This window comes from Lissotriton vulgaris, unplaced genomic scaffold (assembly GCF_964263255.1).
Source record: "Lissotriton vulgaris unplaced genomic scaffold, aLisVul1.2 SCAFFOLD_1698, whole genome shotgun sequence".
Classification (NCBI taxonomy): Eukaryota; Metazoa; Chordata; class Amphibia; order Caudata; family Salamandridae; genus Lissotriton; species Lissotriton vulgaris.
In genome coordinates, this window is record NW_028249180.1 from 287412 (window position 1) to 431590 (window position 144179).

At 47.7% G+C, this 144179-nt stretch overlaps 1 protein-coding gene across 1 annotated transcript; it reads right to left on the reverse strand.

The window, feature by feature from the left end:
• Window positions 1-12981: 12981 nt before the first annotated feature.
• Window positions 12982-110837, reverse strand: LOC147663678 (uncharacterized). The gene is made up of 5 exons (XM_086950269.1): window positions 110828-110837; window positions 108420-108452; window positions 99016-99306; window positions 41522-41770; window positions 12982-13073 (listed from the first exon to the last, which is right to left on the reverse strand). The coding sequence occupies exons 1-5, from the start codon at window positions 110835-110837 to the stop codon at window positions 12982-12984; spliced, it is 675 nt and encodes a 224-aa protein (XP_086806395.1).
• Between the last annotated feature and the right edge of the window lie 33342 nt (window positions 110838-144179).

A 144179-nucleotide genomic window follows, 5' to 3' on the forward strand; every position in this document is an offset into this window, starting at 1 on the left:
AGTTCTTTTAAGCTTCCCTCTAATGTAGTCCACTTTGCCTGTCTCTCCTTCTTGAAACGGGTCACAATGCTAATAAAGTGATGACTGCTTTTAGGGTGTCCCATAAGAGCACAATAGGGGTGTCCGTGTGTCAATTACTTCCAAGAAAGCTTTCAATGCTTCCGTAATCTCAGAGATTACGGTCTTGTATATAAGAATTTTAAGATTCAGACGCCAAGTGCGGTGTTTGTGAGCTGATTTGGGTAGGCTCAATGTGATGTAGACGTGGGAATGATCCAACAGTGCCGCCACTCCAATATCTATTTCTTGGATATAGGATTCTAAGGACTAGTGGTGAAGAAAAGGTCAATTATTGTAGGTGTTTGGTGTGCTGCCGAGTAGTGGGAATAGAATCTCTCTGTATGATGGTGTTTACGCCAGGTGTCAACAAGGTTAATTAGAGTTAGTTGGCATAGGCCTTGTGGTGATAGCGCGCCTATGTTACCCACCCTTTGTACTGAATAAATTCAAGTTCAAGTTCCAAAATTTGTATAGCGCACTACTCACCCAGCGGGTCTCAAGGCGCTTGAGGGAGGGTGGTGATTTACTTATAGAATATCCAGGTTTTTAGTTGCTTTCTGAAAGAGAGGTGGTTCTGAGTGAGGCGGAGGTGGGTGGGGAGAGAATTCCAGGTTTTAGCCGCTAAGTAGGAGAAGGATCTTCCCCCCATGGTGGATCTGTGGATGCCCGGAATTGCGGCGAGGGCTTGATTGGACGATCGTAGTTGGCGGGAGGGGGTGTAGAAGGATAGACGCGTGTTGAGGCATTCGGGTCCCAGGTCGTAGAGGGCTTTGTGTGCGTGGGTGAGGAGACGTAAAGTTATTCTCTTGTTGACAGGGAGCCAATGGAGGTCTTTCAGGTGGTCAGAAATGTGGGCTTGCCGAGGGATGTCTAAAATGAGTCTGGCAGAGGCGTTTTGGATGCGTTGGAGTTTTTTCTGTAGTTTGGCTGTGGTTCCGGCGTAAAGGGTGTTGCCGTAATCCAATCGGCTTGTGACCAGTGCATGGGTGACTGTCTTTCTTGTTTCGGTGGGGATCCAACGGAAGATTTTTTTGAGCATTCGTAGGATGTTGAAGCAGGATGATGAGACGGCGTTGACTTGTCTGGTCATCGAGAGGGAGGAGTCCAGGATGAAGCCCAGGTTACGTGCGTGGTCCGTAGGTGTGAGTGCGGTTCTGAGGGCCGGTGGCCACCATGAGTTGTCCCAGGCGGAGGGGGATGATCCTAAGATGAGGACTTCTGTTTTGTCCGAGTTTAGTTTTAAACGGCTGTTCTTCATCCACTCGGCTACTTCTTTCATTCCTTCATGCTGCATCCATTACCAAATTAAAATTCCCGCCTAGGAGTATGTGCATATTCGTAGTTTCCATCACCCGTCCTATTGCATCTAGGATAAAGGGTTCCTGACATTCGTTGGCTGTGTAGAAGTTAGCAACGGTTATGTAGTATGCCCCGTTTGTAATACGAAGTGAAAGAAGGCGACCCAGGATTTCAGCTTGCGTACTAATAACTTTATCCTCAAAATGTGTCGCTAAAAGGATCACCATCCCTGTTTTTTCCCTTCCCCCGCAGAAAAATATTGGCGGTCGAACCAGTGAGACCAGAGTCGTCGCCAGTCTGCTGGAAACAGATACGTTTGTTTGAATAGGTAAATAGCGCATTTAGATCCTCTTAGCATAGATAGAAGCGGCATCCTTTTGGCTGGCTCATTCAAGCCCCTCACATTATAGCTAACTATTCTAACCATTTCTCAACTATATGTGTTGTGCTTATGGTAAGCCCATGTCTAGCCATCTTGAGGCCTCCTATTGGAGTTTAAGCAGAAAGTAGTCCCCGTGAATAACAAGAGATATTGAAAACTACCAAGAAAAAGAAGAAAAAAGAGAAGGTACAGAAAATAAACAATACTCTCAGAAACTGGATATTGATTCCCCCTCCAAATCGTCCAACACATGAGAAGCAGGGTACATGGTGTCGGCGGTGCATCACAGGGTTTATCAAGTCCTCAGTCCCTGCACCCCGCCGCCCAACTAACAATCCAACATATCAAAATTGGGGAACCTCCTCAGATCTACGCTCATCTTTGAGGAGGTCAGTAGCCTTAGCTCGATGTTGTTGCCGTTCCCAATCCTCCTTAGTCGCTATTCGGCTCCTCCGGTGCCTCCTGGTTCTGCAACTGTTTCAGCAATGCTTCCCTCTCTGACCGACTTTCCAAGTCCGATGGTTTGTTCACTTATTCCCCCTTGATCAGAGGGCTAGTTTATTCCGGCACCTAGTTGGTTTGGACTTATTGTCTCCTTCCGGTATGTCGCCAGGTACAGAAGCATCAGTTTCCATTTGGTATTTCTATTCTTCCAGGTTGAGGACATAGCGGGTCTCAATGGCCCACACGAAGGTGATGCAGGACGGGTGAACCCACTTATATCAAATTCCCTGCCGTTGCAAGAGTTCCGTGAGGGATTTTAGATGCCACCTTCTCTGCAGCGTGATGGGGGATAGATCCTGGTATAGCCAGATATTAATGCCAATGGTGATGCGATCTCTGGCTGCCATTATGATTGTTACTTTTTGGGTGTAATTTAAGCATGTGAGAATATCTTGTGGCATCCCAGGCGTTTTTGCGGGACGACCGGCTCTGTTCGTGCGGTCCAGGATGACATTTTGTGGTGCCACTCTGGGGTCCACATGGTGGAAGAGTCTACGGACATACTGCTCCAGCTCAGTTGCCGTTGCTGGCAGTAGGACTCCTGGATCGGTTTTCAGGGTCCTCCAGTCGATACTGGAGTTTGGTGTTCTGTTCTTGAAGGTCCAGGAGTTCTCTGCAGTGAGCATCCAGCTCTTTTTCTCTTGCGTACCCCATTAACTTCAGTGAGCCCACCCTCTAACCTATGTCCCCCACCTCTCTCAGGATCTATTTAACTTTGGTTGCTATGTCTTGCTTTAGCGCCGCAGGAAGGTTCTGGTCACTGGGGCTTCCTCCACTCCGGTCTCCCCCCGGTCTCCTACTGTTTTCTCTGGGCTAGTATTGCGTCCCATTTGTTTTGTGGGGGTAGGCTTGGTGAGCAAATCTTAAATGCTGCCATCTTTCTTGGTGGGGGTTTAGAGGTTGCATTACTTCTCTCAGGAAATGAACAGTCTCGTATTCCTCGCCTCTTGCTTTTCTCTGGACTGCCTTTGTAGACTTTTTCCTCCAGTCCCCCTCGAAGCATGTCACTTGGCTCCTTGGAGTTATCCCCGTAGGTCCGCTATAGCTCCAGACTGCCAACTTCACCCCCTTAGATGTGTCTTTATGTCTGTCGCGGGGAGCTGCCTTTTCCTCTGCTCCGGCAGCCACAGGTGCAGGCCGCTCTGCCTAATGCTCTGGTCACTGGTCCGGTAGTCCTCCTGTCTGGTGCAGGCCTGTCACTTCGTGCAGCTGCCCAGGGTTCTTTGTCTCTCTCACTGTGACCCCACCCATAAGCTCCCCTCTCCCCGGAGCCCGGTAGGGGCGTCTGTAGTATTCTCTGTGTTGTGCCTCTTAGGCACCTGTAGGTAGAACTTTGTTTCATTGTAAGTTCCATGCTCTATACTGGAATGTTAGATGTTTGGCAGTTCATTGCTGCTTCTGCCTCTTGTCGCTGTGTTTCTCCTGAGCAGAATAAACTCTAACTGAAGTATCAAGCCTTGCATCCATTGAGTTTTACTACAAAATTTTTGGCGACGATGCTCAGGAGAAAGTAAAAGAACCTGCCTTACCTCGACTTTCCTCTAGTTCCAGTGTCTAAATAAAAGCTTCGTGGGAATACGAACAACGGCCGTTTTCAGGACTGCAATCATCTGACAGACGTTGGAAACAAAAAGATAAGTTTTCCGCTTTGTTCCTTGCGCGCTTGTGGCATTTTCTTCAATTAAAAAAGGATTTCGCGTTTATTGAGGAAAATAACGTCATCAGCGCGTGTGTCATCAGCGCGTGTCTGCCGATGGAAGTAACTGCGCGCAGAAGATCTTGACGTAACTGACGCATGCGCTTGCCATTTTGTTACGTTACCTTGGCAACACAGCAAGCGCGTGTCTGCGGCTGGCAAATAACTTTCTACTTAAGACCCTGACGCGTGGTTGGCAACGCGCTGCACGTTACTGACGCGGTTGACTGCCATTTGTTTGTGTTACCTTAGTTACACAGTCAATCTCACCGCATACCGTCAATCCTGTTTAGATATACGGCGTATCCTGTCTACGTTTTCAAAGCTCAGCATTTACATTGTGGAACAAATAAAACGTAGTTCACGCTATTTACAACGAACACTGTTCAGTTTTCACTCATTTTTAATTAAAACAAACTTCATTCTTGTTTCTCTATTTTCCACGCTGGTGCTATCTAAAGGAAAATACAATAGACACTGTAAATTCAATAAAAGAGGTGTGTTTTGAACAAAATCTCAAATCTCTTGTAGTCAGCGACAAGGCAAGTCAATGAAGCTTTCTAACTAACTGTTGCTTCTTTAAAAAAAAAGACTTTTCGCTCAGCATGCAGTCAGTTTCACCACCTCCTCCATTTCTTGAGGCCCCAGGAAATCCACCCATAGTCTGGAAAAAATGGTTCGATGCATTCGAGACTTATTTAGGTGCAATAGGCGCTTCAAGATATCGCGCAGAGAGGAAAAAATGTTTACTATTGCATTCCTTAGGTTTTGAAGGGAGAGAGATCTACAAACATTTACCCCCTTTGACTAGAAACCATGCTGAAGAAGATGTAGATGAATACACCGAAACCAGAATGAGACTGGAATTGAGATTTGATGTTAAGCCTAGTCTTGTTGTAATTCGACACAAATTCTTCAAAATAGAACAACTACCTGGGGAGGATGTTGAGACATATGTCTCTAGTTTAAGGCAGCTGAGTGCAGAGTGCGAATTTGAAGGTTTTAGAGAACAATTGATTAGAGATCAATATGTCTGGAAATGTTCTGACAAGTCTATTCAACAAAAATTACTCACGTTGGGCAACCCAACGCTTGAAGAGACTATCCGCATGGCCAAGAGCATAGAGTTGTCTAAAAAGGAAGTGAAGGAACTTGAAAAGAAATGTGAAGAAGCAATGTCCATAGATAGAACTAAGGAGAACAAGGATAATAAAGTGTCTTTTGGTCAACAAGGTTTTGAGAAAAACAACTTTTCTAATTCACAACGTTTTGAGAGAAATGCTTTTTCTAGGTCTGACATTTGTTATAGGTGTGGTAATCCTTCACACAACAAGAACAACAAGTTTTGTCCTGCAAGAAACTCTACATGTCGGAACTGTAGAAAATGTGGCCATTTTGCAAAAATTTGTCAAGTAACGAAACAAGGGAACTCAACTTCAACCTATAAATCTCAAGGGCAGAGCAGTGTCAATGTAGTTGGAAATGACACCGAATTTTTTGAGAGCACCGGAAGGGACTCTGGTTCGATCAAGAGTATCCAAGACGATCTTAGGGACATGGTTGTGGTCGTAAGAGATGATGGTGTCATCACTGGGGACCCTTCAGAATGTGTTGACCCTTATGAAGATTTCGGCGTTGGTGACAAAGTTGTTTCTTTGTTAGTAGACTCTGGTGCTAAAGTAACAATGATCACCCAAGAACTGTTTGATGAAACTTGGCCAGAAAGGAAGCTCCAGCCACCGGATAGAGCTCCTGTTTCTTATGAGGGACGCAGGATAGCTCTTCTTGGTTTTTTTGAGGATATCATTCAGTTCAGGGGAAGGAAAATTTTTGGAAAAATATATGTTTCTATAAAAGGGTTGAACATTTTGGGGTGGTTTCACCAGGGTTTGTTTAAGATGACCCTAAGACCCGGTACTAAAGAACAGATTAGTATTGATGAATCCTGTGACTATAATGAAAAGTTAGCAGTTGTAGAGTCTAATGAATACGTTGAGAGGCTTATTTTCAAGTTCCCCACTGTTTTTGGGAACAGCCTTGGAATGATTAAAGGTTTTAACCACGAGATAAGAGTGAAAGATGGGGCTATCCCTGTTAAGCATAAGGTTAGGAGTGTTCCTTTCAGCGTAAGGGATTGTTTGGAAAAGGAGTTGAATGGGTTGTGCAAGAAAGGGGTCATAGAACAAATAGAGTCGTCCTTGTGGTTGTCTCCTCTTGTTGTCGCCAGGAAAAGGAATGGTGATTTGCGCGTCTGTGTGGACTTGCACAGTCTCAATAAAAACATCTGGATTGACTCACACCCCTTGCCAAAGATTACGGATTTGTTGTCTCTTACTAGAGGTGCAAGGTGGTTCACAAAGTTGGATTTAGCTTCCGCTTACCACCAGGTGGTTTTGAGTCAATCCTCTAGACATTTGACTGCATTTGTCTCTCCCTTTGGGAGTTTTCAATACTGCAAGATGCCGTTCGGCCTCGCGTCGGCGGCAGCAGTTTTCCAGAGGCTAATGAGTCAAATGTTTAAGGATACTCCTGGGGTAATTGTCTTCCAGGATGATGTTTTGATTTTTGGCGAAAACAAAGAGGATCATGATTTTTCTTTGAATCAAGTTTTAGAAATCATGCAGGATAAAGGTGTTGTACTCAAGAGTGAGAAATGTGTTTTCCTAAAGGAAAAAATGGAATTTCTAGGACATGTGGTCTCACATGATGGGGTGGAACCACGACCTGGTTTGGTGAAAGCTATTGTAGATGCTTCTCCTCCTGTCGATAAATCTGGTTTGAAGTCTTTCATTGGGCTCAGTGAATTTTACTCCAGATTTATCAAAGATTATGCATCTAACGTTCATCCTCTCACCAACATGCTTAAGAAGAATGTACCTTTTATTTGGGATAAGTACTGTCAGGAAGTTTTCCAATGGATTAAATTACAGTTGGTAGGTGATAGTGTGCTCAAACCTTTTGATCCTAATAAAGAATGTGTTGTGACTGTGGACGCGAGTGGGTTTGGCCTTGGGGCTGTGCTCACTCAGAAGAATGGCCAAACTGACAATACCATTGCTTATGCTTCGAGAGTGTTCAGTGGTGCTGAGGTGAATTTCTCTGTTATCGAGAAAGAGCTTTTGGCTTGCTGGTGGGCGGTCAGGAAGTTCAACCCTTTTCTTTGGGGTAGTCACTTTGTGATCCGTACAGACCATAATCCCTTAGTCTCAATTTTGTCTGGGGAGAAGATTAAAGAGCATACTCCTAGGATTGCCAGGTTGTCTACAAAGTTACTACAGTATGACTTTGACATCGTTTATCTGCCTGGTTCGAAAAATGTCAGGGCAGATTATTTCTCACGTTTTCATATAACAGGGAATGATTGTGATTTTGAAAAGGAAGATGACCTAGAGGATTGTTTTGTTGCTGCCTTGGATCTTGAAGGTATGTGTGCTATTAATGAGGTTGAGTGGAAGGAGGAGTTGTTAAAGGATGAAGTTCTTGTTCAAGTTGTTAATTACGTGAAATCTGGTTGGCCTAAAGAAAAGAATGTCTCTGGACATTTCCAAACTTTTGTTAAGGTTGCTGAAGAGCTCACTGTGGAAGATGGTATCCTTTTGCGTTGTGGAAGGCTCATTCCTCCTGTGAGTTTGAGGAAACGTCTTGTTGATGGTGCACATGAAGGGCATTTAGGGAAAACTTTCACGAAGTGTAGGTTGAGGGATGTGTTTTGGTGGCCGCAAATGGATGTTTGTGTTGATACCTTGATTGATAATTGTGTCATTTGCAAGTCTTCTGACAAAAGTCACAAGGTAAGAACCCCCCCTTGGAACCTATTGAACTTCCGGAGAGGGCGTGGGAGAGGATTGGTGTTGTTTTAGTTGGTCCTTTCTATCTTCTACCTCCTTCTTCTCGTTTTGCTATTGTTGCCATTGATTATTACTCCAAATGGCCGGAGATTCGTTTTATCAGCGAGCCTTCATCTTCAAACATCATTTTATTTTTGAAAGATATTTTCTTGAGAGAGGGTTTTCCTTCGGTTGTCATGACTGACAATGGTGTACAGTTCGTCAGTTCAGAGTTTGAATGTTTTCTTAAACAGGGTGGTGTCACTCATAAGAAGAGTTCTTTCTATCACCCACAGGCCAATGGCCTTGTTGAAAGGATGAATCGTGTGCTCAATAACCGTGTACAATGGGCCATTGTCAGCAAGTGTGTTGTTGAGAATGCTGTGCGTTCCATGTTATGGTTTTACCGTACTACTGCGCATTCTACTACTGGAGTTTCTCCTTTTGAACTTTTAAGGGGAAGGAAACCTTCTACGAAAATTTGTCCAGGTTGGATGTCTAAATGGGTGAAGATGAATGTGATGGATGGAATAGATGGTTTTGTGAGGGACAATGTTACTGCAGCTCAGAAAAGACAAAAAAATTATTTTGATGAGAGGAAAAAATCTGTTCCTCATGATATTTGTGTTGGTGATGTTGTTCGCATCAAAAATCCTGTTCATGTCGCCAAGGGAAGGAGCAAATTTTCTGAGCCTTTAGTGGTTGATAAGGTTTGCGGAAATGCAGTGCGTGTGAATAACAAGAATTGGTGGAATGTTTGCAAAGTTGTTAAGGTTGGTAGAGATGAAATTTTCTCTAATAACTCTTCTTCTAGTTCAGGTCCTGATACTAATGGCAGTAGTTCTAGTTCTGTTTCCATTAACGGGAATCGTAGTAATAATGATGTAACTTTTGTGCCAGAGCTTCGCAGGAGTCTTAGAGTCTGTAGGATTCCTTCCAGGTTCAGGTAACTTTTGTTTTCTGCAAACTCTATACCGTATACTTTTCCTTTCCCTGGTTCTTTCTTTTCTCACCTGTCCTGCTTTTGTTTTTTCCTTTCTCACCTATGTTTCTTTTCTCTTCTTTTCTTTTCTTTTCTCCTTTGCCATTTTCGTTCTATCTTTCGTTTTATAGAAAAGAGGATAATGTAGTATTCTCTGTGTTGTGCCTCTTAGGCACCTGTAGGTAGAACTTTGTTTCATTTTAAGTTCCATGCTCTATACTGGAATGTTAGATGTTTGGCAGTTCATTGCTGCTTCTGCCTCTTGTCGCTGTGTTTCTCCTGAGCAGAATAAACTCTAACTGAAGTATCAAGCCTTGCATCCATTGAGTTTTACTACAGCGTCCCCAGGAACACTACTGTGTGTAACCGGGTGGGGGAGATGGTCTTCACCTTCTCTGCAGTTGCGGCAGGCAAGGTACCTCGCCCAACTCTCCCAGATGGGCCCCGTGTAAACCCTCTCTGGCGTCTCCACAGTGTGGACTGACGTTTTGCACCACCAGTCGCAGCGCCATACGCACGGCAACCGTCAATGATGTCTCGGGCTCCATCGCACCTCCGCCCAGTCTGCAACCAGTAGGCACAACCACTGAGTGCTGCGGCAACTTTGGCATGTCTGGTGCTCCTTGTTGGCGTCCGAGGGCCGGGAGCAGCTCCGGTTATGTTTTACTGATAGCGGGTCTCATATAGGCCTTCACTCTTGCCTCACCGCTGCTCGCCGCCAGTCTGTGAGGGGGATGCACTGCCCCCCCCCCCTGACCGCTACCTCCGCCGTCCCCATCTTCTACTCTGGGATATCGCTGAGCCCTCCCAGGCACCTCAGACTGCCGACCTCCGGGAGACTCCAACCGGCGCCATTTTGCACTGCAGCCACCGATGGCATCCGGGGTTCCCCGTGCCTCCGCTCCGTCTGCAGTTACAAAACTGGACCGCTGGTTGCTCCGGCAGCCGCCAGCGCACCGGAGCTTCTTTGTTGGTGTTTGGGGACCCGAGGGTAGCTCCTAGCTGTGTTGTAACAGTGGCAGGAAGCGGAGCTCACGAAGGTCGCTACTGCTCAGTCGCCATCTTGGCCACGCCCCTCTGATTATTATTTTAACAGACTAAGAAGAGATGGAAGTATTATTTTTTCAACGAAATGTTTTGCTGATTGTAGATTTTGTAAATTATTTTCTACAATAAATTGTGTCTCAAATAGACGATGGGGTACAGCGGATGGGGTAGAATTGTAGGGTTAATAATAATATTCTTAGTTTGGCTGTTGGTGAGGTTATCTTCATATTGAATATGGAGACTTGTTGGTTAGGGCTCTTTGCTCATCTTCAAGCTCATTTCCTTAGCTGAGAAAGGCCGCCTGGCCTTGGGCTTCTTCCCTAAAGTCTCCCTCCTTCCCTGAAGGGGCATACTATGGCAGTGCTTGCAAAGGCTAAAGACTACCGGCTATTGAAGCAGTATGGGTTACAATAACGGGGACCAAAGGGCTAGAGGCACATAAGTCCTCACTCTGCCTCTCAGCACTGCTCTGTGTACAAGGAAGTGGTCACTTACCTTCTACTCTTGAAAATCTCAAGCTCCTCACAGAGAAAGGGTCTGGTGAGGGAAAGGCTAGGTCTCTGCATTCCAGCCAGTGTATCTGGTTATATTCTTTAAGCTGCACCAGTACACTCTAAATTGCATGTTCTCTAATCTTCCAGGAGAGACCGCCTTGGTTTCACCACAGATTTCCAGCTTTCTTTAGCTGGGAGAGCAATGCTCATATACAGTTCTAGTGGCTGTTGGCCTCGAGCCCAATGGTCACTCACATTTAATATTGGCCTCAAACGTCTGCAAAGATCCAATCCTATAAAAAGGCATTTGCTTCAGGAGTGTCACAGTTTAATGTTGTCCAGACAAGGAAACTCTCGGACTGGGGCTTGGCAACCAAACTACCATATGGTGCTGATCTCCGATACTGGTCCTAGGATGCTTGTTTCCAGTCCTGGAGGACCTGGCCTGGCAGTTCGTCCTGGACTGTTCCCATTGGGCACAGGGTCAAGACTGATTTGCATATGGCTGGGTCCAAACTGGTATGGCATGATGAGCAAAATAATGATGGATTTAGGCCCAGATCTCTGTACTGGGGTGAATGTATGACATTGTTCTGCATTCTGTCCATTGATTTTTTTTATTTGGTCTCCGATAGGAGACGCAGGATACTGGAGATGGGAAGTCACCTCATCTGTCTAGATGCGGTGCACTCTTGACCATGCACTCAACTGCAGTCTTTGTTGAAGAGTTATTTCCAGGCCACAGGATGCCCCACTGGAAGAGGCTTGGCCAAGGGCACCTGAGAATAAAATTCTTCTGGACCCCATTAAAAGGTCTGCAATTTCAATCCAAATACACTGTTGCATCTAACATGGGGCTCAGTGAGTGCAAGATGACACTGTGCTTATGATGCGGTCAGCGCGTGCACCTCTACTCTTGGCTACAGCCTTCACTGCACAAGCTTTTCTCTGCTTCTAGTCACCTCCGGGGTGCTACACGACTTGCGTGGTCAGCAGGAAATGGCAGGGACTAGTGTGCAGAGCCCTGCATTACAGGTATGTCATTTTTGGACTTCTTCATATGCAGAGTCGATGCCAAGTATTTGAAGAAAGGGCTTCGACCAATCCTTGCGAATGGTCTGCTCAGCGATTACTCTTCCAGATCCCCAATTCAAGATGGAGGAGAGTCTTTCTAAAGTAATGCCAGTTTGTTTGATATAAATAGGAAGAATTAATGAGTGGATGTGGTGCAAGGCATACGTTCCCTTATTGTTCATCTTGTTGATCACCCAACTGGTACTACTGTTCTGAGAAGGAATCTTAACAGACCTTTGCAAAGTCCTGCCCTTTATACGGATCCATTTAGCTTTGTTATGGAGTCTCTGTGGTTGGCGGGGAACGCTGAAATATTGGCCAAGCTCTCTCGAAGAATCTTTACATCTTGCCAAGTTATCTTCTCATTAGAAGGTTCTACCATGCTATGATTTATCTTTATCTGGTCCGTCATCTACTAATAGGCCGATTTGAGGCTTCATCTGTCTAGCAGGATTAGTAGGGGCTGGAGAACGACCCCTCCATGAGTTCCAGCCTCATTTAATGGCCTCTGGTGGTATGAATGTCATGAGATTACACTACCGTAATCCCTTTAAATACTTTCTTTGCCACCGACACCAACTGCTATACATTTTTTGGTAGCACATACTTTTTTTCCTTCACTTTTTGGCACAGAGTATTGAAGTTGGTAGTCGAGGACCACTGGTGCCAAAAGGCAGTTTTTATTTCAGGTCAAAGTTTAACACAGTTCTTGGTGGTTGAACTGGCTCGGGTAGGTTTGTCAGTTTCACAAGGATCACAGTTCTTTGGTATGAAGTGTGTCATGGTTGACTTCTTTTTAATTTTCACAATTTCATAGGAATAGACAATTAGGAATTACTTGTTGTCTGGGATTTGCAAGTACAGGGTTTTTTGGCAAAGATAATATATCTTTTTACACATCTCGGCAGGTTCTCAAGGACCTCATCAGAACTCAACATTATTCTGAGTCAGTTTGGAGGCTCCCTTCCATGTTAACACCGGAGCCATCCTGTGGCAGTTCTGAAACTGAATTATTAAATGGATTAATTGCATATGCCGTAGCATGAAGTACCAATGATTGAGCGCTTAATGTTTTCAGCTTAAAAACAGCCCAAACCTATCAAAGTGTTGTATCCTGAGATGCCGGTTACAGCAGTAATGACATTCCAAGATATTATTCAATCCCACCTGAAAGGTTTTGCCCACCTTATAGGTCAGGTGCACGGTTTTCTATTTCCAGCCAGAACACAAGGGATGCTTTCACGTTAAGTGTCAGAATAGCCATGGCGGTCTCTAGAGAGACCTATGTTAATGTTCATTGGGATTTCTATAGCGCATTATCACCACTGGTCTCTAGGGGAGGGGGTCCAGTGTCCGATCAAGGAGGCAGTGGAAACCGTTTATACCCCTATCACCAAGAAAAAGGTAAGAAGGAAATCTTTCAGGATTACTGTAGAAGACATCAGGACCAATCCTATTATCCTGGACCAGAAAATACATTCATCCCATCCACTCATTTGAAAAGCCAGTGGATCAGCACATGAAAGCAAGGTCTGACGCATACCATCCCCGACACCATGGTATCATGGGGTAACTTTTAGACAGAACTGAGTTTATGAATTAGTCAAATGTTTCACTTACCGAACTATAAGCAGAAGAGATGGCACCAACAGAGACGCAAAGACTGCAGGAAGAATACCCCGCCTCCCTCGAGACTGGGGCAGCCCGCCTAGAATAGGAAGAAACATGAATGATGTCTGAGCATGCCGTCTTCATCTCAATCATTGCATAGACTACATTTGTTACTGCTACATCTTCTTGGATCCATCATAAGAGACTAGAGACACGACAGGCATCAATACAAACCTACATACGTTGGTCATAAACAGGTCAGTCACAAACCCCCTCCAAATAACAGAGGATGAGTATCCGACCTTCTGCATTAGAATTATTCTTAAATTCTAATTCTAATTATCAACGTGAAAGAGCTCATTATGTTACAGGCAAAAACTTTGATTTCAGGCACTTTTTTTCACCAACTGAAGATACAAGTGGCTCATTTGGAAGATTCTACAGGATCCAGGTTACACATCTCCAAGATACAAAAGGCTACAATTCACAAAAACACTTCACAAAAATTCACATATTGTCTTTAAAGTCAACCTTGACTAATTATAGATGTGAAAATAACTATGTACTCCTACTGTTTAGCACAGATGTTAATTTAGCACAACATGCCCTGATATGTTACATAACGTACTGTCATCTGCTTCTCTAGATAGGTTTTTAGTAAAGTAAAAAGTTTCGATCACGTGTTGATGTTCCATAGACTTTCACAGGTCAAGGGTCTGGACGAATTACTGCAATTTTATTACATTTAGCGTTCCAGCGGACCTCAATTTGAGCAGGAGCTCAGTTGAACGGTTTAAATGACAATTGCTTTTAATTATTGTTTTGCTGCCTGCTATTTTTTTTTTATTAAAGATAAGTTGGACTGTTCAGCCTTCCAGTGTGTTGTGTTTTGTTTTAACTGATGCTGCATTGCCTGCAGAAGACTGGTATGGGATTTTAAAGCAAATGCATTTTGTACGCATTTTTCTACATTTTGTATTACTGATTATGACATTTATTTTTTTCTATTACATTTTATTTTAGCAGTCTTAATATATCATGTTTTATTTTTAAGGCAGACTATCTTGTTTCTGTTTCTATTTTTTTTTTTTGTAAAAGTTTTATTTTGATTCAAACATGGAGACAAACAGGGTGAGGTCCCCCAAGGTGCCACAAAGACCTCGCACAGGGGGCACAGGTAGAAGCAATAGAGGCATTATCACACAGTGACAGAAGTACTTCAAGTCCAGACCAACAGAAGCAAGATCAGTGTTCATAGCTCAAAAGTCCTCAGAGCTCTGTAAGAGAACATGACAGTAACACACTGGAAAATACGCAAGTCTGGACACCTGTACAGCTTAAGCGGGGTCCACAGGCCCTGCATTCTGCACCCGAGGGGGCCCCAGAACCAAGAACAAAGGAAACAACACCCCCCCCCCCGTCCACCCCCTTCCTGCCCCCCCCCATGGTGGCGACCAAATACACACCGGCTGACATGCCGTCATTCACGCTAGACTTGAAAGAGGTGTAGTGACCTTATGGATGCCGGGCAGACGGCTGATGGCAGCCCCTTAGAGAGAAAGTCCACCAAAGGACCCCACTGAAATCGGAAGTTCTTGAAATTACCCAAGAAGATGTCCACCATTCTTTCCATACTCCAGTATCTCCATAGCCGCGCGTGCCACAGTGAAATCGCTGGTGCTCCCTCTGCTTCCAAGCGGCGGCCAGGGTGAGCTTGGCAGCTCCCAGGCAGAGCCACAAGATTCTCTTATCCGCCCGGGTTTGATATTCCAAACCGGGTTCCCGCAGGCCCAGCAGGACAGAGTCGATGGAATTCTCGACAGGATAGTGAAGAATGTCCTTGATATGCGAGAGGATTTCCTCCCAGTAGGGCCGGATCACTGGGCAGTCCCACCAGATGTGGCGGAAGTCACCCAGGAGCCCACATCCCCTCCAGCACTTGTCGGACGTAGCCGGGTATATGCGATGGAGCCTAGCCGGGCATAGATACCAAAGCATAAGTGTCTTGAGGTGTGCCTCCCGTAGCTGCAGGGAGTGGTTAAACGCGGTAACATCCCGCCACAGTGCCGACCACTCGTTATCGGAGATTTCTCTCCCCACCATCTCCTCCCACTGTTACATATAACGTGGCCTCGGTGCCAGAGCAGATTGAAGCAGGAGGCGGTACAAGAATGATAGTTCCCTTCATGGAGGATGTCCGCAGCAGGAAAGCCTCAAACGGCAACGGGGGTCTCGTAGCCCCTTCCCGCAGCCCAGGCGACGTGGCCCAGTGGAGCAGCTGCACGTGGCGATATCGTTCAGTCTGGGGTATCCCATAATCCCTCATGCAATTGGTAAAGGAGAGAGGATCCTGCCCATGAAATAGATGCGTTAGCGCCCTGCAACCACCCTCCCTCCAAGCATCAAAGGCTCCTTCTCTGAGCGCCGGGGCAAAGGCCGGGTTAAGGTGTATAGGCGTGAAGGGAGAGGGGAAGGTAGTCCAGCGCTCATCTGAGGCGAGCGTGTCCCATACCTTCAGTGTTGTACCAGTAGGAGTGCTAATATATGCGTTGAGAGGTCGGTCCTTCTTCGGCTTCCATGCCAAATCCCACACTGATCTACCAGCTACGCTCCGGTCCATGAGGAGCCAGTGCTTCTCCGACGTCTGCTGCGACCATTCCACCAACACTCTTAGTTTTGCCGCCTTATAATAGAGTTGCAGGTCTGGAAGGCCCACTCCTCCCTCTGCCCTCGGCCGACGCAAGACCGCAAAGGAGAGACGAGCCCGCCCCACCTGCCAAACAAATCGCATTATTTGTGTCTTGAGGCGGCGAAAAAAGTCGCCATCCAACGGGATGGGCAGCGCCTGAAATAAATATAGGTACTTAGGAAGGAGAACCATCTTCACAGAGTGGATCCTACCCAGCCAAGACAGGAATTTAAGTTTCCACCTATCCAGTTCCTCCCGCGTTTTGGCCAAGAGAGGGGGGAAGTTGGCCGAGAACAATTTGCCCACTGTCGGGGTCAGATAGACTATCGAACTGGCGGCCCACGCCAAGGGCGTCAGAGGACGGACCCGTTCCACCTCCGCCTGTGACAGGGTGAGGTTCAAGATGTACGACTTACTATAGTTGACCTTCAAGCCGGCCACCGCCTCAAATTGCAACAGGGCCTCCCTGATGCAGGGCAGTGAGTGTTCCGGGTCCACTACCGAGAACAATATGTCATCCGCGAAGAGCGTGATTTTATGTTGCTCTCCCGTGAACGGGATGCCCCGAATCCCCTCGCAATTCCGCACAGCCAACGCTAAAGGTTCAATGCTAAGTGCGAACAGGAGGGGCGAGAGCGGACACCCCTGCCTGGTTCCCCTAGAGTGTGGGAAGAACGCCGACCTGTGACCATTCACCGTCACTCGTGACCTGGGACTGCTATAATTGGCATTCACCATAGTTATAAATTTGTCCGAGAAGCCAAACGCTGACATAGTGGTAAACAGGAAGCCCCAGTCCACACGATCGAGTGCCTTTTCGGCATCCAGCCCCACAAGGACCACCGGGATGCGAAATCTATCGGCCTTTTCAATGAGATGCACCACCCTCCGAGTGTTATCGTGGATCTGGCGCCCTTTAATGAATCCGGACTGGTCGGGGTGAATAATCGCCGGCATCAGATCCTGCAGCCTGCAGGCCAGAATCGCTGAGTACAGCTTAGAATCTATGTTCAGGAGTGCTATGGTGCGGTAGGAAGCGCACGGGGTAGGGTCCTTGCCCGGCTTTGGTAAGACTGTAACCACCGCCTCTGCCAGGGTCCCAGCCACGGTACCAGAGGTGCCCGTTAAACAGGGCCACTAGGAAGTCGCAGAGTTCGGAGGCATACGACTTGTAAAAGATGGCCGTATAGCCATCCAGCCCGGGAGCCTTGTGTACTTTCAGATTCTTGATGACCTCAAGTACCTCTTCCCTAGTGATTGGAGCCTCTAGCAGTTCGTTCCACTCCCTCGAGACCTGGGGGAGCGGCAAGTGCTGCAGGTATTCCCTTTGTGCTTCCGCATCGAGACTGTCCCTGTGTAAAGGTCCGCATAAAAGCGGCCAAATACGCTCGCCTTCACCTCGTCCCTAAGCTGCAGCACACCTGCGTCTTCCCTCACCCCTCCGACATATTCCCGCTCCCTCCTTTCCCGCAATTGACGCGCCAGGTGCCTTCCCACCTTATTCCCACAGGAGTAGGAGTGCCGCCCCAGCCGCAGCAGCGCGAGTTTGGCCCTGTTATTATAGTGGGCTTTCAGTTTCCCCCGAACCGCCGTAAGCAGACGTAGGGTCGCCCTGGAAGGGTTAAGCTTGTGCTCCCGTTCGAGTCTAGACAACTCAGCCTCCAGTTCCTCCCGATCTTTCCTCCGCAACTTATTAAGTTGAGCGTTAAGCGCAAGACAGGTACCCCTTATAGACGCCTTCAGGGCGTCCCAGGTATTAGCTACCGACGTATCTGTGGTGGGGTTGAGGTCAAAGAACTCCCCAATAGCCTCCCGGAGCGCCTTATTCGATGCGTCATCCCTGACCACCGATGCGGGGAAGTACTATTTGCGCTGTCCGTCACCAGACGGTGACCAGCGAAGGGTGAGCACCAGCAATCTGTGGTCGTAGACCGAAAGTGGAAGAATGGCGGCATCCCGAATATCCCCCTTAAGGGCCTGACTAAGGAAAATATAATCTAATCGGGAGTAGGACTGGTGCACATGTGAGAAGAATGTGTAATCCCGGGAGGTAGGATGATGAAATCGCCACCCATCCGCCAGTCCCAAATCACCCATCAGCTGTTGTGTCGTGCCCGAGAACACACCCGCATCAGCCCTAAGGGTCCTAGAGCTATCCACATCCTTGTCCCAGACCAAATTAAAATCCCCTAAAAGGAACAGGCTCCCTTCTGCAAAATCCCCCACTTTCTGCAACAATTCCTGAAAGGAACTTATTCTGACCTGCATTAGGGAGATACACCACAACAAAGGTACACAGACGCCCCTGAACCTTCCCCTTCACCATCAGCCAACGGCCATCCCTATCAGTTCGCACCTCAACTGGTTGGAAGTGTAACGCAGCGCGGAAGAGGAGAGCCACCCTTCTGTGTTTTGTAGGAGCAGAGGACCTGTAAATAAGCGGGTAAGTCTTATGCCTAAGGCGCAGCTCGTCTTTCCGTGCCAGGTGAGTCTCCTGGAGGCCCACCACATCTAGCTGATGGTCCACCACATATTTCCACACTCTGTCGCTTCTGCGGCGAGTTGAGCCCCTTCACGTTCCAAGTCCCTATGCTAACAGGCATTACAAAGTACCACCCCGCCACCCGCTGATACCGGCTCGCAAGCGCCCCGACCCAGAGGCCTCAGCACACCCGCTACCCGCAATGCCGATGGGCTACTCGCCATTCCCCTCCCCACTCCCCCAGTCGGGCACCCGGACCTCCTGAACCTCAGGTGCGCCCTCCCTGCCCCCATCCACCGTATTATCAAGTCACCTCTCAAACAAGCACCCCATACCTCAAGCACGTCACCACCATGGTCCCTCCCCGACCCCCTCCCCCCCCGTCCCAGACCCCCCACCACCCCCCTAGCAGAAGAAACAGCAAACAACTCCCCCAGTCCCCCCCCCAGAACCAAACCCCAAGTAAAAAAAAAACAACAATACATTACAGTCTCGACGAATAATCCCAGAACAGTGCCACGCACCGGAAAGACCCTGGGATGGGGGTGGAAGACCTCGGGCGGGTCCTCCAAGGCCTCGGTCCGGGGGGTCTTCTCACAAAGTACCTGCATCCCCACGGACCGGAGAACATGTGCCCCTCCGGGCCCTCAGGCCTATAGCCAGCCGTTAGGCCGCCCCAGAGCTCTGCTGCGAAGCTGTCAACGTAGCCAAAGCCACGGAGGCCACCGCTTCTCCCATCGCCTGTAGGCTGGTAGCTCGATCGGGCCGCCCACGGCCCGCCGCCGATCCCACTCGATGCCAAGAGGAGGACCGATGTCGCCGTCTCGGTGAATGGCTGCTCGCCCTCGGAGTCGGTGACTCATCCTCGATGCCCAGTAAGTCCTTGGCCACCTGCAGCGAACGTATTTGCTCCAGTTTGTTTTGCCAACGGAAAACAATGCGGAAGGGATGACCCCACGAGTAGGAAATGTTATGCTGCCTCAGAAATGCCGTAACTGGCCTAAATTCTCGGCGTTTGAGAGTCGTTGCCGCCAAGTCCTGAAAGAGCTGCGGTTGGTGCTCCCGAAACAGCAGAGTAGGAGAGTCCCTTGCCTTCCGTAGGATCCTTTCCTTGAGTTGAAAATCGTGGACGCACACCAGGATGTCCGGGGGCGGTCCTCCTCCCCTCCTCGGTAGACCAACTCGGTGGACCCGGTCCATTCGGATTTCACTGACATCCTCATCGCCCAGAAGCTAAAGGAAGAGGTCCTGCACGTAACCACGGAGGTCACCCGCCTCACCGTCCCACGGCACCGCCCGTATGCGAATGTTGTTCCTTCGCGAGCGATTCTCTAAGTCCTCCGCGTGGGATTGCAGGTCTAGGTTCTGTTCGGTGAGCCTCAAAACGTCCTGCTGCAGCTGGTGAACGTCATTCGCCATGCTGAGGTCGTGGTCCTCCAACGTGGCTACCCTCTCCCCCACCGCATCCACATCCCTCCTTACTTCTCGAAGATCAGATGTGAGCTGCGCTCGGAGGTCCGAGATATCCTCCTTGATGGACTTGAATAGGTCCGCCATGAAGGCTTTAGTGGCCGGTGCATCATCATCGGAGGGCTTGGGAGAGGAGCTAGGGCCAGGGGACGCCGGTTGCTGGGTGCCCCTCGACTGGCTATCCTTTATGGTCTTCCCCTTGCGTCCCACAGTAGATATTGCGGCCCCTTGCGACGTCCAGGGAGGCACCCCAATCGCGGCTCCTCTGCCACTAGGCTAGGACTCCCAAGGGCTCGGCCCGGCGCCTACTTCTGGGCCCAAATCACCAAACTCAGCCTCGATCCGCTCACAGGTGGGAGCAGCGAAGTCCACCAGCCCCTCCGGGCCGGCTCCCTCAGCCAGGGTATGGCAACAGTCCGGCCAACGTGTCGCCAGGAAAGCGGAAGACCGATGAGCCTGCGAACCGGCCCTGCCAGAGCTCCAGCACACCAGTGTCCCAGTGCTTGCCTCGAGGAAGGGGGGGGGAGGGGAACCCAGCCAAAATGGAGGTCTCCTGAGCGGCGCCGGGAAAGCTCCCTCCCCTCCTGGCCACACCAGCGAGTCCCGCCGGTCCCACAGTCAGTCGGTGCCCCGGTTGCAGACACTCGCCACTCGTGCCTGCATTCCCTGACAGACGTGCACTTCCCTCCCAGCTGCCGGCCCAAAGCCATGTGTCCAGAGTCGGGCCGAGTGCCCCCTCACTCACTGCCAATGTCCAAGTGCCCTCGGCCCTCCGGGGGATGGGCCGCTCCTCCCCCAGGTCCGCGCTGTAGGCTCGCATTGTCCAGTGCCCCGCCGCGGCCCAGGAGCCCGAAGGGCCGCCCCCGGCGGTCCCCCAGCCAGGCCTCAATCCGCGGCCTCGAGTAATAGGCGGGCCGCGCTGCCGCTCCGGGCGCTCACAGAAGCGAAGCTCCGCCCACGTCGGGATCTGGGAGAACGGCACCCGATCGGCACCCCCTCTCCGCTGATCGGGCTCCGCAGCTCCTCACACCGCGTACTGGGAGAGCGCCGGTCCACACTCCTCCTCACCCAGCGCTCCCTGGCTGCCACAGCATGCCGCCTCTCACACCGCCTGTCCAGGGCTCGGCACAGCCGCCGATACGGGCACCAAAAAGGCGGGTCTCCTCGTCACCGGGCGATCAACCCTGCTGGCCACTGCTACACAGGGTCGCCCGGACCACCAACTGCTCCAAAAGAGCTCCGGGGATCGTGCTGTACAACGCTAAGTAGGGCCTGGGACCGGAGGGGACACGAAACACGTCCTACTCCGCCGCCATCTAGGCCACGCCCCCTGTTTCTATTTTTTAATATAGACTGATTATAAAAGGCATAATTTTTATTTTGCGGTATGCTGTTTCCTGGTGGTTTATACTATGCTTATTTTTCGGCTTGGGTCGAGCTTTGTTATTTATTTGGCACTCCCAACACTTTTCCCCTCTTTGACCCTTTCCAGTTTACTGAAGAGTGTAAATACCTAGGCAATTAACTGGTTAAGCAGGGACCTATCACAATTCATTGATATATGGAATGACTCAGAGTACTAAACGTTTAAATTAAAATATAGATTGTATTCTTATAAATTCCTAATAAAAACAATCTGAAACAAACAATGAATACAAAACACAATTTTCAAACATACAACACGAAAACATATAAAGATAAATTCATTGTTGCTTATTGAAGAAAAGTGGCTAGATGTTTGGACAAGTTCTTATTTTTTGTCTACGCGCATTTCGGCATGTGACTGTCTTCTTCAGGACAGCCACAGCAACCTAAATAAGTATGCAATTGGAACCAAAAAACAATGTTTGGATGCAAGGTAAATCAATATACTTGTAAACAGATAGAAGACCATGGAAGTATGAGTTACTTACCTTCGGTAACGATGTATCTGGTAGAGACGATTCTAGCAGCAGATTCCTTAACATAGAAATAACCCCAGGCGTGAGACTGGAACCTGAAAATTTTCTGCCACTGCATCGATGCGCGCTGGGGGTGGCACCACGTGACTCCGCCCTGACGTGACGTCAGCGGGATCACATAAGCCCGGCCCGGCGGGCTGACGTCAGTTTTCTTCTGAGAACTTTTCCGCGCCACAGCGCAGAGCCATCATAAAGAAAAACTGTGAGAATATAGGAACAGTGTGCGAAAAAAATCAGATAAACAGAAAGGAAAGAAGCGAATGGTGAGGAACAGCACCATTTGGGGAAGTGCCAGGCACTGTGGCACCGAAAGTCATAGAAAGGAAGAGCAGAGCACAGCTACTGCGAAGCAACCTTGCAAGCAAATACGGCATCCTCCCCGGAGACAGAAAAAACATGTGAAAAATGTTACAGCAAACGAAAGAAGCCTGCAACCACAGTCCAGCAACAGTGAAGGACAAGAAGAGTAGTGACAAATTACCCCAAGACAACACCATCAAGGAGAGGAGCATTCCCTGTAAATAGCTAAGGGCTGAGGCACAGCCAAGAGACCCCAACTCAGAGGACTGCAGAAGAGTCAGAAATGTCAAGCAATGAAAAAGGGAGAAGATAATGAGTGGGCCCCACACTGGAAACACCAGGGTGTAGGGATGCAGAAGTACACATGAACCTACCGACCAATTACCAGAAAGGAAGGAGTGGATGCAAACAAACAGAACGAAGCATCCCGCTAGGGAGGAAGAGAAAGAGGGCACTCGCAGAAGACAAGACCACCCGGAGGTAGAGGAGTGCGGAAGACCAAGCTATAGTTCCTCACAGAGGTGGAGGAAGGGCGGGTCGTGAAGGAATGTGCGGCTAGAATAGTCTGTACCAGATGCATTGTTACCGAAGGTAAGTAACTCGTACATCTGATAGAGACTACTAGCCGCAGATTCCTTAACGTAGAATAGATACCAGAGCCATACCCAGAGGGCAGGAGGGTCTGTGAGAGGAAACTCACCAGCTTGGAAGAACACAGGGACCCAACAGGGACTGTCAAGGGGACAGGAAGGAAGCCCAGCCCCCACCAAGCAGAAGTAAGCAAGAACAAGGCGAAGGGAAGGCCAGGACACCCCAAGCCTACCCGAGGTACAAAGGACATCTGCTAGAAACCCCCGGGGGGACAGACAGCACCAAAAGAGTACCTAGGAAGAAAAGAACCACCCCAAACTCCAAGGAGAAGAGGTGGAAACGGAGGCAGAGCCCGTTGCAGGAGAACACACTCACAGCAAAGAGGACAGGTGAATGGGCAGCAGCCTAGAGGCAGCCAAGAAGCGCAGGCGCGAAAAGTCGCACAAAGCTCCAGCAGAACATGGGGCAGGAGCACAAGGGTACACGCCAAGGCCCAGGGAGGCGGACCATAACGATCAGGCTTGCGCAGCTGGCAGCTGGCAAATACCATGGAGCAGTGCGCCCGGAACAAGCGAAGCACAAGAAGAGGGCAGAGGTAAGGGAACCCCAGAACAAGCCCCAAAGAAGGACCGTTCAAGAGACGCAACCCGAACACAGGAGAAGACAATGAGTATCCTAGCCCCCCGAAACACAAGGCAAAGGGCTAGGCCAAAAACCCGGACAACATCATGACACGACGCCATAGGCGGTATGCCAAAGGCGGTCTGGCGATGTAGCGGATACTGAGTGTAAGAAAACCTGGAGCAGCGCAATCCGCACCAATACAGAAGAAAAAGGGGGGGGGAACTGCACCATGACGCATACAGTGACACCAGGGAAGGAGAGGAACTCAAAAAGGCGTCCACACCCTCCCAGCTGAGGACAGAGCTACACATTAGCTACAAGTACCCCACCTAGGGTATAACACATCCCACAACAAAACATGGGAACACCTCTTAGGGAAAAACCACCCCACAGCAGAGGACAAGAACAGAAAAGACCAGCAGTTAGCACCACAGACTGCTTACCAATCAGCTGAAAAATACACAGCGGCCCAACCTGAGACGCCTATGGCTTCACCAACAGCCAAAAAACACTGCACAAAGGTCAAAGGGCTGTACCAGCAGCCAACAATATGGAGGGACCAACTTAAGGGCCATGAAGGCATTGCATGCCACACAGAACACACAAACGGGCCAAATGAAACACTAGGCCCAAAGAAAAAGGTGGTATAAACGTCTCAAAAAGCCCCTGAGGGCCTGCAAACCCAAAACTTACTGAAGGGGAAGAGGACGGTGCCCTGCAAGGAGCCATTCAATGGCGGAGTCCGCGTGGGTGTTAAACAGAAGAACCCCATCAAAAGGCAGGTCAACAAGACGCTCCCTAATATTCTCTGGAAAGACGCCATCCCAGAACCAAGCATGGCGGCGGAAGCCACAGAACTCGCCATAGCACGGCCAAGAGAATCAGAAACATCCAGGGCTGAACGGAGAATAAATGCAGCTAACGTACGACCATCCAGAACATGGTGCCGAAGATCAGCGCAGACACACTCCTGTGAGGAGCGAGAAAGAAGGGACTCCGCGGAATCCCACAGGCTGGAGGTAGCCCTGGCCACACGCAAAGTGTGTTGAGCGCTCTCAAAGCAGAACTAGTGGAAGTGAAGATGTTACGCCCCCAGGAATCCAACCACCGTGCCTCCCGTGACGGTGGGAGCGCTGCGAGGCCTCCGGGTAGCTACGCGCTATACAAGTGCAATTTCCATTCCATTCCATTCCATTCCACTGAAGGCAAGGAAGGAAAAGCAGTCTGCAGGAGAGAGCCCTGGGTAGAAGGGTGGAAAAAAGACAGACTGGATCGTGCGGAGCAGGACGGTGGAGGAGCAGCTGAGGCACCGGATCTCCTGTTGCAGGACGCCACCGGGTCCCTAGAAGAGAGTTGTGGAGCGAAGCTTCAAATGGAAAAAGCAGCTCCCTTCCACCTGGGCCCTGGTGGAGAACTTCCAACAAATAGTCCATAGGGAAGGGGGTGACCAGGTTGCCCGTATGCAAAATGCCAGTGGCCGTGGAAGTGGCCCAAAAAAAGGCAACACTTGCCTCCGTAGGGCGTTGTGTGGGGGGTGCAATTCCTCCTTGGGCGATGGGAGTCCATCCCAGAGTCCAACTGGAAGGAGAAACGGCCAGCCCCTGTAGGATGTAAGATCCATAGACGAGTGGGGGACCTGAGGGGGGCCTCCAAAAAGGTGGAGAAGCCTGCGGGGCCACCAACAGTGAGTTGGGGAAGAGAGGGTCTGGGGGTGGTGGCCGAGGAGACGGCAAAGAGCCCTCCCTGGAAGATGCCGGGGAAAAAGCAACGATGCAGCGTCCAGTTTCCGGTGAAGAGGAGGCAAGGAGATGACAAATCTCCAGGGAGGAAGGGACCTCCGGAGAAGATTTGATGACCCGACGCCGGGATGGCGCCATGGAGTCCGCCACAGGCACTGGTGCATCCTTGATCGGCACCGAAGCAGCCGTCAGGGGCGCCGAGTAGACCTCCACCACCACGTACGTTCTAGGAGAATGGGGTGGGGTCGAAGCAGCAAATGAACGGCACCAAAAAGGAGCCGACTCTACCTCCAACGAAGCAGCCACCTGCGTAGAGGACCGAGAGAAACTTGGGGAGACGCCCCAGGTCCCGGCCACCACCTGCGGCGCCACCATGGAGGAAAGCCGTCGGTGCCAGAATGGCGTCGGCTCGTCCTCCAATAAGGCAGCCGCCTGCCCAGAGGACTGTGGTGGACTCGGGGATGAACAATAAGTCCCGGCGACACCACAGGGACCCCCGCGGGGATTTGCAGCAAGGCAGGGACGCTGTGTGTCGTAGAGGGGAACCCCGGATGGCCGCACCTCAACATCACACCCCCAGAACCCGAACTCGTTGGTGCCGAAGCCGCCGGCGACTCTGCAGAAGGCCCCGCGCATGGCATGGGATCCGCAGACGTCTCAGGACGAGGAGGTGGGCCCAAAGAAGCCTGCAGAACCGTACCGTGGCATTCATTTGCACCCTAGTCGCCCCGACGCCAGGAAACGGCGGATACGGTGGCGACGGCTGAAGGGCAGCCCGCGCCCTTTGCAGAGCCAGGACAAGGCCTCGGCGACAGACAAGGCCTCAGCGACAAACTGTAAGACTTACCGGCGGGCGATCGACGCCCCTGCGGCCTCGGCATAGGACTATGCCGCATTCGGAATCGGCATTTTCTGGACCCTTCCGAGGTAGGGGACGGCCACAGAGATGAGACCGACCTGGACAATCAGGCCGAAAGTAATTTCATCCGGCACTCCAGCTGGGACTTTGGCTTGAGATGCTGACAAGAGTCACAGTATGTAGAATCATGGTGCTCGCCCAAACACCACATACAGATAGGGTGAGGGTCCGTCGCCGACATCTGGCGTGTACAAGTAGTACACATCTTGAAACCCGAAGGCATTCGCACACTGTCCCTCAACGCAAAAGAGTTACAAGGCGGCCGAAAAACAGGCCAAGGAACACAATCCGGATCTGCGTTGCATGCGGAAAAGAAGGAAACTGACGTCAGCGCGCCGGGGTGGGGCTTGTGTGACCTCGCTGACGTCACGTCCGCGGATGACGTCAGGGCAGAGTCACGTGGTGCTGCACCCAGCGCGCAGAGATGCTGTGGCAGAAAACTTTCAGGATGCAGTCTCACGCCTGGGGATAATTCTACGTTAAGGAATCTGCGGCTAGTATCCTCTATCAGATATATGGAATGTCAAACAGTCATTTTAAGAATAAATAATGCTAAAACCAGATAAAGGCTCCTATTGATAAATAAGTCGGATCTGATATTCAATTCACCAGGTTAACCCAGCCGAGTCATCCAAAGTGGTGTCTATGTATGGTAATAAGATAAGAATTCTTTGGGACAGAGGTAGCGCAAATAATTCCAAATTGGCCGGTCTAATCAAAGCTGTGTAAAAGTTTCAATAGAGGTAACAAACACTTTTGTCTTGAAAACGGTCAGTCTTACGGCTGGGTTCCAGTTTTCCCCATTTCCAAAATGACTTCCCCATATATTTTCCTACTAGTACTTTACCTTTCTGCATTACATTGTCTCACTTTTCTTCGTCAGTGTCCTATTGTTTTATTGATTGTATCTATGAACGGCCCTGGGACGAAAGTGTAAAATAGAATTTCTTGACTCGAGGCCTCCAGTCCAGATATTTTTTCCATTGTAGTCCTGTTTATTCGATTGTTAGATCGGGACTCCAGATGCAGAATGCATATAAAACTGGGTGATCTAGGCGCACACAAATGTAAGCAAAACGTAAGAGTGCTGCTTTTTGAGTGTGCTTCACAGCTTAGCACTGTTTCACCATTTTTGAGTTCCATGGGACAGCAAAAGACGTAACTTACTAAGCGCGAATCTCATTTCTTGGAACATACTGTCCCTCTTTGGTTGTGAGTTTTACTGCATGTCACACCATCACAGAGATTGGATCTGAATCACTTAGCGTGAAGCAGGTGTCATTGGGTGTGATTTACATGTTTAGGATCAGTGTCTCACTTAATGGGTGCGATACACATCGCACAAGTTGAGCAAGCAGTCTCATCAAATGTGTGCAAGTCCGCACCTGGAGGACGGTCTCATTCAATAGTTGTGAGTCTCAGGCCTCTGGAGGATGGAGTTGCTTGTAAGGTCATAACCAATACCCTCCTGTTTGGGAATTCACGTCTATGGGGGGACGTCTTACCCTTAGGGCACACGTTGCATGCTTTGGGGCACTATCAGTCTTGCAGCTTGGCGCATGGTATACCTCTCGCTGAATGAGTTTCACTGATTGGTGCTAAGTCTCCTAATGGGCATTATTCTAGACCCCCTGTTTGCCGCCCACAGGTGAGTTTAGTGTCCCTCCAGTCGTTTGCAATCATCATGGCACTATCTTCTTGGCAGGCATCGCGACCATGCCGGGATTAAATGCAAAAGGTATAGGTCCGGGCCCGGTTCTGTGAAGTGCAGTCGATTTGTGAGTAGGGCGGAGCAAGGTGGTGGCTTGAGTTGCGCACCATTGCGGGCCGTGGTGATGTCTGGCTGCAGCCTGCAGGCAATAAATCAAAAATTGTAATCATAATGATGGTCACTGTCAGGGACCGTGACAATCATCATAATTAAAAATTTTGATTTGGTGCACGCAGGTGCAGCATTGTGTCCGCCCTGTGCCATTGTAAGGTTTAGTGACATGAGAGTGGTTGTGAGGGTTTATAGCTAATATTCTGAGAACTGTGAATGTAATAATTTTGTGGAAAAATATTCTCGCAATTGCTTGTGAACTAGTAAACTAAATGTAGGTACAGTACCTGGATGCGCAGTGTCACTTCTATTTGACTAAGTTGTTTGAACAATAATGCCCTCTGCAGAGGGTAGGTTTCCACCTAATCTGCCCCAAAAAGCACATAGTTTGCAGGTTATCATCAACTTGAACTAAGTTACTTCTACCATCTTTAAGTCTATTTTGAGTATAGTATTGTGGATTTTTGTCGTTTGTGGTCTTGTGTTAAGTCTATATAAAGAATACTTATTTCTATCAAAACCTGTGTGGTGTCCATTTGTAGTGTTTTCACTGTATTACTGTACGTGTTCACAAATGCATAACACACTGCCTCTGAGATAAGCCTGTCTGCTCGTGCCAAGCTACCAAGGGGTGAGCACAGGTTATCCAGAAGTGTAATCCCCTTTCCCTGACTAGAAGCCAGGGTACCTCTTTGGACAAAGGTGTATACCATTGCCAACTAAAGACCAACAGGCACAATCTATAAAACTGTTGTAATATTATTAGCATTATTAGTATTGATAATAATAAACACCAGGATCGATATTGAAAAAAGAGCCATAGTGTAATGGACCATTTCATTTATGTGCCTCGGTGTCACTACACCTGCTGCACCACTGATATATGCTCCTTAATTACCTCATATACTGGCCTCGCATTTGAAATGTTACTAAGCCCAAATACAGGTCCCCAAATATATAAGGGCTGCTTTCTAGCAGAATGGCATTACATGAATATATATCTCCGCATTTAAGGGCCACATGTGATTGCTATGTGATTAGTCTCATCCAATTTTCTGGGTGTCTACAAAAAAAGGTATTCTTTTCTATTTCACGCAAAACCCTCTTTATTAAGGCGGTCTCCAAAATTTGGAATCATTCTAGGTTTGAAACTTGCACATTTTGATACCTCATTGAAAAAAGTCAAAAGTGCAGATTTCAAGACTAGAGTATCAGAGTTCTTCAGGCTGCTTAACAGGGCACTTTTCTTTACACCATTTTCTTAAGGTGTACTCGACTGGAACTCCGATTATGCGTTTTGCCCAAATATATAATTTTCGAAGGTTTTCCTTAAGCTGTTAGTCCCTGTTTGGCAGCAGGTAAGGGAGAACTGGAATGAAAAATAATTAGTTATGGAGCCTGGTCTCGCTTTTACTTTGTTCTCTCTGATTCACTACTCGTGTCTATTTTTGGCGTTCTCTGAAAGAATGTCTATGGGTACATATGACTGGGTGGGTAACCTGGTGCTCTTTAAAGTCATCCTCTACTATTTACTGTGCTTTGAAAGTTGATTCAATAGAATATGTAAAGAAAAATGTGCTGTCAAATTCACCATTATGGTTTGTCTTTTTCCAAAATTTTCTTTGGGGGGGTGGGCAAGGGGGGGGGGGAAGAGTTACCCCCCCCAAGAAAATTTTGGAAAAAGACAAACCAAAGACAAAATTGGATGAAACTTATCACATAGCAATCACATGAGGCCCTTAAATGCGGAGATATATATTCATATAATGCCCCCACACACACACACACACAACCCCCATAGCAGTGGTCGGGCTCGCTCGTTGTGTGTCGGACGGGGGCTGGTCTGGAAAAATTTGCCAGGGCTGCTTTCAGTTCCCAGTCCGGCCCTGATTGGAGACCTGCAGGAGTCAGACCACCAGGTCTGTGATCACTTTAAATCATTTATTTTAATTCACCCTGCTTTAAAGGAAACAGGGCTGTGTTTAAAAAAAAGTTTGAACGTAGACCACGGTCCCCTGAATCACTGCATATTCTGCATCAAACTTCTTTTTTTTTTATACATTCACATAGAGGAATCTGGCCATGCCCTGAAGTATTGGCATATTTCAAAGTTGCTCTCCCTTCTGAACAACATGCAACATCTATTACAGATGCAAGATGAGGTCTACTCTAAGATGGTTCCATGGATGTCAAGTACGCAAGTCTCAGTAGGATGTAGGCTTGGTGGACTCTGAAAGGTGATGGATGGGGCGGTATAGAGGAGCGATGCGCTTTAAAATACAGCATCCTCTTACCATAGAAAACACCACTGGGCAAAATCATCTACATGCCTGAAACGGTTGGATCACAATACTAGCCTCGCTCACTCAGTAACAGAGACTAAAGCCCCAATGATTATGGAAAATGTGCACAGTTATCCGTAACAACCCATTTTAAAATGTAGGCTTTGACTTAGTTTTCTGATGAACTACACTTGCAAAAGCTGCACTACTGAATGTTAAATGTACAAGGCACTCAGATTGCCTATCTATACTTTTCATTAAGCAGTGAGAATGGAGTGCTTATACATTTGGAGTGCGAGTGCTTTGAAGACACACCTGTTAAGCCATATGTCAGACCTCCTTCATGGGACCACAGGGCACACAGGGGCAACTGGGCCTCATCTGTGGGGGCTGGGGTAGTTTAACACAGGCCACATACATTTACATGCATAATAAGAACTCGGAATGTTCAGGCTGGTACCCTGGTTAGAGCACAGAAGTGGAACTTTACACAAGTGGGCCAGTAGGCCTCCACTCCAGAAACAGACACAAACCCCGGTAAGCTGTCATCACCACTCTACATGCTACACCCACAACACAGAAGGTAGTCCACTGTAAATGGCAGCAGACTTGGTGTGTCCCTTCAAGCCCAGGGACCTTGTTCATGTCAAGGGACCAGCCTAGGCATTTCCATAACTGCACACTGGATTAGCACATGCCTGTGGCCAAAATAGAAAAACAGGATACCAGGTTCTCAGTTGGAGGTGGGAGGGGTAAATGAAAAAGGCATTTGTATCGTGCATGGCTACCTGGAAGCATCCCAGCGCTGGGCAAAACTAGACAGGTAACTGAATTTGAGGAAAAAGAATAGTCTTTCATGGTTTGCAAAAGGCAAGGTGATTAGATTCCCTACAAAGGAACAAAGGCAGAGAGTTCCAGAGTTCGTTATACGAAAATAGCCGACCTCCATTTCTGGCCTTCTTGATTCTAGGGACCTAAACTAAATCGAGCTCATCTGATCGCAGTTTCCTCTTGGCCTTGTATGGGCGAATCATGGATGAAATTATTGGAGGCCCATTCCCTTGCAGGGATTTATGGTCCACACAAAGGGCCTTAAAACTGATTATTTCTTGCACCAGGAGCCAATGGAGGGAGTGAAGTGCAGGTTTTGCTGAATGACGATTGGAAACTCCCATCAGCAGTCTAGCTGCACAATTTTGTACCGTCTGAAGGTTCGAGACTACTGCAGAAGGGGCACCCAAATATAGGGCGTTACCATAGTCGATCCTGGACAGAATACGCGACTGGATTAAAACTTTATTTGCTTGAGAAAGGAGGGGAGCACTTTTTTCGGGCCATTCTGAGCCATAACAGGTAGCCGCAGTCTTTCTGTCCTGCACCTTAAAGTTTAAATTCTGATCTAACCAGATGCCTAGGCTCCTTATCTCGGTCTTTTAGACCAGTGCCAGGCCCATGCACGCTGGCCACATAGTGCTGGATTTAAAATGTAAGGGATTGCCAGGATCAGGAGTTCGGTTTTCTCACCGTTGAGCTTGAGATGCGACATGCCCATCCACTTAGAGACTTCAAGACAGAAGTGGAGGCCTTTAGACCTCTGATCTGCATGATTCAGTGCTACGACCAGTTGGGTAACATCAGCGTACGTCACCATGTGGATCCCAAATGAGGCTACTATGTTCGCCAATGGGGCCATATATACATTAAAACGAGTCTGCCTCAACAACTCCACACTGTAATGGGAGGGGCTTTGAAACCTTGTCATCCTCGAATACTTGAAAGAATCTCCCCTCCAGAAAGGAGCGCAGCCATTGAAGCGCAGTACCAGTTACTCCGGTGCTCCTAAGACGGGTAACCAAGATACAGTGGTACACAGTGCCAAAGGCCGCATTTAGGCCGAGGAGTATGATGGCTGAGGGCACACCAGCATCTAGAATCTTTCTGCATTCTTCCACCACAGCTAACAGCAGTTTCAGTCTGACTGTACATCAGGGCAAGTTGTAATTGCTCAAGTGTAATTTCAAGGAGTTAATGTTATGCATATTATGCAAAATTCCCAGAATTATGCCATTACACCACTTTGAGTAATTATGCCCCATTCGCAGTAAAGTTTGATTAGGAACAAAATGAGAGCAGCTATTGTCCATTGTGCTTTAGTTAAATGCATCCTCACCAGAAATAGACACAAGGATTCATTTTTCACCAAAATATATCGCAAAATGATGGATAAGTGAGCATGACTTTGCAAAATTCTACTGAAATTAAGCACACCCTAGCTGTACACCAAGGCGGTTTCAGCACTAGGTTATTGAACATAAACCTTCATGCACTGCCTTGCTGGGACAGTAAAGGTGACAAGAAATGCTTTCCTTGAACCCCCTGCTGTCTGGTTGTAGAGCGGTTACAGCTCACACCTTATTCAGAGAAAAGCCTCCATCCAAGTTGGAGCATGAGGTCTTCTCACAAAATATGGCTAGGTGTGCACTTTTTACCTGGGAGCCTGAAGTCAAACACTGTAGCAGGAAAGGTGAGATGGAGAGAAGAGCCAGAGAGAAAGCAAATAGCTGGGGTGAGGGGGGTATGACATAGATGAGTTGGAGGGAGATGGATAGAGTAAGAGGAAAGAAAGAAAACTAGTCTGAGAGCCAGTGGTATTACTGGATGTGATTATGGCAATCTTAAGCAGTGAGGATGTACACTGGTGCTTTCATCACAAAAACAATGCCAGGCACTCAATCTTGTTAGCTGCTAATGGCCCTCAGAAGGTCATCCTTCAATAGTAAATGTATTGCTTGCAAATTAAACTTGCTTCTGGTAATTTCTTTCACTGGGCAACAGCCGGTCTCCATTTATTTTCCAAATATAGTTCAAGAATTAAAGATAGATTTAACTATGTTAAAACCCTCAACCATGATAATACCTGGCCATCATGTATGAATGTCTCTGTGCCAGCCCAACAAGATTTAAAAAATACTCCTCCATTGTAATGTAATGTAAATGTGACTTATAAAGTAGAAACTCAAGCCCTAGGGCGTCCTGGAGCTGTCAAAGTCCTATTTAGGCTGTGACAATGTCGTCTGATCAGACAGATGTGCAGATATCTTCTACTCCTGTGTGAAAAGCCAGGTCTTTAAGGCTTTTCTAAAGGAAAGTGGGGAGGGAGCAGCTTTCAATGTCCGCGGGAGACTATTCCAAAGCATGGCAGTGACCCTAAAAAAGTTCTTTCCACGACAGGGGGCTTTCCTAAAAGGGGGAGAGGGGGAGGGACCGGGGGGGGGGGGGGTTGGGGGGGAATCAGGTTCCTAGGCGAGCCTGATCAAAGTGTCCTAGCTGGCATGTACCATTTGAGGTTTTTTTTTTTAATGGTCTGGCCCGAGTCCATGCAGTGATTTATAGGACATACAGAGATCCTTGAATCTACATCGTTGCTTGACTGGCAACCAGTGTAATTTCCTAATTGCTACTCTGGCTGACTCATATCTCGGAATTTCAAAAAGGAAGCCAGCCGCAGTGTTTTGCAGTGTCTTTTATTTTATTTACTTGGTCCGTAAACTTGTCTACCAAGAAGCCTACATTTCTTACTTTCTTTGAGGGTTCGGGTAGTTAGTCCAGCTCAGGTGGCCACCAGTCCAGTGTCCAGAAGGAAGGATTATTGCCGCAGATGATAACCTCAGTTTTTTTGGCAATCAGTTTAAGGCAATTGCAGTCCATCCAGTTGGTCACCCTACTCATACAGGAGCTGAAAGCCGCACCCAAATTGATTTCTGGATTTGCCAATGATACCACAATTCGGCATACAAGGCCAGGGAGAAGCCAGACTTTTTAATAACGGGCACAAGTGGTGTAACGTAAAGGTTAAACAAAGTTGGGCTCAGTGCTGAGCCCTGGCGAACTCCGCAGGGCAAGGAAAAAGACCTGGAGACAAACTGGCCCATCTGCACGTTATTTTGTCTGTTTGCCAGGAAATATTAGAGATCAAAAGCTGTTCCCTCTATCCCCAACCTATGCATTTGGTCCGTTAAGATCTCATGGCTGACCGGATCAAAAGCTGCAGAAAGATCCAAAAGGATCAAGTACTTCTTGTATGTCCTCTGTTGCTATCACCAGGGCCGATTCTGTGCTGTGGTGTTTTCTAAAACCATGTTGTGTGTCATCTAATTAAGAGTTTTCCTCCAAGTATTCTGATATCCTTGGTCAACAATTTGGCCACCTCTGATCGTGCTTGCCCTCACTTCACTCCCTCCCAGGCTCTTTGCTCTTCACTTAACAACTTCTTTATCGAGAAGATTGTTAAAATTAAATCCAACATCTCGGTCACTCCTTTTACTCCACTTCACTCTGTCCCCTCTGCGTCTAAATCTTCCCTTTCTTCTTTTCCCTCCCTCTCCTTGGACTCTTTCCTAGCTCTGCTCACTAAAACCAAGTCTGGCTCCCCCACTGATTGTGCCCCTGCCCGCATTCTTAAAACTCTTTTTTCTTCCTGTCCTGCTACCCCTCTCTCCCTCCTTAATGCCTCTCTTTCCACCGGATTGGTCCCCTCTTCATTTAAATCTGCTATTGTTTCCCCTATTCTTAAAAAGCCTGGTCTTGATTCTTCTCTCCCTTCTAACTTTAGACCTATCTCTCTTCTTCCCTATCTTGCTAAAATTCTGGAATCTTACGTCACCTCCTGTCTCTCTGCTTATGTTGAACAGAACCAACTCCTTGCTTCTCACCAAGCAGGTTTCCGCTCGGGTCATTCGACGGAAACCGTGGTGCTAGCCGTCCTTGACGAGCTCAAAGCTAAGGCCGACGTCAACTCTCCCCAAGCTTTGATTCTCCTCGATCTGTCCGCTGCGTTTGACACGGTCGACCATAACATTCTTTTGGACCGTGTCAGCGCAGCGGGCATACGAGGCCCTGCCCTCTCCTGGATCACGTCCTTTTTGACAGGACGTTCTCAAGCTGTTCACCTCCCCGGCTTTTCTGCTCCCCCCCTCCCGGTGCCCTGTGGGGCCCCCCAAGGCTCCTCCCTTTCTCCCCTTCTTTTCAATCTTTACATCCATCCACTTATCTCTTCCCTCCTTGAGCTGGGGGTCTCTGTGTATAACTACGCAGATGACCTCCAGCTCGTCTTTGATCTTTCCTCTCCTTCTCACTCCCTATCTTTCTTCCACTCCACCATGGTCTTCATTTCTGGGTGGATGAGCGCCAACCACCTCAAGCTCAATCCAGATAAGACTGAGCTTGTCCTGACTGGCGGCTCATCCAGCCCTTTGTCCCCTGCTTTCTGGCCCCCCCATCCTTGGCCCCCCTCCCACCCCTGTTTCCTCCGTCAAAACACTGGGCATCAAGGTCAGTCAGGACCTGTCCATGCACGGCCAGGTCAGTGCCGTGGTGTCCTCCTGTTTCCTCTCCCTCCGGATGATCCGGAAAATCTCCCGCTTCTTTTCTCTTGACTCCCTCAAAATCATTATTTCCGCCCTTATCACCTCCCGCCTTGATTATGGCAATAGCTTGTTCGCAGGCATTCCTGCCTACGAAACCCGCCGCCTTCAAGCTATCCAGAACCAGGCTGCCCGTCTCATCTTTCACTTGCCCAAAACCCATCACATCACTCCCGTCCTCAAATCCCTCCACTGGTTACCCGTCCTGCAGAGATCTTTGTTCAAACTAGGGTGCCTTGTCTATCGGTCCCTTGATCACTCTGCACCGGCTTTCATCAATTCTCTGATTTCCCTTCACACCCCTGCCCGCACTCTCCGTTCATCCTCCTCTGCCCTCCTCACTGTTCCCCGTTTCCACAAATCTCGCACTGGTGGAACCCGATTTTCTGTTCTTGCACCCCGGTTCTGGAACTCCCTTCCTCTTTCTATGCGTTCGATCCCTATTTTTTCACACTTCCGTAAAGCGCTCAAAACTTTCTTGTTTGCCCTGGCCTACCCCCGCTAAACCTCCTGGCCCTGTCTGTTCTGTTCTTTAGAGCTCTTAGCGCCAGGAAGCCGTTTGGCCATCGTGCGCTCTACAAATAATTTCATTCATTCATTCATTCATTCATTACTTTTTCTACAAGCTTGGCGGCGAAAGGAAGTCTTGATATCGGTCGGTAGCTATTAGAGGCCTGGGTATTCTAATTGTCTTTTTTTAATAGGGGGAGAATCGAGGCCTGTTTCTATTGAGAGGGAACTGAACAGGTCTCCAGGTGGGGTCCAGTGTTCAAAATACAAAAGGGCTTCAAAAATGTTTTCCGTTTTAATGATCACTAGCCTACATATCACCTGAGCTGCTGTGCACGTCACCAAGGAACTCATTTTTGTGGCCTTCCGATACATGCCAGAGGCACCGCCTTAATACTTTAATTGAATTCGATGCCCCACATATTCACTTGTTGGCCCTTTGTTCAACGGGCTGTTATTTCCCAGTGGCAGTGAAACACATTTTCTTTTGCTCGGAACAAGCAAGAAACATGGATATTTCTCAAACTACAAATTACACTCCCTCTCCAGGACAGGCTGTCCATCAACTTGCTTGCCGCTGAACATCAGCCTCAGGATCTACATTGTGAATTTGTTCTATGTCCTGATGAAGAATATTGTTGGAAATGGCCCTTTCTGCAGGGTCACCCCAAACTTTTTGCCTCCCCCCGCTTTAAACATCGTAACATTGGCTTACCCACAATTGGCATATTTAATTTACTTATAAGTCCCTAGTAAAGTGCTCTATATGCACCCACAGCTTGTAAATTAAATGCTACCAATAGGTTGACCTGGCAAGTTAACCCTCTTGCCAGGCCCACCTTGCTTTTAAAGCATTTAAGTCAACCCCAAGGAAGGCCTTGGGCAGCCAAAGGGCAGAGTGCAGTGTATTTAAAAAGTAGGACATGCACTTAAGCTTTGCATGTCCTAGTGGTCAAAAACTCAAATTCGTATATCCTCACGAAAAAGGTTGCATACCTCCCTATAGTGAGTCTGAAGCCAGAGCAGGAAAGAAAAGGACTTGTGCACCTTAAAATCATCTCATTGAAATTTCTTCCACTCCTAAGCCCAAGTAGGTACATGTACTACACCTAGGTCACCACAAACTCAGAACACTGCTACCAGGAAGGATTAGTGTGCAGCTGGAGAAACTGCCACTTTGCTGAACTACTTTGTTGTGGTGGCCTGTTGCCCTCTTGCCTGGGAGTGAGAAGGACTGGATCTGCCTCTCTACATACCCGAGCCCAAGTATCTCCAAGGGTTCGTTGGCTTGCATCCAGTTTCTGAAGTCTACAGGATATCAAACACTTCTCTTCAAGCTACAAACAGCACCTGGACTTTGCTTGCTCCAAGTCTTGCTCTGCCAAGTGGTTTCAATCCAGTCCAGGGCCCTTGGAAGAGAGTATAAAGTGCTGCAACAACCACAACCAATGCAGCGCCTGATGCGTGGAGCAAATTAACGCATCGCCACTACAGCGTGGAGAAATCCGTGCAACACCCTCAGTACTGCTGCCCTCCAAAATAAAATCGCATTTGCGCAGAGAAATCCAGCGCATTACTCGGCTTCACCCTACTTCATGCGTTTGTGACCAAGATTAAGGTACGTTGCGGAGCGGGCTGTATGTAGGTCCTGTATCCGGCCAGTGCTCTATTGTGGTTGGCCTGAACTCTTGACTTTGTCCGAGTCTAGGGCAACCTATTAACCTTTTAATCGCGTACTGCTTCTAAGCGCAATTTTTGCATTTAATGTTTAAAATTTCAAATTCATATCTTGACTTCTACGAATTGTATTGTCATCTTAGTTTATATATAAAATTATTCTTTATTTTTCTAATCTGGTGTGGTCTTTCTGTGGTGTTTTCACTGTGTTACTGTTTGATGTTTTGCCCATATACTTTACACACTGCCTCTTTAATTAAGCCTGCCTGCTCTGTGCCAAGCTACCAAAGGGTGAGCACAGGTTAATATAAGGTACGTTACAGACTTACCCTGACTAAGGTTGCGGTTCCTGCTTTGACAGGGTACATAACTCTGCCAACCAGAAAACCAATTTCTAACAACATGCAACCACTTTAAGGTCTAAACACCATCAACACTCTGGCGAATAGACTGGCTTGAATTCTAACTCCATCAAGGAGCACTGAACTCTTCCATTCTACGTCAGGACCTGGGCTGAAGACTAGTTTCTTTCTTCACTTTTTTCTCCAGCAGCGTTTAAAAAAAAAACACATCTTCAAACAAACAACATTATGCATGAATCCTTGGGAAAGAGAAAAAATTCCATCCAATCGGAGGGCTGGAGCTTCCTATAACGGTTCTTGTCACCTCTCTACCTTCCTCTTTATTCGCTGCTCCAGCAGCACTAAGATAAGGGTCTCTTGCTTATTCATATGCACATAAGAGGTTTGCTGTAGCAGATGCTTGGTTTATTCCTATTGTTCTGTAGGATTGATTGTGCTTGCAGCGACCGCTCAGCTGACTGCTTTCCGACCGGGGGGGAACGTTTGTGTTCCTACGCGGTCACACTGTGCTGCCCGCTCCAGTGCGGTCTACTGACTGCTAGGGGGCCCGCTTACCTATTTTCTCTTATGCGCTAAGCGAGTCTCTACCCCCCGGCAAGCCGGACACATCAGCTTCACTCGCCAAGCGCAGTGTCCCACATCGGGCCGCACTGGTGATATCGGGGGAAGAATTAGGCTGTACAGGCCCATATTTGGCAGCGCTACACAAACTATTTAAATTTGAAGGCACAGACTGGAGATGAACACCCACATCGCGGATAGGACTGCCTCACAAGGCAGAATTGGGAGGGGGGGCTTTCTCAGGTGGCCAACTGCCCTTTTAAAGTAAGGCTGCAGGTGCCAGGACCCCTAGAAGGGTAATAATGCAACCCCCCAGTGGGATCCTACTCACCCCATGTGAGGGTGTCACCCAGTGTGGTCCGCACCCCCCTAGTGACGCCACTGTCCTAAAATCTTACAGACATCTTCCTGTGATTAATTGCTCCCTCGTTTTTAATCCTTCAACAAGAAGAAGTTGGAGAACACTGAGGGATTTATGGAGGAGAACACTACCTCCCCATAGATGATGACTTTTGACAAGTGATGGATCCTTACAACTTTAGGGCTGTAACACAGGTGGTAGCCACCCGGGAGAGGAAAATTATGCAGTTGGACTCCATGACCAAAGGGAAGACACCTCTGGACCTAGTGCCCTCATCCCTCCAGAGCAGCAGGCTAAGCATGACTCTGAGAAGCACAAGCTCCCCAGTGAACAAGGAGTCAATCTGGATGCATTCGAGCACCTTAAAAAGGCCTTTGACTCCAAGCCATCACAAACAAACTATACCCCAAACTACGGATACCCCAGCGGCCCCTCCTTCCGTCCTGCAGCCCGACACAAGGGTTGCTGATGACTCCCCTAATACGTCAGATGGATATGTGGACTCGGGACGCTCGTGACGCCAGTCTAACCTCTTTCTTGCCCGCTCTTGACCCCGCTACAGATATAGCGAAAAATCTGGAAGCGGATTTATTGGATCCGGACAATCTGCTTTATATGTGTTTGGCAGAGTGGTGTCCAGCGCCCAAGGTGACCGCATACATGGCGATTAGGCTCAGGAAACCCCTGACTGAAGAGGGGAGGAGCTGCCTCTGGGCACAATGCCCTAGAACTTAGTTTTAGGGAAAAGTAGCCCTCATACCAGAGATAGACAACAAGATGGCTACCTTTCTTGCCAAATTTGTCCATGACCCAAAAAAGGGCATCAACAGGTCCTTGCGCACCTGCCAAGATAAACTTCTGGATGTGGCAGGACCCCTAGCTAAGATCATGGATGTGGCCGAAGATGCAAAAGCTTCCAGAGCGCTGGTTTACCCCGACAATCTTTCCAGCTGGGCCCAGAGCACTATTACCTTTCTGGGGAATGCCAGCTGCTCAATTTCAACTCAACGGCACAGGTCACTACTCAGTAAGAAAGACCACAAATTTAGGGCACTTGCTACCTCAGAGGCCAGCACAGTGGCTCAGGGTAACTTGTTTGGGGAGCAGTTAATCCATTAATTAGGCAAGTTAGTCAATACGCTCGATAACCTTGACAAAGCCCAGACAGACATTGATAAAACGTGTTTTTTCACCTTGTGTTTTTGTTGGAGCCGGTCGTGGACAGGGGTGCCTAACCAGCTACAATTTCCAACAAGCATCAGGCAGAGGAACCGACTCTCGCCATGGTCAGTGGTCAGGACTCCTCTAAGTTCGCAAACTTCTTCCCGACACGATCCTACCCCTCCAGGGGTGCCCAAGGAGAATCCAGGGGAAGGCAGAGTGATGCAATTTGAGCAACTGGGAGGCTCTTTCCACAGATGTGTGGGTTCTCCAAACGTTGAAAGGCTATCAGATAGAATTTTATGGTACCCGGACCAAACCTCACAAACCTAGAACCCTGTCCTTCTCCCTGAACCAAGCCAGATTGGTACATTTAGAGGTGTCCCTCATAAAAAAAGGAGCAAAAGAGGGAGCAAATAACCAGGACGCCCTTCACTCATAAGCTTCACAACAAAAAAGCCTGGTTATTAAAACACACAGCACACATCTCTAGTTTCCATTAAATGGGTTTTATATCTCACTTATCGGTAAGGCTACGCTCATTTATTTAGTCATGCCCACCCGTATGTGTGAATCATTACTAAAATCTAAACTACCCATATCAGGTCACCGGACCATCAGCCAACGGTCTCAAAATGGGCACATTAACAGTTATAAAGAAAAAAAATTATAAAGATATAAAGGAAGGCGAGTCAGACAGTGCCTCAAGTAAGCTCAATCATGGAGCTACTGGTTGATACTCACCTGTTTGCTCACTGTCATCTGCACTTTGACAGAAAAAGGTAATACCCTAACTCAAAACATAATGTGATGAAAAAAAGGTGTATAAATGCAGGTGATATCCATCCACCATCTACACCCCGTAATGTAATAAAAAAGTGAATACCCCAAGCACTAAAATAGAGGTGTGAACATCTATCCCACATATTTTAATTTTTACCTAAGGGTTCACACTCAATTTAGAAACGCAGCATGCATCGACCATTTTTAACCTGAACGGCCGACATGTTTCATTGCCCAACAAATTTGCGGCAATTTCATCAGGGCATGGGGACACATCTCCACCTCAACAAAATGCACTGGACTAAGACGTTGCCAGGTGGACTCCTACAAGCAACTCCCTCTGGGAGGACCTGAAGGATAACTACCCCTCTCCCCCCCACAACTCACTGCAGCCGAGAACACTGCGGGGCCAGGTGGACGTGTATCAATACTCCAGGACCTTCTAATCAATTTTTGGTCACGATTGACATTGAATCACTCAAAACTAGCATCCCCCAGGATGCCACGCTGGTAGCAGCAGCGCTTGCACTTGGGGGGTGCGAGTGGTTCTATGATACTCCCCCGTCATTTGTTCTTAAATGTATTGAACTAGCCTTGACAAGGAATTTTTTCGGCTATTGAGATCAACTGTACTTACAGGTCTCTGGGATCTCAATGGGGGCAACTTTTGTGCATCACGTCTCTAACCCCTTTTTACAATATCTATCTCGATGGAAGAGCTATATAGATGAAGTGCTATGTATATGGTCAGGTCCTGAGGCTTAACTACGGCTGGAACACAGACAGCTTCTCATATATAAATACAAGGAAAAAACATTTGAGCCTCACCGTCAATCGTGAAATTGTAGACTGCATGCTGCCAGCCCCTCTCACCACACATCACGCTGCACTGGACGTATCCGACGGCTTCTGCACTGGGAATCTGCAAGCTGTGATTACCAGACAGCAACTGAGAGGCTGGCACATATTTCTCATTGTAGGACCAAACTACAGTGACAGCTTTTCCAGTGAAGCGGCAGTGCAGGAACACATCATTTTCAGACTGTGTAGCTACAACTGAAACGTTGCAGACAGGATCTGCAAGAAAACAGACTATATTTAGAAAATAAAAATTCAATAGTTCAATTAAAAATACGAGTCATGTACAGAAGATCTTAAAGTTCTATTGAGTTGCTAAGATCAGATTTATATTCTAGAAAACTGAATGACACCAAGAAATGTTGGTGCAATTAATGAATAAAATCAGCTAAAGACTCCAAGATTCACTTGCGTTATAGTTTTAATTAACGCATTTTGGAAGTACAAAAGTGTAAACCGAATAGTGCCCACACCGCCATCGCTCGCTCCACTTGCACCCAATACATTCACAACCAAGAAGACTCATGAGACATAATTGTGGGAAAACGGTGGTGCAGGTTTATTTGCATACAAATAGCAGATAGGTGGGTCATCTTACAGGCGATCCAAGACGGCAGCCCCTCGCTGACCCGCCTGCCTAATTAGCCAATTTGCACGGTAAGTCGATGCTCTTGACGGTGCAATACTTTTAATAGTTATCTCGTTTACTCCCGCCCCCCCTGTCGGGGCGGAGCGATGAGGCACACCCCCGGTCGGTTTAGGCCCCCCGACCGCCCGAAGGACTAACGGGGCGCCGACGTTGTTTCCTGGAACCCCCTCGGCTCCAGGTTCTTGGCTCGGGCACCCCTACTGTGCCAGGCAGAGGTATTGCTGTCTCCTTCTGCCGCAGAGGTACCCTTACTGTCCATCTGCTTCAAGATCGCCCTGTGACTCCGCCTGCAACACAAAACAGACCATTAATTGTTCACACCAACCTGCTGCTCTGCCGCTGGGTCTGGGCCAGGGTGGGAACAGCGCAGAGTAGTCAAGACGAAACGCGGCGGAAAGAGGAAGGACAGAACCAGGCCGGCCTAGATAAAGGCCCTAGGACCGCCCACCACCTTACATGCTCGCCCTGCATTGGCCACCCCCAAAGGGGGCGGCACCCTGACTGTCGCGCTGATGACGTTTTGCTCGCGAGGCATGTGTCACTAAGACGCTGTCTCGCGTTATCTCCCCTTCGCGTCGCGCGGCCAGCGGCATATTTTTCTAAAGAAAAAAAATACCTCACTTGCAATCCAGGTATATTCATGGCATGCAGGTAAACAAACCTACTCGTTTGGATTGTGAAACAGTCAAGTCCAAACCTAATTCTAATATATTTGAATTGGGTAAACGACAGGAAGATCTAGGGCAATTGTGTATACATCAGGAGCATTCTAAGGTCTATGCCAGTGTGACAGTACAACTAATCTACATAAATCTGTTAATACGCTATTCTCTAGCCTAAATGGAGAACTTTTAACAAGTAATTAAAACATTCACTTGCAGAGAGGTAAAACTGAAGATAAAAGTAAACTTTCAAGACTATTCCAGGCCCCCATAGCTATAAGAATGACTTGGGAGGCAGGTAATAGCCATTAGTATTGTATATTGAAATCCTAATTAACTGTTGTTGTGGTCATCTCAAGATTAGTCAGACATAGCCACCTTGTGGCAGACTGTCACAAACCCCAGTGTTGACAATTAAGTGCCGGTGCCGAGCACCGGAAACCGCTGGCTCAAATTAAGCACTGGTTTTAACGCTATTCTCTCCAGCTTCAAGAACTTTTCTTCTTTGAACTACAAGGCTCTGGTTAATTAGCGATCTAAAAGATAAAAATTTGGGCTCAAATCTTGACCACTATGAAGGCAATTCTCAGTTATCTAATCCACTCAGACATCTATTGTAGTCCTCTTTGGCAACATCAAACTAAGGTGGATTGCCTCATTATATGGAGCAGCTTATGAACAGTAAAAGAAATTACCTTAGCGGAGGAAGAGATCCCTGCCAATCACACACTGGCATTAGCTGCTTTGGACATTCATGGCTATGAAGCTATCCTCAAGTGAAATGTCGGACCACTGTAAACTTAAACACTGTGAGGCTCTCTTCCATAGTAAGCGGTCACAGGCGATCCCTTCTGTTCACCCCCCCTCCCCCCCAAGTCTGAGATCTCCAAATGTGTTCATTTGCTAGATCAGTACATGTTGTGTTTTACGGGGATCATAGGTGTCATTCTCCAGTCTGCCTGTGCTGTTAGTTCCCATTCGGTTCTCCCTCTTTTCTAGTTGAGCAGGTGCCATGTACTCTGCTGTCCACTTCATTTAGGCATGCTATGTACTTTATTTTAAGTGCACCATTTCAAGATCCGTTTACTTAAGTGCAAATGCAACCAGATGGTGCTGATTAGTTAAAATCATCTGTTTTGCTGCCAACCTCAAGGTCGACTAATGCTGGTCTGTTCTTTATTAGTTCAACTGCTTAACGGGTGTTGCTGATGAGTTAAAAGCTTCTGGTTCTTGCGGACCTTAGGGCGTCTGATGCTCATCAAATTATTTGTTCAACTGTCCTGACTGGTGGTAATGAGGCAAGCTTTCGGTTGACCTCAAGGTCTTCTGGTATGCTTGCTTGTTGTTTGTTATGTGTATTTGTAAAGCGCACCATCACCCAGGATGGTATCCTGGCATTGCTTTTTTCAGCTGCCCTGATTTTTAAGTAAAGGCCTCCATTCCCTGCCTCAGTTTCCTGCCAGATTGCCAAAGACAGCTTCCTAATTGACAGGAAACACTACCATATCTTCAGGAAGGTTCCTGTGTTTAATGTTTGTTTACTGAACCTTCAATTTCCGGCCTTATTCTCCACTGGAGACAGCCTTCAAAATTAAAAGGCTTTAGATAAACAACTGTATAAATACAGCTTTCAAACTCAGTCCCCTGCTTGGCATCCTTGATCAGTCTTGAGCGAGAGCTGTGCCTTCCACCAGCACCATCCTTGGATTCTGACCCCCGCCGCATGCAACAAGAATAACCTGGAATTTCTTCAACTGGAAGCTGCCAACAACCTTGAACCCAGGAAAATGATCGATCAACCAGCAATCCCTCTTGGAACTCCGGCCCCTCGAGACACCTCCCAACAACTTTGAACCCTGTAACCTGGCTGATCAGCCAGTGACGCCAAGCCCCCATTGCCTTCACTACGACCATCTCGCCAGTTAACGGTCCAGCTGTTCTGGCCCTTCAAACAGCCATTAGCTTAGTGCACTAACCAGGCGCTTCTAGTTTTGCTATCCCCCTTTCTTCAAGGACTCCCTTAAAATTTGAGTTTCAATTAAAGGCCTTGGCTAAAGGAGAAAGACTAGTTGTGTCTAGTAACACAATGTTAAGGACAGAAAGATATCAGAATCACCCAAGCAGAGACTAAAGGAAACGCACTCAAGATTCAGTGAGCAGGATTGTAGAGCATTCATGTATGATTGTATGAAATGAGTGTGTTCTTCTTGCAGAACACTTAACCTGACTGAAGGAGAACTTCTGCCAAGAAAGGTGACACTATCCTGTAGGGCGTATCTCTCTGCACCGGGAGAGCACGCCTTTGCACCGAGGCCTTGCTGGGTAATGCACACCACACTTTGCAGATCGCCCCTGGACGCGGGTGGGAACTACAAAGCCACAGAGCAGGTCCCGCAGCGCGGGAGACCTCTCTGCACAGGAAGAGCACGACTTTGCACCGAGCCCTTGCTGGGTAACGCACACCGCACTTTGCAGATCCCCCCTGGACACGGGTGGGAACTACAAAGCCACAGAGTAGGTTCTGCTGCCCGGGACATGCGTGGGGCGCGCCTAGGCTCGGCCCGGGCCAAGATGGGCCCGTCTTAGCCAGTCATAGGTCAAAGTAGGCTGGGCTGGGCCAAGGCTCTTGGTTGTGTGGTCGAGGAGCATGCCAACTCCACAGCGACTGTTGCTCTATAATGCCAGCTAAAAGAGCGGGTGAGTCTGTGCCGCTGGGCGTTACCTTCTTTCGTAATCCGGTGTCATGTATTCCCCCCTCCTCTCCTCTTCGTGAAGGCACCTGGATTTGCCGCGATCCGGCTCAGGAAACAAGCTGCGGCACGGACTAAAGCGGAACTACAAGGACCAGCATGCTTACCGAGGTCGGTGCGACGACCGGGAACGCCTACATATAGCCGGCCTCATCATAGCCCCGGCGTCGGATATTAAGCTCCATTGTCGACACCGAGGGCTGCATTGACCTACGCACCGAGGCGTTAGCCATGATCGGCCGCCCTGAGATCGAGAGAGGTACGCGAGCCAAGGGGTCCTTTAACAGCATCTCACTACCCGATCCTACAGAACCAGGTGTCAGCTGGACACCAATTGTGTACTCCGGACGAAGATCAGAGGAGACGCCGACTGCAGGGGTGACTGCATCGTCTCGTTTACTTTCATTTGGAATCACAGAACAGGAACCTAGGAGTACGGAGCCAAGATCGAGCAGCTGCTCTCTGCCCCCGTCCTAGTTACCCGTGAAAGCGTACATTGCGAAATACACTAGCAGAGACGCACGCCAAGGAGGTGTTGCCGCGTCTCTGCACTTCATAGCACTTTAGACGTGGCTAAGGTGCACAGGCTGAGCACACAAAACGGAGGAGGTCGAGCTCCTGCTCCCTTCATAGCTGGTGGGAACTGCATGTGGTAGAGTGCCCAGCTGGGCCTCCCTAGTTTGTGGTTTCCCGGCAAAAGCAACACACGCCATTAGCAGCATACGAACGGCATTTTCGGCCGCTTCTTAGCACAGCGCCCTCAGTTGGCGAATACCGGGACCGGTATTCTTGCGTAGGATGATGGGAGCCTAAATCAGGCACAGGGAACCGTGCTGCTAATGGGTATCGTTGACTTTCCCTTATACTTATAACATTTCTGGATCTTTGTCATTTGAACATACTATGTTTACTTATTGGTTCTTTACGTTTATACAGACCTTCCTTTCCTTTGATCCAATAAATACAATTGATCCAGTACAACGGTTTGGGGTCTGATTCTCTTGCCTGGTCTTTCCCCGATCCCGGGTATTCCAGAGGTTACAAAATATCCGACCCAACTTTAACCAAACCCTGGTCGGGCTGAAGACTATGGCGTCCTTGGACGACGTGTTGGCAGCCTTGGCCGCGGTTAAAATCGAGCTTGCCGCATTCAGGCAGGAAGCATCAGACTTAAAAGCAAGGTTCGATGCTCTCCAGAGGAACCCGCTTGACGCTTGACCTCCCTCCACTACTCCCTCCTCTGCAGTGGTGGTGGAGATGCCCGTCTCTATCCCTTTGGCAACACCCGAGAGGTACAGTGGAGACCCAAACACTGTACAGGTGTTTCTTACTCAAATCACCTTACATCTGTCGTGCAAACCCAAGGCGTTCCCCACCAGCCAAGCAAGGGTGGCTTTTCTCATCTCATACCTGGCGGGGAACGCAGCGGAATGGGCTGTACCATTGGTGAGCAGGGATGACCCCCTTCTTTGCGATTGGGGTGCCTTTCGTGAGGAATTCTTAAAAGTATTCGACCGAAGGGCTGACTCCTACACCGCAGATAGGGAGATGCTGGAGCTGCGTCAGGCCTTCCGGCGTCTGGTGGCCGAAACCAAGTGGCCTATCTCCAAACAAACGGCGCTATTTCACCAAGGCTTGAGCGACAAACTCAAGGACGTCGTGGCGCAGATAGACCCACAACCCAAGACGTGTGAAGGACTCAAACCTGGTAATGCGGTTGGATCATAGGTTGAGCGAGCGGAAAGGAGACCACAAAAGAAAAGGAAAACCTTTGCCTTCTTATGTGTCCCCCGGAAACCCCGAGTCCGGTTCCGTCGCAAAACCAGAACCGATGGACATCGGAGCCATCCGGGCTAGTCTGACCACTTCAGAAAAGGAATCACGCCGCAAACAAGGCCTATTCCTATATTGCTGCAAGAAGGGGCATTACGTTCGTGAGTGCCCTGGCAAACCAAAAGGCAGTCGGTCTCGGCCAACCAAGACCGTAACAGCAGCGGTTGAAGGGCCGTCGGAAAAATGATGGACTCCCTGAACAGCGAAGGGGCTTCATGGAGTCACGTATGCATCACTTCTTTGTCTTGCCTAGAGCAGGCGCACCAGCAACACCTATTTATCACGGTGTACCTAGGACATACAGGCACAATGGATACCCGTGGTGGCAATGGTGGACTCCGGGGCCACCGGTCTTTAAATGGACCAGAAGGAAGCACTGCGATTGGGCATAACCCTCATCCCCAAGGAAGTCCCTGAGGACGTGTATGCTGTGGATGGACGACGACTGGTAACCAGACCCATTGAGCATCACACGGGGGAACTTCTTGTGAAGTATGGAGTATGGCACAAAGAAGTGATAGATTTCAATATCATTCGAGCACCACAGTACGGAGTGATTTTGGTTCTGCCCTGGCTACAAAAGCACAACCCCTCGATCAATTGGAAGGCTCATGAGCTTCAGATGACGTCTGTTTTGCCTAGAACAGTGCCGTTCAGGTCAAGGACCACGCCAAAGGCTTAGTACACAGGGTAGCCACCGCAGCGGAGAAAGAGGTTGACTTTCCTAACACTTACCACAGTTATAGCGACGTCTTTGACAAGGTAAGGGCAGAGGTGCTCCCCCCACACAGGATATACGATTGTCAAATCGACTTGGTTCCGGGAGCATGTGTACCTAGCGGCAGACTGTATGCTTTAACAGAGCCAGAAAACCTGCATCTACGCTCCTATCTTGACAAGCAACTGGGGTTGGGGTTCGTGAGGCCTTCTAAGTCCCCGGCGGCGTCACCCCTCTTCTTCATACCGAATGCCAATGGGGAGCAGAGGCCTTGTGTAGGCTTTAGGGCCCTGAATGCAATCACCGTAAAGAACAGGTACCCCTTGCCCCTCATCAGCGTGCTGCTGGAACAAGTGAAGATGGCCCGTATCTACACAAAACTGGACCTCAAGGGGGCATATCACCTGGTACGCATGCGGAAGGGCGACGAGTGGAAGACCGCATTTAAGATCAGATACGGCCTTTTCGAGTACCTCGTCATGCCGTTTGGGCTCTGCAATGCCCCTGCGGCTTTTCAATTCTTCCTCAATGAGGTGTTCCGAGACATCCTGGACGTGTACGTGGTAGTGTACATAGACGATATCCTCATATATTTCAACACGGAGGAAGACCACGTACAACACGTAAAATTGGTGCTCAGGAAGCTTAGGGAAAACCTGCTGTTCTGTAAGCTAAGCAAGAGCGACTTCCATGTTACATCTGTGGAGTTCCTTGGAGTGATGCTTAGCCCGAAAGGGCAGGAGATTGCGGAACGCAAGATCAAGTGGTGGAGGAGTGGCCTGTTCCACGCGGCGTCAAGGATGTGCAGAGCTTTATTGGGTTCGCCAACTGTTATCGGCGGTTCATCGATGGGTTCTCTGGAATGGTGGCCCCGATAACTCAGCTCTTGCGGAAATCACAGGCGTTCGTATGGAACCAGGAGGCGCAGGAAGCGTTTGTAGCCCTAAAGAGGGCTTTCGTCACGGCCCCTGTGCTGTCTCACCCCAATCCGGATCAACCATTTGTGGTGGAGGCGGACGCCTCAGAAGTGGCGCTGGGGGCCATTCTGTCCCAACGCGACTAGGACACAGGTGTGATGCATCCCGTGGCCTTCATGTCCAGGAAGTTAAACAACGCTGAACGAAATTTCCACATCGCGGAGAAGGAGCTGCTGGCGATCAAGGACGCCTTCACGGAGTGGAGGCATCTGCTGATGGGTGCCAGGCATGTGGTCACCGTGTTCACAGACCACAGGAACCTGCAATTCATGACGGCGGCAAGACACATTTCCCCGCGCTAGCTACGATGGATGCTCTTCTTCTCCGGTTTTAACTTCCACATCACGTATCGGCCAGGTGCGGACAACAAGAAGGCGGATGCGCTTTCCCGTCAATCCTCTGCTGCGGAACCCCGGCCTTTCGAGGAGCGCTCCATCATCCACCCCGATGCGGTGCTGGGGGTGATACAACCAGATTCTTTTCTCAGGGGTATTCAGGAAGGGATTCGCTCCTTTCCTTGGAGACAATGGCTCCGCGGCCACAGGGAGTGGCAGATCAGAGACGGAATCCCGGTGCATGGCAGCCGGTTGCTGATACCAACGCCTCGGCTTCGGAAACAGGCCTTCACTTGGTGCCACGTTTCGCCCTGTGCGGGGCATTACGGCGTGGAGAAAACGGTGGCTAGCTTGGGAAGACACTTCTGGTGGCCGTCCATGAGAGCAGATGTCCAGAAATGGGTAGCGGCCTGTTTGACCTGTGCCTCTATGAAAGCAGACCATGGGCGTCCGCAGGGATTGCTACGACCCCTTCCAACACCGGGTAGGCCGTGGGAGAACATCTCCTTGGACTTCATTGTGGGTCTGCCTGTGGACCAAGGATGTACGGCAACCCTGGTGGTGGTCGACTACCTTACTAAGATGGGTCATTTCATTGCGTGCAAGCAGGTGCCGTCTGCGGGCCAGTTGGCACTGCTGTTGCTGAGACAAGTGGTAAGACTGCACGGATTGCCCAAAGTGATCGTGTCGGACAGAGGTTCGCAGTTCACGGCGCAGTTCTGGAGGACATGGTGTTCTGCTCTACACATCACGTCGGCCATGTCGACGAGCTACCACCCCCAGACGGACGGCCAGACCGAACGTCTGAACCAGTCTCTCAAGCAGTATCTGCGCTGTTTCGTTGAGCAAGGGAAGGAGGAATGGGTGGATCTGCTATGGTTAGCGGAAATCGCGTATAACAATGCCACGCATAGCTCCACCAAAGCTTCCCCTTTTTAAAGCAACTACGGACATCACCCCAGGTTTTTGCCTTTTCTTCACCCTCTTAGTGATGGCCGGATGCCTGAAACCTCCAACAGGGTCAAGCACATCAAGGACACCCTGTTGCGCACGCAGAATAATCTGGAGGCCGCCAAGACGAAGTACAAGGCAGCGGCCGACAGAAGAAGGAGGCCTGGACCAGTGTACAGAGTGGGAGATTACGTTTGGGTGTCTACCCGGAATATGCCGTTTCGCAAACGTAGCATGTTTAACCCTAAATACATCGGCCCGTACCGCATCACCAAGTGCTTGAGCCCCGTGAACGTGAGGCTGTGCCTGCCAAACCGACTATGGATACATCCTGTTTTCCACGTTTCGTTGCTTAAACCCTCCCATGCTCGAGACCGTGCCGTACCGGTCCCTGTAACGGTGGACTCTGAGTTGGAGTACGAAGTTGCAGGCATTTAAGACTCGAAGTGGAGAGGGGGCAAGTTATAGTACCTTGTGGCCTGGAAAGGGTACGGCCCGGAAGAACAGTCGCGGGAACCTGCAGCCGGAACCCATGCACCGCGTCTGGTGTCATCGTTCCACAAGAAAACCCCCCACAGTGCGGGTCCGGGGGGGTAGGCGCAGATGGGAGGAGGATGTACTGTCATGTATTCCCCCCTCCTCTCCTCTTCGTGAAGGCACCTGGATTTGCCGCGATCCGGCTCAGGAAACAAGCTGCGGCACGGACTAAAGTGGAACTACCAGGACCAGCATGCTTACCGAGGTCGGTGCGACGACCGGGAACGCCTACATATAGCCGGCCTCATCATAGCCCCGGCGTCGGATATTAAGCTCCATTGTCGACACCGAGGGCTGCATTGACCTACGCACCGAGGCGTTAGCCATCCACAGCCGCCCTGAGAGCGAGAGAGGTACGTGAGCCAAGGGGTCGTTCACAGCATCTCGCTACCCGATCCTACAGAACCAGGTGTCAGATGGACACCAATTGTGTACTCCGGACGAAGATCAGAGGAGACGCCGACTGCAGGGGTGACTGCAGCGTCTCGTTTACTTTCATTTGGAATCACTGAACAGGAACCTAGGAGTACGGAGACAAGATCGAGCGGCTGCTCTCTGCGCCCGTCCTCGTTACCCGTTAAAGCGTACCTTGCGAAATACACTAGCAGAAACGCACACCAAGGAGGTGTTGCCGCGTCTCTGCACTTCATAGCACTTCAAGCGTGGCTAAGGTGCACAGGCTGTGCATACAAAACGGAGGAGGTCGAGCGGCTGCTCCCTTCATAGCTGGTGGGAACTGCATTTGGTAGAGTGCCCGTCTGGGCCTTCCAAGTTCTGTGGTAAATATTTTACCGTATACGAGTTTGCCAGATAATTTCGGACAATTAAAGAAAATAGCTCAATCAAATGAGAGGCAGAGTCCGTGGTGTCTGAGTCATAAGGGCTTTAATCATAAATGATGACTCGAGCCATGGAAATCTATTCCATCAATACAAGGGTTCGGGTATGCAATGATGGCAGGAAAGATGTCAACGATTTATTAACAGTACATGACATATATAGTAAAATGACACAATAGCATTGAATACAGTAGGCGTGACAAGTGAAATGTATATGATAAGAACACATGTGCGTAGCGAAAAGGCGTGAACAGGAGTGTGCACAGAGGCGGGTACTAGAAACGTCATAGAAAAGTGTCACAAGTGGGTGGATGCTTGGAGAATTCTTGCAGAGTCAGCTGAAACCTGTGGCCTGAATGCGCGCGCAGATTATATGACGTGTGATTGACGTATATCTGGAGGAAGCTAAGGGTCTGACATTTAGCACTAGTAGAGGAGACAGAAGTCTGGCATGTCAGATCGACCTGTCCTTATAACATGCACCGCGTCTGGTGTCATCGTTCCACAAGAAAACCCCCCACAGTGCGGGTCCGGGGGGGTAGGCGCAGATGGGAGGAGGATGTACTGTCATGTATTCCCCCCTCCTCTCCTCTTCGTGAAGGCACCTGGATTTGCCGCGATCCGGCTCAGGAAACAAGCTGCGGCACGGACTAAAGTGGAACTACCAGGACCAGCATGCTTACCGAGGTCGGTGCGACGACCGGGAACGCCTACATATAGCCGGCCTCATCATAGCCCCGGCGTCGGATATTAAGCTCCATTGTCGACACCGAGGGCTGCATTGACCTACGCACCGAGGCGTTAGCCATCCACAGCCGCCCTGAGAGCGAGAGAGGTACGTGAGCCAAGGGGTCGTTCACAGCATCTCGCTACCCGATCCTACAGAACCAGGTGTCAGATGGACACCAATTGTGTACTCCGGACGAAGATCAGAGGAGACGCCGACTGCAGGGGTGACTGCAGCGTCTCGTTTACTTTCATTTGGAATCACTGAACAGGAACCTAGGAGTACGGAGACAAGATCGAGCGGCTGCTCTCTGCGCCCGTCCTCGTTACCCGTTAAAGCGTACCTTGCGAAATACACTAGCAGAAACGCACACCAAGGAGGTGTTGCCGCGTCTCTGCACTTCATAGCACTTCAAGCGTGGCTAAGGTGCACAGGCTGTGCATACAAAACGGAGGAGGTCGAGCGGCTGCTCCCTTCATAGCTGGTGGGAACTGCATTTGGTAGAGTGCCCGTCTGGGCCTTCCAAGTTCTGTGGTAAATATTTTACCGTATACGAGTTTGCCAGATAATTTCGGACAATTAAAGAAAATAGCTCAATCAAATGAGAGGCAGAGTCCGTGGTGTCTGAGTCATAAGGGCTTTAATCATAAATGATGACTCGAGCCATGGAAATCTATTCCATCAATACAAGGGTTCGGGTATGCAATGATGGCAGGAAAGATGTCAACGATTTATTAACAGTACATGACATATATAGTAAAATGACACAATAGCATTGAATACAGTAGGCGTGACAAGTGAAATGTATATGATAAGAACACATGTGCGTAGCGAAAAGGCGTGAACAGGAGTGTGCACAGAGGCGGGTACTAGAAACGTCATAGAAAAGTGTCACAAGTGGGTGGATGCTTGGAGAATTCTTGCAGAGTCAGCTGAAACCTGTGGCCTGAATGCGCGCGCAGATTATATGACGTGTGATTGACGTATATCTGGAGGAAGCTAAGGGTCTGACATTTAGCACTAGTAGAGGAGACAGAAGTCTGGCATGTCAGATCGACCTGTCCTTATAACATATCTGATATCTAGTATTTGGAGGATGCTTAATCTGGAGTAAAAGGTCTCTTGGGCAGAGGCTATTCTATACTGAATGTTAGTGCGTGCATAGGTGTCTGCGTGTCTACGTGCGGGGCCATAGGCCTACTCTGACAACGGGAACTGTAAATTACTTGCACGGAGACAGGAAGACTTGCTCTTTGCTCTGCAGCCGGGGATATGTTTACCTAAATCACTAGACAGGAATGTATTTTCGAGGAGCTGAGCTGGCTACGCTGATAACTTGAAGGTAAAATACTGTTTTTGGCAGGCAGACCAGGCCGAGTCGGGCACCGCTCGCTTGGCAGGAAGTAAGGTAGAGGTCAGGGATGCATCTCCATGCTGCAGCTTCCAGAGGCAGAGACAGACGTGGCTTGAAAACAGAAAATCAGGGCCTAGCTCAGCAGAGCCAGGAAAAACGTGAAAGTGCACCATGTAAAGACGGTGGCACGGCATACTTAGGAACTGAATTATCAATCCATTCATGGTGGATCTGATAGAGGACATGTTAACGTTGGACGCAAATGTATTTGCGTCTTCAGACTCGGTCGTGGAGGGAAATTACATGTACTTGAAACTCGTACATGGAGCCGTTGGGGTACACGTTAGGGGACACAATTGACCATAAAAATTTCAATTACCTCATTTCGTGGTTTCCCGGCAAAAGCAACACACGCCATTAGCAGCATACGAACGGCATTTTCGGCCACTTCTTAGCACAGTGCCCTCCGTTGGCGAATATCGGGACCGGTATTCTTGCAGAGGACAGTGGGAGCCTAAACCAGGCACAGGGAACCGTGCTGCTAATAGGTATCGTTGACTTTCCCTTATACTTATAACATTTCTGGATCTTTGTCATTTGAACATACTTTATGTTTACTTATTGGTTCTTTACGTTTATACAGACCTTCCTTTCATCCAATAAATACAATTGATCCAGTACAACTGTTTGGGGTCTGATTCTCTTGCCTCGTCTTTCCCCGATCCCGGGTATTCCAGAGGTTACATCAGGTGACTTTGGTCTTCTCCTCTTCATTAATATCGGAGCCATCTGCTGGCAAATATCTACCCATGGGGAAAAGGAAAACCATGTGCCAAAAAAAATCCCCATAAAGAGGGCAGGGGGATGCTGAGGGGGGAGGGGGACGGGGGTGCGGGGGGGGGGGGTTGGGGGGACATGCGCCCGTCTCTCCTAAAATACTTGACTGGCTCCCTGGGGGTGATAGAGCAACAGATCCGTGGAGGAGGCCATGAACACTGAAAGATCTGGTTTGGAAGAAGGGCATGATACTGGGAAAGAGACTCTCACCCACTCACCAGTCACTTTAGAACCCCTGGAGCCTAGCGCAAATACTAATGCATGTGTATTGAACCTCTCGGACCACATTTCTATTAGCGAGTTAGATCCAGAGGGTGACTCCCAACCCCTCAAACGTTTCGAGGAACACTATCAATCCTATCACTAATCCGACTAACATCTTGCATAGCCAGCCCGAGGATAGAGTCACCACTAATAGCTCCGCAACCTGTACTGCACGGGACAAAACCGCAAAAAAGGTTAAATCAGCGACAGAGACACAAGGCCATATGGGAAACACTAACAAAGGCCCGACATACAACACTCCAAAAGAACTGGCGATATTAAATAGTAAGTTTGATACTTTGGACTCTTACCTGCGAGAAACTCTATCTAATCTTATCAGCAGTAAGGCACCAATCCAATGAGCCCATCCATAGAAACCCTGCAGGGAATTTCTAAGCCTGTCCAAAGGGTTCTTCCCATTGCCCTGACGTCGGCCTCAAGTCAGGCCATCAACAGATAAATCACCCAGGAAATCCTAATTGCCCTTTAACAAATGTCCCAGCCCCTAACCATAACCAAGTATTTGATCCATCTAGGACAGTCCTGGACCTTCCTCCAGCTGTGACTCCATATACAGTCATTTTGGCCAATGCATCGCGACTACCTGCGAGGGCTGTAAAGCACTGGGACACATTATGGAATAAAAAAATTATTCTGGCTAGGCTCTAAAACTGGCTTTACAGATCGTGTTTTTACTAACTTTAAAATGGCCAGAAGAGTCAGCTGGTTAGGGAAGGGACAGAAGTCTATGCCACGAGACTGTGTGATCTTGACTTAAGTCAATAGAGTTGGTACAGTATATTTTGTCCAGGGTTGAAATTGTTTCTATCTCCTCGCATGACATTAATGTGGTCCCCCTGGGTTTCTTTTATCAACCTTCCCATTACAATCGCTTGTACTCATGTGGTAAGGAGCACTTAACGAATGGGTTCCCATTATCTAACGTTCCAGTCCAAAATCTTTATGACCTCCTCTCCCACTTAGAGCAGGTGGATTGACTCTCCATGGCTACCCAGAGATCGAACCTGCCGAGCAGGGTGGCTACTATAAAATAAGAGATCATTAGCCCAGGGAGTAACTGAGCCGGGCCATACAAATATCATGTCAAGTGTATCATTAGCCTCAGAGAGTGTCCCAGCTGACGACCACAGGAACTACATCCATCCTTCCCTATTGAGTACGGCCGACGAGCCCATACGTAATATTCCAATTTCAGCTGCCCCTCTTGCTCATAGTTTAGATAAAAGTCTAATAGTTTCTTCTGAAGTTGGCACTGTCACTGCATCTAAAATAGTCAGTCTCTGGGCTCCTTTAGAAAAGCAGTGAAAACATGGCTCTTTACCGCGATATGCTAGGCTGCCCGTCCCAGATCCTTGCTTTCTGTCACAGCGCTAAGACGCCCTCAGGCATTCGCGCGGTCTATAAATGGATACATCAAATCAATCTGGAACAAGCTTGAGAGACGCAAAAGGAAACATTGAAGACAGCATTTGTAATGTATTGTTTTGGAATATTGTGGGCCTAAAGTCAAATATTGTGAACCCACAGTAGACAGAGTTTGCACTTGGGTTTGATGTATTATGTATACAGGAAACATGGGTGGAAGACGTGATCCATATTAATGGTTTCAAGACCTATCACTTGCCCGCAATTGCATCACTGCATGGAAAAGCAATGGGGGGCTGTGTGCCTATGTAGCATACAACTCAAATCTGGGGTATATTGTCACATTGATTGCTGATCGTTATTTTCAAATCATAGGGGCGGATTTAGATAGAACAACTGGCATAGTCATAGTGAATTTTTACAATAATGCTCCACGCGAAGAGCTGGCAGTGTTGGGGGCTGTATTCCTCTATATTACCAAGATCCAGGCAGCCTCCTCCAAAGACCTTTTTATAATTTGGGGTGGAGATTTTAACATCAATCTATGTTAATCAATATTGGGATACTGGGGTATGTGGCTTCGAATATAACAAAGAGATTAGTTTTCTTCACTTTAATCATTATGGCTCTGGGGAGATCATAAATGATATAATGCTTACAGGGGACATGGGTTTTGAAAATAATTTATGCAGTGCATCGGTTCCATTCAGTCCAACGTTTAATGGACGGGGACTGTCCTCTACTATTGATTTTATCTTAATTTCGTCAAGATATGCTTCTAGAGTCATAAGCTTTCAAAACCATGACATCTCGCTTGGTGACCATTTCCCGCAGAGCATTGGAGTCAAGGTTGATCGTAGACTAGTTAAAGGGAAGGTCCCTTCTACTTACTGTGTTAAGGACGTCACATTGGCCAGACAAAATGGCTATGCGCGGAGCTGGAAAAAAAATAGATCCAGACTCATTTATGAGTAAGGTGAAATCCAACTGTAGCGAAGCTATCAAAAAATGTTTAGGAGACGGCCAGTCCGCTTTGGATATAGTGGAGGGGCTTACTGACTTATAAGAATTTATTGGTAATACCCTTCAAGTAAACTCAAGTAAGAAAATCCCTCAAAAGACAGGATGCTCTAAAGCCCATTCCAAACAAACCCATAATTCATAGAAAGTCAAAAATAATGAAGAAATAAAAGAAGCCAGAATGGATATTGAAACGCTTTAAAAGCGAGGACATTTTTTTAAAGGATGAGGCATGGAATGCCCTGCGAGCAGCACTAGAAATGAAAGAATCTTCAGCGTTCTGGAAAGCGGGCAATGCTCCCTCTCTAGTTGATGCAGGGTGGGCAAGTATAGAGATAGAGGTCACTAGGGACGAATGGGTTAAACAATATTCTATATCCAGCCCTGAATCAAGTAATAGCGACTTGGTGAGGGACAAGGTAGAACCCCAGACTGCAAATCACCATTTGCATCTCCAACTGGATCTTAATGAAATTGGGCACTGAGCAAGGGTGGTAAGGCCCCAGGGCCAGTTGGAATTCCTGTGGACCTCTTTAAAACATAATATAGCTTTCTGGGGGACCGATTTTAACACAAGTCATTAATGCATGCATTTCGACCAGCCTTATCCCCACTCTGTGTGAATCTATTTTGGTCCCAATTTTTAGGTCTCGCCTGAGCCAATGCGCTTGAGACTTGCTCCAGCGAGATTATAGTAAGTGGAAAAGAAAAGTCTACCAAAAAGGCTGCGGATCGCATACAGTTCATGTGATCTATGCGCGTGCACAGAGCCAGCCACATAACACACCACCATTTGTGCCCCCCCGCATCAGACTTGAAAGGAAGCCGCTCGCACACCACCATTTGTCTGAGCCTCGGCATCAGACTTCAAAGAAAGCCGCTCCCCCACTCCCTCGCCCCCCCATCAGACTTCAAAGTAATGCACTCCCGCGCCACGCAATGCCGAAAGCTTTTTTTATCTTCAGTCTCTTGTGCTGCTGCACCACTCTCCACCCCCGCCCCCACACTTTCTCTCCTTCACCCTGACTAGCATATTACTTTGTTGCATTCCGCACGAAGGTTTCTGATTTTCAAACATTCCAACACCACAGTATTCTTGGGTGAAGGCACAATATCCTTACATCGGAATTCAACCCATGCACATACCGAATGCCGAGAGCCGCGGGCAGGGACCGAACTGCACTTCTCAGCCTTCTGCAATCTTACAGAAGAATATGGTTCTGCGAGTATTGAAACTCTTGTCTTTGGAATTTTGACAATATGGAAACAGTTGTATTATACGTTGCATTTGTGTTAATAGCCTTGAGAAAGCCCCGGCGCAACTCGCCAATAGGGGGCGAAACACGTGTCGGCTGTCTATGTCTCACAACAATAAAGATGTCACATTGCAACTTGAAGTAGTCGTGTCCTCTATATGAGAATCTGAAAGAACGGGTATTCATCCCAATAAGCACAATACTGACTTTAAGGAGTACACACTCCCCTTTTCTCAAACTCGCTTTACCTTACAAAGCTCAAGAGGTCCAGAGCTTTGAGTGTGTCTCCATTTACTTATAAAATCAGCGTATTAAGCATTGTTTAGCCTTGGAATCCTTGGACCTTCCCTGTCTTGCTAGTAACCACAATATCCTTACATCGCTTTCCGATGCGTTCTTTTCGTGTGCATTGCTTTATCCATTAGTCTCTTTTTCATGCCTTGTACTCTGCCTGGGAGCCATGCCGACTGCGGGAGCCTCGCCACATCAGGCCGTTTCCTACATTCCTGACGTTTAATCACACGCAGGATAACTACCTGATAGCGATAACTTCCAAGGGATGAACGCCCCCTTGAGTCTCTCTTCCCACGTTCTGTTTGGTGCGTGCTCTTCACTTGTTTAAGCTTTTCGTAATCACTCGTGTGGTTTACTGATGAACGTGCACTTTGCTCCAGCAAACATCATGCATGTATCGTGTGTGGGTGCGGTCCTCCCTGTTTTGTGACATTTCACGCTGGACTAGTTGCTTCCACAGTTGCCTTGACAATTGCACACCTGTTGTTGCCCGTATGCACTTAGCTTGTGGTACATACATAGCCGCCTGACTAGAATACGCGTAACTTGGCGCACTTCACATCACTCAGGGACACCACCACATCACTCAGGGACACCACCACATCACTCAGGGACACCACCACATCACTCAGGGACACCACTCAGGGACACCACCACATCACTCGGAGACACCACCACATCACTCGGAGACACCACCACATCACTCGGAGACACCACCGCATCACTCAGGGACACCACCGCATCACTCAGGGACACCACCGCATCACTCAGGGACACCACCGCATCACTCAGGGACACCACCGCATCACTCAGGGACACCACCGCATCACTCAGGGACACCACCGCATCACTCTAATACACCACCGCATCACTCTAATACACCACCGCATCACTCTAATACACCACCGCATCACTCTAATACACCACCGCATCACTCTAATACACCACCGCATCACTCTAATACACCACCGCATCACTCTAATACACCACCGCATCACTCTAATAAACCACCGCATCACTCAGCCCAACCACATCACTCAGCCCAACCACATCACTCAGCACCACAACAGCACTGTTCTTGCTTGCTACCAACAAGCATTACCATAGCCAATAGGATTCGCATTAGGAAAGTGTAAGCTATGGCTTTGTGAATAACAATGCTATTAATTTATATATTTTCAAAGCCAACACATTAAAAAATTGTGTCATTTACAATACCAATAGCTCACACTTTCGTAATGCGAGACCTATTGCATTGCAAATGCTTGTTAAAAAGGGGATAGACACAACCCAGCATGTTATCGGCCTATCTCGCTCTTAGATTCCACGGTCAAAATAATCAGTAGCGTACTCCTTTCTAGATTAAAGGACTGGGCAGACAACCATTCTATCATTAGCAACATACAATATGGGGTTTGCAAGGGCCTGGGTACGATCAATAAGTGCCTAAATCTAGAATTAACTATTGCCAAATATACTAAGGCCAAAAGGGGCCCTCTCTACCTGGCCTTAGTATTTATCCACGGCCTTCGACTGCGTCATCCACAATAAACTCTGGCCGATTCTGGTGAAGATGGGTATGGAACCATCCTTAATCTCCTTAATGAGACAATTTTAAATTAGGACATGGTTCGATTTGGCACAGGGGGTGAGTGCACAGATTCCTTTACCGCCGGAAGAGGAGTAAGGCAGGGTTGTGTCCTCGCACCCTTTCTATTTTCCCTGTATATGAACAACTCAGATTTGGTTTTGAGAGAGGAGTGCCAAGACCTCCCTGGGGTAGGTAAGCATTCAAACCTGTGCTCATGTATGCCGATGACGCGGTGCTCATGGCCCGCACTCCAAATAGTCTTCCGAAGGTTTTATTCAGTTTAGCAAATTTCATGTCCAATTAGGGTCTCACAGTCAATACATCCAAAAGTTCATATTAAAATGTGGCCTGGGGAGCAAAAAGTGTTGCCCGTTCTTCTTCGAGAAGAATCGTCTAGTCTGTGCTAATACTTTTTCATACTTAGGGGTCTTAGTTGATCGCACTGGCACATGGACACAGGCTGTTAATCTAAGGAGAATGTTATTATCAAACGCCCTGGCAGCCTTGACAAATTTTGGCAGGAAATTGGGTAGACACCCCCCCTCAGAATTACTTCAAATTTATAAAGCTAAATGCGTCACAATAGCGACCTATGGAGCCTGCATCTGGGGACTCCAGATCTGACATCTTTGCAGAGGGCTGAAAACAGATTTCTTAGACAACTGCTTGCCGTCCCAGTTAGCGCCTCCACCTTTAATTGTCTCTCGAAATTGGGTTTAGCGCACTTAGAGGATGTCATTGGCATTTAACCAATCCTTCTCTGGCATCACATTTGGACTACAGAGCTGACCATCCTAAATCGCCAAATGATCAAAGATTGCTGTGGTTTTGATGGGGTATCAAACATAGGATGGCTCAAGTATGTTAAGGAATTTCTGTGCCAATTAGGCCATCAAGAATATTTTGATAACCCCATCACTTTGACTAAAGTAGATAGGAAAGTTTTTAAACTTAGTTGTTTGCAATATCTTGAAAATGTAAGAATAAATAGAGAGATCCAAAAAATGTCACTTATTTCCCACCAAAACATTGTCTAATTTTTTCAGATGCAGCCGTATTTAATTTATGTTACCCCTGACTTTGAAAGATTTTAAATAATTGTTTCAGAACAATTATTAGAAGAGGCCTTGGCACTCCTTCAGGTACGTACATTCTGTGGTGCCATGCTCATTCTTTTAACGATAAACCAAAAGTGAATGAGCAGCTTCCATGAAAACTTGTTCATTATTTAAACAATTACACGGAACAGAGGATTCAATGCATATGAAATAACATGGATATATTTAAGCAAACTTTATTATAACTGAATTATAGCAGGGAATAATGACATGAATAAACATGCTTTTACATTTCAACATTTATATGCAACTACCCAGCAAATAATTCAAGAAGGGGGATAAAACAGGGGGGAAAAACTTGACAATTACAACAGCATGATTTAGAAAGCTCCTCGTGACTTAACTCATCGGAGGTACAGCGCCGGGACACTCCTCGGAGTAGCCGTGCGCTATAGAAGCACCCCATTAACATTAACATTAACAAGTGAAAAGCTTAGTCCATCTGGGACCAGTTCTCTGGAACTCCCTCCCCTTAGCCTTACGGAAGGAGGATAACTTTGCCAGTTTTAAGAAAAACGTTAAAACTTGGCTTTTTAATAAATAATTGTGGTCCTTGACAGTTACTGCCCTCTATGTTTGACCTCTTAGCCCTGGCACCGGGAAACCCTTTGTGGGTATCTGTGCGCATTACAAATGCAAAAAATAAATAAATAAATATAAATAAATGTTAATGCCAAGATGTATTACTTCAGTAAATGTTGCTATAAGGCACAGTTCATTGGGTTAAATGGCACTGGGACGAGTATTTTCTTTCCCAAGTCAGGATATATTTCGGATGAAGTTTCTCAGGTGGTCTATCAGCATCCATCAGTCGCCTGCTGAATGCGAAAGATGTAATTCAGGTCTCACGATCAGTTGTGTGATCCCACTTCAGGATTAGCTGACCATTGTCAGCATATTTGTAGCAGGTTAGGTTGAAAGTCGTGAGGCCTGGAAGCAGCCATTCCAGAGGAGAGCGGACAGTCTTCTGTAAAGGGATTCATGTAAAAGGAGGGAAGATGCTTGATGTGTCTGAGGAGATCCCCTATAAAAGGCCTACACACATGAAAACTTCATGTAACATCAATAGGAGCAAGAGATGGTGAAAGGAGCCATGCCCAGTAGTAAGGTGGCATATTTTCCTAGTTGTTTCAGGGCACTCCCAGAGGGAGATCAAGCAGAATCTGTACCTCTTCCAGAGAAGCCAGTTTAAAAGAAGAACCTTCATTCAGATGTACAAGTTCATGGAAAATAAATATCTACTCTCCAACCATCAACCAGTTTTCCCATGATCAGACCACTAATCTGGTCAGTGTAACTGCTCTCCCCCCGCTCAGCTCCACCATTAAGTGCTGCCTTCTTAGCACTGTGCTCTCCGTTTTTTGTAAGTGTTCAAGGCCCTCCTCCACCCGCAGGCTCCTGCCAGCACCTCATCCCTGGTGGTCCAGTGAGACAGCACTCTGCTCTTCTGCTGTTCTGCCTCTCTTGGCTTTTTCTGTGCCCGGTTTTCTCTTTTTGCTCTCTTTTCTCTCTTGCCATCTTTCCCTTTTTTTCTTTCTTTTTGGCCTCTAACTTCTCTCTACCCTCTCGCGTTCACTGCCGCTGCTGCTCCTGCAGCCCCTACCCCCAGTATGTCCTACCCGCCTCCCAGCTGATCGCCCTCGAACCCTACTTAATGGCCGCTGTGCAGCGGGCACACCAAAGGCAAACCCGTCTGTGCCCATCCGCAACCCGACCACTACCAGCGCCAGGGGCCCTGGTCCTCCGCCCTGCCACTGCTATGACTCCGGAGCCCTTCATGCTCTAAACCCCAGACGCAGCAACAAGTGGCAGCTACACAAGCATGTCATTAAAATCTGGGACCTCCTCAACACCCACGCGCACAACATCGCCTTCCTCACAGAAACCTAGACCTACGCCAACTCCATTCTCGACATCGCCACCACCATTCCTGAATGATACAAGATCCGGCGGAAAAACTGCCCCACCCGCCCAGGAGAAGGCTTCGCCATCATCATCCACTAAAGCACCCTCCCCATATTAACCACTGGCCCGGACGACACCTCATAAAGCAACTCCACTTCCAGATCCAGACCAACCCCCCAAAAAAAGGAACCCTCTTCTGCAGGCCACCAGTCCTCCGCACTCCTTTCACCGACACAATCGCCGACCTTATCGCACACCATGCCCTCGCCTCCACAGACTACATCCTACTCAGAGACTTAAACTTCCACCTGGACAACCAAGACCACCCCAACACCACCACCCTCCTAGAGACCCTCACCAACATAGGACTGAAGCAGCTTGTCACTGCCCCCATGCACACAGTGAGAGACACACACTAGACCCTGATTTTTATCATAGGTGGACATAGACACTTGTAACTGCGTTACGCACAGACCCTGTCTTCGCAGAAGGAAAGCGCGTCTCCTATTGCCACACCATGTAACTCCTCCGGACAGACCATCACTGCATCCACTTCTCCTTCAGAAAACCCACCGTACACAAGTACGCCCAACGCCTCCCCCGTTGAAGCTGGAAGAAAGTCACCAGATGCTAACACCACAGCACGCAACCTCCACCGCTGGATCACGCACTGTGCTGGCAAACCCACCCTCCCTGTAGAAAACCACAAGACAACACATCAAGGTAGCATGCTGGTTCACCCCTGCATTCCATGAATCCAAGCGCTCCTGCCAACGACTCAAAAAGACATGGAGGAAAACCAAGACTCTAAAAACAAGCACCGCTTACAGAGCAGCCACCACAGCACACTACCAACTCATCAAATCCACAAACATGATATTCCTCTAAGACAGACTCCTCACCAACGCCCACAGCTCCAAAGAACTCTTCTCAATCACCAAGGAATTTGCCAAAACGTGCAGCAAAACAGCAGATGGCCCACCCTCCCAAGACCTCTGCAACAGACTTCGCACCTTCTTTCACATCAAGATTAAGATGATCTACAACAACTTCCACACCAAGACCTCGGGACCGCTCCAGGTGCCACCCCAGCAACGCCACCCAACAGACCCTCCTCACTTGGACCCCGCTCACGACAGAGGACACCTTAAAGACCATGAACAGCATCCACTACAGAGTACCCTCAGACCACTGCCCGCCCACATCTTCCACAAATCCACCACGGCATTGCACCTGAACAACGCTGACGATCTACTGCTCCCTTGAAACAGCCACAATCCCGACAACTGGAAAAATGCCAAAGTCGACCCCCTCCTGAAGAAACCCTCCGCAGACCTGAAGGACCTCAAGAACTAGAGGCCCATCTCCTTGCTTCTGTTCGCAGCCAACGTCATCGAAAAGGCAGTCAACACTCAGCTAGCAAACATCATGGAAGCCAAAAACGTCCCGGACAACTCCTAATATAGATTCTACAGCAACCACAGCACCGAGACTGCCCCACTCGCCGCCACCGCTCCCTCCTCGACCAGGGCCAAACGTCACCCCTCATCCTCTTGGAACTCTCGGCTGCCTTCAACACATTCACTCACTGCACACTAGCCACCAGACTCCAAGACGCTGGCATCCGCAAAAGGCCCTTGACTGGATAAGCGTTCAAATTCAAAGAATCATGGTACAGACAGATAAGTGGTGCATGCCATGGGTTCTAAATTTTCCCCTACATATGCCAATCTATTCATGGGGTGGTTGTAGGAGAACTGGATATGGGACACTAAGGGCAGTGAATGGAATGACTATCCTTTTTTGGGGCAGGTACATTGATGACTGCCTACTTATCTGGACAGGCAACAATGATAAACTGACCAGATAAGTAATATATCTCAATAGCAATGACGCCAAAATTAGATTCACCTACACCCATAGCAAGACCTCCCTCACCTTATTTTTCTAATAACAAAATTGAAAGCAGACTATACAGGAAGACTATGGCGCGCAATAGTGTGTTATATGCCACCAGATCAATGCTATCCCCTATGGGGAATTTATAGTAGCTAAACACAATTGCAGCATGGATTGTGACCTTGCGGGTTGCCTCAAAAATATGGGGGACAGATTTGAACGCAGGGGCTACAGCCAGAGAACGATACATAATGCAATGAGCAGGATTTCACAAATAGAAAGACAACAAACACTTCAAGATAGAGGCAAGCGAGGGGATCCCAAACCGATTCGGCTTGTCACAGATTACAATGCGCTCAATATGACATTCACCAAAAGCATGCGAAAACACTGGCACCTACTGTGTGCTGATAAGACATTGGAACCTTTTATCTTTTCTAGACCAGAGGTGGCATTCCCAACGGGTAAGAGCCTTAGGAATCTATCGAGTCCCCGTTACCCGAAAGCTGATACTAAGAAACACTGGCTAGTGACACAGGGTCTTGGTTTCTACAAGTGTGGACGCGTCTCTCGTGTAGATGAGCCTCAGATAAAAAGAATGAGTTTTTTGGCCCCAATCACCGCACTTACAAGATAAACACCAACATCAACTGTCAGACCAAACATGTGATTTACGCAATCGTATGCAAATGTCAACAAAGGAAAATTGGCAGCACCATCAGGGCTCTAAAGGACTGCATTGTGAAACACATCAGGGGGGTCAAACAGGCCGACACAAGATACCCAGTGGCAATGCATATAGTGAAATCTCCTGCCCAGGACAGCCACAAATCCTTCTCTTTTTACGGATTTGACACTGTACCCAGACACGTGAGGGTGGCAATAGGGAACTTATGCTGAGGAGGACAGAAGCAACTTGGATCATGCGAAAGAGAAGTTTAGAGATGGGCGTAAATACAGACCGTGAATTACATTAACTTTTTGGGGGACTATCACTCATGGTCCAATTATGTGGATCATATCACCAGGACTCATTATGTATCAGCTACTGTACACAACATGATTCATGTGGGCGCGTCACTATCCCCGATGTATTCCCATCTCCAACTTGGCTCTCCTATGCGGACCTTTCTTTCACTCTCTTTCTACTTTTTACTGCTCTAATGCTTACAGAAAATTGGCAACCTGCTCTCTTGCTCACACGTGTAGACTGTTCCAAGAAATGACATACTATATAATTATGTTATACCTGTTACAACCTTATTCCTACTTCTAATTTGGCTCTCCTATGCTGACTGACATTTCTTTTACTATCAACTACCTACTGTTATCAACAGTAACAGAAGATTGGCAACTTGCTTTTTCATTCACACATGTAGACCTTCTCAACAAATTGTCGTACTATATGAATGTGTCATATGTGTTGCAACAGTTTGCTTGTATTCAGGCACTGATTTATATTTTTCAAAGAAGTACGTTCTCCAGACAATTCACAGAACTGTGTCTATAGGTCCTGTGAGAGGCTAATACCGTCCTATGATTACTCCTGCTTGCACTCTCTGCCCTAGAGCGTTTTTGACACACTTTCACTAGATTTGAAATGTATTCCCTCGACTCTGCTTCAATGTTGCCTTAGTTTAAGCACTGGCTCCGAATTAAAAAAAACAAAATGTTGAAACTACTCTTCCACTCGATAATGCATTGGAATTGACATTAATTGTGGAGCTTCACTGCTCCACTAAGTCCTTTGGAGAGAGTGGTGCGTTAAACATTAACTACTTAATTTCAAGATGGCCGACGTCATTTTTATGATCTGCAAGAGATAGCGGGATGTAGTCCTATGACTGTCTGCTGTCTAGACGATATTTAGGCAGGCTCACCAGCGGGCCAAACTCAGTGCCTTCTGCGGACATGCCGGAGGCAGCCCTGGTACAAAATAGAGGTAAGCGCCTGTGTTAGGATTCCCAGTAGTACTCAGCAGTGGTGTACTATACACTCCTGAGCCGCGCCCCCTTAACGGAGGGATACACTCTTTATTAGTATTACATGGGGAGGATATATATAGTGATTGTGACAAAGTCCCTATCTTCCCTTTATTGTGTTAGGGTTTGCGTTTACGCCAGCAAAGACTGGATTGCTGGTACGAGTGACTTACTTAGCCCCAAAGAGTGGTTTTACCATACCACGCCGTTGTTCTTATGGATGGAATAATGATTTATACACAAAAGATCCATACTTCAGGTACTTGGGGCTTCCTGACAACATCTACGTATGATACAAAAACATGCCCTGGCTTAAATTGGGATGTAATCACGACCGTAACAGGGCCTGTTCTGTCTTTCTTTTTCATTTATCCCCAGTAAAGACTTCTGGAATACACTGAATTTTGGACACAGTATACCCTTTTACTGTGTAATTACCACTGGAGCTCTAGAACCCATTCTGGGTCAGACTGGAGTTCAGGTTGGTTTCCCTGCATTATTTGTTCACAATGATCACTATTCACCAGTCCTGGTTGATTCGAAATGCTAATACCACAGTATTTTTCTTCCTTTTTACCTTTTCTCCATGTAGGGTCCATTCAAAGAGATTATAGGTACTTTTTAATTACAAATATGCCTTTTCTTGATCTCAGGCAACATTGAGGGGATGCTGTGTTTCTCAAAATTACCTTATAAAAGTCACTAGAAATGTTCAGAGATTGGATGTCACAAAATAACGAGAAGCGCCTGCTAAAGGTAATGGAAAGAACTGCACCCCCGCCGCCATCATTACCAGTGGACGACCTCCATACAACAACGGGGCTCCTCCCTCCTAAACAACCTTCCCTCAAATGTACTATATTTAATCCGTTCCAAAGCAGGTGATTTACCCTTAAACATCGGTTGAGTACAAAGAACTGAAAACAACACTGCACACAACAGGAAGTAGCACAAGGAAAGAACACTGAAGGGTTGAGTAATCCAAATGCATCGGTGACTAAGAGGAGGATGGTTCGATCATGAGTAATCGTGAACCACCTTAATTCTACGCTGATATTGACGTAATCAGGCTAGCCAGCCCTTTCATGCGAAGGTGTTTTCTCTGCTTGTCGGCACGACAGAGGTTACAGCAGTGCACCAGGTGGGTTGGGCCCTGTAGATTCTTTTTGTTCGTATTGTTTCAGACGCCCACTGACGGAACTTGGCTTGGTGGAAAAAATGCATGTAAAAGGCCTCAATCTCCGATCGAGTTCAGGTTTTTTTTTCTCTTTGGGATTATTACAAAATGTGTGCTCTGCACATGCATTAGAATAATTCTTCGACACCTTATGCATGGTGACAAAAGCCCCGTAGGGATGATTCCTCTGCTATTCATGTTCACAATCGCTGTATATAAAAAAATATATAAAAACAAGAAAAGAAACAAAAAGACGGGTAGGGAGAGGCGGCGGGAAGGGGAGGGGGCGGAGCGGGTTAAATTAAACAAACGAGACGGAGGGAAGAGAGGGGAGGGGGGAGGAGAAATGCGGCAGGCAGGCAGGGGAGGAGAGGAGGAGGGGGGAGGAGAGTAGGGGAGGCGCGCCGTTCCACCTCTGCATCGATAGTTTGGGGGTCACCAATAAACGACAGGCCCGAAACAGAATGTGTTTGATGTCACTCAGAGTGGTACCGAGTCACTTGCTAGAAACAGAACTTAAAGTAGTGGGTAGGAAGCCGTCTTTACTCTTATGAGGCCTATTGCGTGCGGACATAGTCATTACAAAGGTTTTAAAAGAGCGCCGACTCAGAAGATGTGATGCAGAAGGCATTATTTAGCTCCGGAGAGTTCTTGCAAATAATTTGAGGGTGGGAACTAACAATTTATACCCTTTCAGAGGGTCTCTCTGTTAAATGGGATCATTATTCAAATTGACCGCTTTGTGTGACCATGGGCCGCTGTCTGAATGAGCTGGGGAGAAAGTTGCCTTCCAAGTTTTGTTTATTTTAGAAAATGGATGGTGCGTAATAGTGGTCAAATTTAAAGCTCGAAATGATCCTAATTTCGGGGTTCGCTAAAACAAACTGGAATATTGTGCCATTGCGCGGGCCCAATCTCCATGCTAGAGGGAGAGGTTGCAAACTGCCCTTTTTCAGAACAAAAAAGACTTTGAAACCGTCCAGCGCCGAGAGTTTGATAAATGACACAGCGGGGCAGCCATGCAAATGAGGGAGACATTGAGGACGCAACATTTTATGCATGGTGACAAAAGCCCCGTAGGGACGATTCCTCTGCTATTCATGTTCACAATCGCTGTATATAAAAAAATATATAAAAACAAGAAAAGAAACAAAAAGACGGGTAGGGAGAGGCGGCGGGAAGGGGAGGGGGCGGAGCGGGTTAAATTAAACAAACGAGACGGAGGGAAGAGAGGGGAGGGGGGAGGAGAAATGCGGCAGGCAGGCAGGGGAGGAGAGGAGGAGGGGGGAGGAGAGTAGGGGAGGCACGGCCTAGTGGCCGTGCAATCAAGTAGTGAGGGGGCGGAGCTGGGGGAGGCTGTGAGAGAGAGTAGGCGGCTGGGGGCATGTGCACGCGCATTTAAGCTCAATGCGCATGCGCATTGAGCTTAAATTTCTCGTGCACTGCAAGGAATCGCCACGATTCCTTGCAGTGTGGATAAAGAGCGGATAAGTGCCAATACTCTCGCCTTGCTCGATGCGCATGCGCATCGACAGGCGAGACCTAAAAAGTGGTAGAGGTTACGCACTCCGCTGTTGATAATGTGAATAAGTTGTGGTGTGCACCAAGGATATCACTCCCAGACAAAGGTGTGGTAATCAGAATACAGTCTGCGACACTTAGAATAAGTGTCGACTCCCTGAGCACAACCAATTGGAACGTTAGGACGTTCTGGAAAATTCTCAATCAATGAAGTTCAACAAAAAATGACTTAACATATTCATAGAATTTATTCCATGTTTTCTCCACATAGAGTTATTCAGTTCATTCGATGTGGCTGATTTGATATCCTTTAACTATCCCAGAAAATATGCATATGAATCATTGTGAGTTCATCACCCAATGCATTTCGGACTGGTAAAGTCCTTCATCAGTGGTAGTCTGCAAACAATGTAAACAAAAATATATGTAGGATCTATCAAAGTGTCAAGATACACAAAAAAGCTTTGGTGATCATATTTACGTAAATTATATACAGTAACAAACATGTTCTCATGCTCTAGACTATTCAGGAAGAGGGGGGAATGTGACATTGTCGTATCCAGATTGGTATATAAACTGTTGAAACAAACGTGCAAAAAGAAATGAGGATTAGTGTCGAGTGGGTGAAAAAGAAAACGCGAGATCGACTCCATTGTGCAAAGTAGTGAAACACGGTATGAGCGTATTTGAAAGATTTAATAAAATGGTTTAATAAAATGGTTTAACATGGACCGCGAGCGGAATACGCCGTACGGCCGAGTGCAGAGTAATTCATAAAAGTGCAAGCCCAAGGTAAGTAAATGGATGAAAGGAGAAGCACAAAGCCCATTTATAAAAAAACAAAAATAGACTTACTAATAAACAGAAATAGGCAGCATATCAATGCCGTGCGGTCATCGCTACGCCAGAGTGTTAGTTAGTATCGGAAAAAGCGGATGTTCAGTATCAGAGTACAAAGTGTAAACATGAAAAGAGGACAATGCTCATGGCGGCCATCGTGTAAGGGAGCACAATAAAAGTAAGTGGAAAACGAGTAAATCAAAAAGTGGAAAATTAGATGATAGGTGCAATGATAATATACAGTTCCAATGGGACAAAGGAAAGGAGTAAGGGTGAAAAATGCAAAGTCATGAAATGTGTAGAACAGTAATAGAAAAATAAAGAGCAAGGTAAAAAGCAAAGGAGTACACATATTAATCACTGTGTCATAAATAGCACAGAAATTCCATCCGATCATTCAGACCAAATGGTCTGGAAGATTGTAAAAATGTAATCCAGTGATTTTCTCGTTGTAAGAGAAAATTGTTATTGTCTCTGTCATCGCGCTTAGACACCACTTCAACAGCAGCAAATCGTAGTTGGCTGACATTGTGTCTAAATTCTTTGAAGGGAGCTGCTAAGGTTGATTTTAAATTCTCCGTATTATGACACTTTGATAGATCCTACATATATTTTTGTTTACATTGTTTACAGACTAACCCTGATGAAGGACTTTACCAGTCCGAAATGCATTGGGTGATGAACTCACAATGATTCATATGCATATTTTCTGGGATAGTTAAAGGATATCAAATCAGCTATCATCGAATGAAATGAATAACTATGTGGAGAAAACATGGAATAAATTCTATGAAGATGTTGAGTCATTTTTTGTTGAACTTCATTGATTGAGAATTTTCCAGAATGTCCTAACGTTCCAAATGGTTGTGCTCAGGGAGTCGAAACTTTGTCTAAGTGTCGCAGACTGTATGTCACAAAATAAGTCACTAGCAATAGGCTTATCTTCCATTGCGGGCGATTTTATTTGAAATAGCAATTATTTTAAACTGCACAAGTCTGTCTTCTGACAACAATGGTGATATGTTTTTTATTAAAAAAACACAGCATGGATTTCCACAGGCTCAAGGATTAGACTTCAGCCACTCTTTATGATAGACATACTGTCACAAAAGGTAACTGACACCAGATGTTAGTGGTGGATATCTTTTACTTCCAACTTCTATACTGGTGGTATCTTAGCCCTGAAGAAGTTGCTGCGCACAACAATTAAGCGCAACGGAACACGTGATTGGCTAAGGATTTCAGGATTAAACTGAAGTGACTGTTTCAACGGAGGAACAAGAGTGTTTTTTGTTATTGTTAATGATATATAATATACACTGTTGGCGTGTGCAAGGGATTGTCGTTTTACTTGACTGGATATGCTAATTTCTAATAGGCAGAACCCAGCGAGTCAACCTCTCGGAACCAACGGAGACCAAGGGCCAGATGTAGAAACCCTAACACCGGTCGGTAACGGCCGAATTCGGCCGTTACCGACCGGTATTAGGGTTTTCTGATGTAGGGGGCCTATATTTTACAGAATCAGTAAATTTACAGAATTGGTAAAATACCGAATCGGTATATTTACCGATTCGGTAAATCCATATGTAGGTGACACTCCTAAGAGTGCCACAGGCCCTTAAGAGTCGGTATTTTACCACCCAATCCTATTGGGTGGTAAAATACCGAATTCAGGTGTGCATGCACATCTGTGCATGCACACCTGTGCAATGTGACACACAGACATGCCCTTCGGGCATGTATGTGTGCCACATGTAACACAAGCCTGTACTTGGGGTGCTAGAGGGTGTCAAAGTGACACCCCCTGCACCCTTGCAGGATTCGGTATTTACCGATTCGGTAAATACCGAATCGGTATTGCCCATTGATTCCTATGGGCTTCAAGGCCCATAGGAATCAATGGGCAATACCGATTCGGTATTTACCGAATCGGTAAATACCGAATGTTAACGATTCGGTAATTCAAAATTCAAAATTAGCTACATCTCCCTCCTTCTAATTTACCGATTCATAAATACCGAATCAGTAAAATTCGGTATTTATAAGTCGGTAAATTAGAGTTACCTATATCTAGCCCCAAATGTGAGTGCCCCAGTGATCCTCCCTTAGCCCCACCCTTTTCAACATCTACATGGCCCCCTTGCAACCATAGTCAGAAACCACGGGCTCAACATCATCTCCTACGGCGACGACACCCAGCTCATCCTTTCCCTCACCAAAGAACCCGACATCACCAGGGCCCAACTTCCTAGAAGGGATGAAAGCCATCGCCACTTGGATGAAGAAGAGCTGCCTGAAACTCAACTCAGAGAAAACAGTCCTCCAAACGGGACGACACCTGGTGGCCCGCCCGTGGAAACCCCTGACCCGCACCCAGACAGACCACGCACAAAACCTCGGCATAATACTAGACTCCTCACTCACAATGAACTACCAGATCAATGCCGTATCTTCAGCCTGCTTCAACACCCTCTGCACACTATGAAAAACGTTCAGATGGATCCCATCCAAATCCTAAAACACAGTCATGCATTCCCTAATCAGAAGCAGACTGAACTACGGCAACCCTCTCTAAACCGGAATCAACAAGAAACTACTTTGCAAACTCCAGACTGTCCAGAACGCCGCAGCCAGACTGATCCTAGGATCCCCGTCGCAATCAAATCACCCAACACCTCAAAGATCTCCACTGGCTCCCCATCGAAAGAAGCATAACTGTCAAGCTCCTCACTCACAGTTACAAGGCCCTCCATAACATCGGACCAGCATACCTAAACAACTGCCTCTACTTACACACACGCAAGAGACACCTGACCTCTTTCTGGGTACCATCCCACACATCAACAAGATCACCTTGTTCTGTGGAGACAGGTTGGTGTGTGCTTAGCATTTGAGGTGTTTGAGAATCTTTGGCGTAAAGGATCTTTGTAGAACCTGTGAGGAGACAATGCAGTTTCTTGAACATTTTGCTTTCAGAGCTGAATTAGCAAAGTCTTTTTACCTTTGTGATGGCTGAAGGCCCCAGTATAATGCTGGAGGAAAAACTTAGCGCAGTTTCTACAACTGTCTACTGAACTGATTTTACTTCAACTCCTTTATTTCTACTTTCATAGGAGATATTTTCAGCTGATGGTTAAGGCTCGTGAAACGTAAGGGGTGGCAGTCTTAAAACCCCTGGGGCTAATTAAATATTCCCAACGTATTCAGCTGTATGTGGTGAACTGGCCATTAAAAGTGATGAAGTTAAGCTTGTTCCATTATCTAAATGTCGTCTGGTTTGGAAAAGCTGTTGCAAAAGTCTTTTTGGGAAGTCAACAGCGAAGACCAAGGCGGTGGTCACTCCACAGGACTTGGAGGTTTCATGTATCTGTGAGGAATCCAGTCTTGGTGAATTATGCCAACATGTTCCCCCAATAAGCAGTATGCTTTGGGATTTTCACAATTTGCATTTTTGTACATCCAAAAAGGTATGAATCTGAGTAGGAGCCTCTACTGCAAAATTGTCAATTTGTTGTGGCTATTTTAAGTCAACAATCCAGATTCTAAGACCATCATAACTGAGATACTCAATTTAGACTTCTCAAATCACTTAAGAATGAGGTATCTGGTTAAGAGGTTTAAAAGTTTTATAGTGGTAATATGAATTCGTATGTAATATGAGGGAAACTGATCAACAATGGGATGCAAGCTGCATACTATCACCCATGGCTATATGATAGAGATAAGTTGATTAAAGAATATTGACAAAGGAATTTCAAATATTGATACTATGACAGACTAAAAGGTTGAATGTTTTTCCGAATGCCTGGTCCAAAGTGTGGATTAAAATTAGCTACAAATTGGTGATTTAGCGGAGTGCTTAGGGTAATACACAAGTTGGGGGAAATCAATAACTTCTAGGTTTGCCAGAAGGGAAATTAATTGGATAAATGTTTGTGGTTCAAACCACATGTTCACATCTCACATAACAGACTTTTGTGCTACATGGCAAAAGCTGTGGTGACATCTAGAAAGGCTGTGGTGACGTCTAGGAAAACATCTGCTTAGTTTGTGTAGGCCGTCAAAGTAGAAGGAAAAAGGGCACTGCAGGTGAGCACATGGAGAACGATTTGTATTGGGTTGTAGCACTCTTGAAGTCCATAATGCGTCCTTCAAATTGACCGCTATTGGTCAGCCCCAGAGACGAATAATTGAGCTAATCAGAATAGTGAATGAACTGAAGGCTGAAATTCTAGAGCCCCTGCTGATGAAAATACCCCACTAAGTGATGAGCAGACCTCGAACCCAAGAAAGTGGACCCACTGGAAGGACAGGAAGAGTGCTATGTGAGGATGCAAAAAAACGTTAAAATGCCGACAGGATAAATAGATCATGCAATCTACAAACAAATGCCGACAGGGCAACCAGGTCCTCTACCCCATGGAAAGGCGCAAGCAGCCCAGACGCAATAGAATATAAAAAGTCCTCATGAAAAAGTCACATCCCACTGACCCAAGGAGGAGTATGGCTGCCAGTGGAGCACGTAAATAGACCACCTGAATATAATCTCATGGAATGTTGCGGAGATAAACTCTAGGCTGGGGGATCCAGATTGGGGATTTATTGATCGCTTTAACATTCACATTTTTCAGGAGACCTGATGGTCTGTTTTTAGAGCAGGAGTAAAAATTCTGTTCATGATGTTTTCTTGGGACAGTGTTGACAGTAGGGGATCTAGCAATCTGAGTCAGAACTGCATTAAATTGCAAAAGAACTCACAGGAAATCTTAGGAATAAACCTCCATTCAATTGAAGGGCCCATATTGCGTATCTCTACCATCTACAATCGCAGCCCCACAAGGAATAAGGAATCCAAAATATATTCACAGTGAGCCATATAGGGAGCATGAACCGGATAGTGGGTGCACGGATAGTAGCAGGGACCTCAATGCCTCAATGAGCCGCTAGATAAGTCAGTGGGGGCCACCACTAATGCAGTAGAGACAAAGTGGTGAATTCCTAGAGTAGATTTAATACTCATTAAAAAATATTCCGCTTTGGCAGTCCAACTTATGGCACGGATGATCACCCTGGGTCGTAGATCGTGTGATGGCTGTTCAACATCACATATGGAGTTAAAGATATTAAGGGTCACGAGGATGCATCAGACCAGTAGAATACATTACATGATGCGTGATCTCCATCTTTGGCAGTTCATGAGGGACATGAATGTCATGTGGCGCAAAGATAACCCCCATAATGCCCCTCACCTCATGATGCAAGGATCTATAACTCCGTAGTTAAATGTACCATGGATTCCATCACATGGGAAAATGACCGTCTTGAATAATAAGTGGCCACTGAACTGGTCACACGTTGAGTCTCCCACAAACGTCATCATGTAGCTATGGTAATGTTGCAAACGCTCTAGTCATTGACTGAAGGGAACGATGCAAGCCCACGCATATCTATGCCTGTATCTATATAAAACACTAAGGGAACTTTTTAATAGGTATGTTAAGACCCCAATCCATTCAATAACCTTTTCTACTTGATTCTATAAAACCTACAAAAAGACAAAACTAAACTTACTGACAACATTAAAGAGCAAAAATAGGGAGACGGCAAGATATGCCAGGAGCTGCTGCAAACATGTACAGGTGGCAGAGAGACCTGAATGGGAGATTTCCATCTGGCTGGATCTGACATGTTGCTGCCCATGGAACACTGAAAAAAGTAGAGTATCAGACACGGGCATTCCACTTCAAAGACTCATACTTCTTAACCGAGGTTGATGATGGCGAGTATAGAAATATGGAGCTTGAACATAGATCACAATCGCTGGCCCCATTAGAACTTTCGTTTGAAGAAACATGCAACACATTTCATGTACTCACTATATGACTCGAGGAAAATAGTATTTTATCAGACTTACAAGATGGGTTTATGGAAAACCAGCACAATTGATCATGTTTTTAGATATAGCTCATTTTAATGGAATACTAACAATGAGAAAGGGCCTCTTATGTGGCATTTATCAATCTTTGGTTGGCGTTTGACCCGATGCTGTCTCAACCTTTGGCAGGGTTTGGCTAAAATGTGTATAACTCGTAGCATTTTTTCCATTTTAATGAGTTCCGAGCAGCAATTACACCCAAGTGAGATGGAGAAATGGCCATGTGAGCAGTCGCAGAACAATTAACAAGGCGGGGGGGGGGGGTTCATTCAGGATTGTGCGCCGGGCCGGACCCTGTTTTTATCTCATATAAACAACACAAAAATGACTTGTGGCTCAAATGATGACTCCAAAAACACGTGTTTAGAGATACACAGCACAAGCTGCACCAACAAGGGTGAAGAACGAATGACTATTACTGCAGGAAGTGTTATCATGCACTGCATTGACCATGATGCATTGGGGCAAATTGAGAGCTGGGATATAAGTCTGTGTGCTACCACCTTCATCCTCTCGATAATGTAGGTCCACCGGCTGCTCACCAACTTAGTCAAATTCAGACACAGGGTTTACCAACTAACAGTTATTGCAGTAGATGGACAAAGAACCCCTGTACAAATGGTAGATGCCCAGCTCGTGAAGTTGGGTTGGAGACCAGCGCTCATTTCCGGTTTTGAGAAGCCTACGCTTGCCCGCACAGGAAATGGAATGCACCGACATTACGAACACTAGGGACAAGTCATCAAGTAGATGCATTAAGAGCCTTAAAAACCGACACAAGTGAACTGACTGCCTGCAGTGTGGCCATGTTTCTCTAGAATGTGTGGGTTTAGGAAGGAAGTATTATTGCATTGTCGAAACTGATGATTTGAATCATGAACTTCCAAACCGATTGTAATGTTTATATCCTTTTCATGCAAGACATAATTATGTACTTTAGCTACTTTTTTATGTCATTCAGTTCATATGCATCACTACTGCACTATAGTAAAATTGTGTGGTATTCTCTTAATGGCACTTTGCTCCATATTGTATATAGTGCGTTTGGCATTGGTGCAATAAAGGTTTCACTATAGTTTTCTTTTGGGTTGAACATTATAGCATTGCAAATGTTGCAGCTACATATTTTGCTTTAACTAGATTTAATGTACGTTGTCTTTTATGCTTTTACCAGAAATAAACTATATGCAATTATTCAGGAGTGCCAGAAGCACTTGAAGTTATTTTTGTAGCCTCCTGGAGCTGAGACTGAAGGTAAAGAGCTGCATGGCTCATTCACCTTGTCTAACCAAACATGGGGAGTCCAAAAGCCAGGTCCCCTGGGTGCTCCTAAGCACCCCAAAACTACAAACTGTAGCAACCAGACAGGGCTAGGGCAGAAGGGAGATCATGATATCATATGTGGGAGAGTAAAGGTTCTCCCAATTACAAGGACGCACCAGGGTTTCCCTGAGGAGGGAGAGATCACTTTTAGGTGCCAATGGATTAGAAGCCCACATATACTTAAACATAGGAGCAATGGCGGTGAATATCAGAGCCATTGTTCGTATTCAAGACTTTCGACCCCACAGGAACTTTTACTAATATGCAAGAAAAGCGTTGGAAGAGGTTGTAGAAGAATGCACTAGCACAATATGTGGCTAACAGCAGAAGAATGTGTAGTTTTGGTACATTTGTGATTGTGGGTCCCCAGCACCCCAGTAAAATCTTTCTACGTTTCTCCACATTCCCACTATTGCATCTGGCGCTTGTGTTTGCCCACCTCGAAGGCTGTAAGGAAGACAGTGTTCTGGGTATGAACTGAGCACCAGCTGCGACCACAGACAGCCTGCAAGCCCCTGATCTCACCCATGTCTCCCACCCATCAACTGGCGCAGGCAGTACCTAGCCCTGGTTGCATACAAGGTAAGAAAGGCCAAAGAGCGGTCTCAGCGCAATCACGTTTGTGAATATTTTATTGCTTCATTTGAGTTAGTAGGGAGGGGAACCCGACAGGTCAAGAGTGGTGCTGGGTTTAGGCGGAGGGCCAGCAGGCACACAATCATGACGGGTTACTTACCGGTAGTATTCATTACTCCGAGTCGTAGCCCTCCCCGTCCGAGTCCTAACTAAATGAGCATAGCTCCTCCCACCAGAAACACCCAAGCAACTAAAAAACCCATCCCTTCCCTCCAGGCCACACCCACACCCTGAGGCATATACCCATATGACCCGCCAATCCACAACCTGTACCACCAAGCACAAGCAGCCGAACAGGGACGAAGGTATGGGAACCTGGACTGGGACGGGGAGGGCTACGACTGAGTAATGAATATTACCTCCTCTTCAGCCCTCCCCGTCCCCAGTCCTGAGCAGATACCAAAGCAAGAATCGGCTTCACTCAGTAGCAAAAACAGATATTAAAGCACAGTAAAAGTCACATAACCGGAGCAGAACGCAACACAGCGCCCCCAAACCCAGCAGAATCAGTCCACACCCACCACCAAACGATAATGGGATATAAAGGTGTGAGGAGAACTCCAGGTAGCAGCCCTGCAGATCTCAGCCATAGACGCCCCTTTAAAACAAGCCCAGGAAGCAGCCACCCCCAGAGTCGATCTCCCCTGAACCGACCCAGGCGCCAACAATCCACAAGCCTCGTACGCAGCCCCCACAGCCCACCTCAACCAACAACTGAGGGTAGCACCAGAAGGCTTCAGACCTTGACCAGCCAGCCCAAAGGGAAGCTACCTTACGAAAAGGCTCAGTACGCAGCAAGTAGACCTCCAGAGCACTTCGAACATCCAAACAGTGCAGCCGCACCTCAACCTGGGAGTGAGGACTGTCAGAAAACAGGCAAAACCCGATCCGCCGAGCAGTGAAACGAGGAAGGGACTTTGGTAACAAAGGAAGTATCAGGCCGTAGAACAACCCGATCAGGGAAAAAACGCAAAAAGGGGACCAAACAAAGCAAGGAGCCCAACTCCCCAATCCTCTAAGCAGAAGTAATAGGGACAAGGAAAAGTACTTTGATCGTTAAAAACCGCAAAGAAAGAGATAGAAATCCTCACGGAGAGTTGACGGGGGGAACATGGCGGCAGGCTGACGTCTGCCGTGGGAGCTCCGGTTCGGAGGTGGTTTCCCTGTGGAATAAGGCTGCGACTGAGGCGTAAAAAACGGTGAGAGCAGAGCGGATTATGTATAAATGAAGGTGAGCGGTTTTTTTTGAGGACGTTCTTCTCTGTTTCTCCCCATTTCACGGAAAAGAACCAAGTAAGAAGAGCGGCGGCGTTTACACCAGCCCAGAGAGCGTCCGGCACTAGGACCCAGGGGAGCAGAGGGCGGTGAGATCGGTGAGAACGAAGACGGGGGCGGTGACGGGACGGGACCAGGAAGTGAAGGCGACCGAGGTTTGTAATGAGCTTGATCAGGCGTTGGGACTCTGGACCGACGGGCAGCGAAGTTGGAGATCCCTGTATTCATCTTTCAGCGCAAAAGGAGAGGAGGTATTTCGGCGGGGCAGCGCAGGGCTCAAGGGATTGGGCTCACGCTTGGAGGCAAGCTAGGCGGCTGTTGGCAAGAGTAAGACTCGGCTCGCCATTAACTAATAGCTTTGTGTATTGCGCCACTTTAAAGGAGGAGGGTGAGGAGGAGGGGAGTGAAGAGAGGGGAGGACAGATACTGAGGCACCAGAGGAGCATTGTGGTGTTGAAACTTAGCAGTGGAGGGACAGTATGTAAGTTCCGGCGGTTGCTACAGGATAAGGGCATGGACTCTGAAGTCAGCACAATACCTGTGAATCAGCTCACTCTCCTCAGGCAAGACGAGGAGGAAGTTACATTTCCAGAGAATTTGGTGGGGGAGGCTGGTAAGAAGAACAAGACTGAAGTCAGCACAATACCTGTGAATCAGCTCACTCTCGCTCACAAGACTGCCATCAAAGATAATAAGGGAAAGAGTAAGGTGCCTTTAAACATACCCTCAAACGTATCCCTCAAAGTTCTTTCCTCTCCTCCCCCTCCCCAACCACCGCTTCCCCCTTCCAAACCTCCAGTACGGAACAGGTATCAGTTAAGGTCCACAATACAGAAGTTGGGAGCTGAGCTACCCGTCGCTGTCTCCACAGGTGTCATCCCAATCTCCCCGATAGGAAGAAGAAAGAGGGGTAGTAGGAGTAATAGCGTGGGGGAAGTGACTAGGCAAAAACAAAGGCAGAAGCAGAAGTCGAAGTCATTAAAGTCATTAAAGACCTGCGGGACTGTCCCTAAGCCTGCCCCCTCTTTAAAGGCTTACTTTAAAATAATGGAGAAGGTGGTCGACATCCCATTAGGGGGAGGGAGTGCCCCCTGCCCCAGCTCATCAGGATCATCGGGGCCTTCTAGTCATTCTACATCAAAGGGCTCAAAAGCCATAGACCCTCAAAGTGTCCGAGATGGATCGGATCATACTTCTCCTGATATACCAGGTGTTTCTTTCGCAGTGACTCTAAAAAACAGCTACACGGTACTGGGAGAGTTAGAGGATGCGACAAATCAAGAGACTAATCAAGAGAGTCAGGAGAGGTCTGAGGAAGGCCTAGTGCAAGAAGATGAAATCAGAATAGAGGGAGGATCTTCTGGTCAGACGTCAGCGCAGGCCACCCAGGCCAGTCACCTATCTTCTGCAAGTTCGTTAGAGGCAACCCCGGACGCAGGTTTGTCACAGGTGGGGGCCCTTCTTTTAAGTATTAGAGAGGATTTGTTGACAAAACTGGATCAGAAATTTGACACTTCCGAGGCTAACCAAAAAATCATTCATGATCAGTGCGCCAGTCTGGAGCAAAAACTGGTGGATATCAGTAAACGCACTGAGGTGCTGGAGGAAGACGTCAGTTTCTTAAAAGGAGCCTCACAAAGACACCAAAGAGACATTGAGACACTAAGAGCGCGAAATAGAGACCTTCAGATGGATGTGGAAAGATTAGAAATCCACTCAAGAAGGAACAACCTGAAATTTTTAAAAATTCCGGAAGGGCTGGAAAATGGGGATGTCAAAGCCTTTATATGTAAAATCCTTAGAGAGGGCGTCCTAAAAGACAGTCCAGAAATAGATCTTGAAAGAGAGATACAAAGAGCCCATAGAGATCCTTTTAGGCAGCGCACAGGGAGGTCAGAGCCCAGAAAAATGTTGGTGAATTTTTTATCCTTTTCGGTTAAAGAGTTGATTTTGAGTAAAGCCCTGAAGGAAAAATCTCTACAATTAGGTTCAGCTAACTACCTGATTCGTTCTGATGTGGGGAAGATAACAGCACAAAGGCAGTGGGAGTTGGGGAGTCGAATGCCCGATCTGAGGAGTTTAGGGGCTCAGGTACAGATGAAGTTTCCTGCCTTTTTGAGAGTGGTTTGGAAAAACAAAACCCATAACTTTAATTCAGTACAAGAGGTCGACTCCTTCCTCATCTTGATGCGCGAAAATACATTTGAGGAAAGTATATAAGCCTCTGAAAAAGCCCCTGGGGTGTGGAGTAAATCTAGTTAGACCTTTAGCTTGGAATCTAAGCAACACGTGTTTTAAGGTGATAAATGGTGTGTGTAGAGTCACTGGGTCTCAGGGTGCGAGTAGATTCCAAAATAAGGAAATAAAATGGTAAAGTAAATCAGGAAGTTGGTAAAGAAGGTAAAATTAAAAGAGGGTAATAATGTAAAAGAGAAAAAATAATAAAAAATAATAATAAAAAAATATATATATATAAATAAATAAATAAATAAATAAAATAAAAAATTTCTCTTTCAAGATAAGGGGTGTTTTATTTGTTCAAATTGGAAATAGTGGGGAACAGAGGGTAAGAGGGGATGATTTGACTAAACTATCTAGCCGTTGTCGCATATATATAGAAAAATATTTGTATATGGGATTCCACCCGGAAGTCTGGTGAGCTCCCGACTGGCGACAAGATCGCCATAGGAGTAAAGGGGGGGGTTCCTCAGGGGAGGGGGGGGGAGAGGGAGGGGAGCAGGGGAAAAAAGTAAAATTAATCCTCATATTGGTTTGAAATCAATTCATGTTCAGGGAGGGACCCGGCTCAAACGCTTAAAGGGATCATAGAGAATTATGGCCGATACCATAAATAGCATAAAACTTATAAGCTGGAATGTTAACGGGTTAAGGGACAGGTCTAAAGCAAGAAGGGTTATAGATTTTTTGTTCAGATCAGGGGCACATATTTGTTTATTAGAAGAGACGCATGTAGAGAGGGAAGAATGTAGTCAAATATTCGGGAGATGTGGATGGGTCCAGGATATTATTTCCTCGGGACAGAGCGGCAGTACGCGGGGGGGTGGCCGTGATTATTAGAGCAGGCTCAGGGATCAGGCTGATAAAACACGACACGGACATTTCAGGCAGATGGTTGATAGCCTCTCTGATGGTGGGAGGTTCCCCTTTGGTCTGCGCAGTATACTATGGCCCGAATCTAGATGCCCCGGGGGCTTTGATAAAACTCAAAACTAACTTAATAGAGACAACTGGCCCTATAATTGTAGGGGGAGATTTTAATCTTATTTTTGATAGAGATCTGGATAGAACATCGAGGGTGAAGTTTTCTCCCCCAAAAAAAAATAGAACTTAAGAACATCATGAGGGATTTTAATTTGATGGACATTTGGAGATTTAAAAACCCAGGGGGAAGAGATTACTCTTTCTATAGTAGAAGATATGGGCACCATTCGAGGATAGACTTTTTCCTGGTAGATAAGAACCTCTCATCGGCAGTCGACTCTGTATCCTATGTCCCTGCAATTCTGTCAGACCACTCAATGGTGGAAATGGTAGTCAACATGACACAGAAAAAACTGCATAGGAGATGGACACTGGATCGGACGTTGCTGCTGGATGAAGGAGTGCGACAGGATTTAGTTACCCAGTCTGAAGAATTTTTCAGGGTCAATATAGGGTCAGCAAATAACCAAATTGTCTGGGAATCCTATAAAGCTTTCTCCCGAGGCTTATTAACAACCTGGATGATCAGGAGGAATAGACTGAGGAAAGAAAGAAGGGAAGCAAGGATCTCAAGAATCAAGCTTAAGGAACTGGAGTTACAGAGGGCAGCGGCAGAGGAGTCGGACAATAGGCAAATACTTCAGAGAGAGCTCGATTGTCTCCGAGCAGAATTTCAAGCAGAGTTGGACAAAGATCTAAAGGAAAAGTGGGACACTAGTAAATTACAACAGTTTGCTTATGGCGAGAAGTGTGGACGTCTCCTGGCATGGAAGGCCCGAGCCGATAGAACAAGAAACCAGATAGAAAGCTTGGTTTTATCGGGTACAGGGGAAAAAACTAACAAGGATGACTGTATCAGAGAAGAAGCAAAGAGATATATGCAGTCTCTTTATGGATCTAACTCCTCTGGGGATAAGCAACAAGCAGAATCCTGGTTTGCAAATGTCCAGCTCCCTAAGCTATCTGAAACTGACTGTTCTTATCTTGGCTCAGAAATCAAAGAAGGGGAAGTCAGGGCTCAGGTGTCGAAAATGGCTAAGGGCAAAGCCGCAGGCCCAGACGGGCTCCCAGTGGAGCTGTTTAAGACCGTTTTAGAGCAGATCATAGGGATTCTGACCTTATTATTTAACGAAGTCTTACTCAGGGGAGGACAGGTCCCCAGGTCATGGGCGGAGGCAACGGTTACATTATTGTTGAAGCCAAATAAGGATCCGAGCAGGATTGAGTCATACAGGTCCATTTCACTTCTTAATGTTGATTATAAAATATTCGCGGGGGTATTGGCCACGAGATTAGCAAAGGTAGTAAAAACTGTAGTACATTGCGACCAAAGGGGCTTCATCCCAGATAGGCAGCTCAATGAACTGACCTTTCAAGTGGTGGCTGCAATCGATGTAGCTCAAGAAAAGAAACTGCCTCTGACCATAGTAGCTGTAGACGCGGCGAAGGCATTCGACCAAGTTGACTGGAACTATTTGTGGTTGGCGATGGAAAAATTCGGCTTTCCGACGAACTATATAACAGCTATTAAGCTTTTATACTCAGACCCAACAGCAAAGGTCCTAGTAAATGGTTCTTTGACAGAGCAGTTTCATATTTCCCGAGGTACTCGTCAGGGATGTCCCTTATCCCCCCTTTTGTTTGACTTGTATATAGAGCCTTTCGTTTGTTTATTAAGAGCCGATCCTATAATTAAACCTTTTAAGATTGCGGAAGTGGAGTTTAAGTTAGCTTTGTACGCAGATGACCTGTTAATGTACACTATAAATCCGGATGTGGCAATCCCTAGACTATTAGATCTTGCAATGGGGTTTGGTAACATTTCGGGGTACGCTATCAATGCTGAAAAGACGGAAATAATGGAATGGAACCAGCAGTCTAGCTCGTTAGGGAAGAAGAATAAAATGAGGTACCTGGGAATCCACTTGGTTAATGAGATAGATGAAATCCCCAAAGCTAATCTAGAAAGGATCATCAAGGATACAATAGCTTTATTGCAACGCTGGTCGTCTCTGCCTTTAAACATATACGGGAGAGTGAATCTCCTGAAAATGATAGTGCTCCCTAAGGTCACTTTTCTATTTAATGCCATCCCATTATCCTTTCCAGCACCCTTAATTAAAAAACTACAGGGAAAACTGGGCTCATTCATTTGGAATGCCAAAGGCCCTCGCATAGCGTGGAAGAAATTAAGAAGGGGTCTCAAGATGGGAGGACTCGCCTTTCCAGACTTAATGCTGTATTGCCACGCTTTTCATTTTAAGCATTTTAGAATTATGGCGGGTCATATGGACCAATCATCAATGGGGCTGCTATTCTCTGCGCTATTAAAGGAGGTTCCTCAGGGTTCCAGTTTTTTTCTTTATAAGTTTGGAGACCCAAAATTTTTTTAAAAAGTGAGGTTGAAGATCTTAAGGTCAGCCTTGAAAAATTGGGTATTCGTAAGGACTAAATTAAACATCACCTATTACGCACCACAGGCACCCATATGGGACTCACCAGGCCTCCCAGCCTGCCTTAATGATCAACTGTCACTACCTTTGAAACAGGCAGGGCTGCAGAGGTGGGGAGATCTTAAGCTGGGACGCATTGTCCAATCTAACTAGGGGGGCCCTGACGCGGTTTAAATACTATCAATTGTCAGGCTGGTGGACAACGAGATCTTGGACACCTAATGATAATAACCCCCCTAACCCTAAATTTGATGCAGTAGCTAGAAGGGGTAAGTGGAAAAGCCAAATATCTTTTTGGTATTCGGCTATGTTAGAAGGGGATGATGTGACGGAGATTGAAATCAGTAAATTATGGTGTAACACTCTCACCCCGACTAATGGGCCTCTTTTTGGATTTGGAATGGGCCTCTTTTGGATTCTTTGGATTCTTAACCCTAAATTTGATGCAGTAGCTAGAAGGGGTAAGTGGAAAAGCCAAATATCTTTTTGGTATTCGGCTATGTTAGAAGGGGATGATGTGACGGAGATTGAAATCAGTAAATTATGGTGTAACACTCTCACCCCGACTAATGGGCCTCTTTTGGATTCTTGGCGCGATTCCTTCAGGGTGTTGAATGCCATAATAAAGCCGGCTGCGTTGAAAAGGAATCATCTATTCACAATGTACAGGGTCTATATAACTCCGAAGAAATTGGCAAAATTTTCAAATATGAATTACAACTGCCCAAGGTGTGGCCTCTTCAAGGCCGACGATGTTCATATGTTTATGGATTGTCCTGATTTAACGGAATATTGGGGGAAGATAAAGGAATTTCTGGAAGAAGTCCTCTTAATGCCTATAGCACTCCCAAGGTTCACAGTCATGTTTGGGCTAGTGATGAACTATCAAGTTAATGATCTTTCCACCAAATTTGTATTTTTCATCATCCTTTTAGCAAGGCGCGAGATTTGCAGGGCTTGGAAAGATCCAATTCCCCCAACCTTTGCTAATTGCCTGAAGCAGATTATGTTGACTTGTAAATCAGATGTGGCATGCGATCCCAGAAGCTTGACGAATGTGTGGGCAGCCTTGGTGGCATGGCAAGATCGATGATTGGTTTTCCAATGATTTGTCTAGAGCCCTGCTGGTTCCCCGTACTCCTAAGTAGCAAAGGGCGCACACGGATCGGCGAAAGAAAAGGAGTTTGGAGGGGAAGGGAGTGGCTACTTGAGGGTGCGGGCAAACCAACTTGCATCAGGCCAAAACCAACAAGGGTCAGTACAGAACGGCCAGCAGTGCATGGAGGAGCCAGTGTCCCATCAAGAGTTCCATCTGTGAAGGCATGGACGGACAAGGAGTGGGCGGCGATACTCTCAGGCCCCCGCAACATTCCCCGCAATGCACGTTTCAAACAGATCCAATTTTATGTTCTACACCGCGCATATCTATCCCCGGACAAGATAAACTTGTACTTCCCGGGCACGGGAGCCAAATGCCCGAGGTGTGACACGGAGGGAGCGGATCTCCTCCACATGCTGTGGCAATGTCCCCAACTTCGGACATACTGGCACTCGATACTCACGACACTGAAACGATGCACGGCAATGTCGATCCCGCTCTCGTGGGAGGCGTGCCTCCTGGGCCTCTTTCATAGGACCAAACTGAACAGGGTGACTTCCCGCTTCTGGGACCTTGGCCTCATCACAGCCAAAAGACTCATCACGAAGCACTGGAAGCGGGCGGCACCACCAGCGGCGGAGCACTGGCGCGCATCACTAGATAACTGGGCGAAAGCGGAAAGTATATCATTACATAATGAGGAGACAGCGGGATTGCGTAAATACCCCATAGCGGCGCCTTGGGACGATATGATCCGCTCTTTCCACAATGGACCCCAGGCACCAGATACTCCTGAGAGACAGACACCCCCAGATGGGGAACATAGCGATGACCAACACACCCCAGGTGCCGCAGACGACAGACACAACGCTCATACACCTGACCCCTAGGCACCCCCCCCTCTACTCCCCCCCCGGCTCAGCTGACACGCCAGGATTGCCGACACCCTCCTGCATCGCCAGCGTACTTCCCACACATGCGAGATCAGACACGAGCCTGCTGAAACATTGCCACTGGGTCCTCCCCCCCCTCTCTCCTCGCCCCCCCCACCGTAGGCCCCACCAGCTGCTGCACCGCACGCCCCACGACCCCAAGTTTGACACCCCCACCCCGTTACGTTTTCACCGAAGTAGCTTGATTGACGGGATACAACAACTAAGACAGCATGATCACGCACTGTTTGAACGCTGACATTCTTGGCGAACTATTGTGATATACTCTGCAGACTACTCCATGATCTATGTATGCATTACCTTGAATATTGAATCTTCATACATTGAGACTCTGTATGGAATATGCTTGTATTCTTCTTTTCTCCTTTGCATTGAATAAAAGACATATTTAAAAAAAAAAAAAAAAAAGAGTTCCATCTGTGATATATGAGGATTACCAAAAAAAAAAAAAAAAAAAAAAAAAAAAAACCGCAAAGAAACCTCCAGCAGAGGCTCAAAGGGAGCGCCCTGTAAGGCACCCAAAACCAGAGGCAGATCCCAACTAGGTGCAAAGGACCGAATGACCGAATGACAGGTTTCTGGAGGAACCAACTCCTCAACAACCGGGACACCAGGTTCACAGACCTAACCCCAAAAGGCCCAAACAGCCGCATACCAAGCCCTAAGGGAGGACACAGCCAGACTAAAGTCAAACCCGTCCTTAAAAAACTACAAGACATGCACCGGATCCACCTCCAACGCAGACCAACCCGTGCCGTACACAAAGTCTGAAAAGAAAACCAATGCCTGGCATAGGACTGGAGTGTCGAAGGGCGCCTGGACCACTGAATAAAGTCAACCACAGAAGGAGGACATTCCAACACCACAAGGTTCATCCTCTCAACAGCCAACCAGCCAGGCGCAGGCGGACCATACACCCCCAAGACAGAGGGGGAAACGACACGGGACCACCGGCAACCTCCAGCACGGCCCCACCGCCAACCTCAACAGAGGGAACCAAGGCCTCCTGGACCAATCCGGAGCCACCAGGATCACCGAAGCCCAATCCAGCTTGACCTTCAGCAGGATCCGCAGAATTAGAGCAATAGGGGAAAAGGCATATAGCAGGCCTCCCTCCCACTGGAAGGACGGGGCATCCACCCTCCAAACCCGGCTGACCGAACTGGATAACAAAACCTCTCCCTCAAGGCGTTCTCCGGGGCCGCAAACAGGTCCACCACCAGGACCCCGAACCGGGCCATCGGGCAATCAAACACTTCCCGCGACAGGCACATATCTGACAGAGAGCTGTATGGTTCAGTCGCTTCTTAAAGACTTTCTGGATATTTCTGAACAGCTCTTTCAGGATGATGATCCCTCAGAATCTTTGTCCATGTTGGAACAGTTGCGTTTCATGGCAGATTTGTTCTTCGACTTACTTAGTGCTGCGGCGGCTGGTGCCTCTGTTGCTGCCCGAAGACGGTTGTGGCTTAAGTCTTGGAAGGCGGAAGCTGGTCAGAAGGCTGGGTACCATGATGAAGCTGCTCTTCACTGGCTCTAAGCTGTTTGGGGAGCCATTGGAGGCTTTGATAAAGAAAACTGCTGAGAAAAAGAAATTGTTGGCTCCGGTCCGCTCTTCTCAGAAGGGGACGTTTGCGGGTTATAAGCGGGCTTTTGGGCAGGAGTTTCAATCTAAGATGGAAGCCCAACCCCTTTGTGGTAGGGGTCGTGGCAGTGGGGTCCCTTCTATCCACAAGTCCCGGGGTCAACATGGTGCTTCCTCGTCTGCAGGTCCCTCCAAGTCGTGACTATGTGGAGAGTTCGTTGGGGGTAGCCTCACCTCTTATTTTCCTTTCTGGGAGGAGTTTGTTCGGTATCAAGGGTCCAGCAGGTGGTCCGACTGGGCTACAGAATCAAATTTGGTACTCCTCCGGTGGATGTGTTCAAAGCTACCCCTCTTCCCAGGTCTCAGACAAAGTGTTGTGCTCTGTTGGACAGGGTTCGGGACTTGGTTTCGAAGGGGGCTGTGGTGAAGGTAACTGTAGGTCAGCAGGGTCGGGGTGTTTACTCAATCCTGTTTCTGATCCAGAAGCCAAATGGGGACCTCTGTCCTGTCCTGGACCTGAAGGCTGTAAACTTGTGTATCCCTCATTGGTCCTCCAAAATGGTGGCTCTGCAACGGATTCTTCCCTTCCTGTCGGTAGGGCATTTCCTGGCTTCTCTAGATCTCCAGGACGCCTATTTTCACGTGCCGGTGCCCGCAGCTTTACACAGGTTCCTGCGTTTCTGTATGGGGGTAGATCATTACCAGTTCCTGGCTCAGGCACATACCCGGGCGGTTTGCAGTCTCCTCCAACGGTTTGGGTGGATTCTGAACTTGGAGGAATCCAGTCTTTGCCCCACTCAGGAACTGCGGTTCATTGGGGGGGTGTTCAACACCAAGTTGGGAAAAGTCTTCCTGTAGGAGCCCTGCAGACTGACTCTTGTGCACGAACTGAGAAAGGTGTTGGGGGCTCCATCTTCCACGGCTCGCCAGTGGTTGTGTGTTAAGGGGCTGATGTCAGGTACTGTGATGATTGCGCCTTGGGCCCGTTTACACTTATACCCCCTGGTGAATTATGTTCTGGGTCATTGGGATCCAACCTCTGGATTACGAGCTGGAGATACCGGGGGGTGTGGACATCGCCCGACAGTTGTCCTGGTGGCTGGTGGATCAGAACCTCTTGCAGGGCTCGCCCTGTGTGTCCCAGAAGAGGTTGGTCCTGACGACTGATGCTAGCGAACTTGGTTGGGGGGAGGGGGGGGTTGGGGGCGGTCTTGGATCAGGAGTCGTTACAGGGCCTTTGGTCTGTGCTGGAGGCAGAAATGTCCTTGAATTGGAGGAAGTTTAAGGCGGTCCAGTTGCCGTTGGCTCATTTTCTGCCTGGGGTCATCTAGAGGGATGTGATGGTGCGGTCAGACAGCACGTGGTGGTGTGTTATATCAACCCCAAGGGGAGTGCGAAGGTGGCTTCCCTCAACTTGTTGGCGCAACGGATCTGCCTATGGGCAGAGTCTCACTTATTGTCTCTGGGGGCTTTACATCTGCCGGGGGTTTTGAACTCTGAGGCGGATCCCCCCCTGTCAGACAAAAAGTCAAAAGGCATCAGTAGTGGGGTGGTCACTAAAACAGAAACCCACTTTCCTACACTCTCCTGCTAAATTGATCACCAGCTCCCTTTCGCAGATTCTCAGATTACCTCATGTAGGAAAGTGGGTTTCTGTTGCAGTAACCTCCCCACTTTTTGCAAGACTACTGATGCACTTTCACTTGAGGTGCCATGGGTCCCTGCCAATCAGGTTCCCAGGGACTGTGTTCTTTCACCAAAACTAACCCAATTGGCATCTCTGGCCACAGGTCTGCCCCTTGTAATTGGTACATACAGGTACCCAGGGCACCGTGACTAGGGAAGACTTCTAAAGGCTGCAGCACTTACTGTGCCACCCTTAGAAGCCCTGTACCTTTACACACACACACACACACACACCGCCTTTGCAGACTGCATGTTTTGGTGCAGAGCAAAGTGAAGAGTCGGCATGGCATACATCCCTGTGTGCCATGTCTACAACCCACTGCCCTGCATAGCTCAGTCACCCTTCTAGCTGGGTGCCATGTGTCAGTGGTGAGGGTACAGGTGCATGAGCCCTGTACCCCTACAATGTCCAAGTCCATTCTTAGACATTGTGAGTGCAGTGCTGCCTTTAAGAGTATCTGGTGCTGGGAGCTTGTCATTACGAACTCCACTTGGTATCAAACTTCTCAGCACATTAAACCCACACTGATGCCAGTGTGGGATTTAATGTAGAATGCACGTCAGAGGGCATCTTAGACATACCCCCTGAAACTCGACCAACTTCTAGTGTCCCGACTGAGTGGCTGCTTAGGCTGCCACCAACAGACATGTTCCTGGACCCCTGGGTTGAGAGCCTGCTGCTCTCGGGGGGCCTGAAACAATGCACATTCTGGGACGAGGTGCCAAGCCTCCTCTCTCAGGATGGGGAGGGTTCACGAAGGGGAAGCTTCAAAGGTTTCAGGGGATTGTCCCCCCGCTAACCCCTGAGCCATAACGCTGCTTAACCTTCACCTTCCCGCCTATCAGCCTCGCTCCCGCATCCCAGCCGCTCACCCCTACCTCCTCCCCAACTTAAATGGCGACCGCTGCGGGGAGCGTGAGCTAGACCCCTGACCGCCGTCAGGGATCAGCTCTTCCCCCGTAGCTCCGCCTGTCTGACCCACAGCTTTAGTCCCACACAGGCAGGGTCGAGACCCCTACCTGCTGGGTGCCGTGCTCTGTTTTTCTTGCTACTGTACTTTTTCATATAATTTACTGTGCCTTGTTTGGACTCCTGCCCATTGCTTGTTTTCAGAGGATTGTCCCTCCGCGTCCTCCTCAGCCATAACGCTGCCTTAGCGTTTGCCTTCCCGCCTACCAGCCCTGCTCCCGCCTCCCAGCCGCTCGCCCCTTCCCCCTCCCCGACTTAAATGGCGACCGATGCACGGTAGCGCCAAAGGCGCGCCTAAGGCAAGCTTGTCTGCGCCTGTTCGTGCTAGGACCACGTGAGGCGCCAGACCCCCTGGCTCCCTCGAGCACCACAACGCGAGACGCCACTACGACGCCACATTCCTCCACGCACTCAACTCCGGCCAAGCTACCGACTGCTTCCAGGCAACCCCGAAGCACACCCATGGACCATTCACCTGCCGAAACTACAGCTTCAACAGCCAGCGTACACCAGCACGATCTGCCCCCCCCCCACCAAGGCAGGCAGCAACCACCTCAGATGCATACTACTCAACACCCGCTCCGTCCACAGGCACGCCGTCGAACTCTGGGACCTGCTCGACTCAACCTCCCCGGACGTCGCCTTCCTGACGGAGACCTGGATGAACTCCTAATCGGCACCCGACGTTGCTGATAGCCATCCCAGATGGCTACAAGATCACATGCAGGAATCGCATCAACAAACCGGGAGGAGGAATCGCCATCGTCCACAGAAATACTCTCAGAATCTCAACCAACAACGAAGACACCCTCCGCACCGCCGAACACCTGCACTTCCGGATCTACATCGATCCCAACACCACCCTCAGAGGAACCCTCATGTACAGACCCCACGGACCCCGGCCACAGTTCATCGACTCCATCACAGACGCCATCAATGTGCATGCCGTGGCCTCCACAGACTACATCCTCCTCGGAGACCTCAACTTCCACCTCGAGAACATCAATGACAGCAACTCCACTACACTACTGGACAACCTTGCCAACCTTGGCATGAAACACTCCGCCGGACACACGCTCAACCCCATTTTCTCTGCCAGCAGCCACGTCGCCGTCAGCCGCACCACCGAACTCCACTGGACCGACCACCGCTGCATCCACTTCTCCTTCAAGAAAACCACCACACACAACCACCAGCAAAGAATTCCCCACCGCCTCTGGAACAAGGTCACCGAAGACCAGCTAATCACCACCCTCGCCCAAGACCCACCGACCGACCACACCGACACAGCCGCCAGCAACTTTCAGCAATGGATCATCGACTGCGCCAACACTCTTGCCCCAATCACGAAACCCACAAACAGTCGCACGGACAGAAGAGCCATCTGGTTCACCACCGACCTCCAGACATCCGAGCAGACCTGCCGGAGACTAGAGAAGAAATGGCGCCGTGAGCAAACAACGGACAACCATGCAGCCCTCAAGAACTCCTGCCGCAGACACCACCAACTCATCCAAAGGGCCAAAAGGACCTCCTTCAAGGAATGCATCGACAACAGCGCACACAATAGCAAAGAGCTCTTCAACATCGTGAAGGAACTCGCCAACCGCAGCTCCAGCGACATCCCACCTTCACAAGACTTCTGCGACTCTCTAGCCTCCTTCTTTCACCACACGATTGCAGACATCCACAACAGCTTCAACACCCAGACCTCTCCTCGGCAGCCAACACCCCATACTCACCGCCCCCCAGTCACACCGGCCACCTGAGCTCCTGCAAACACGTCAACGACGAATACACCATCAAGACCATGAACACCAACCACTCGCTTACCGTCAGACCCCTGCCCCCACCACATCTTCAACAAAGCGAGCTCCGTCATCGCACCCCAACTCTGTAAGCTCATTCGAGACCGTCACCTTCCCGGAAAGCTGGAAACACGCAGAGATCTACGCTCTACAAAAAAAAAAAAAGCAGACCCAAAGGACCTCAAGAACTTCCGGCCCATCTCCCTGCTCCCGGCAAAAGTCATCCAGAAGATTGTCAACTGATCCAATTCCTCGAAGATAACAGCCTGGACTCATCCCAATCCAGTTTCCGCAGCAACCACAGCACCGAAACCACCCTTATCGGCGCCACCGACGACATCAGGGCCCTGCTGGACAATGGCAAAACCACAGCCCTTATCCTCTTGGACCATTCGGCCGCATTCGACACAGTCTGCCACCACAGCCTACACACACGCCTCTACAACGCGGGCATCCGCGAAAAGCTCTGGACTGATCAACTCCTTCCTGACCGGCAGAACCCAGAGAGTCCACTTCCCTCCAGTCCTATCCGAAGCCACCAAGATCACCTGCGGCGTACCCCAAGGATCATCCTTCAGCCCGTCTACATGACACTCCTCGCCAACATCGTCCGATCACACAACCTCAACATCATCTCATTCACCGACGACACCCAGCTGATCCTCTCCCTCACCAAAGACCACGGCAACACCCTCTACGCAGGAACCATGGCCAAACTTCTGAAGAGACGGCAACGTATACAAAACGCCTCCGCACGCCTCTTCCTCGACATCCCCCGCAACAGCCACATCACTGTGTACCTGAAGGACCGGCACTGGATTCCCGTCAACAAGAGGATCACCTTCAAGCTCCTCACCCACGCTCACAGAGCACTCCACGACACCGGACCAGCATACCTCAACAAGCGACTCACCTTCTACACCCCCCACCCTCCAGCTCCACCGACCTGACCCTTGCCACCACAAACCACCGGCGGCGGCAGATCCTTCTCCCTCCTCGCTGCCAAGACATGGAACACCCTCCCCATCCAACTTCGACCTGCTGACCTTCAGGAGACTCCTCAAGACTTGGCTGTTTGATCAGTAGCTGCTCCTCCCCCCAGCAACTTGAGACCCTCGCGGGTGAGTAGCACACTGTACAAATGTCTGATTGAAAGGCATGCTGCCTTAGTGAGCCTCCCCAGACCATTTGCTGTTTTCAGCAACTGGTCCCCACTGGTTCTACCCCCACTTTTGGCGGGAGAACCGGCAGGAAAAACAAGTGAGGGAGGGAGGTGTGCCCACCTCTGCCAACTGCATCCTTCGGTGTGGGGGCGAGGTGAAGCACAACTCAGAGTCCCCGCCATCTTGAGGATGGGGGGACCCAACCAACCAGGGATAGGCTCCAGCCCCCCTCCCACTGGAGGTTGGCATAATAGGGGGTGTACCCACCCCAGGGAAGGGACCTATTGGTCCCGGTCCTTTACCTACCTGTAACGCACGTAAATCTAGTATTTAGGGTGCACCTTGAACCTTGCTTCTTCAGATCCAGAAACGACAAGAAAGAAGATAAAAAGAAGGACAGAAGAGCCGTGCAGAGCTAACAAGAGAACGACGCCCATTGATTTTGCCCCAGCCCTGCAGGCATGTCGCCCCTCGAACCTGCGAGACCCCGGTGTGTCCTGCAGCCAGCAACCTCAGAAACCCCAGATGACCTGCCTTTCTTCACTTCCAAAGACTGCTTCACCCGTGAACACTGGATTTGTTCAACTGCAACCTCTGGCAGCAGCTGGAAACTGCGGATCCAGCCCACTCAGCATCCGCTGAACCTGGCCCGAGCTAGAGTGGAAAAACACCACGAGGAGGTCACCCCAGCCACCTTGACCCGAGATCCGGTGTGCCTCAAGCCTCCAGCCAACGCCTGCAGTCTAAATACAGAAGGCCCCCTGTAACGAGCGATCAGGAGATAGTAAGAAGATCCAACCCCCAAAAAGGCACCCCTGCACCAGACGCCCCACGGCCTTGTGTGCCCAAACCAAAGGTGCTTAACCAACCCTTACCTTCCCAACTTACCTCTCGAAGTGGTGGTCGCACCCAGAAGTCCTTTGTCTCCCTGCCTGCAGAGCATTTGCAAACCGGAGGTTCTCCATTGAAAAGAAAGCGCCCAATGTCGAAACAGCACCCAGCACCCGGCTGCCCCAGTGCCGCTGAGGTTGAACCGTTTGTGCTACATTGTTTCCCCATTTGCCCTGACCTGAACCCTAGGAGCTTTTGCTCCCACAACCCAGTGGCCGGCTTGCCAGCAGCCACCAATCGGAGGCTCCCTATCTCCCATTGGATAACATTGGGCCTCAACACTCTGCACCCGGCCGCCCTAGTGCCGCTGAGGGTACAACAACAGCGCATTGCTGACCCTAGGAGACCCTGGAGTCTAACCCCAGAACCTTAACTCCCACAGTCGATAACTTACCTGTGAACCAATAACCTGTTTTTCCTCCATAGGATAACATTGACAATTTTCTTCCAAAAAGTTTCTAAGTGTTGAATTTTGAAATCTATAAATATTCTTTAAAAATCGCACGAATAACCAAAACGTATTTACTTACCTGTTTGCAGGAAATGTCCCAGTGCTGAATCTAGGTATTCAGCATGGAGTTAGAAAAGTAACATAAAAGGTAACTTACCTGTAATAAACTAAAAAAGAATATTCATTTCAATATACTAGATTTGCTTAGTATTGCAACCTAATGCATCCTCTGTAAATCAACCAAAGTACAATTCCTATTGCATTTTCAAACTGTTCTACAAACAGCAACTTATTACTGTAAAGTAGTTAATGCTTACCTGTGCCAGGCTTGCTTGGTTCTAGAAAATAAACCAGTATATTTTTTTTATACAAAAAGAATTGGCCTAGAGTTCAGTTCTTGCGTGTGTAATTAATTTACCGACTGAGTGTGTACATCAAATGCTTAATACTGTCCTTTGATACTGCCTTACTGCTCGACCACAAATAGAGAGTAAGGTTCTATCTAACTTTAACCTCTGGGGTCACTTGGACTCTATTCACACTATACCTCATTTTGATGTAGTATATATAGTAATTATTAAGGAAGTGAGCAACCCGGAATACCCTTGAGGGCTTGGGTAAGTAAATGTAGAAAGGTAAAGATGCCTTCAAGGGACTTTGTTCAATCTAAGTTTTGTTATTTAAAATTAATATGAGAAGAACCAATTTATCGTCCTTACAATGAGTGAATCAAAATTGATCAAATTGTGTTGTCAACATGAAACATATAAACAAAGACACAGGGTGTATACAAAAAAAGTGTTTTTATCAAATAATTCATTAAGAAAAATCAGCTTCATATACAGACAAATAAGCGAATAAGATTTTAGGACTGTGGGTACACATAAAAATAAATTGCTAAGTGACTCAACAGAACCTAAAAGACACCTATCCCAAAACACATTGAGTAAAACAAAGCAAGGGATGAAGTGCAAAGTCGACGTTTCGGTTTCTTAGCAGTTATTTGATGAAACCATCCTCAGGACTGTAATCAGTTCAGATCTGTATAGAAATATTGTAGTCTGTTTGCGGATTATCGTCATCCGCAAGAAGATCTTGGAAGGATCACAATATCCTAGGGACCTGACTATCGAATGCGGAGATCGCTCATCCAAGTGGGATGTAGCGTCTGAACTTCACTCACATAGGGTTCGCGTATTCATACACAGTAGAATTCATCCAGTGTATGTTAGGTGAATTATTATCAAATTTCTGAGACAAATCAGGGGTCGATGCACATAATTTGCGCTTAAACAAGCCTGTGAGCACTTTGATGACACGCGTTATTGACTTCACCTCGCTGCATCTTAAGACACTGCAGGATCTCTGACTGCTCACAGGCTCGTTTAAGCGCAAATTATGTGCATCGACCCCTGATTTGTCTCAGAAATTTGATAATAATTCACCTAACATACACTGGATGAATTCTACTGTGTATGAATACGCGAACCCTATGTGAGTGAAGTTCAGACGCTACATCCCACTTGGATGAGCGATCTCCGCATTCGATAGTCAGGTCCCTAGGATATTGTGATCCTTCCAAGATCTTCTTGCGGATGACGATAATCCGCAAACAGACTACAATATTTCTATACAGATCTGAACTGATTACAGTCCTGAGGATGGTTTCATCAAATAACTGCTAAGAAACCGAAACGTCGACTTTGCACTTCATCCCTTGCTTTGTTTTACTCAATGTGTTTTGGGATAGGTGTCTTTTAGGTTCTGTTGAGTCACTTAGCAATTTATTTTTATGTGTACCCACAGTCCTAAAATCTTATTCGCTTATTTGTCTGTATATGAAGCGGATTTTTCTTAATGAATTATTTGATAAAAACACTTTTTTCGTATACACCCGGTGTCTTTGTTTATATGTTTCATGTTGACAACACAATTTGATCAGTTTTGATTCACTCATTGTAAGGACGATAAATTGGTTCTTCTCATATTAATTTTAAATAACAAAACTTAGATTGAACAAAGTCCCTTGAAGGCATCTTTACCTTTCTGTAGTATATATAGAGCCAGTTTCCTACACCTCATCCATCAATACTGAACACAATACTCAGTACCAAAGCTAATACTAGTCAGCGTACCTGGGCTTATATACAGACACACACGCGTTTACAGGGAAAAGAATGAAATTAATGATGCCAACGATGCTACATGTAGTAGACATTGGCGGATCCCCTGTGCTTTCTAAAAAAGTTATTTTGCCATACGAAAATTGTGAATTTTACACACATTTTTGTGAAGAGGATACTGAAATTACCCATTCCAGGAGGTGGATTATTTGAAGTGAGCCAAGACTTGGTCCTCTTGCGAGTGCTAAAGCCCATGAAAATAATTCAGTTGCAAGCTTGTGCTTGCGTTACAAGATGAAATCGATGGTAATTCAGACCTCTGCACTTGAAGATTCTGTTTTAACACTGCAAAGGGGTGAGTTACAAGCATGACATTTCCAGCAGTTATAACCTAATAGTGTTGTATATCTGTTGGTAAAACAGACTTTGTGATGCTGAATCCCCAAACCCTTTGAATCAAACTTACCAAGAACGCGGATGTAGCAGTAGGAGACGTACTGAAGATCCCGCGTCTGACAGTACCAGCCTTCATCTTGCAGACTGACGTTCATTAATAGGAATGTTCCATAGCGAGGTTGTATACGTCCTTCATATGCTTTAAAGACATGAGGGTAATGGTGATGATAATACATCAAATCTTTCCCTTCTGCGTTTGTTCTCTGTGCTCCAAGAAACACCCACTCAGAACTTTCCGCAAAAGGTTTATCAGGGAAGAGCACAGACTCGCCCACAGTTGTGGTGATGTTTTCGCTCAGAGCTGCAAAAAACATAAATATGTTAACTGCTTTGGAGGGTTAAACAATTCAGAAACATTGCATCCACTACTGCATAAAACAAACTGACAACCATTAATGATTAGCCAGAAAACCCGAAACCAGATCCAGGATGCTTGTTTCCGGTCCAAGGGAGGAACTGGCTGGGCCATTTGGGCTGGGCAGGTCCCATAGGGAGCAGGGCCAAGACTGATTTGCATGTGGATGGGTTCAAACTAGAATAGCATGGGGAGAAAAATTTGGATTTAGGGCCAGATCTATGTACTGGGGTGAATGTTTGACATTGTTCAATATTCTTCCATAAATTGTTCTTTTTACATCTACTATGACCAAGAGCAGGAAAATGTAGGCAGGGAAATAAGCACAAACCACGTGCCTCTCAAGAAGGCGTCCCTTTGTGGGGAGGCAATACTATCTTAAATAAAAACAAGTTAAAATAACAACTCCTCAAAATAATAGTGACAAAGCGAAACATGAACAAAAATTAAATAAATCGGGGCAAGTCAGATTCAATCATAAATAAACATGGTCATTTCATTTAACAAGACTGTTAGACATATCTAAAACAATCATTTCTTTGAGCCATTCTCATAATTACAGCAGTAAAAGGTGGATTAAAACTACAATTTGTCTCTAGTCCTTGACTGAGTCGTTATGTAGTAGTTCTTTCACCTTGTGTGCAAATTCTGCTCGTCTTGCCAATTCCATTGGAATCTCCCTCTTAAAGAGAAATTTCATAGCGTCTGTACAGGTGCGTATCCCATATTTTAAAAATAAGTGTTTCAGTAAAGTGCGACGTGCATAATTCAAACGATGGCATATGCAGATCATGTGAGTCATGGATTCCTCGAGCTGGTGGCACAATCTGCTAGAGGTGACCGACTTTGGTGTTTTCAAACGTCTGTTGATGTCTTTTATCGGTAGTACTATCAATCTCATGAACAGAATTTGCTTTAAAATAGACTTGTTCAGGGCAGAGTCAAGGTATGGCTGACTCAGTTTATCGTGGAAGGATCTGGCTAGACTGATGTTACTGCTAGAGGACTGTAGTTCCTTCATGTCCTCTTCCTTGGATAGTAGTCTGACTTGTTTCTTTAAAATGTTTTTTAAAATTCCAGGTTGGTAAATAAAATCCTGCCAGTTGGACAAGTCAAGGTGCAATTCAGTGCAAGCAGTTAAAAGGCCTTTCAGACACACCTCCTGCCACAAGTTCTAGAATTGCGAACTTTAGAACTGGGGAGCTACGTTCGAATCTCGGCATCAGCTCAACATCCTGTGATTCCAGGCAAATCGCTTAGTCTCCCCGTGCCTACCACAAATTAATGTGTTCTTCTGTAATGTAAATTGTGCTCATGCCATGTTGTCGAGTTCATGCTACATAATATTGCAAGGAAAAATAAAGTAGGGAAACTAGAGTTAACACACTACTGAACGCGCACTCTTAAGTGCATCAGCAGTGCACTGTGAATCGGAGCGTTTCACAGGCCTGTCACAGATAAGAAATGCTATCAAAACGAAATCCTACAAAACAATATACTACTGGCCGGCAGCTATTCATACCCGGACAACGTCGGGATGGGCTGCTAGTAGATAGATATAGATAGATAGATATAGATAAGCCCCCAGATGGCCTACCCAATATATTATTCTTTTTCGCTGGCTGTGAAATTCTACAAAGCCTGGAATGACCACTGGAGTGAGTAACCAGGTTTCCTGGAGACACAACAGATCCACAGACTGTAAGAATTCGAATGCAGCTCTGTTTTGCAACTTAGTTTTTAATCCGTACAAAGTTCCATGAGATGACTTTCATCGTTGTGATCATTCGACTCCCCCAGCTGTTGTTCCTTGTTGTGGTAGGAGCAATTTGGTTTTATGCATGTACGGGTCCTTACAGCTCCATTTTAGGGCTGTCTAGATTGATCGATTTGTCCTCTTTCTGTTTGGTTGAAGTTTGGTGTGAGATGTATTAAGTTAAGAAACGCCGACGTGCGGGGAAACTGGTTTTCTCCCTCTTAAGATGGTCTTTCTTGGGGTTACTGTCTTTTTGTCGTTTGGTCCGCCTCTTAACATGTGGATACCTTTCCTCTTTTGGTATGTGCGCACTGATCCCCCATTTCGCAAATTGATCTCATTATTGCACGATTTTGTAGACTATTGAATTGTTTTTCCATTTTAAAATTTTTGACTCTCTTGTTGTATTACTCCCCAGTACCTTGAACTGAACTTGAATGCGACAAAAGCCGCCAACCTCCGACTGTAGTAAGGAGAGGCAACGCATTTTATGCGGGCTCTGAAAGCAGGTAATGATGATGATAAGTGGGAAAATAGTGGAGACAAGCAATGGAAACAGGATGTTAGGAAAACTGTTGCAGAGAAAAAATGTGATGTGGAGGAGTATGTAATAGATTCATTTATTCTGCCAAGTAACATCAACATTTTTAGGAGGGCCAACCAAAAGACAGTGACTATTTTAAGTTACTCTAAAAGTCCATCTGGACAGTAACGTTTGAGCTTCTGGATGAGGTACTTAGAACCTTTCCCTGTTAGGGGCTTGTAAGTAAGGCAGCACATTTTTAAAACTATTCTCTTCCTTACAGGCAACGAATGCAAAGATCTCAGTGGAGGAGTGTGAGCGATACCAGGGGGGAATGAGATGGGCCGCTGTGTTTTGTACGAGTTGAAGTTTTGAAAGTAAAGTCTCATTTTCAGAAGCAAGTAAAGCATTGTAATAAACTAAACTTCTTGCAATGAACACCAGTGTTTTCTTCAGTGGGAGAGGAAAAAAAGGACGAGCTATCCTCAACAGGCGCATCATGTGGAAGCAAGTAACTACAGTAGACAGAACCATGGGTTCTTAACTACCTGTCTAGGTATAGGTAAAGAGTCAAGTTCTGCAGGCCACCAGTTGGCCGACCAAAGCTGTTGGGCCTTACTAAACACAATAATCTTGGTTTTTCCTCGCATTCAAATGTAGGCAAATGGTAGACATCCAAGCTGCGATTGCTTTCATTCCTGGCGCAAAGCTTTGTTTTGCCTTAACCAGGACTTTGTCGAAGAAGAGGACCAACTGTGTGTCATCAGCGTAGGACAGAATTTCAAAGCAGACAGCTTTGACGAACTTGGTAAGGGAGCAATATAGATGTTAAAAAGCGTGGGGCTTAGACATGAGCCCAGGGTCACACCCTTGTCAGTCATTCATAGTACAGGATTGGAAAGAGCCTAGAGAGATATTTGGGACCTGTTTTTTTAATAAAATCAACAAGAAGAAAAAAAGAAGTCAGAGAACCACTCTAGGGCGGTCCCCTAAATTCCAATTTCATGCAGCTTTTGTAGTCGCCTGGGATGAAACCGTGCCAAAGAATGCAGATAAATCCAACAGCACAAGCATAGCTGGTTTATCAGCCTCAAGAGCTAAACGCATGTGATCTGTGACTGCCACTAAGGCGTATCCATGCTGTGAGAGGATCGGAACCCAGACTGATGGGTCCAGGATAATGTTTTTCAAGAAATCCAAAAGTTATACCGGATTTTCATGCAGGTTTTGGGAGGAACAACCCTGTCAAGAGGGGAGGTTAATGGGTTGTTGTAGTCAGCTACAGCTTGATCAACTTCTGAGGCCTCAGGAGCTAATGAGAATTCAAGTTTGTTGGCAAAGTAGTCAGGAGTAACTATCTGCCAACGTCGGACAGCGCTAGTGTTCATCCTGTTGGTCTTACTAGGGATGTATGACGGTACAACGCATGCTTTCACAACGCGTACCGTTACCACGCAGGTTTTTCAACGCAAGTCGTTACAACGACTTGCGTTGGGGGGTGCTAAATAGTGAATAGTTTAATTTACTATTCCAACTCCAGTCCCCGTGGATAGTAAGGAAGGTGTTGGATAGTAAATTAAACTATTCCCTATCCTACAGCGCCCTCCAGCGCAAGTCGTAACGGCTTGCGTTGTAAAACCTGTGTGGTAATGGTACCGCGTTGTGAAAGTTTCGTTATAAAAGATGTTTCCCCTTACCAGGCTTCTCTACTTTAGGAATCTGGAAACAGATAAAAGACTGATCTCTCCAGACAAGCGGTAAAGGGGACTCACAGGTCTGGGTTTTAGAATTAGTAAAAAGTAGATCCAATGTCTACCTAGCCACATGGGTGGGCCATTGATTTTCTGATGTAGGCCGAGCATCGGAAGGTCAGAAATAAGCTGTGGTACATCGGCATTGGGGGAGGCTTCTCGGTGATAATTAAAATCACCTGATAGGATGAATTGTTGGGATGATAAAACAAGGGTTGCAATATATTCTGTCAAGCACTGACTAAAGTATTTTTTAGGTATGGTGGACGGGGAGATAGGTATACTAATGCACCTTTACAGCATGCATTTGGGGAGAGTTCAATTTTAAAAATACATAGCTTTGCCCAGTCTTTATTAGTTGAGGTGATAAGAGACTTTAACTGAGCCTTTAAAAACATTGGCAATACCAGCCCCCTATCCTTTATTTCTCTGACAAGACTAAGCATGTGATAGTTGTCAGGGAGTACTAGAGTAATTGCTGGTAAAGAGGAGGGACTTAGCCAGGTTTCGGTCAGAAAAGCAACCTCTGGTGACAACGAGAGTTCCCTAAAAAGATTAGGTAGAGACCTGATGTTACAGAGAAAAACTATTTAGGCAGTTAGTGGTCAGAGGGCGCAAAAGGTGGGTATTTTTTCTGCACCCATCTGTTGGGACCTCCACTTTACATGGGGGAGCAGGAGGGTCCAATGGATGAGTGGCAACATTAGTGCCTTTACAGGCGACATCTGTGCTTTAAAAGGATCCTTGAAACAGTGGAATTTACATTTTAAACAGACTGAAGTAGAGACTTTATACCAGTCATCTATTCTGTACAGTGTTTGAAAGTGTAAGTAATACTATCCGTGTGACTAACCTCAGCAATGTAAGGAGCAGGGGTTCTAGCGACAGTCGGGCGGAGACGGGCTTGTCTTTGGTGCACCTGCGCTGCCATGACCCTTAAGTAGGTGCAAGTTAAGGGTCCGATGCACTGTGCAGCTACACCGCCAATCACCAAATTGGCAGTGCAGAACAAACAAAGTGAGAAAGCTAAACCTTCCTGCAAAATGCAGACAGCCTCTCTGCGCAAACAGCGCGATGAGCTGCAGAGGACCAAAGGGAAGAGGCGAGGAACAGCGAGTGTAGTGGCACCACACCTGCTGAACATGTTCTTAGAGGCAGAAAAAGGGGGATACTTACCAAAAGACCAACGAACAGCCACTATAGTAGTGATACCCAAGGAATGTAAACCCCCAGATGACTATAGTTCCTATAAGCCAATCTCCTTGTTAAATAGAGAGGCTAAAATATTGGCTAAAGTCCTGGCAAATTGCCTTATGGGAGTAATCATATCTCTAGTGCACCCCAATCAATCAGGATTCATGTTACATCGGAGTACCAGACTGAACCTTAGGCGCCTGTGTGGGTTAATGCAATTTACCAAGTCCCATGTACAAGAAGATGCAGTGCTCTTTCACTGGATGCAGGTATGGCATTTGCCAATATTGAATGGCATTATTTATTTGGGGTCCTAGAAAGGTTTCTATTCGCCCCCGCTCCCAGTCATGAGTCAAGCTACTCTACACAAAGCCTTTGGGTAGAGTGATTGTGAATGGCTCGATCTCCCGCTCCTTTGTTCTTTATAGGAGGTACAAGGCAAGGATATCCACTGTCCCCTATGCTATTTGCACTGGCCCCGGAGCCGCTGGCGCCCTGGGTATGAAGAGATCATTTGGCGACTGGTATAGTAGGCGAAGGAAACTGGGAGGAACGAATATCCCAGTACGCAGATGATGTCCTACTTTACGCCACTAGGCCCCGCTTCACAATAGATAGACTGCTGCAGATATTCCAACTATTCGGCATCTATTCAGGCTATCAAATTAATTGGGATAAATCTCTCCTTTTTGGACTCACAGCCGTGGTTCTACCATTGCCAACTAGGGAGGTCAAACTCCAAACTTAAAATATTTAGGCATTACTAGCACACGAAGGAAATCTAAATTTCCAGAGGAAAAACGTGAGGACTCAACTGGAGTGCCTGGAAAGAGATGTGGCGCATTGGAGGAGCCTACCGATCTCCTTGATGGGAAGAGCTGTCCTCTTTAAAATTATGACACTCCCACGTATGTTATATGTCCTATTAAATACCCCATAAAAGATACCAGACAGGTTCTTTAGAGAAGTGGCTAGTGACTGGAGGAGGTTCCTCTGGAATGGGGAGGCTCAAGGATAGCATTAACTAAACTCTAAAGAAGTGTTTATAAAGGAGACCTAGCAGTTCCAGACATTATAAAATATTTTTGGCCCTCACAGATGATAACAATTAACAATTGTTTCTTTGTGGACAGAGACGAGACAACATATAGGGTGGATCACTTAGTGATGGGACAGATGGTATACCCAGGAGTGTTATACAGGAAAGCTACCAAAAACAAGCAGTGATAAGAGAATGGAAAGGAGCCACTAAATTCCTAGGCTGGGACAATAGGGTAACAGACCGAACCCCACTTTGGGACAGTGACATGTTGCAGGAAGTAGGCGAACTACAGGGGTTTAGTAAATGGAGGTACTGGACATAACTCTCCTAAGGGATGCATGGAGAGGTTTGGCAATAATCTAATTTGAAGGCCTGCAGAAGGAATACCAGCTGGCGGACACAGAAAGCTATAGATACATGCAACTAGGGCACGCACTACGTAGGTACAACCAAGACGGGAACCAACTACCAGACTATACCCCTTGTAGGAGAGTAGGGTCTGCTTCCTATGATCACCTCCACTTTTTGCTGTGATTTTCTGTTTTTTCGACTTTAGTGTGGCTGTGGTCCTGCTAATCAGGCCCACAGCCCAGCTATTCTCTCTCTAAATTACATAACAGTAAACAGCGCCCCATGTTGTTTCGATTATATTTTAGAGCCAGAAAACAGGGGTAAAATATTGGTTGAATCTCTACCGAGCCGCCATATGCAATCTGCTAAGGGGAACAAGATGAACAAAAATACAGCGCAAGCTAAAGGAGGTACATTTTGAGATATAGCATGGGACACAAATACTTGAGTTATTGAAATATTGTGAAGTAGAGAATAAAGTCGAAAATTCTTAACCATAGAGACATGAAATAGGGACAAACTTGCTGTATCGCCCCCAAAGTTGGCATTTATAATCCTATGAGGGGAAGGAGGAGACTGCATATATAGCGCACGAAAAAGGAGGTATGTTAAAGATACAATAAACTGTCAGAAACAAATTGAGCTATTCAAATAGGTGTGAAGTAAAAACCTTCAATATTCCCCTTTTGTAGATTAAATTATACAGACAAGGAATACATAAGGGATTTGGTTGAATTAACGACCAATAGATGTGGAAAGCAACTAAAGCATACTAAGAATTTAAGGTAACTCCCGAGTAAATAACAGCATAGGATAAATAGATTTTAAATAAATAATGGCGAACTAATACCAGCACATTTCATTACAGAAATCATCCTGAAGATTGAAATAGAAAGATATGAAAGGTGGAACAAATATAATGCAAATGAATAATATGATTTAAGGTAAATAAATGAAATTGCTATAATATGCATGACTGATCCGGACATAATGAGGTGCATGTAGATATGTCCAACCCCCCCAAAAAATGATCTAATGGGAAGAGGGTAGTTAGTACCAAGAGCAGATATATGAGAAATGAAAATGGGAATCTGCCAATATAATGAATGGAGAATAATAGGATTGATATAAATAGAAAAAGAAGTAGCAATAGGAAGATCTGAGACTACGCACTAATAAATTGGTACAGATTGTCTATAGAGTGTGTATAACATGTATACAAATGATGAAGGTCTAGTATTTAAAAAAAAGAATGGGAATGTACTAGATAGGCTAATATGCTCTTCACTAACACAATATTTATATAAATATGTTTACCTGCAGGATTCCTTTGAAAGTGGCAACCATCCAGTGCCTGTTAAAGGAGAGACGTATTAAATCTGTCTTGAAAAACATGGTCTATTATAACTAAAACCATCGAAACGCGTCGACGCCCAGATTCAACACAATCAAGGGATAGAGCCTTCTCTGTAGACACGATATTTCAAGTGTGTCCAGGATCAGCTTTTCGAAAATTAGGTTCCCTAATGTGTTCACATATGACAAATAGGAACTGTCTGTTTGTCTCTCTCCTTTTCCTTTGATTTTATATGGTTTTGCATTGTTGTTTTAATGAAATATAGATACAAATGTGGTGCCAATGTACACGTTTTAATGTAATTGTAATGTACTGTTTTTAAAATTTGCAACATTCATAATTTGTTTTTTAAAATAAAAAAAAATCCATAAATAAAGAAATCTATAGAATTTGCTGATTGTGTATCATCCTATGTTAGTGATCACTTCTCATACATGGGCTATTATTGGTGCAAAGTAGATTTGTTTAAGTTGTGCCAAAGGATTTCTTCCTTTTTTCACTGTTTATTAGTACTCTAATCCCCTGGTGTGTTAAGGGGTCCCTCTCAAATTATTACCCTCTCTCTAAATTGATACCATGTACTTTAGGTTAATACCAGATTGGTTACTGGGTCACCCTTATCAGCCCCTGTATAATGTACCATAGGTACCCAGGGCATAGGTGCACCCAAGGCCTACCAGGGCCTGCAGCATGTATTATGCCACCACTGGTTGGGCCTCCAAACTGACACCACAGGTCTGTTCACACAGCCTGGGTAAGATGGTGTCATCACCCCTTACTGGGATATAGTATACCTATACCAACTTATATAAATTGAGACATAGTAACCTATAAGTTACTCCTATGGCAGGCCTTAACAATCCTGGAGGCAGAAGGCTTGGTTTTGTGTGAGAGGGTGCCCTAGCATGAGCTGAGCCCCTCTGCAGCTTTCGGAACCATCTCCTTATAGCTGTTCTATGATATAGCCATACCATATACTCTTAAGTGCATTATAATCCTCGCGGTTAATGATAACTTTGGTTTGGCTTTATTAAAACATGTTGTGTAAGGTGTCAAACACTTTGGAACACTACCCCCCCCCCCGCCAGTCCTGGCGGCGGGGGTAGCATTCCACCCTTCTAGAGGGAGAAGACATGTTAGTACTGGTATACCCGGTAAAGTTTAAACAGCCTCAGCATCACAAAATGGATGCTGCTGCCACAGATACGAGTCTGACCTCCTGCTGCTGGACAAAACTCCGGCCAGGGAGGCTTGGACAATAGATTTCCTGCCAGGGGAGGTGCCAGCACCACCCCAGACAGGCTTTAGTGTATTGGGGCAGGGAGGGCTGCATTGAAAGATGCAATTCCAGACACTGCCTGGGGCACACACGGTGCTCCATGTATAGCCCAGTTCAAACTAGTTGCTGGGGCACCCCAGCCCCGTTCTGGCGCAAAACTGGACCAAGGGAAAGGGGTGTAACCATACCCTTCCCAGGTCCACCCATAGGAGGGACCTTGCAGGTAATCCAGCCCCTTATTTCAGTATAAGTATAGGAGCTGTGTCCCCAGGACTTTAGATTACCCTGGAACGAAACTTTGATACAGAACTCTTGGACCTTTGACATTCTATTCTGACTAGAAGAAGGAAGACATCTCCCTTGTGGTCAAGGAGTGACCGCCCTGTGCAAACAGGCACCCCCAGTGACTTGCTGGTCTGCATTGTTCAGGCTCCCGCTAGATCCCGAATACTCTGCGACTCAGGACACGGATTCCCAGACATCCCGGACGCTGCTTGATGACTCCAGCAAAGCTGAGGCCTGTGCCGGACACGAGAGACGTGGGACCGGAACTCCTGGACATCCTGCATTTTGCTAACTGCATCGACTCCTGAGGTAACTTAAAGTTGTGCATTGGGGTACGAGAAGCCCCAGACCCGAGCACCATTTGCATCGAAGCTCAGCCCTCCACGAGTGGCGCGTGGGGCCTGCTCCTGCATTTCAGCTCGACGCATCTTCCCGGTTCCTAGTCCGTTGGCTAGTGAAGCCCTGGAAGACTTCCTTTTGAAACTTAACTGCTTTCCTGGTTGCTCCAGGCTTGCTCCAGCTTCCCTGCAAAGGAGAGGCGCCCCAGACCTTGCTGGTCTGCAACACAGCCAATCTTCACTTCCTGCGTGGGTTGCATTTGCCAAAGCTTGTTGGGTCCAATCCGGATACCGACACCGCAGTCAACTAGATCCTTTGTGGGACAGCTCGAATCCAGCTCCTGGTCATTGTCGACGCCTCCTGGACCTCGTGGCTGCAGAGACAAACTTTGCATCTTCACCTGAATTCACCCGACATCGCCTGGTTCCTTCCTGGTCACTGGCTAGTGACCCAGACTCTGTCCCTTCTGCTTTCAGGTTCTTCACATCTCCGATCCACCCTTGGATCCACCCAGACACTTTTCCTCTGGTCGCCTGCAGCACTTCTATGCAGCTTGCCTTAGAAAACGACGACTAATCCCGACACCAAAAGACACCTATGCACCCGGCTTCCCTGGGTGAGGTAACACGAGTACTCCGGTGCTCCCGTGGGTCTGGACTCTCGAAGTGCCCTGGTCTAAAGGGGTTTCATCCTAGTCCATCCGGAAGTGTCCTTAAACTGTAACTTTGTGACTTTTACATTTCCCATAGAAAGTCAATGGTAACCCGCGGCTGTGTTTAGACACTGCACGCGTCTCCCGTGGGCCTCCTACTTCCTAACCTTGGGTTGTTTAGTGTAGCCACAGCGATTCCTTAAGCCCTAGGCCTACTTTCTATTTTTGTCGTTGTTCTTATACCACTATGTTAGTATATGGTTTTAGACGCCCCTAGGGCTAAACTGTATTTGTGCAACTTATCGTATGCTAATTGAGAATCTTGTAATGTACTTTTGCCTCGGACCTCATAAAGAGTTCAGAGGGGTTGTGTTTTAGATAAATACATATATATATTTGATATATACCTTATGAGGTGTCCTTTCATTTGGTATGCAAGGAGTTACCTATGGTAAAACAATCGGCTTAACATACTCTCTGAAGTTTTAGCCTAAGACCACTGGTCCATGCTACCACTAGGATAGCTTGTCTATAAGTTTGACTTTACAACCACCATCAATAAGGGTCGTTTAGACTGGTGCAAGGTGCCCACTAGAACTAGTGGCCATCATATGCAAGGCTAACTTCTTCCATCCCCTTAAAAGATAGGCTATTAATGGACCTGATCTGTGACAAAGCCACATATTTAGTATATAGGAAAATAATTAACAATTCGCCCGATCCACTGAAGGCCCAAAAGAAAGCAGACATTGGCCTGTTAGAGGAGTACGACTGGATGGAAGCAATACAAAGTGCAAAAGAAGAAGCGGTCAGAGCGAGATTTCGACTGGTTCAGCTTCAGATCCTACATGGGTCTTACACAACGAGAGTACAGATGCACAAGCTAGGACGTTGCCCCTCAAACCTGTGTACAAGGGGTTGCAAAGAAAAAAAGGTACTTTCTTCCATATCATATGGGGATGCCTGATCATACAGAAATACTAGGAAAGAGTGACACGAATTATATCTGAGGTACCAGGGGAAGAAATACCCCTGGAGGGCAAATGGCACATCCTGTGTATAACGAATGAACAAATATGGCAAAAGTATCAGAAGTTATGGCTAATGGTGGCGGCAATGGTAGCAAAGAGAAATATCGCCAGGGCTAGGGAAGCACGCCTTCAACCCCCGATGGTTTAGCAATGGAAGTCCGACTTAGACTGGTGCAGCACAGCCGAAAAAGGTGGTTAAATAAGAGTAGAGGTTGCCCTCTAAAATGGGGAAACATATGGAGCCGTTGGGTGGAATTCAGGGGGCTTTAAAGGACATGGGAAGGGAGAAGGAGAATAACTAGAATGATATAGGTGGGAGTCTGCTCGTGAGGGCGCCATTAAAGACTATTTGCCTGCCTGCCTGCCTACCCGGTTCCCCGCACACCCAGCTGACCAGTTCCGCTCTCCCCCGCTGCCGCTCAGGACATCGCGGCCGCCGAGAGGGGAGAGCGAGGGAAAACTACACTCCCCAGCGTCCCCTGCTCTCACGGGGACGCGAACAGCCGCGTCAGGATCCCGCGCCCGGGGGCGCTTAAGACCGGGCTGGGGCTGCGGCCGAGCGGGGGAGTCTGCTCGTGAGGGCGCCATTAAAGACTATTTGCCTGCCTGCCTACCTACCCGGTTCCCCGCACACCCAGCTGACCAGTTCCGCTCTCCCCCGCTGCCGCTCAGGACATCGCGGCCGCCGAGAGGGGAGAGCGAGGGAAAACTACACTCCCCAACGTCCCCTGCTCTCACGGGGACGCGAACAGCTGCGTCAGGATCCCGCGCCCGGAGGCGCTTAAGACCGGGCTGGGGCTGCGGCCGAGCGGGGGAGTCTGCTCGTGAGGGCGCCATTAAAGACTATTTGCCTGCCGGCCTACCTACCCGGTTCCCCGCACACCCAGCTGACCAGTTCCGCTCTCCCCCGCTGCCGCTCAGGACATCGCGGCCGCCGAGAGGGGAGAGCGAGGGAAGACTACACTCCCCAGCGTCCCCTGCTCTCACGGGGACGCCAACAGCCGCGTCAGGATCCTGCGCCCGGAGGCGCTTAAGACCGGGCTGGGACTCCCGCCTCGCGGGACGCGCGCGGGCGACGCCGGGCTGAGCCCGGGCAGAGGGCGGGCCATCTGTGGCCATCAGGGGCCAGCAGAGGCCGGGCTGGGCCACCCCTCTTGGCTGCGAAATGGGGAAGCGTAAACTACACACCAAAGAAGGGGAAGGTAAGAAGGCTAAGGTTCCCCGGAAATCGGAAACTATTATTTCTTATCTAACATCTGCTGTGGGGGCTTTAAATGATCAGATTTCTACTGTGGAGAAGGAATTGGGTCTTGACTCTCGCATTGATATCATTCCCACTCTAAACGCTGAGACACCCCCAAGTGGGGCACCCCCCATCCCATTGGAACCAGACATTGTTGTGGCTAACCCGCTTCAAGGTGCCCAGGACCAACAATCCTGTATAAATACTTCCCAGAGAGCGAGCCCAAAGATTCCACAAAAATGACTAGTAAAAGTACCAAAAGGAAGAAATCCGTTAATTTGCCTAAAGGGAATGTGGCCAATACTCCGAATGGGCTCCCAACAAATGTTTTGGAACTAATGGAGGAACTGATTGAATCCCACTTGGAGCCCATACTTGTGTACATTGGCAAGGATATTGTGGACTCTTTGAATCATTGCGTTGCAAACATAGTCAAGAAATGTGAAAATATCGACAAATTTCTAAAAGATGTCAGGCCACACCTCACAGTTCTCACTGATGCTAAGGACACAGGAATTAACCAAATCCGGACGTCTAGTCTGGTTATGGACATTGAGCCTTCTTTGGGGGAGGGTATGCAGACCACGTCGGGACATTTCAGTCATCAGATTAAGAGGCCAGTTTCTACACCTGAGGCACAACAACAGTTGTTACATGATGAGGGCATACACCCAAGCTCTCGGCAAAAAAGTGGATATGTTACTAACCATCGCATCCCTAAATTAACTACACTACATCTCCCTCCACAAGCTGCTCCGCTAGTGGTAATACTGACAGGAATTCCATCTCTTAAAACTGGAGCAGTAGAAAGGGATAACGATCTCCTGATTAGAACTAAAAAGTGGTGCTCACAGTTTAGTAGTGGGTGTGTCGATATTGCACAATGTATTATTTCGGCCAGAAGAGTTGAGTGGGTGGGGAAACGTAAAAAGACCATCCCAGGAGACTGTGTAGTTGTTAACTTCGACAGAGCAAATATTGTGGACACTCTGCTTTGGGATGGCTCAGACCTAGATGGGAAGGGTATTAGGCCACTTCCCCTGGGTTATTTCTATCCGCCACCCAATTTTCTACAACCGGCAGTACGTCGACCTACAGTCCCTATGACCAATGGTCCTATTCTGAAAGTCAATAATCCCATGCATTACTCCTACCAATCTTACCAGGCATCCCTGAGGCCAGTTAAAACAGTCCGGAGTGATAGTATCGACACAGGCCTTAATCCTGACCTGGTATTAACAAACAGATTTTCTGCTTTATCAAGCATGGAAATAAATGATTGACAACCACACATAGAATCTGACAACATGTCTAACATTATACCGGATAATTCATTGCATCCCCACTCCTCGTACAAATTAATCAGTTGGAACGTTATGTTATGTTATTTATTCTTTTGTATAGCGCACGGCTACTCAAAAAGAGTGTCCCGGCGCTTTTTGGAAAAGAAAGGCTGCAACACAATAACATAACACCATTAAAAAAAGAAGGAGAAAGGCAGAACGAGCAAATACACAAAAGAAACTGGCTACTGGGTAACGTGGCGGGGATTGGCAAAAAAATAAAAGATGCTAGATGGATAGACTTTGTGGTACAACACGAGATTATTGCTCTACAAGAGACCTGGGACACAAGTGATCTTTTTCATCTAGATGGTTATTGTAGCTTTCATGTTAAGGCCACCACAGGGCAGGGCGGTAGACCTAAAGGTGGTCTTTGTATTTTAACCTCACTTAAACTTCCAGGCTCATTTAGAAATTTGGGGTCTCCGTCAGCAAACCTACAAGGATTAGAATGGAGCCGTCCCAAATACCCTAAAATTTTAATTTTGAATTTTTATAATGCGCCAGAGAGGGTCACACAAAACTTGCACCTAAATACACTGGCTTCTTACTTAGAATATTACAAGTCAACACAAACTGCTATATTCAATATAATCCTAATGGGAGATTTTAATATCCATCCATGTGTTTGGAATTGTCTGGATAAACACAATATAGGCCCACCTGGCTCAATCTCCACACACTTCGAGCACTCACCCCAAGGCGAGTTGTTAGAAGATCTACTTGCAAACACTAATCTCTATGAAGTCGAGGGGAGTGGAGGGGAGGAAAGGGCCCCAACCTTTGTTGGTAGAGAAGCAGAAACGGTGACTGATTACATTTTCGTTTCCCCTGGTGTGGTACAGGTTTGTTCCTCAATAGAGGTCATAACTTCGACCTTTAGTGACCATAATCCTCTAACAATGACCATACACAGGGGGGAGGACACAGACAACCAGAAGGCAATCGAGGATTGTAATCCTGACAAACTCATTCCTAAAGATCAGGGGAGGAGGCTCAATTGGGCCAAGGTGGTCCCAGACACTTTTATTAATGATCTAAAGCAAAGTTAAGGAGGATATGGCAATATGCCTAGATAATTTGGCAGATGGGAAAAAGGTCTTAAATTCTTTCGCCACTATTTGCACACAAGTGAGACTTGACCTAAAATGTAATAAGAAGAGGGATTGCCCAGATCAGCCTAGGTGGTTTGATGAGTTGTGTTCAAAAGCCCACAAAGAACTATTGTTTGCTTTAAAACAAAAACCGAGAGAGAAGGAAAAGGTGGCCATACTGAGAAAAAATTATAAACTTGCTATGGCTAACGGCACAAAAGCTATAAAGGAGGAGGCTTGGGACAATCTCATGTCAACAGATGTGTTGAAGGACAGTTCTAAATTTTGGGCTGCAATAAACCACCCTTACTTTTCTGGTTCAAATAACTCGGTGATGGACTCTGTGATTCCCGATGAGACATGGGTCGCCCACTTTAGTAAAATATATAATAGTGCTGAAGAGAACATAGTAATGATGGACCCCTTAGAAATTGGTGTAGAACCTATCTTACGATTTGAGGAAATGGAGGTACAAAAGGCCTTTGTAGAGATGTCGAAAAATAAGGTCCCGGGCCCAGACGGTGTGCCCGCAGACCTTTACAGGACCCCCCTGGAGTTATGGACTAAGATACTCACGAATGTCTTTAACTCAACTATAACTTCGGGGTTTCCCCTCTCTTGGGCATTTTCATCCGTAATACCCGTCTTTAAAAAAGGTTTAAGATCTGACCCTGCCTGTTATAGGCCTATCTCGCTGATTGACTCTGCCGTCAAAATTTTGGGCAGGGTCATTCTGCAGAGATTAGGCGATCATCTGGAAGACAGGAAAGTCCTCTCCGAATTACAATATGGGTTCAGGGCCAAAAGGGTTACCCTTGATCAATGCCTTAACCTCCATATGTTAATTAGCAAATACACCTTGGACAAGGAGGGTATGCTATACATGGCATTCATGGATCTAACATCGGCCTTTGACCTAGTCAATCGTGGTAAACTTTGGGCAATATTAATTAACAGAGGGATTGATCCCCCATTGGTACATTATCTAGCAGGTCTGCATCAAGATCTGCGGGCCACTATTAGAACTAATAGTGAGGGCAGAACTACTAGCTCTTTTAAGTCAAAAAGAGGGGTACGGCAGGGGTGCATCTTGGCACCCCTCCTATTTACCCTACATATTAACTCCATCGAAACAACCCTGAAAGGGTCCACTCCTGATGTCCCACGTGTGGGGGAGTACTTGGTGCCAGTTCTCCTCTACGCGGACGACGCCGTACTGCTCGCCCGTACTGGGGTAGGGCTGCAGAAACTTTTGGACGATTTTGGAGTATTTATGTCCTCCTTGGACCTGCAGGTAAATAACAAAAAAATCACACGTTATGGTTGCAGGGAAGCGATCCAAAAATGTAAAGTTTGGCAAATTTCTTTGCAACGGTGAAGAAATCTCCAGAGTCCCGGTCTTCACTTACCTGGGCGTCCTTTTTGATGAAAGGGGTACCTGGAGACCACAATTAATTGCCAAAGGCTTAGCTGTCACCAGAACTAATTCTGCTCTATTGAGCTTTGCTAAACGCTTAGGTTCACGTCCAATAGAAGCATTGTTGGCAGTTTACAAATCAAAAAGCCTATCAATAGCTAGGTATGGTGCCTCCATATGGGGCTATTTACCACAAGATAAAGTCCAGGTGGCAGAAAATAAGTTTCTAAGATCCATTTCAGTGGTCCCCCAATCGACCCCAGTATAATCAGTGCATACCGAGGTAGGCCTTGGCTACATCAGTGATCGACTACAGTTGGCACCCTTGACCTGCTGGGCCAAGACCTGGTTGAATCCAGATAGCCTAAATCATTCTATTCTGAAAGATTGTATGGCGCTGGATAAAGTTAATAAAATTCCTTGGCTGGCCTACATTAAAAACACTTTTATTAAACTGGGGAGGCCTGAACTATATCTTTCCCAGAGTACCATCATGAAGGGCGATGTACTGTGGATTAAGAAAAACTTCTTAGAACGTGTGACGATGGAACAGGAGGAATTAGAGGTCCAAAAATAGGGGGTTAGGGCTAATTACATACTTCAGACTACCCCTAAAGTGGAACCCTACTTGACCATTGCGACTCGTCCTTACCATCGTAATCTCCTGGTGAGATTTAGACTTATCATCCAGTATTCCTTGGGGAATTACCCAGTATGGGGAAAATCCGATACAGCTATCCCCTGTAGCTGTGATAATTTCTCTGAACAGACACTGATGCACTTTATTATGTTTTACGGCCATTATGATGAATGTAGGTGATTGTTTTTAATACCTATTTTGAGAGAAACAGGGTTCACACAAGTTCGTCCCACTCTCCGTTATTTACAACTCCTGAGTAGCATCAGAGTGATATTTGGGGTTGCAAGTTTTTTGGTTGCTGTCATGCGTGTTAAGTCTAGAAAACTGAAATTAAATTGCCCATGAAATGTGTTAATAATCGCCATTTGTTAGTTTAACTATGGAATGCTCTATTTTTAATGTATATACATGAATTGTTTTTATAAGAAATGTTTTTTAATATATGAATTGCTGATTTTATATGTGATGTAATTGCTTTTATGATTTTAATTAATCGAATAAAGCTTGTTTTGACTTGACTTGACTTGATTTGATTTAGGTGGAATAATAACGTTATCGGTCAAACGGTTGCTTAAGATAGGGCCCAGAGTAAAATTTGTAATAGAAGAATGTATAAGTGAAATGCAAAATATGCAATGTAACACAAATGCACTTGTGGATGTGACACTCAATACTTCAATTGACTGATGCTGATAAAAAAAAGTTTAAAAAAAATAAAAAATAAAAAAAAATTATGGTATATTATTGTGATTCTTAACCCCCGGTGGTCGTGAAACCGCCTTGGGGGGTGGGAGTTACGATTGCTTACAAAATTAAGTAATATTATAAAGCGCTCCGATACCTCCGGGTCTAGCCAGCGTTATATAAAACTTTGTAAACAAATAAATAAATATTGACTGATTAATAAAGGGCTGATTCCATTTCCTCCATTAAACATTTTCCTTGCTTTTACTATGTAGATGTATGAATTTAATGGACGCTTTTCTGCCTGCAGTGGAGTATTAGACAAGTTTCTGCAATGTATAGCCGGAGCCGCGCTTAGTACCAAGGCTGAAGCATCCCCTTCGGAGGGTCAGGCGAGTTCTGCTGATTCTGCCTGGCCCTGGCTGGGCGGAGTTTACTCACCAAAGTTCTGATATATGTTTTTATGTAGCTACATACATTTTAAGAAGTATGACTGCTAGGAAATCAATTATTTGAACATCAAGTACTTCGGAATTAACACGTTACCCTCAAGAGGAGAGTTCAGCCTCTATTCCAGCCCTCGCAAGGGCAGAAGCACCACTGTGACTGTGGTTATTAGCACTCGTCACTTTACCTCTGCGAGTTTTACACATGCGTTGTAAAGAAAATTCCACTTTATCAGGCGTGTTTTGCACTTAAAAAGTACTGAAGTATATGGACATATTTACTGTATTGCCTTCCGAATGACCGTATATCAGACATTTTCTTCTCCCAGAAGATTCAGACCATCTATTCTTCCTTTGTCACAAACAGATATGACGCAGATGCCGTCATTATAGCTAGCCCTGTTTCTCGAGTCCCTTGTAAACTGGACAACTTTCCTCTCCTAGATTCCATCACGCTAGATAGGATAATCCCTAAAGTTATCTCGGGTTCCCCTAGTGATCCAGCACCTCCGCAGGTTCTTGCCATGGTTATCGATGTTATTCGTCCCGTCATCCTCGATGTCCTCAACTCCTCCATCACATCGAGCATCGTCCCGACTGCGTGGAAATGTGCAAAGGTCAAAGCTTTATTAAAAAAAACACTTTAGATCAAAATAATCTAGCAAACTTCCGTCTCATCTCTTTACTCCTTTGGATGAGTAAGTTGCTTGAAAAGCACATTAATAATATCTTAGTAGATTATTTAGAATCTAACAATCTGCTAAGCAGCTCCCAGACGGGATTCCGCCCTCAACATGGAACTGAAACAGCCTTACTGGCTGTGACGGAAGAAACAAGATCGGTGCTGGACAAGGGAGGGAAAGCAGCCATCATTTTATTAGATCTCAGCGCCGCGTTCGACACGGTTAACCATGCCACCCGATTACATTGTTTGAAAGGCATGGGTGTGTCGGGCCCGGCCCTGACATAACTGACTTCCTTCCTGGAAGAGCGCTTCTTCCCAGTGTTTGAGGGGGAGGTAGCTTCTATCAAGCAGCCACTCAGCTGTGGGGTCCCTCAGGGCTCTGCCCTGTGCCCCACGCTTTTCAATGCCTATATGAGGCCTTTAGCGGAGATAGTCCATCCCTTTGGCGTGCGTATTATCACCTACGCTGACGACACTCAGTTGGTGGTCTCATTGGATCACACTGAGGGGTCGTCCAGTACACTGGGTCCCTGTCTAGAGGCAGTGGCCAAGTGGATGGAATCCTCCTGCCTTAGATTAAACGGGGAGAAGACCGAGATCATGCTTCTGGGCAATCCTGTACCAACTACTCTGGTTTCCATCTGGCCCTCGTGTCTAGGTCCTCCTCCCCTTCCTAAACCTCAGATAAAGAGCCTGGGAGTTTGGCTTGATAAATCGCTAGACTTCACTTTCCAGGCCACAAAAACTGCATCTACCTGTTTCGGGCTCATGAGAATGCTCCGGAAAGTGCTCCCCTTACTTCCGTTCCAGGCGAGGAGAGTCATGGTCCAGGCCTTGATACTCTCCCGCCTGGATTACGGCAATGCTTTATATCTTAGAGCCCCGGGAGCAGCGATCAATAAACTCCAGGTCACTCAAAACTGTGCGGCTCGACTACTTTTTAATATCCCACGTTGGCAGTCAGCCAAACAGACCCTAAAGAAGTTACATTGGCTCCCTGTGGCTGCAAGGGTACAATCCAAGGCTATGTGCCTTGTTCATAAAGCCATTCATCGAACAGGACCAGCTATAATACACCCCTTAGTCACCCCCTACCCTCCTTCCCGAGCCCTTCGTTCCAGTTCGCTGCATCTAGCCACCACGACTAAAATAAAGAAGGCTAGTACTCAAACCCCTGTGTGATCCCGGTCAAAGAGCTGAGGAGACGTGACAGCCAGCGCGGCCCACTTCGGGATCAAGTTCGAGTCCCGACATGGGCTCAACATCCTGTGATTCTGGGCGAATCGCCTACTCTCCCCCTTGCCTATGAAACTGTCTGCCCCTTTGTGTGACGTCACTGGTGCTCATGTGAAGCACTAGAATACCTGTGGCCCGAGTTCGCGCTATATAAAACTAAAAAAAAAAAAAATATTAAATTATATCAGTCTATGAACAGAGCGAGCTATCGCCCCAGCAATAGTCTGCTGCACTTGGCTGCTGCAGACTCACCGCTGACGGCTGCAGAAGAGGTGAGGAGCCGGATGTAGAGTCCTTCTATAATAAATGGACTCGGACTCTGGTCTTATTCAACGTGCTTTATTTTACATGACTGTTCTCTTCACGTCCCTACACTACTCTGCCCCTTTCCTACTCTGCCCCTTTCCGTTCTAGTCACCTCCCTTTCCTGTCCTGCCCCGTCTCCACCCCTCAACCACTAGCACGCTCACATACATCATTACATCTCCCCTCTTCCTGAACAAATGTAATAGTCACTTATACTGGTAACTACCCGTTAGCTCAATGATCGTGTGAACATATTTACAGTTCTAAAATCAACCTTTCTGGTCTTCGGATGGTTCGTCGCGGTCTAAGATGAACTTCAGGGCTCTCACTCTCAGATTCAACAGGATTCACGGGCCCTGGCGGAGCTCTGACAACTGCTGCGTTCTCACCAGACACAACCTTCGATGAATTGGTGAGAGCATCCTTGACCGCAGAAGGGCATTTCTAAAAGTGTGATACATTTCTTGTGATCCTCTTGTTTTCAGATTCCGCGGTGATCATAGTTCCTTTTTGCTGAGTGACCATTAATGGCTCAGCTCGATAACGACAGTCCGTTTTCCTCTGTTGTTCCTGCTTAACCAACACCCAGTCCCCTTCCTGAATGGACGGAGTTCTGTCTCTCCTCCGATTGTCCGCATATGATTTCATCTTTTCTTTGGTCTTCTGATCAGTTGCAGCGAGATCATCATGGTCAAGTTTGTTTGTTGTAGATTGTAAGGCATCATCCAGAGTTGGTATCCTGGTCCGTATGGATCGCCCCAACATTAGAGTAGCGGGGCACTTGCCAGATGTAGCATGTGGAGTTGTTCGATATGCTCGTAAGACTTCATTTAAGGCAACTTGTGGATCCCTCTTGTCAAGTGCCGCTTGTTGGAGTGTTTTCTTCAGGGTGGCCATAAACCTTTCGACCATTCCATTGGGCTGTGGCCATAGAGGGGTAATCTTGCGAAGTTTGAAATTAAGATGTTTGGCAAATTCCCCAAACTCCTGCCCATTGAATGGCAGTCTGTTATCCGTTTTGATTGTTTTTGGTATGCCCCATGCAGCGAATACTATCGAGGACTGCTATGGTGATAGCAGCCTTTGTTGATGAGACAAACTGGGCGATTGGAAACCTCGAGTATTCGTCCATGATAACTAGAATGTATTTCCCAGATTGAAGAGGACCAAAAAAGTCCAGGGCAACGTCTTGCCAGACACCATTGGGTAATGTGGACATTTGAAGGGGAGCGGGGGGCTCTCCCTGGCTCACCAGTTGGCACTGGGGACAGTCTTTCAGCGTCAGTTCTACCATCTGATCTAACAGCTGGAACCACACTCTCTACAAGGGCTCTCTTGGTCACCACCACTCCACAATGTCCTTCATGTGCCTGGATGAGGACACCTTGGCGAAGTTGTATGGGGATGACTATCCTTTGGTCTCGGAGCACAAGTCCATCCGCAGCTACAGAGAGTTCATCTTTCACATGTTTGAACGCAATCAGTTCTTGCCTTTCACTCTGTTCTCTTAGCTCATTCTCGTCTGAATGCCGCCAACTGTTTGTGCGAAGGCGGTGTTTCACCTGTTGCAAGATAGCGTCTTGGTTAGTAGCATCCCGGATGGCTTCTAGGGGAACAGCAGGTGGTCTGGCGTGGTCAACCACAAAATGGATGTACTCTTCAGCTAGGGAGGGTCCAGATGGGGTCATGACCTGGGGATGCCGCGACATAGTCAGCAGGATTAGCAGCTTTCCCGGGCTTGCGTATGATGGTGTATGTATACTCTTGGAGACGGAGACCACATTGTTTTATCCTGGGAGGCATTTTAGAACGTGGATTGCCAAAGATGGTGATTAAGGCTTGGTGGTCTGTTACCAACTTGAAGTGTTTGCCATACACGAAGATGTGAAAATGTTCGCATGCCCATACAACGGCTAAGCTCTCCTTCTCAGGCTGAGAATAGGCCCTTTCTGTGTCCGTAAAACTCCTGCTGTCGTAAGCAACAATGTGTCGTTGGTCAGTGTCATGATCAAACTGGGCCAATATGGCTCCTAAGCCAACAGGGCTGGCATCAACTGTGATTTCCGTTTTCCTCTTAGGATTGAAGTTTGCCAAGTTGTTGGCGGATTCAACTGCCATTTTAATTTCCTGGAAGGCTTTCTCACATTGCGTTGTCCATTGGAATGGGTGTCCTTGTTTTGTGAGTTTACGCAATGGGTAGCTGATGGTGGCATAGTCTCTTATGTACCTAACACAGTAGCTTGCCATTCCCATAAAGGATCGCACATCTCCTGCATCCTGAGGACTCGTGGCGTTGTTCAAAGCTGCTACCTTTTCAGGGTCTGGCTTGATCCCTGCACCTGAGAGTATATGTCCAAAGAATTTCAACGTGGACTTATGAAATTCGCATTTTTCTTTATTTAAAGTGAGATTGACGTCTAACAAGGTATGACAAACTCTGTCTAGTGCAGTGTCATGCTCCTGCACTGTTGCACCATAAACCAGGATGTCGTCACTGTAATTTAGGGCATTTGGAATGTGGTGAATTGTCTTTCTTATGGCTTCTTGAAAGATCTCAGCTGCAGAGGAGACCCCAAAACTGATCCGATTGTATCTGAAGAGTCAGAGGTAAGTAGCAAATGTGGTGATGTACCGTGATTACTCATGTAGCTCAAGTTGATGATATCCTTTGTTAAGGTCCAACTTGGAGAATACTTGAGCTCCGTTGAGGGACGCAATCATGTCACTCAAGTGCAGCCCCGGGTGTCGTTCTCGCTCAATGGCGGTGTTGGGTGCCCTCATTATTATTATTATATTATTATTATGTTTCTTATATAGCGCCTGAATTGACCCCCAAAGGGGTATCTCCGTGCTTGCCTTGGGAACCCGTCTGGCTTTTCCCTGTGAGATAGCCCCTACAGGGCATCCCCAAGGTGAAAGCCAGGCATCCCGCCGCGGGGGGCCGTTGTGGAGATTAAGCAAGCTTAATGCCCAGAGTTGCAGAGTGTGAACCCATGATTAGGTCAGGCACCGAAGCGAGAATTATCGAGTCCATGGACATTTGAGCTCAAGACCCTGCCGCGTCGGGAATTGAACCCTGGTCCCGGTCTGACCTCTGCTTCAGGGTCTGCCTGCTGTAACCAGTGAGCCACACTTCTCCACCCTCATGTCAACACAGAGGCGCACTTTGTCCGGGGTACCCTCTTTTGGCACAATCACCACTGGAGAAACCCATGGGGTGGGTCCATCTGTTCATTCGATGATGCCAGCTTGCAGTAGTTCTTTTAATTCCTCTTCAACAGCCCTTTGGAGATGAAATGGAACCCTTCTGTGATGATGAGCTACGGGGGTCACCTGTTCATTGATGTGTAGGCGCACCTGACAGTGAGACATTTTTCCAAGTCCGGTGAACAATTGGGGAAACTTGTGGATGATGTCCGGGTCGTCACTTACTCTGTAGAGGATCTCTACCAGTCTGAGTCGTTCAGCAGTGGGAGGGCTGAGAAGGCAATCTGCCACTGGTCCATCGATCACATGTATGTGAGCGGACACGGTGTGATCCTTGTAAGTGAGAGTGGTTGCAAATTTTCCTAGACAGGGAAGTGGTTATGGACATCCATGTATACACCCTCAGGTGTGCCGGGCTCAGCGGAGGGGTTGAATTCATTCTGCGATATTCTGTCATTGGAATACAATTTAAGGACGCGCCACTGTCAAGCACAAATTTAGCTGCATGATCACCCACCCGAATATCTAGTCGCGGGTATTTCTTGAGTTGATCAGGGTCTGCCACCATGCAGATGTATTCATCACTGTCCTGTGACGCAGGGGATGGTGACCTCGATTCTTGCGACGGCGACCTCCTCGACCAATATGACTTATGTGATACACTGCTTGATTGTGAGGATCCAGTGGACGATCTTCCGCGATCTCGAACTGCTTTGGCATGATGTCACAGGACTAGATGACCTGCCATAGTCTCTCTGCTTGTCTTTCCGATATTCTCCACAGACATTTTCAAAATGATTGTCCCTCCCGCATTTCCGGCACTGTTGCCCAAGGGCTGGGCATGCATCTGTGTGAGGGAAGTCGTATCCGCACCGATAACACTTGAGCTGACGTTCCAGTCTCTTCTCTGTTTTACTTGAGCTGCGACGTCTGCGACCCGTGTGTTGATGATGAGGTTTAGGTCTAGACGATCTTTGTCTACCATGAGAGGACCTGCGGGTGATGCGAGATTGAAGTCAGAAGGCTTGTTCTCGCTTCCATCTTCTTAGAGTGTTCCTCCGCCTGGTCATGAACTCTAGTCATCTCTTCAATTTCATCCAAGGTGTAGCTTTTTTTAAGTAGTCGCCTTCTTAGTGACTCCAATTGACAGCCTTCTATGATGCGTAATCTAAGAGCATCTTCAGTGGAGAACGTGTCAAATTCACAATATCGAGCCAACCGTCGAAGCTGTGTGATGAATGTGCTCATGGGTTCTTCCTTTTCTTGCGAGGCTAGGTTGAAAGTGTATCTTTCGTAGTCAACATTCCTTTTATGTAGAAATTTCCTGTTTAGTGCGTTGCGCACTTTGGCATATGACACAGCATCCCCAGTGGGAAGTTCTTTTATGGAGTTGCCCAACCTCTTTCCCTATGAGGTTTCGCAATTCAATTAATTTCTGATCTTCTTCCGTCACATGAGACCCTTGCATGAAGTCTTCCAAGTCCTCAAGCCACTCGTGCCATCGAAGGCCCATTCCTCCTCCCACCACAAGTGCAAGCGGTTCAGGTGGGCGTACGAAGGAGACACCCATCATGCCTGGTAGGCTGGCGCCAGCTGAGGCTTGAGCTCGACGGGATGGTGATCTGGACATCCTTGCGGACAGCTTTTCTTTTGACACACTAGTACTTTCAGATAGTTACTTGCGGCGGTGCCAAACGTGCTCTGTCACGCACTTGCTGGGTTCACTTGATATAGCACTGCATATATCCACTGTAGGAACAATGTGTGTGTTGAACTCATGTTTGCCATCCCCTTGTTGTACAGCAACAGTAATAACACAGACTTGAGGCACTAAAATGCGGTTTTCAGGCTTGCATTTGCATGTGCTTGATGAAGGGACCACTGCTGCCTGACTACAAAATAGCCGCCGGCTATCCCTGGTAGGGGATAGGTGCAGATGCCTGACCCCAAAATGGCCACCGCCGAAATCTCGCTTCCCACGAGATTTGGCTCTGATCCTCACAATCTCAGGGCCTCGTCATACACCGGCAGGCACTCACTGGGTAGACGTTTGCGGCGATAGAGCAGACCGGGGTGGGCTCCCGGCCTCAATCAGCAAACTCCTGGGCAGCAGGTAAGACCGGAGTGGGGTCCTGGCAGCAAACAGCTAATTCCTTTGCAGCACACGTGGCTGGGGTGGACACCCAGATCCCGGTGCACCTCCGCACTTGCTGGCACCACTCCCTGCAGCTCACGAACCGGTGAGCTCGGGGATAATAAACGACGCTGACAGCGTCACCAGGCACATGCAACTCAGCTGGGGTGGGCACCCAGGTTACCGCGCTCACCGCAGCGGCAACACCACACACGTGGCGTCACGGAACAGGTCGTCGGGAAGCAGCGCAATCAGGCTATGCGCTACCTCACCACCCTCGTCGCCAGATGTAGAGTCCTTCTTTAATAAATGGACACGGACTCTGGTCTTATTCAACATGCTTTATTTTACACGACTGTTCCCTTCACGTCCCTACACTACTCTGCCCCTTTCCGTTCTAATCACCTCCCTTTCCTGTCCTGCCCCGTCTCCACCCCTCCACTAGCACGCTCACATACATCATTACACCGGGGTGCGCACAGGAGCAGCAGGAGGCATGCTCCTGCGTGCATGTCGCGCCGTGGAGCAGCTGGGGGAGCAGGCGGCCTCAGCAGACCTGAAGGCAGGACTAGCGGCTTGAAGCGGCAGGTGCAGCACCTCGTCCTGCAGTGCATGCATTCTGTTTGCTTTCGATTTTTGCACAAGTGCCACCATTGCCTACGTAACGTTTGTTCTTGTGCTGGAGTCATTTATTGCAGTATTATACCTCTACTTGTACTTTGTACGCTTTTGTAACTTGCACACATGTCAATTTTTCCTCCTGTAATGCACAGTTTGCTACCTCTTGTATTTTGTTTGCTCACGATTGTCACTTTTGCCTCATGTAACTTAATGTTTGCAATTTGTTCACTTGTAATGTTCTCCTCATGTATCATTACGGTTCCTATTGTGAAGCGCTCTGACGCCTTCGGGTAAAGTCCACGCTATGTTCAAAAAACCCATAAAATAAATAAACCTCTGGAACAGCCCTTTTGAGGTCAGGCAACCGCGTCCCATCGGAGGATGAGCCGAATGCCCTGTGCTTTGCCTGACCCAAGGCATGGATTACAGGGACACACTAACATTTATTTAATGCATTCTGATAAAGCACGGACTTTACCCGAAGGTGTCAGAGCACTGTACAATAGAACCAGTTACGTTACATGAGAGAACTGTTACAGGAATGGAACAAATAAAAATAGCATGCCATAGAATCAAAGCAATGTCCATGAAGTAACGGCAAATGAATAAAGTTCAGGAGGAACTAAATTGTTCCCTTGGGGAAGTACACATTCCACTCCACATTCTGGCATTCTCGTCTGCCCTGCTGAAACTGTTTACTTTAGCAGTTACGACGAGTACACCAGAATGAGTGGATATGAACTAGAAGCTCCTGAGGCGGAATGCCGGGAGCTAGGACACCTTGGTACCGCTTGTAATTTTTAAAACTAACGCTGCGTTTTACTTTCATGCTCCGTTTGAGCAAACTTTCTGTTTTTTAACAAATACTACTCTCTTCCATTCTCCACTCACCCTACTGGTCTTGTCAGGGGTTCATCCCTTCCTCCAGGAGCCGATTGGGGCTCAGACTGGTTGTGGGGTCGATCCTCTATGCGCAGTTTGGACGGGCGCCATATTGGGAGGAGACGCAAGTTGGCGGGCTAGTGCTTCGGGCGTAATCACCCAGCACTAATTAATGAACTACTCTTCACATCCTCACAGCGGGCGCGCCGATGGCACGCCGGAGTCGCACCAGAGGCAAGCCCGTCTGCGCCCACCCGGGCACAGGGCTAGAACCTATGCCCGTGTCATTGGGTCACCGTATCTGCTACTCGCGTAAGGATCTCCTGTTAGTAAGGCCCATAAAAAATCCGACCTGCCACCATATGTATAGGCCTGTGGAGACATATACTCGTTGCAGTCTCTGCAGTCTGATCCCACAGGGTAAAAAAAAAAAAGAATACATCTACTACTTTCAATCTGCGCATGGCCCTATTAAATTGTAGGTCTCTGCCCAAACACTCTTTGGAGATCAATCTTATGATTCAGGACCACAAACTAGATATTCTGTTTCTTACGGAAACTTGGTTATCACTTAACTCGGATGCAGACATTGTAAGTGCACTCCCCCCGGGGTTTCTTATTCAATCCCAGATTAGGCCCATTGGTAGAGGGGGTGGGTTAGCTACACTGTACAGAGACCATTTTACCTGTAGAGTGGAGGACAGTGGCATTTCTGATTGCGAGAGTGTCCACTTTTCTCTACAATTATCCCCCACCACCTCCAATTTGTTCAAGCTTGGCTGTACCACCTTCCAGGTCAAAATGGGCACCGCCCCGGAGTTTATCTGCTCCGCTATTAAGCCTTACATACCGGGCAGAGAGCTCCGTTCCACCCATCAGGCTCTTTTAACCACCCACCGATTTAGAAAGAAAAAGGCAGGCGGAACAAAATTTGCAGTTCTTGCTCCGGTGTTTTGGAACTCCCTTCCGGTGGAGCTCCGCACGACACCCTCCTACACCGAGTTCCGGAAAGGTCTTAAAACCCTGCTCTTCTCCCGAGCCTACAATGTCTAATTTCCCTCTGCTCCTGTAGTCTCCTCGCAATCCAAAAGCGCCAAGAAACCGCGTGGTAGAAGTGCGCTATACAAATGTCTTTAAATTCAAATTCAATTCAAATTCAAATTCAATTTAGGCCTGCTGGTGTATCCCCCACCCGGGCTGCCCTGAGCATTTTGTTAGCTCACTTATGGAAACAGTGACTGTTCAGGCCTCCTCTACGTCCAACTTCATAGTTTTGGGAGACCTTAACCTGCACTTTAACGACCCCCAGGACAAAGTAGCAGCTGATCTCCAGTTTGATCTTAAATCATACGAACTCGCACTGGTCAATACTGGGGCCACGCACAATAAAGGGCATCTTTTGGACCCTATCTTCTCCAACATATCGCAATTTAAACCCAGTCCCCCCTTACCTCTCACCTGGTCTGACCATTTCCTGGTCCCCTTCTCCTGGCAAGTTGGGACAGACGTGCCGCAGATTTCTGCTTCATGCACATTGGAAAGGGCCTGGTGCAAACTCTCGTTTGCAAATTGGACACACGAGCTCGAGCAATCTATCCCTTTACACGATCCTGACCCCGTGGTTGCTGATAAAAACTTTAAGAATTGGCTCGAAAACTCTCTCGACTCAGTTCTGCCGAAGAAAAGAATTGTAAAAAAGGATAGAACTTGTAAATCTACCTGGTACACGCCCGAGCTTAGGATCCTAAGGAAAAGATGCAAAAAACTCGAGCGCATCTGGAGGAAAGATTGGGCCAGTTATAATAAAGAAGCCTATTGGGCAGCAATTAGGGCCTACAAGGTTTATATTAAAAGTGCTAAAACCGTTTTTTTTAAGGAAAGGATTAGAAGTTCTTCCAACTCTAGAGAAACGTTTCAGACTGTTAAAGAACTTCTGAAGGTGCCTGACCCCCCACTAGCTCCAGATATCTCAGGAGGTAAATGTAATGAGCTGGCTAAATATTTTGACTCTAAAATTTAAAACATTTTAGCTACCTTGCCACAGCTGGATTGATCAACTGATGCCTGCAACCGGCCTCCTGTGCTCGGTCCCCAGCTTGACTCTTTTGCCCCAATCTCGGTGGAAGACTTTCAGAAAGTCTTGGCGGCCATGAAAAGTGGCTCTCCGAGCGATTCCTTTCCTATGCGGATTCTTAAATGGGTTACCTCTACCATCTCTCCCCTTGCCACTGATTTAATCAATGCTTCCTTCTGTCAGGTTATTGTCCCTCTTAGTTGGAAAGGAGCTATTGTAAAGGCCCTATTGAAAAAGCCACAGTTAGACCCTTTGGAGTTGGCCAATTTTAGGCCTATCTCTTTACTTCCAGGACTCAGTAAGATTGCTGAAAAAATGGTCAACCGACAACTGTCCCACTTTCTGGAATCTAATGAGCTGCTACAAAGATCCCAAACTGGCTTTCGTCCAGGCCAAGGACCTGATACTGCCCTCATGGCAGTCATCGAGGAAGCGAGGTGCATCTTGGATTCGGGAGGATCAGTGGCAGTGATCCTCCTGGATCTTTGGGTTGAAACTGCCCCTCCCTCCCAGCAGCAAAGCTCCAGTTGTCACAGACTGGGACTGCTCCTAGTGGCTGCAGCAACGGCGGTCTCAGCAGGCTCTCTCATACTGAGCGCACCCCACCCACCCTGTGTACCTCTAAAGGTGCGTATCAAGGTGTTCCTCAAGGCTCTATACTTGCACCCACATTGTTCAACCTCTATTTAGAACCACTAGGAAATCTAAGTAAATCTGGGATCCACTATCATCTCTTTGCTGACAACACTCAAATCTACCTCAAGGTTGCCTCCACTCACGATCTCTCTATCCTAAGCTCCACTCTCGACTCCATTCATACCTGGATGTTTACTCATCAACTGATTCTGAATCCCTCCAAAACCGAATTCCTCCTCTTCTCCTCTTCAATCTCTCCTCCCCCGGTGCAATCATGGATGGATCAGTTGAATCTACTGAACACTAAACGCATCATTGCCGACAGCGCAAAATCCCTGGGTGTCACTCTCGACAAAAAAACAATCTAAACCCCCACATCAATTCCATTGCAAAGTCTGCTCGATACCATCTGCGCCTTCTTTGGGGAATCCGTCGCTTCTTCCCGGAGCAGGACCTTATAACCCTGGTGCAATCGCTGGTCCTCTCTAGACTGGACTACTGCAATTCTCTTCTTACTGGCCTCCCCAAATCCCACCTGTCCCCCCTTAAATCTGTTTTACATTCAGCAGCTCGTTTCATTTATGGGGCCAAAAGAAGCAACCACATCACACCGATGTTATCCACCCTCCGCTGGCTTCCAAATCGAGGCTAGAGCTATCTACAAGACTGCTTGTATCACCCACAAAGCCTTGCACTCCTCCTCTCCTTGCTACCTGGCGAATAAACTGAAACTCTCTGGAGGCTCTAGACCATCACGTAATGCGGAAAATCTTCTGCTTGAACCTCCCACTTTCAAGAAGGAAAGAACGATGGCACAATCCTTTTCAGGCAACGCGGTGAGAATCTGGAACTCCCTTCCGCCGCAGCTCCGGACCACCACCTCCTCCCAGGCCTTCAAAACTAACCTCAAAGTTCTCCTCCTTCAAAGACACTTCCAAATGTAATCCATGCCCCCTCTATTAGCTGAAGGAAGCCCTTCCATTATAGAAAAATCTACTGTACATGACTATGGAAGTGTCCTCCCAGTGTGTTCTTGCGGTTTGAGAGTCGGCCATTTATTGCGGTATTATCTTTCTACCTGTGTTTGGTATTCGTGTGTAACCTGCACCCGTCACTTTCTCTTGTAACACACTGTTTTCTACCTCTTACATCGGTTTATTTTCGATACCTGCACAAGTGCCACCATGGCCTACGTAACGTTTGTTCTTGTGCTTGAGGGCCTCCATATATTGCATATTATACCTCTATGTTTACTTTGTACGCTTTTGTAACCTGCACACGTCACTCTTTCCTCCTGTAATGCACCGTTTGCTACCTCTTGTATTTTGTTGGTTCACGATTGTCACTTTTGCAATGCACCGTTTGCTACCTCTTTGTTGGCTCACAATTGTCATTATTACTTCATTTAATGTAACGTTTGCTTTTGTATTTTGTTCACTTGTAATGTTCTCATGTATCAGTTCTGTTCCTATTGTGAAGCGCTCTGACACCTTCGGGTAAAGTCCGCGCTATATAACAAGCACTGGAAATGCAATAGGTCTCGCATTAGAAAAGTTGGAGCTATTGGTCTTCTAAATGACAAATATTTTATTTATTTGTTGGTTTTTAAAATAGCTAAATTGATAGCTTTGTCATTTACAATGCCAATAGTTATAACGTTCGCGAATGTGACACCTATAGCATTTGGAATGCAACATATTTTGTATTTACGTGACTTAGATGGCAGCTCTGGTCGTTAGGCCACATCTCTAGAGAGCAGGAGAGTGCCCCAGTGGAGAGAAGCACAGCAATGCAATAGGTCTCGCATTAGGAAAGTTTGAGCTATTGGTATTGTAAAGGACACATTTTTTATTTATGTGCTTGTTTTAAAAATAGCGAAATTGATAGCTTTGTTATTTACAATGCCAATAGTTTTATCTTTCGCAAATGTGACACCTATTGTAACACAATATGTGTTGTAGCACTGAGTGGTGTGAGGGTGAGGGGGGTGAGGGTGTGAGGTTGAGGGGTGTGAGGGTGAGGGGGTGTGAGGGTGAGGGGGTGTGAGGGTGAGGGGGTGTGTGAGGAAGGGCGCAAAAGTAGCTCTTGGAATAGTGTGACTTTTTTCAAATAATTTTAGGAAATGGCTGCTAGGAATGGTCTGACAAATGTGCGTTAGTTTTAAATGACTTAGTGCTGGTTATTCAAATAGATAGTGAGGAGAGGGGAGTGAGGACAGGGGAGAGTGACATACCAAGAGTGCAGTTTAACGTTGCTAGGTTATTTATAGAAACATGATAAATATAATGTACATTTTCACCTCACTTTTCACAGATTTTCAGGTTGCCAGGCAGCTCTTACAAAATATCTACACAGACATTTGAGAAATATTCACTTTATGTTCACATTTTTATGTAGATTTTGAATGTTGCTACTCCTACAGAAAAAGTAAAGTTTACGTTAGGTGGAAAAACTACCGCTTTTAAAACCACTAGCTCCAATAGAAAACTTGGAGTTTCAGCTTTGGTTTACTGTTTTATGTACCGCACACGTTCTCAAAAAGCGCTGGCATGTTTACTGAGCGAAAAGGCGTCCAAATTCACTCAACTATCCCAATCTTCAACCAGAGGTCTTAAAAGAGCAGAAATCCGTTGTGAAAATCAATCCACATCTGCAGGTTTAAAGAAATAAAACTGCAAGTAAAAACGCCCCAGGACGTGTTGAAATTTCAAAGCTCCCGTTAAAACCCTTGACTCCAGTGCATGCGCAGCGCAGCGATTAATGTGGGATTAACCACTCAGTCAGTTGACTGGGAGAGGCCGGGAATGCGAAACACGTAAACAACAAAGCCATATAGGAGACGGTGTTCTGAAGGGGAAAAAAATGCCGGATTTAAAAGCACCTTAATTGATGGGTCCTCGGAGGCACATTAAACATTCATGCACGGTCCACTGGGAACACGAAGCACACACGCTTCTCAGGGGAAGGCATGGAACTGTTGCTACTTAACGTTCAAGAAAATAGTAGACACAGTAGAATGGAAACAATTCCTCACCATTAAAACATATAACAAACAAGACGGAGGGCATTGCTGTGGGGAGGGGGGAGGAGAAATGCGACACGGCCGCAGCAGGGGGCGGAGCGGGGAGAGCGGCGATGGAGGAGACACGGCCTTACGGCCGTGAATAGTGTGAAGCAGCAGGGGCCTTTGAAGTGAAGCTAAGCTTCACTTCAAAGGTGTGGGAGGAGTGCTGCTGGGGAACAGATGGCGATTTGATGATGTGCACGCGCATTTTAGGTCAATGCGCTTGCGCATTGACCTAAAAGCGCACGGGCACAGCATCAAATCGCCAGTCTAGGTAAACCTTATTTAAGCCCCTATAGACTCGCTCAATGCGCATGCGCATTGAGAGGCGAGACCTAAAAAGGGGGGGTTCAACGTGCCCAAACTGGTCAGGACCCTCTTCCGAAATGATATCAGTGGTACTCAGTCAGATAGCTGCAAGAAGTAGTGTAGGCCTCCTTGATAAGGGCCAATGGAGTATTCCTAGGGAGAGTAAGAATCAAAAATCAAGAGGGTTAGTATCTAGCCAGTGACAGTATGCTACGTTTGGTACACGAGAAATGTGTGCCTTGAAGAAAGACAATAATGGCACCAAAAACAGTCCAACCAGACACTCTGAACCTGCCTGTTGGCTATGGGGTAATAAAATGATCCTTCTTCAGTATATGCGCACAGAGGAAATAATGTTAAAGAAACAACTGTGAATGAATGACCACCATGTGCATAGGCTTGACATTCCAGGCAGTGTAGAATAGGTCAAAGTTAACTCTCCGTAAGGGACTGTAAAAGGAACCACTACAAGAATGTAGACATGTTGCTTAAAATACCTAAACAACTCATGGCTCACGATGACACCAAGTGGGCATGAAGAACGCACTAGGGCAACCAAAGTCCCATATCACTTGACTTGACCCTTGAGACAGGGTATCTGGAGCTAGGCATAATGCCCATTACAATCAAGGAAAAGCAATCTCCTTCGCTGGGTGGAAAATGCGGGTAAATGCGGCGAGTGAAGTGATCGATAGGGCATAGTTATTTAAAAGAAAACCCCTGGTTCTGGCTTTAAGAGTAAAACACAGATCGAGCGGGGAACAAGGGCTGAATCAGGACGATAACATACTCCAAAGAGAGATGTAGTGGCACCAAAACTTCCACTGTGCTAACGCGCTTACCTGCAAAGTCAATCATGGCGTCTCGGCTCACGGAACAGCATATAACCCTTGTGAGCCAAGAAGCCCGTATATAAAGAGTAAATGTAGCGAAAACCGTCAATTAGCCATCCGCAAAGAAAGACTTAGTTGGCATCAAGCCAACATGATGTACTCCAGTTCTGCTTCCAATCCTGCGCATAAGTGACGTCAGGAAAGCTTGATAGGCAGCTGGGCCCTCGCGGTTGAGGCGCAACAGCGACGCTGAGTCTATTGTGAAGAGTAATACCAGACTTTAAACGGATAATAGGTTAAGAAAAAGTAAAAGAAAAAACACCAAAGCATCCCCGTAATACGCAAGAGGAAAGTATATGGCATAACGATGGAAAGAAAGTAAACAACTGTGGTCAAGTGGTGTGATGAGAAACTGCGAGATTACTAAGGAGTGTGAGTCGGATGATGTGAGAAAGAAATGTACCCAGCCACTGAGGGCAGCGAGCTGTAAATCGGTTCTGAAGGGGAAAAAAATGCGGGATTTAAAAGCACCTTAATTGATGGGTCCTCGACGGAAGGCATTGCTGTGGGGAGGGGGGAGGAGAAATGCGACACGGCCGCAGCAGGGGGCGGAGCGGGGAGAGCGGCGATGGGGGAGAGACACGGCCTTACGGCCGTGAATAGTGTGAAGCAGCAGGGACCTTTGAAGTGAAGCTAAGCTTCACTTCAAAGGTGTGGGAGGAGTGCTGCTGGGGAACAGATGGCGATTTGATGATGTGCACGCTCATTTTAGGTCAATGCGCTTGCGCATTGACCTAAAAGCGCACGGGCACAGCACCAAATCGCCAGTTGGGTAAAGTCTTTTTAAGTGCCTATAGTCTCGCTCTGCTCAATGCGCATGCGCATTGAGAGGCGAGACCTAAAAACGCACAAATAAATAAATAAATAAATAAAAAATGCCGGGGAGCGTCACTCACAACAGAGGGGGGGGGGGCGTCACTAACAACAGAGGCCGGGGGGCGTCACTCGCAACAGAGGCGGGGGAATGGGCGTCACTCGCAGCCGAGGCGGGGGGCGTCACTCACAACAGAGACTGGGGGACGTCACTCACAACAGAGGCCGGAGGACGTCACTCACAACAGAGGCCGGGGGACGTCACTCACAACAGAGGCCGGGGGACGTCACTCACAACAGAAGCCGGGGGACGTCACTCACAACAGAGGCCGGGGGACGTCACTCACAACAGAGGCCGGGGGACGTCACTCACAACAGAGGCCGGGGGACGTCACTCACAGCCGAGGGGGGGCGTCACCAGCGTTAGAAGTGGGCGGGGACGGAAGGGCACGGCGTGCCCTTACTTCTTAAAATTAGGTTAGTCCGTTCCCCTACTTCTTAGTTTTGAAAGAGCGTACCGGGGACTGTAAAATTGCCATACTTTAAAGTACACCTTTTTTTCTTTTTCACGCATGAGTGGTGCAACGTGAATATTCAGAAGGCCTCTGCACTGCGCCCGGCCTCCTCCCCTTCCCCGCTGGGTCTAATGGGCCTGCAAAGTGAGACTGAAAGGGCCATCAGTGTAGCATAGTGCGAAAACGGCTACTCTGATGGCCCTGCGGCTGCTGTGAGCCCGTGATCACACCTCATTTGTGAGGACGCTGCCAGCAAATTTACATGCCAATTTAAAGCTGCTATTAGTTGGGTTTTGTAGCATTGATATTCACAGTGTTTACCTGCTGAAGCAACGTTCATCAATGCCTACCAGACTGTTTCCCGGCAATCTCGGCCCGGAGGTGCACCGGGGCCGTTTTCACGCCACTTCTAGTTCTGTTGACAGTTGTCCTCCCCATACAGGCCCCGGTGTAACACACACCATTAATTAATTAATTAATTAATTAACACACACCATTCCAAAGATGTTTGAGAAACCCAAGGGCAAGAGTGGTTTTACACCCATAACCAAACGAGTAAGCTCATATTTGGAAGCAGTATTTACACCACCTCCTGACCCATGTGCACATGATTTGGCAGATTTAATAATTGCATGTACTAACAGATTCGCCCCCCTGCAAAGTCCCATTGATAATGACGCCATCTGTGCAGACAAATCTTTTCCAACTCAAGCAATGACAGCCCCGGCGTTTGACCCCAGTATTTAGGAGTCTGTTAGTGATTTAAGAAAATATTCCAATGTTCTGAAGTCTATGATTGGCGACCTTATGGGGATGATGAAGGGCAGGAGCAGTGATGGGGCAGGAGCAGTGAAGTAGTGTGGCTCACTGGTTAGAGGCGGCAGACCCGAGAGCAGAGGACGGCCCGGGACCAGGGTTCGATTCCCGGCGATGGCAGGTTTCTGGACCAGGGTCAGCAGACTCGATAATTCTCTCGCCTCGGTGCCCACTCTGATCAGCGATCACACTCGGCAACTCTGGGCATTAGCTTGCCTCATCTTCACTAACGGCCCCACCAGACCGCCGGGGATGCCTGGTCTCACCCTGGAGATACCCATTAAGGGACCATCTCTCAGGGAAGCCAGGAAGGGTTTCGCAGCGGTCGAAGCGCCTTGGGACCCTCCGGGTAAGTAGTGCGCTATATAAATGCCTATACATTACATTACATTACATGGGGCAGGAGAGGCGACAGGGCAGGAGAGGAGACGTGGAAGGAGAGGCAATAGGGCAGGAGAGGTGACCGGGCACAAGAAGTGACGGGCAGGTGACATGGCAGGTGATGTGACGGGCAGGAGAGGTGACGGGGCAGGAGAGGTGACGGGGCAGGAGAGGTGACGGGGCAGGAGAGGTGACGGGGCAGGAGAGGTGACGGGGCTTGAGCTAGAGCAGTAACCGGGTGTGAGCGGTGAAAGGACAGCAGCGGTGAAAGGACAGGAGAAGTGAACGGGGCAGGAGCAGTGAACGGGGCAGCAGAAATGAACGGGGCAGCAGAAATGAACGGGGCAGGAGCAGTAAACGGGGCAGGAGCAGTAAACGGGGCAGGAGCAGTAAACGGGGCAGGAGCAGTAAACGGGGCAGGAGCAGTAAACGGGGCAGGAGCAGTGAACGGGGCAGGAGCAGTGAACGGGGCAGGAGCAGTGAACGGGGCAGGAGCAGTGAACGGGGCAGGAGCAGTGAACGGGGCAGGAGCAGCGACAGGGCAGGAGCAGCGACAGGGCAGGAGAAGCAACGTGGAAGGAGAGGCAACAGGGCAGGAGAGGTGACCGGGCACAAGAAGTGACGGGCAGGTGACATGACAGGCAGGTGATGTGACGGGCAGGTGATGTGATGGGCGGATTGGTGTCAGTACAACGCGTTGCATTACAACGCGTTCTGTTACAACGCAGATTTTACAACGCGGGATCCACTACAACGCATGTCATTACAATGCATGGCATTACAACGCAGATGCTATTACAACGCATGGCATTACATCGTAAGTATAGGTAAGTATACCTTTTTTAAAAAATATTATTTAGTTTATTGTAATTAATTTTTTTAATAAAATGTAAGTGAAAGACATTTTAAAATTGTCATTAATTTAATTTAATAAAATAATATCTATTTAATAAATGTAATTTTATTAAAAATTGTAATTAATTTAAATTAAATTTAAAAAAAATTAGTTTAATGTACATATTATTTATAATGAAATTAAATTAAATTTAATTTATTTATTAAAAAAAGTAATTAATGTAAAATAATTAATTTAATTTATTAAATATATTTTAATCAATTTAAAAATGGTAAATATAATTTAATTATCCATAAACCCAAACCCTGCCCTAAAACCTAAAAACACCCCTGTACCCCAAAACCCAAACCCTGCCCTAAAACCTAAAAACACCCCTGTACCCCAAAACCCAAACCCTGCCCTAAAACCTAAAAACACCCCTGTACCCCAAAACCCAAACCCTGCCCTAAAACCTAAAAACACCCCTGTACCCCAAAACCCAAACCCTGCCCTAAAACCTAAAAACACCCCTGTACCCCAAAACCCAAACCCTGCCCTAAAACCTAAAAACACCCCTATACCCCAAAACCCAAACCCTGCCCTAAAACCTAAAAACACCCCTGTACCCCAAAACCCAAACCCTGCCCTAAAACCTAAAAACACCCCTGTACCCCAAAACCCAAACCCTGCCCTAAAACCTAAAAACACCCCTGTACCCCAAAACCCAAACCCTGCCCTAAAACCTAAAAACACCCCTGTACCCCAAAACCCAAACCCTACCATAAAAAATAAAAACACCCCTGTACCCCAAAACCCAAACCCTACCCTAAAACCTAAAAACACCCCTTGTACCCCAAAACCCAAACCCTGCCCTAAAACCTAAAAATACCCAAACACCCCAAAACATATACATCAGTACCCCAAAACATATACTCCTATACTCATACTTATTTAAAAAATTACTTAAATTAATATATTTAATTTATAATATTTAAAAACGAAATAAATATTTTTTAATAATTAATAATAATTAAATCAATTATAAAATATTAAATAAAATAAAAAAAAATAAAAAATACTTACCAATACTTACGATGTAATGGTATGCGTTGTAATAGCATCTGCTATGTAATGCCATGCGTTGTAATGGCATGCATTGTAATGGTATTTGCGATGTAATAGCTGCGTTGTAACAGCATTACGTTGTAAAAGATGCGTTGTAAGAGTAACACACCGTGATGGGCAGGAGAGGTGACGGGGCAGGAGAGGTGACGGGGCAGGAGAGGTGACGGGGCTTGAGCTAGAGCAGTAACCGGGTGTGAGCGGTGAAAGGACAGCAGCTGTGAAAGGACAGGAGAAGTGAACGGGGCAGCAGAAATGAACGGGGCAGCAGAAATCAACGGGGCAGCAGAAATCAACGGAGGAGCAGTGAACGGGGCAGGAGCAGTGAACGGGGCAGGAGCAGTGAACGGGGCAGGAGCAGGAAACGGGGCAGGAGCAGGAAACGGGGCAGGAGCAGGAAACGGGGCAGGAGCAGGAAACGGGGCAGGAGCAGTGAACGGGGCAGGAGCAGTGAACGGGGCAGGAGCAGTGAACGGGGCAGGAGCAGTGAACAGGGCAGGAGCAGTGAACAGGGCAGGAGCAGTGAACAGGGCAGGAGCAGTGAACAGGGCAGGAGCAGTGAACAGGGCAGGAGCAGTGAACGGGGCAGGAGCAGTGAACGGGGCAGGAGCAGTGAACGGGGCAGGAGCAGTGAACGGGGCAGGAGCAGTGAACGGGGCAGGAGCAGTGAACGGGGCAGGAGCAGTGAACGGGGCAGGAGCAGTGAACGGGGCAGGAGCAGTGAACGGGGCAGGAGCAGTGAACGGGGCAGGAGCAGTGAACGGGGCAGGAGCAGTGATAGGGCAGGAGCAGCGACAGGGCAGGAGAAGGAACAGGGCAGGAGAGGAGACGTGGAAGGAGAGGCAATAGGGCAGGAGAGGTGACCGGGCACAAGAAGTGACGGGCAGGTGACATGACGGGCAGGTGATGTGACGGGCAGGTGATGTGACGGGCAGGTGATGTGACGGGCAGGTGATGTGACGGGCAGGTGATGTGACGGGCAGGTGAGGTAACTGGGCAGGAGAGGTGACGGGGCAGGAGAGGTGACGGGGCAGGAGAGGTGACGGGGCTTGAGCTAGAGCAGTAACCGGGTGTGAGCGGTGAAAGGACAGCAGCGGTGAAAGGACAGGAGAAGTGAACGGGGCAGGAGCAGTGAACGGGGCAGCAGAAATCAACGGGGCAGCAGAAATCAACGGGGCAGCAGAAATCAACGGGGCAGCAGAAATCAACGGGGCAGGAGCAGTGAACGGGGCAGGAGCAGTAAACGGGGCAGGAGCAGTAAACGGGGCAGGAGCAGTGAACGGGGCAGGAGCAGTGAACGGGGCAGGAGCAGTGAACGGGGCAGGAGCAGTGAACGGGGCAGGAGCAGTGAACGGGGCAGGAGCAGTGATAGGGCAGGAGCAGTGATAGGGCAGGAGCAGTGATAGGGCAGGAGCAGTGATAGGGCAGGAGAAGCAACAGGGCAGGAGAAGCAACAGGGCAGGAGAGGAGACGTGGAAGGAGAGGCAACAGGGCAGGAGAGGTGACCGGGCACAAGAAGTGACGGGCAGGTGACATGACAGGCAGGTGATGTGACGGGCAGGAGAGGTGACGGGGCAGGAGAGGTGACGGGGCAGGAGAGGTGACGGGGCAGGAGCAGTGAACAGGACAGGAGCAGTGAACAGGACAGGAGCAGTGAACAGGACAGGAGCAGTAAACGGGGCAGGAGCAGTAAACGGGGCAGGAGCAGTAAACTGGGCAGGAGCAGTAAACGGGGCAGGAGCAGTAAACGGGGCAGGAGCAGTAAACGGGCAGGAGCAGTAAACGGGGCAGGAGCAGTGAACGGGGCAGGAGCAGTGAACGGGGCAGGAGCAGTGAACGGGGCAGGAGCAGTGAACGGGGCAGGAGCAGTGAACGGGCAGGAGAAGTGACAGGGCAGGAGAGGAGACGTGGAAGGAGAGGCAACAAGGCAGGAGAGGTGATCGGGCACAAGAAGTGACGGGCAGGTGACATGACAGGCAGGTGATGGGATGGGCAGGTGAGGTGATGGGCAGGAGAGGTGACGGGGCAGAAGAGGTGACGGGGCAGAAGAGGTGACGGGGCAGAAGAGGTGACGGGGCAGAAGAGGTGACGGGGCAGAAGAGGTGACGGGGCAGAAGAGGTGACGGGGCAGGAGAGGTGACGGGGCAGGAGAGGTGACGGGCAGGAGAGGTGACGGGCAGGAGAGGTGACGGGGCAGGAGAGGTGACGGGGCAGGAGAGGTGACGGGGCAGGAGAGGTGACGGGGCAGGAGCTAGAGCAGTAACCGGGTGTGAGCGGTGAAAGGACAGCAGCGGTGAAAGGACAGGAGAAGTGAACGGGGCAGGAGCAGTGAACGGGGCAGCAGAAATCAACGGGGCAGCAGAAATCAACGGGGCAGGAGCAGTAAACGGGGCAGGAGCAGTAAACGGGGCAGGAGCAGTAAACGGGGCAGGAGCAGTAAACGGGGCAGGAGCAGTAAACGGGGCAGGAGCAGTAAACGGGGCAGGAGCAGTAAACGCGGCAGGAGCAGTAAACGCGGCAGGAGCAGTGAACGGGGCAGGAGCAGTGAACGGGGCAGGAGCAGTGAACGGGGCAGGAGCAGTGAACGGGGCAGGAGAAGTGAACGGGGCAGGAGAAGTGACAGGGCAGGAGAGGAGACGTGGAAGGAGAGGCAACAGGGCAGGAGAGGTGACCGGGCACAAGAAGTGACGGGCAGGTGACATGACAGGCAGGTGATGGGATGGGCAGGTGAGGTGAGGGGCAGAAGAGGTGAGGGGCAGAAGAGGTGAGGGGCAGAAGAGGTGACGGGGCAGGAGAGGTGACGGGGCAGGAGATGTGACGGGGCAGGAGAGGTGACGGGGCAGGAGAGGTGACGGGGCAGGAGAGGTGACGGGGCAGGAGAGGTGACGGGGCAGGAGAGGTGACGGGGCATGAGCTAGAGCAGTAACCGGGTGTGAGCGGTGAAAAGACAGGAGCGGAGAAAGGACAGGAGCAATGAAAGGACAGGAGCAGTGAACGAGGCAGGAGCAGTGAACGAGGCAGGAGGTGCGAACGGGGCAGGAGGTGCGAACGGGGCAGGAGCAGTGAAGGGGGCAGGAGCAGTGTCGGAGCAGGAGCAGTGATGGGGCAGGAGAGGCGACAGGGCAGGAGAGGAGACGTGGAAGGAGAGGCAACAGGGCAGGAGAGGTGACTGGGCAGGTGACATGACAGGCAGGTGACATGACAGGCAGGTGACATGACAGGCAGGTGACATGACGGGCAGGTGACATGATTGGCAGGAGAGGTGACTTGGCAGGAGAGGTGACGGGGCAGGAGAGGTGACGGGGCAGGAGAGGTGACGGGGCAGGAGAGGTGACGGGGCAGGAGAGGTGACGGGGCAGGAGAGGTGACGGGGCAGGAGAGGTGACGGGCAGGAGAGGTGACGGGGCAGGAGAGGTGATGAGGCAGGAGAGGTGACGGGGCATGAGCTAGAGCAGTAACCGGATGTGAGCGGTGAAAGGACAGGAGCGGTGAAAGGACAGGAGCAGTGAACGGGGCAGGAGCAGTGAACGGGGCAGGAGCAGTGAACGGGGCAGGAGCAGTGAACGGGGCAGGAGCAGTGAACGGGGCAGGAACAGTGAACGGGGCAGGAACAGTGAACGGGGCAGGAGCAGTGAACGGGGCAGGAGCAGTGAACGGGGCAGGAGCAGTGAACGGGGCAGGAGCAGTGAACGGGGCAGGAGCAGTGATGGGGCAGGAGCAGTGATGGGGCAGGAGAGGCGACAGGGTAGGAGAGGAGACAAGGAAGGAGAGGCAACAGGGCAGGAGAGGTGACCGGGCACAAGAAGTGACAGGCAGGTGACATGACAGGCAGGTGAGGTGACGGGGCAGGAGAGGTGACGGGGCAGGAGAGGTGACGGGGCAGGAGAGGTGACGGGGCAGGAGAGGTGACGGGGCAGGAGAGGTGACGGGGCAGGAGAGGTGACGGGGCAGGAGCAGTGAACAGGACAGGAGCAGTGAACAGGACAGGAGCAGTGAACAGGACAGGAGCAGTGAACAGGGCAGGAGCGGTGAACAGGGCAGGAGCGGTGAACAGGGCAGGAGCGGTGAGCGGGGCAGGAGCGGTGAGCGGGGCAGGAGCGGTGAGCGGGGCAGGAGCGGTGAACAGGGCAGGAGCGGTGAACAGGGCAGGAGCAGTGACGGGCAGGAGAAGTGACGGGCCAGTAGAAGTGACGGGCCAGGAGAAGGGAGGGGTCGGGGAATTGACGAAGCAGGAGTGTTGATCGAGCATGAGCAGGAGTACCGACTGGACAGGAGCAGTGAAAGGGCAGGAGTAGGCGTTTCCCAGGGCGACTGGAAGGGTAGGGGGCCAGTTTAGTTTGGGGGGACCGGTTTTGTAGTTTTTTCAGGCGCCATGCAATGTGTAATTTTTGGCATAGATTAACGCCTGCCAGCACCAATCAACGAAGAGGGCTGAATGAAAACACATTCACGTGCACAAGGAGGAGTACATTTTCCTGTTATGTGGTAAGCAGGAGGAGTTGAGGGGGGCAGAAACAGCGGTGCAATTGGCAGAGGGAACAGGATAAGAGATCTGACAAGGTCTCCACTCCAGTACCCCCTGCTCCTATTCCACTTGTAATTTTCTCTAAAGGAAGTCATCGCCCCGCAGCCACCCATCATTCTGGGACCGCGGGTCCCTTTATTTATTTATTTATGCGTTTTTATATAGCGCGGACTTTACCCGAAGGCGTCAGAGCGCTTCACAATAGGAACAGAAAATTACAAGTGAACAAATTACAAAAGCAGACGTTAAGTTACATGAGGCCGCAAAAGTGACAATCGTGAGCAAACAAAATACAAGAGGTAGTAAACGGTGCATTACAGGAGGAAAAAGTGACGGGAAACATCATTTTCAACGAAGGCTTTTCTACGCGTGACGTTTACTACGAGGCACTTACCTCGCAAACGTCTTTTCCACGCGTATGCCTTCAACGCCAGTCTTTGCCACGCATATACGTTCTGGCTAGGGGGTTGGCGGGGGTTGGCGGGGGTCGGATGGGGGAGGGGCTGGGGGGCTGGGGGGGTCTCCCCCCCAAAAATAAACAAAGGAGCGGGTTAATTAAATTAAAAAAAACGCACTTCAGGACCAACGAGGAAAAAGGAAAGTGCCTCCCCCAAAGACGTGCCGTTACGTAAAAATAGCAGTCCTTTTTTAATTTTGGCAGACGTGTTTTGACGCTTGTTTCGATGGTGGATGGAAGTACGGGCTGCTGGTGAAAGACAGGAAGGTGTCAGGTAAGAAAAAAATCTTTATTATTTGTGTTTAATGGAAGTTAAAATGCGTGGTGTAATCGATCGTTGCAAATTCCAGCGTGGTAAGGCCACTTGCGAACTAAAATTCGCGTGGTATTGCCATGCGTGGAACTTGTATTCGTGGTAACATCATATATTCAAAAGTGACATGTGTGCAGGTTACAAAAGCGTACAAAGTACAAGTAGCGGTATATGGCACGACACACTGGGTAGGCACTTCCATAGTCATGGAGTCACACTCACCAAAGTCGGACGAGCGAGAGGCGAGGAGCGGTGCTGCGCACAGGCTCAGCCCGAGCTGGAGGTAGGCGCTGGGGTGCATGCCGAGGGTCACACAGTGAGGAGCAGCAGGCGCGGTCACGTTTGCCCAATGCTCGGGGAGTGGGAGTCGAAGGGTTAAAGACGTCATGAATGGACTCGAGGTGACGCGGCCCTCCCACTACAAAACGTCATGAAGCGTGCGCCTTAAAACGGTGTCAAAACAGATATATGGGCGGGGCGGGCGGTTCTAATATTATGATGATGTTTGGCCTGCCCTAACGACGCGCCCCTTTCGTCCTTATTTGTAATTTGCCCCGTGCCTGCTCCG

Excerpts from the sequence above, each read along its gene's own strand:
- LOC147663678 (XM_086950269.1), bottom strand. Across the intron at positions 99,307-108,419 it reads TACCCCCGCCGCCAGGACTG|CTCTGAGCGAAAACATCACC; the intron begins GCGGGGGGGGGG and ends TGTTTTTTGCAG. Across the intron at positions 13,074-41,521 it reads CTACAATTTCACGATTGACG|GCGGGCTGCCCCAGTCTCGA; the intron begins GTGAGGCTCAAA and ends TTCCTATTCTAG.